Here is a 141,933-nt window from a genome sequence, read left to right as displayed (position 1 = left end):
GGAGTAATTTGGAGCTGAAAGGAGGTTGGTTGCTGGCAAGCCGAGGCTGCACGGCACAGTTAGCTGTATTTCATTCTCCCTGTTCGTTCTTTAATGTGAAATGCTGTTTGAATTTCCAAGATAGAAACTTATTGCTGCCCTAGCTCTGTCGTGCCGGTTCCGACTCCATTGTGACTGATCACGCAAATAGCTATTTTTTTCTATTTCATGTTTCTGGAAAATGCATTAAGTTGCCTTAATTTATTCAGAGTGAATAAACTCGTGAAACGGAGAAGTATTGTCATGTAATCCATTGATTTTAACAATGTAACTGTATTCTAAATACCAACTATTTAAATTGTAACTGTAACGGAATACAGTTACTCATAATTTGTATTCTGAATACGTAACGCCGTTACATGTATTCCGTTACTCCCCAACACTGGGTGTGGTGATGGCAGCACTTTGACTCATTCATAAGCGCAACCTCAGACTTGGCTCTCACCCCCGCACACACGCACAGATACACTCTAAATGATCACTCTCCATTTCTCTCTGTAAGACTTACAGTAGTATCTCTGTTTGCCACTGACCGCAACACTGATAAACTGCAGCACTTCCTCCTCCCATCGTGTTTATAATATAATCACCAGTGTGTCTTCTTTCCCTCTCCTCTCTCCGGTCCCTCCTCATCCTCCTCACCTGAAGTTTAAGAGGTTCCACAGGGAGATAATATCTGAGCTGGAGAAAAAGAATGAAATGGATGTAAAATACATGACAGTAAGTTTTGTGTCTGTCTGTCTGTGTGTCTGTGTTTTTGTGTCTGTGGCAGCACTCCATCCACCTTCCTCAAGAGAACACTGCCAAGTATGTTTTGTTATGTTTTTGTTGCTGGTACATTTTGGGAAGCACACATGAACATGTCTGTAAGTTAAAGGCCTTAGTGTAAAACAATTGATTAATGATAATTGTGACAGGATGAGCAGGTAGATGAGTGGAAAACTCAAGGTTGGTTGGATGGATGGATGGATGGATGGATAGATAGATAGATAGATAGATAGATAGATAGATATTGTCCCATGAGGGAGATTTGTTTTCATAGTCTGACATGCACATGGCAATATACACAGACTAATACATCAACCTAAATCCAGGTATATAGACCCATAGAAACAGCCACATTTACAACATAACACCGGATCTATTTACACTCATCTGATCCTTTGCAGCCATTCAGTGCTATAATTTTCTGTCATTATGACTGCAGTCATGTCAATGAAGTTATGCCCTAATGGGTTACTGCTGCACCACACAGAAGAAAAACAAGGTCCTATTTTCCACCAGCAACACAAAGTCAAAGTGGTGCACCAACCGTGTTGTTGTTTTTGGTTTTCTTTTTTTCAAATTGGAATCGGTGATGGTTAATGCTCTGACTTTGGTCTGCAGTGCGTTACAGATGCTGTCTGCACGACTGCACAAAGGTAGCTGGAAATATGTATAATTTTACGCAGACTTTATTTTATTCATTATCTTCGTCGAATGGCAGACGGAACCAACTTCACACTAAGAGAAATAACGTGTTTCAGAAGTGGTTTATTGTATAAAACCAGTTAGCCGGTTATTCTACATGCCTTCACGTGGATCTTTCCTCCTCTCCAGGCCACGTTTAAAAGGTACCAGATGGAGCACAAGATGAAGCAGGACTCTCTGGAGAAGTCCCAGGCAGATCTGAAGAAGCTGAGGAGAAAGAGCCAAGGCAAGAACGCCAACAAGTACGAGAACAAGGAGAGTGAGGTGAGATGGATGTAGACAGACTGACACGTGACACATCATACATGGATGCTCTTTCTTTGACACACACACACACACACACACACACACACACACACACACACACACACACACACACACACACACACACACACACTCATTGAGACGCACCATGTCAAAGAGAGTGTAACTGTAGTTGGGGACAATGTGCAAAGTGTCTGTTAGTGCAGTCGTGCAGGAGAAGATCTTTTTTGTTGTTGACTTCTTTTGTCCACTCCATGAATACACCTGCATGCAATCCTCTTTTGCACCACCTTGCTCCACCTGCTCACAGATAAAAGTAAACCCACACATGCACAAACAAGCAACTACACAAGGGAGGAAATTTGACCAGTGTTGCTGGATTTAAACTTACTGCACAATTTGAACTATTCTCTGTATAGACTTAGATGCAAGTGCTGCACACTCTCCACACTTAATGGCTGCCAGCCTTCAGGTCATAAACAGAGACCTGGACACCATGGAAATAAATGTGGATGTTGCCATTCATAGCAACACTGCTTCCATGTCCAACACAGAAGAGGAAGTATTTATCCATGTGGACTAACTGAGACATGTTTGTTTAATGCAGAATTAGCAGAAGGATAGACCGAAGCAAAAGGATAGATTCAGTTGAATCCCCAGTTAAGTGTGTTCAGGTCTCTTAGCAAAGTACTACATTGTCTCACTATTTTCTTGTCCCCCTCTCTATATTAAAATTTTAAAAGGCACTGATAGACTAAAAAGAAGAAACCCTCAGTATGTTTTGTCTTTTATCCCAAATCTGTTTACGTATCATTCAAAAAAAGATTTTTTTTTACCATTACCACCTGAGACAATGAATCACTGAGGAATGTTAAGTCATTACAGCCAGTTAAAGTTGTTATTACATGTTGCCACCACACCCTGTGACAGTGACTCTGTAGAATGAAAATTGCAGAAGAGTTTAGTCTCAAATCGGTGATCCTGAGAGCACAGCAGGATGTGTGTGTGTGTGTGTGTGTGTGTGTGTGTGTGTGTGTGTGTGTGTGTGTGTGTGTGTGTGTGTGTGTGTGTGTGTGTGTGTGTGTGTGTGTGTGTGTGTGTGTGTGTGTGTGTGTGTGTGTGTGTGTGGTTTTAAAGGTTTGTGTATTCTGTCAACACTGTCTAACCTACACCTAGCCTGGCAGAGTTAAAGTGAGAGAGGTCGACAGAGACAAGGAATTACACAAGGAATTATGTCGCGAATATGGTTTTATTGCAGCTTTAGCCTTCTACACAGACTTTGAATTATCATTACCCCAAATAAATACCTTGATAGGCTAAATAAATTCCCTTTCTCCAGTTATATAAACTTGAATTGCAGAGCTGTCACTTTCAGTGTAAGCATATATGAATTAGAGCTGAAGTGATCAGTTGATTAATCAATTATTTGATGTGATGATCAGCAACTATTCAGCATCATTTTCTCAAGCATTAATGTTCTTTAGTTTCAGCTTCTCAAATGTGAGCATGTGCTGCTTTTCTTTGCCAGATCAGTACACTAAATAACTTTTGTTTTTTTTTTGGCTTTTGGTCAAACAAAACAAGACATTTGAATGCCACCTTGGGCTCTGTGATGTTTTGCTGGGCAACTTTTCACAGTTGTTTAATATTTTATTGGCTGAACAAGATCTAGGAGATTATTCTAAAATCAAACTGAAAGGATCTAATAAATTAAAGTATATTTTACAAGCAAACTACTGTATGAACTTGATAATGAAAATATGATGAACTCTTTCCCTGTGGCGTCTTAGAAATTACGGCCGTCCTCCCTCCCCTCTCCTATATTCTTCTCTCGCCTTTCATTCTTTTGTTTTCTCATTCCTCCACACTCTTTTCCTGCTATATCTATATCCTCTTTCACCTTCTTTGTTTCCTCTTTCCTTCTCACCTCTCTTCTCTACCCCACCGTCACCGAGTGTTCACTCACTGCTGAGTTCATTTTTCTGATTTAAGGCCAGGTGTTAGGACACCGATGGGTCAGGCAGACGAATAGACAGGGTGTCAAGGTTTTAGAGACAGGAGCAGCTAACCGATACCAAAGACACTTCAAAGCCAAGAAACTGAAGGTCTATAAGCAGAGATGGAAAATAATTAAAAAAAAAAGAGTGCTGTCACAACTGTCAAACAATTGATTAAAGGACTCTTCAAAACAAAGTGAGCGCAAGTTTTACCCTCTGTACATAAGATAAATTAAATAAATAAAGTGTGATTCATTTTTTGAAGAAGTTTGTAGTATGTTTTTCTCTTTGTCTCATCTCTCTGTTGCCACCCCTCGCTCTTTCTTACCAATAGTAAGACATACTGTAGGTTTTCCATAGCAACAAGCTCGTGTGTGTGTGTGTGTGTGTGTGTGTGTGTGTGTGTGTGTGTGTGTGTGTGTGTGTGTGTGTGTGTGTGTGTGTGTGTGTGTGTGTGTGTGTGTGTGTGTGTGTGTGTGTGTGTGTGTGTGTGTGTGTGTGTGTGTGTGTGTGTGTGTGTGTGTGTGTGTGTGTGTGTGTGTGTGTGTGTGTCTCATTTCAAACTCCCCCTTTTGTTTCCTCAATCCACTTGTTGGTAGAAATTATGCCGCCCACTTCCACAGTTCTGAAAGGTCTCTCTTTCTGTCGATCCCTCAATTCTGTTCCATTCAAATGATCTTTATTGGCATGAAATGCAACAGTATTTGTTGCCCAAACAAAACACAAGAATAGATAAAAAGTAACTTTAAATGCATGTGACACATTCGGGAGATAATTTAGAGGGCAGTAATGAAATTATAATTACCCCCATAGAACATCTCGATTAGCTAAATGAATGCATATAATTAATACATATTTCATCAGTTGGTCTGTTGGAAACACAGTGTCACATATTAAGCGCCTAGTGTGGCACACACCTATCCTCTCAAAGGGAAAGAATTTGGTTTTTTTACGTGTTCAAGGACATTTATGATAACATCTTATCTAAAAGCTGTATAGAAGGAACTCCTAGTTTATTCCTTCACCTAGATGATGAAGAATGTGGGTCTGAAAACCAAACTCTTCACAGACTCCACGTCCACGCAGTCGGTCAGTTTTTATCACACATACCAATTATACAACCGAGTCAAATACTTCCTGGATGTCAACAAAGCAAGACTATGCTTTGAATTAGTTTTGAACAACATTAAAAGGTCAGCTAAAGTTTCAGTATGTGTCTTTGCTCTTACACATCCTATTCTATAAAGATACTTTGTAATTGTGAGTGGATTATGTTGCAGTAAAGCTTGCCGTTACAGCAGCAGGGTGAGATTATAGGATGTCCGTGCGGTCAGTGGGAAAAAAACAAAGGCAGCTAAAGAGACTGGGTAGTGACGGGAATAAGAGTGCTATTCTATTGGTGTGTGTGTTTGTTTGCTTTAGAAATTTGCTTCTGCTTTTTTGTTTACATGCAGCCACAATGATACGCCTGTTATCAAAATGTTGGGTATTGGACAAGAGATTAACAACATATTAACGAGATAGTAACAGGAATTTCCCCAGTGTGGGATTAATAAAATCTATTTTATCTTATTTTATCTTAACAACTCTAAATTGACGGGTTCATGTTAGGACTTCCTGGCAATAGAGAGATGGATTCGCATTCGGTCAGGCAGACAGACAACACTGTTTTGACAAGGATGATATCACCTCTGCTGAGAGTTACTTAGCATTGAATGTACACACAACGGTGTGTAGGTCATGTTTTGTTTTTATTATACCGTCTCTGACTGTTTTTTATGAAAATAATAGTTTTTTGTATGAGTTTTTAGGGCATGTTTACACCCAGAGGAACAGTTATACAAAGATTTTGGTTAAGTAAATTAATGGAAATCAAGTATTGTAATTGTCTTCCTTATTTTTGCACTCCATATTAATTTGGTTGAACATTCTCAATCAAATTAACTAACACAATTCCATGTGCAATATGTTTCTGGGCGTAGATGAGAATTTTAAAATGCACTTATTAACCCACCACAGCTTCCCTCAGCGATTTAAGGCTTTATCAGAAGAGGGCGGTTGTAGGAGCTCAATAGAGAAGGTGTGTGTACCATTGTACAACTGTTAAATTGCGTGCCTATTTCAGGCACTTGGATGAGGATGACTATCTGGATCTCACTTTTAGCTTTGATAAGGAATCCACTTACTCTGTTTTTTGTAGGGCGTTCTGACCGTGTTGTGTATTACTCTTTTATAAAGTAGAGATTATATGCGTTATGTGAACAATTGGTAAGAAATCATACAAATGTATTGCATGAGCCAAAATGTAAATCCTGTAAATAATGATATACTGGTAACATTAGCAAATACTCAAACCAGGGCCCTGTTAATAATCCTACATTAATAATACATTACAATACATATTGATTGCTGCTTTTTTTCTTCACTCATATCCACATGTACTACAGTATTGTCTTTATTCTTGTTCATAAAAATATGTATTTATATATAAATAAACCAAGATATTAAAGATGATTTTCTTTTTTCTTCTTTTTTTTGAACATTAAGTGATTTAGGAAAGACATTTTCATATACATGGGTTAGGGTTAGGGGACACACACTAGCCTGCAGCTCCTTTTTAAAGGTGCTCTAAGTGATGTGATGCATTTTTTAGGCTACAACATATTTCGTCACATGCAGCAAACATCTCCTCACTATCCGCTAGCTGCCTGTCCCCTGAACACACTGTAAAAAAAATGCGGTCTCTGAAGACAGCTCAGTCTCCACAAACGGCAACAAAAACAAACTGCGCCTACCAAAAAAATGTAGTAGCCTAAAAATTGCGTCCCATCACTTAGAGCACCTTTAAGTAGCCTTCAGACCTTTCAATAATCTCAGGGTGGCAGTGTAGATAGGACATCCGCTCCCTACAACTGCCCTGTCTCCTTTTCCTCCTGTTGCTCCTACCTTTTACTTAACACTAAATGCAACCTCATCTGTCAATACAGTAAACACTTGTCTAATAACATCTTTCCCCCTGCAAGAGGGAGATTAGGATATTCAGAAAGGACCCCTGCTCCTTTCAGATAATTTGCCCTTGTTGGGTTTGTGTATAGATCGCCAGTGAAAGGGACTAGGTGGCTGCAAACCGTGTGGTCTGGAAGATAAGACCTGATGATCTATTTGAGATGGTAGTTTGTAAGACAGTGGATGACAAGACAAACCAATTGATTTCAATCCATTTAAATTGGCTTGTTATATTATCATTATAATATGGTATAATATGTGTGTTTGTTATCAGTGCCTGGAAACGTTGACAAGCCGTCAGATGGACATGCAGTTGTTCATCGCAGACGGCTGTAAGGAGGCTCTGCTGGAGGAGAAGAGACGCTTCTGTTTCCTGGTGGACAAGCACTGCATGTTCTCCTACCAGTTTGCTTCCTTCCATGAGAAGGTACAAGTCACTCCTGCCTCCTCATTATCTTAGAATCTAGCTTTTCTTTGACTAAACACTTGGCTAAGCACTATCTTTATGTTAGACTAAATGTGGGGTTGAAATGACAGAGAAATCCAAATGGGTCACCAAGATTTTTAACTTTTAAGTACGGCAGATTATACCTCCCAGAGAAAACCATCAACAAATTAAAAAAAAATTAAAAAAAACAACAACATCAGAACATTTGATTCCTAAACTCACAATCTCAGGACTCTCTATGCATTGTGTTACCATAGTGATGGAAATCTGTTTCTACTGATTACTCATGTTTTCTTTTAATATTTCTTCTTATGTCCTTCCCTGCTGAACAGGCCAGAGACATGCTGACGGCAAAGCTGAGCAGCTGGCAGGACCAGTGCAACGACGCCTCCGAAATGCCCGACAGCATAATGTCGATGATTGAGGGGCTGCGCACACCCATCTCCATCACACCTCTGCCCTCTCCCTCCCCGTCACGGCACAGCATGGTATGACGGGAGGGAGAAAGGGACAAATCAAGACGTGATCTCGTGCTACATGTAGTACTTTATCTCTTTTATGTGGTAGAGCACAATCTCAAAATAGATTATTGATAGATTATATGATTTCAGAGCACTTTGCTGGATAGATTTGCAGATTAATGAAGAGAGAAAGTGTTCTTTAAGATGTGGAGTTGAGATAAATGCCTCATGTTATGTAAAGACAAGTATGCTGAAATATATTTTATTTTTATTTTCAAATTTTGATCAAGATTAACTGCATTTATTAAGCATAATGCAGCTTCACATGAATGTATCCCTTATGTTTACAATAATAAGTTCAAATGCCTCTTGTCTGGACTTTTACTAGATTGTAAACTCAATGCATCTTGCTAAAGAAGCTTTATAGGCTTTATAGGTTCATGTTTAGCTTTTGATGAGGCCACTACTGCTAACATTAAACGGTCAAATATAAATAACAGTACTGATGTCGCACAAACCTCGCCAAGAAATAGGAAGTGAACCATAAAATTGCAGCATCTTTGCATAATTTTGTCATAAAATCTGGTCTGGTATTCTTCAAAGTCCCAATAATGGACAAGCTGCATCTGCCTGAAATAGTAACATAAAAAGTAACTAGTTAAATTGTATTTTACAGCAGTGACCTCAACCAAATTGTCTGCATGTGTGGATCACTGGTTGGGGGATGTCCTCTGATTTGGCATATGACAATGTCCACAGTGAAACAACACGATGGAAGATGATGTGTTCGAATTGAAAATTGAGAAGAATTCATTTATATTCAGGCATCTTGCTGCCAGTGCCTTCGTTTTTTCACTAGAAATGAGTGCGTTCTATAGCTCTCTCTCTCTCTCACACACACACTCTGTCTTTTTCTCTCGGGTGTGTGATGTCCAGAGGCAATATGCATAACAATTATCCAAACTGATAATTTTGAGAAAAAAGTGACCGTGTGTCCACCTCCAGTTGCTTTCGCAAAATCAATAAATTTCACAGAATCTCAATTGATTTGAGGCAGAAAACACTCATTTGTGTTATTAGTTTACATAGAGTATATTTGTCTATTAAAGTGACTTTGATGAAGGTCAGACCACATTTTATGGATGAATAATGCATACATTTAGGTAATTCCAAAGTTCACTTTCTTTTTCTCTGCACTGTATACACATGCTAACATTATCATTAATGTTCTTGTGGCAGAACATGTCCGCTCCCCCGGCCCCATCTCTGCAGGCTCAGACCAGTCCTCTGGCTAACATGTTCAACCAGGAGAACAACACTACCAGTGTAACCAGCACTACCAACAACAGCATAGGTATTATGGCATGGAATATGGCATTGTTTTTCATTTGGCACCTCGTTCTGTGCCACTGTGGCTTTGAGCTTTTGCTTTTCAAGTGTAGACTGCAAGAACAGTCTGTTCTTTCCTGAAATGTGAATGGCCTTTGTCTTGCCTAGATCAATAGCATCTGCTCCACTTGGGTTGAGTACTTTTGTCTTTGCAGTTTTGCTGCCCTTTCATCGCTACAAAAATCTATTCCAGGATGAAATGGTTCAAATAAATGTTTATTATGCATTATTTTTGGTTTATGCTCTAGAGTTAGCGATGTAGGTCTGTCTGCCGGTTGGTCCACCTCTTTAGTCCGTATTGAAATATCTAAACATCCATTGAATAGGTTGTCATGAAATCCATGAGGTTGATTGTCGTGTAAATTGGTACAGACATTCACAGTCCCCAGAGGATGAATTGTAATCACTTTTGTCCGCTGACGTTTCAGCGTGCGCCATCATCAGGTCAACTTTTACGTTTGTCCAGTACTTTGGTTTATGACCAAATACCTGCAAAACTAATGACATTCCCATCAGCCTCTGCTGTTCTTTGTGTTAATTGCTAATTAGCAAAATGTTGCATTGGCTCATAACTTTGCGAGCATGTTAGGATGTTGATGGGACTAAGCTGTGGTCTTTTATTGCATTCTCAACTGTTAGTCTTCATCCTCACCTTTCTTCCTCCCTCCCTTCCAGACCACGGGAACAGCGAGGAGAACAATCTTGCCAGGTCTGCGTCTGTCGCCACTGGCCTCAACAATATAGTGAAGAGGCCGCGAATGCGCACCATCTTCCCCCACACCACCGGCAACAACAGCACACTGCTCAGCTTTGACGAGGGAGATATCATCGCCCTGCTCATCCCTGACGAGAGAGATGGGTGGATGTACGGCGAGCTGGAGAAAAACTCAAAGTGAGTTGAATCACACGTGTTCTATATGTTACCAAAGAGTATGATTACACAACTAATGAAAGGCATGTGCACATGTTGTTCTGTACATAAGGACACGATTACACGTGTTGCACACATTCACAACCAATAAATATGTCAGCTACCTTATATTTTAGGGAATCTTAACAAGACATTCCTTTTTTTGTGTACATTTACTATAATCACCTACACCTCATCATGGCCTTTATTATCGATTGTTTAAAACATGCTTGTCATGTTTTTCCGTCCTCCTACCAGTCAGGTAATTGACACACGTTGGACTGCCCTGTCCGAACTGGCCAGATGGTCCCTCGCCTGATTGTTATGCTGAACAAGTACACATAGGGGGCTCCTAATCTGGAACACTCACCGATAAGGAAATCAAAGTAAAGTATGGCCGGTGGCTTGGATGTACGATAGCGGATTGGAGTGAGGCAGAGAGAGAAGTTCAGAGTATCATCTGCTCTCCCTCATAGACAGGCATCAACCAAGCCCACTCTACCCAGGTCTTTGATGTCTGACTTTTGATTTGATCTGCAGCCCTTGGAAGTGTGTTTGAATTTAATCATTCATCCGGTTTGATCTTTACCACTATCAATGGAAATTACCTTGCAAGTGTGTATATAACTGATCAAGGGCAGAAAAGGAATCATTTCAGAGTTGCTTTCAAAAGTGAGGCTGCAGCAAAGTTAAACATTGGTCTCGCCGCCTCACCGCTGCAAGCGGGGCGAGCTGGAGTGCCTAAAGGCTTAAAAAGTGTACATGACCATGTTTATAAGATCACAGCATCTGACGAGATGTCCTGCAGGAGGTTTGGCTTTGATGCATTTGGGTCTCTCGCTGGGTTTTTCCTTTTGTCTTCTACCAGCCTTGATGGTGTAGCCCAGCAACTCGCCTGGCAACACCTAGACTGATTCAGATACCCACACACTATTGATGTACTGTGGGATGTATGTCAGCAAGACAGTAAGCGTTAAATTGCACTAGTAATAAATAATACACCACAGCAACATTAGTGACCATGTGTATTATTATTATCATGGTCACTTTCCCTACATACATTTGATCCCACTATCTTATCATCCAAACAGGCTTGTTAGAGTTTTGCTTTCCCGTCCAGAAAGAACCCGTAGGGGAAAGTGAACGTCTCTGGCTACGAGTACTAGTGAGTTGTCCTTGTGCAAGATGTTTTTTAACACCAAGTTGTTTCAGTAAACCTGTTCAGTGGCCAGCATGTGTTCTCAGTAGAAAACCCTTCACTAAATAAATAAGTTGTTCTTAATATGTGTAAGATTGAGTGAGGTGTATTTTCCAGTAGGGGTCTTTTTTTAATCACAAGTACACGAACGAAACGTTCATTCTCTAGATCAGATGTGCAAATATTAACATTAATCCACACAGAGGGCGAGGCTGGCTGGCTACTTACTGATTACGAACAATCTTGGACAATAACAGCACAATGACACACAGTCCTTGGTCTGAACTTGTGATAGAAACAAGCTGTGACTTGTTTTTCTTAAAACACATCTTCGTTCTTTTAAATGGGTTTTCAAGCTGAAATAAAACTTCTTTTTTTAAATCAGATCAAGGTGAGACATTGTTGGAGCACCTTCATTTAATGACATCATTTCAGACTAACTTCATCACGTTCTCAATATGGTTTTCACCTCCATCATGAAGTTATTTTGGTGTGTGTGGGCACGAACAAATGGCTGCTTGACTCTCACGGAGGCCACCAGGAACCTCATAGGTCTCTGAAGTCTGACTGAGACACTGACTCATGTATTAAACCATCGCAAACATTCATTCACGCTCCAAACAAACAAGCTCCAAATCGAGATAAGACTTTGACGACAAGACCTTGATTCATTCAAGTCATTGATTTCCTTTGCTTCTTATAAAAGATGGAATATAATCAGTCCCCAACCAACAGGTTTGAGAGCAGCAGGGAGTGTTAACATCAACCTGTTCAGCCAGGCTTTTGATTAAGAATGGTTTACACATATTATTTACATGATTTTATACAAAATGTAATTTTGTTTATTTTGTTATTTTGTTTTTATTATATATTTTTTCTCTCATTGGTTTTTAATTTTGTATTTTTAATATATTTAATCTAGTGAAAGTCTAGCTTGTGTGTATCTATTTTAAATGTATTATTTATTAAAGCTTTTAAATCCATGTTACTGTGTTTTATTATCATCTTTTTATTATAGTTATGTCTTTGCAATCTATTTTTACTAGTTCTTGTATCTAGTTTTACTATTACTGTTATTACAGCTTTTACATCTAGGTTGTTACATTTTCATAATTGTTATTGTCTCGCGTGTGTTTGTCTCAACCATCATCTGGGAAGCACTTTGAACTGCACTCAACTCAAAATAATCAATAGTGCATTTAAAAAGGTTCCCTTTGATGATCTCAGTTTACAAATCAGAGGCATCCATTTATTAGGATGTATTTTCTGTGATGAATTCTAGCTTTTTGCTACCATAGTTCCATAGCCATACCTGTCTGTCTTTCTCGGTCTCTTTAGGTCAAGAGATGGAGGAAGTCATTGAGTTGGGGGCAGAGTTCTTTACTACTCATTTAAAGAGGTTTTCAAATTTGCTGTGCAGTGAGAACTGAAAGGTCGGCTGGCAGCAGGATAGACCGAGATGTAATCATCCCTAACTTGGCTTCTATCTCTTTGTCTGTGTCTTGCAGGAGGGGCTGGTTCCCTTCATCTTACTGTCGTGTACTCTCCGAGCCTCTCGTGAATAACAACAGGTAAGGAGACTCCACGTACACACACACACACACACACACACACACACACACACACACACCAGCAGGTTTCATGTGGCAGCCAACTGTATTGTTGGCAGTGTTTCCTCTAGTTACTCCTGTTCAAGTCTAATCCTATGGGGGACTCTCCCATTCCCCTTTGATTCCTGTTGGGCTTAAGTTAAGTAGGGCTCAATCATTTAGCCAATCATCGGCACCAATTTAAACAACAACTTAAAACACATCTGTTTATCTTAGCATACCCAATATAGCTTTCACCTTTATTATTATTTCTGTTTAAAATGTTTACAACACTGTGTGTTGTGTTACATGACGTAACGCAACATGAGGGAGGAAACATTAATAGAAACCAGAGATTCATAGTATATTTTGCTCATATATAGAGAGAGAGAGAGAGAGAGAGAGAGAGAGAGAGAGAGAGAGAGAGAGAGAGAGAGAGAGAGAGAGAGAGAGAGAGAGAGAGAGAGAGAGAGAGAGAGAGAGACTCTGTCGGTTTAATTTATTAGATCTTAATGTGCTGCACCTCCTACAGAGAGACTGGCAGCCAACTGCTACAGGAAGTTGAAACTATAACAAGCGCTGGGGGACACAACAACACACAGATTCCTCCTTTCTTTTGTCCTTGAGGAGTTTTCCCCAATAACCTTAATTTTTTACATCATGCCTGTAAATCTAACATCAACTTTAGGATTAACCATTCTATTAGTAACCCTAAACTAAAAGATACCGCACTCAAAGATAGAAATACAGGAGCACACACACATGCCAGGAGACTTATTCAAATAAGTTTAATTAAGTGGCTTTATTCTTCCCCTCTTCTACGGTCTTCTTCACTCCTCTCCTACCACTCTGTCGTTCATCCTTTGTGCTCTACTTTTGCCTTTTGTTTCTACCCTGTCCCATCACCTCTCACCCCACCCCTCCTCTTCCTCCTGCTCCTCTGCAGTGTGTCCAATGCCCCGTACCGCAGTAAAAGCGTGGTCGACCTCCACCATCAGGACACGGAGACAGACGATGCGACCGTGGTGCTCCCCCCAGCGGACTACTGTGACGTCCCGCAGCGCAACGCCGTCAAGAACAACACCAGCATCGTCCCCACAAACAACCACCACAACCACCATAACCACTCCCCCACGCCCTCTGCAGTCTCCTCCTCCTCCTCGTCTGATCACACGGTCAGTCCATGGGCTTGGGTTACGTGCATTTATCGCACATCTCTCCAGTTTTAGCAAAAGTTAAATCCATGTGTAAAATGTTCCATTAAGCTTAGTGCGGTAAAGCCCTGCCTTTTAAAAAAATTATTGTTCTAAGAAAAGTAATCAGCCCAGAACACTTTGACCTACTGTCGTCTGCCAGACCTCTCTGCCGTGCTGGTACGGCCCACCCGTAGTGTGATAGAACTGGCTATGTGTGGCTATATCTCACCTGATACCTACTGTATCCTCAGCTATGCAGCCTTATCTTGGCTGCTGATGACTGTGTGTGTGTGTGTGTGTGTGTGTGTGTGTGTGTGTGTGTGTGTGTGTGTGTGTGTGTGTGTGTGTGTGTGTGTGTGTGTGTGTGTGTGTGTGTGTGTGTGTGTGTGTGTGTGTGTGTGTGTGTGTGTGTGTGTGTGTGTGTGTGTGTGTGTGTGTGTGTGTGTGTCAGATGAGCTTTTTATGTCTGCCTTGGAAACGTGACCGCACTTTGATACACTCTGTGTCAGCTGTACACATTGAGACTTTAATACTGAGTTTGCTGTAGGTAAAACTTCTGTGGCGTGGATATCTCATGAACAAATGCATGTGAGCACATATTGACAAGTTATTCTAGGTATTTTTGTTTTCTGCTTGCACAAACAATACTGATTTAAGCCTTTTTTTTCCCAATAAGAAATCTAAATACTAAATGTCAATGTATCAAAGAAATATCAAATGTCAAAGAAGCATACAAAATCAGGGATTTTCCTGGCTCAATATGAGGCAAACGTGGTACATAATGTTGGAGACTGGCACATTTATTGTATATAAAGACCGAAAAGGTGTTGTTTACCTTTTTATTATATGTGCACCAACTGCAAAAGGCGCCTTTACTAAGCAGCTTACTTGTATTACAACCTTCAATCAGGTGGATTGGAAACTTTAAATTGCCCATAGGTGTTAATGCGTGTAGAAACATGTTTGTCTGTGTGTGTTGGCCCAGTGATGGCAACCTACTCGCCCAGAGCATTTTGGGTCCTTTCCAGCCCACCGTGACCCTAAACGGAACATTTAGTAACAGAAACTAGAATGATGGACTTTTAACTTTACACAGACTTTCCACTTTTTAGCGGTGCGGGGGAGGTGGGGTGAGAGAGAGGAATGTTTTAGAAAGGCTACTGCCAGATTGACTCCAGGAAACCTGTGTTGTTTTCCAAAATTGCAGTCCTTTTGCTGGACTCGGTTCATCCTCACATGGCAGTAGGGGATGAAGACAGAGGCTGATTAGGACACAGCTGTAAAGAAGATTGCCTTTTGTTTTAATAATGCCCGGTGTGCTGATAATGAGTCTCCTGGAGTTTCTTTTCCAGTAAGCGGCAGTGACATTAGGATAGAGACGAGAACAGAGAACAGAATGATGAAGTTTTCTAAATCTCAGCAGTAGATGTTTTTGAATATGTCCGTTCTCACAAATGGTAACATGGAATTAGTCTTATTATATTATTATTATTATTATTATTATTATTATTATTATTATTATTATTATTTCAGCCACCTCCCCTACCAACTTGGCTACAGTCATTACCTTACGGATGTTCTCCCGTTTGCATAGCATGCAAAGCGTCAACCAAGTTGCGGTTTTTCTCTATGAAAGCTTTTGTAGTTTGCCTGTTTTGGAAATATGTAAATGTGTTGTGGCTCTTCAGGGTCACATACGGCACGATCAAATACTGTACACACACTCTGCACTACATTACATAACATTGCTTTTTTAGTTACCTCTAGACTTCTGATCAGGTAAATATAGTACACTTTATAAAATGTGTTTATTATTGCACCTTTCCAACATTAGTATACACATGGAGGGCCTAGACAGACACTGACAACAGAATATATATATATATATATATATATATATATATATATATATATATATATATATATATATATATATATATATATGGTAGAGGTTCAATTGGGCAAGCGGTGATACTTTTCTGTTTCTTGCCTCGACAGTATTCATTATTAACCGTTCATTTGGTCCACAGCCAATTTATGTTCAGCACTTACGCTGACAAACATTAAACAAAACATTGGCTGTGTCTGAAATCACTCCCTAATGTACTCATTTACAACCTATAAAATAGACTCTTTATTATAATATATATTAATTGAGATTTCTGACATTTATGATTCAATGCCATTTTGTAGCAACGTTCACGTATATTTTCCAACCTCCTAGTGCACAGAGTATAAAATAGGGAGGACTGTAGGACACAGCCTGCGTTTACATTTCTGATGTGTTTACAGGAAAATGTATAACTGCAACAGAAAAGGTGTGTGTGTGTGTGTGTGTGTGTGTGTGTGTGTGTGTGTGTGTGTGTGTGTGTGTGTGTGTGTGTGTGTGTGTGTGTGTGTGTGTGTGTGTGTGTGTGTGTGTGTGTGTGTGTGTGTGTGTGTGTGTGTGTGTGTGTACTGTGCAGGAATTCCACTCTGGGTGAACCTGATATCCAGCTCTGTCTTCATTCCTTCACTTTCTCAAGTAATTTGTCTGTTTATCTCTCCATCTTCAACGCATGCCTCTCCATTCCTCTATTTCCAGGGAAAATACTGTAAGGGTCAATTCCATTGAAGTGTATCCTCCATTCATCGTTAGTGACTCAGAAAACCCTGCTTTCAAAACCGAGATCTCATAATAGACTTGGGTGTTGGGAACAGTTTTCTACTGCCACAGTTGGTGTAATACATGTAATCTGATTTATGTTCAGCTCAGTGTATGAGTGGGTGGCTGGGGCTGTGTGTTGGTGTGTGCACATGTTTGTGCATGCGCTCTTGGGTTAGTTAGGGACTGCAACATTCACGAACATTATTGTCAGTATGATGAGCGTGCTTCTCAGGTGATAAACTGAATTGATTTGGCCAATTGGTAAAGCGTGTGTTTCCTCTGGAGAGAAACCCAGACATAGAGATTGACGTGAGAGATTGAGATCTACAGTTAAGATCTACAGATCTAAAGTTAAAGATGGGTTTGACCTTCAAGCTGAGTATCCATGAAAAGCAAAGTAAAAATGTTGTTGATACTCAAAGTTTAACCGAGCAGAACAGACAGTTATGAAGACATTCTTGGTTCCCTGGCTGAGCTGTGAATTAGCATGTTCACCCTACAAGTGTATTTTAACCCTTGTTTTGTCCTTGGGTCAAATTTGACCCTTTTCCAAAGTTTTTTATATCAGAAATATGGGTTTCTTTCAACCACATTGCCCAAAAATAACACGGATGCATCGATGTATGTCGCAGGTAAAGTTAATGATTACTTTCACTGCATTTTGGGTGTTTTATTCAATTTTGTAGCACTTGAAAAAAACATTTTTAAATGGTTTCAAAACAGTGTCCTGGCTAAACTTTGACAGATACCCTTCTGTGATCCACTCATCGTCCTCTGTTCTTAACTTTTAGTCAAAATAATTCATAATTTCTGGTATAATGTTATATAAATTAGGTGTTTTGACCATGAATGGGAAAAAAGCGTTGAAGAAATCGATTACAGAAACCACCAAAAGCGTGGACAAAATGCGACTAAAAAAGTTCATTTTCAATTTTGACCCGGAAGGACAACTTTATGGTCAACTGGAAGACAACGCAAGGGTTAAACTGCAGTCATTATTCGACGAAAGTAGAGAGACACACTTTGAATTTTATTTGGAGATTAGAGTAGTTGACATGAATAAAGAAGCATGTCCTTTACCAGCCACCATTGTTGCTACGTGATTTGTAATCCAAACATCTGTAAGAGGGGGACAGATGTGAAACGTCATGTGGGGAATAAGTGGTCACAGTGAGAGGGACAGTGCCAAGTCTGAAACACTGGCCAGAGACAACAGTCACTCCAGCGCTGTAAATTATATATAAAGGGTGCTAGGTCACTCTATCCACTTCTGACCTCTTGTGGAATATCTGCAGTACTGCAGGTTGATAACTGGAAGACAGGGCCAGCTGTCAGAAAGATCAACAATTTATCGTCAGCACTTACGCTGACAAACAAGGAGAAAACAAGGGGAATCCAAGGCACTCTTCTTCAAAATTATTTAAAAAGCCTTTATTTTACTGGCTATTTCATAATAGAAAATGTAAAAGACATAGGGAGAAGCAAAGAGCACCTTCAAACATCTGACCGAACTTCCTGAGCACCCTGGACTTTTTTGTCTTTCAAAACATTGTCTGTATCCGAAATCACTCCCTAATAAAATCAACTCTATATTATACTCTATATTGGAGTAAATTGAGATTTCTGACAATTATGATTCATTGCCATTTTGTAGCAGCATTCACATTATGTTTGACACTAAGTAGTAAATAGAGAGGGATGTAGGACACAGCCTTACATTTCTGATGTGTTTACAGAAAAATATATTCTAACTGCAACAGAAAAGAAGAAACTATGTACTGTAGCGTTAAATAATGGCTAGCGTCTTGAACAAAATCCTAATCTTGGATGTTGAACCCCGCCCTACACCTTGTGTCTGTGTTCAGCTTCAGTGGAACTGACTTTGGCCTGTCATAAGGAAACTTTATGCAGATGATTATGAAACAGACTTGAATTTCCAGAAGGTCCAGATTCTACACAGATTCCTTTCCCACGCTTTTGCTCACCCATCTATTTATCCAGTGTGTCCTATTCAACTTCAGTCACACTAATGTGTGTGTGTGTGTGTGTGTGTGTGTGTGTGTGTGTGTGTGTGTGTGTGTGTGTGTGTGTGTGTGTGTGTGTGTGTGTGTGTGTGTGTGTGTGTGTGTGTGTGTGTGTGTGTGTGTGTGTGTACGTACGTACGTACGTACGTACGTACGCGTGCGTGCGTGTTTGATGTATACTGTACATCAAACACAGCAGAAACATATATGATTGAGGTATTCATATTGCAAATGTGTCCTGTTTATTTTTTTATTTTTTACTGTGTTACAATGAGTGTTGGCTGTGTGACTCAGATAATGGTGAATCTGTGTTTTCTCCACAGACAGTGCAGCCTAATGGCACCGCACGACCTACGCCAGCTTACCTCGCGTAAGTCACATAAGAACACGAATGAGATGATCTACCTTTCTGTCAGACATGCACTCATCACTTATTTCTGCTGCGTTTTTTACAGAGGAGGAAACCCATTCGCCACGGTCAGGCTACGTCCAACCGTCACCAACGACCGCTCCGCACCGGCCGTCTGATCAGTCCACATTTCCACACGCCCTCCACTCCCACGTCTTGTCAACATTTCTGTCACCTACCCTGTGCGTGTAGCTCTGCCCTACCTTTACTGTCCAGCAGCTTTTCCTCGTCTGGATGGAACCAGACAGAACTTGGCCATCACTGAGAAGAAAAATAAATGCCATTTGAATCTGGGATCCCCTTACTGCTGCAAACTCTCACCTGGAAGTATTTTGGGACCATTTTATTTTACAGAACAGATGCTCATATATTTAAGATATACATATTTTCTATGTCTATTTTCGTCCCTCTGTGGTGGTGATGTTTAAAGGACCCCATTCTTACCTGCACTTGAGAAATGGATGACTAAAAATTGTCAAGAAAATACTGCAATGTATGTATGCTGTTGATGTTGCTTGTTCATCGTCAAAATGACTGTTGCCATAGGACAGTAGAAGAATGTACTTAGGAGGACCTCTGCATTTCACCTTTGGGTCCTAATAAAAATGTTGCCTCTCAGTGTCTACTAAAATGATGTTGACTATTCTAAGGAGAGAAACATTCAAACACTTAAAGACATGCATCCAAAAAGAGCACACAAGTGATCTTCAAGTCTCTCTTGTATATACATTTGTACAACAGATGCTATAAATATTGTCCTTTGCCATCTAACTAAACTTTTTGTAGAGCGAGACTATCATGCAGACAGGACCTTTGCCTTAATGACACATGCAACTACTGTAAAAAATATTTAACTGTTGTAATCTTTACATTGTGGACAGTTGCCTCATCTTCACATTGACAGTGCAGTAATTTCCGCTTTAATCATTACACATGGCATTTTAAGACTACAGTGTGTGTACACTTGTTTTTGGCCCACATTACATTACTAGAATTTGCTGTATGAAAAATAAAGATTTATTTCTTCCGTTTGCTGTTTAGTTTATCTTGCTCAAGTAATGGACACAAGGTGTCTTGAGTGTTCTTATTATATATTCCTTTGTTTAAATGTATTTAATGTTCATCTGTTTATAAAAGAAAAATCAAATCAAGTAGTCAAAACCATAAGTAGCATTCATTTTTAATTACAGTAACTCATATATAAAAAGTAAGAACCTCAATCATAAGAGCGTGCGTAGTGTGTTTTCAAAAGCAAGAAGATATATATCTATTTTTTAATTACTCCCACCCAGTTCTATCTCTTTTTCTTCTGCCATGGACAGTTATACAACAGCTTGCTGCGATGGAAGACGTAGACACAAAGATACTGCAGACGCAGGGACGTAGACATTCTCGGTTGATTGTCTGGTTTGGGAGGAATGGGGCAGGGTGACTTGTCACAGAGTACTAAGATAAAAAATCCAGAGATTATGCACAACATTGAAAGATTTCTTCAGCTTTTACTCAACATGCTTCCCCAAAGTGAAACTCCGCACATTAAGGAGTCTGCGCTTTGACATAAAAGTCCTCTTGAAGTAGAAGATGTCCGAACAGTGATTGAGGTTATAAAGTCAAGGGCGTTTTCAGATTGTATGTACCTGAGGTCTGCATTGGCCCTGGAAAAGCACAACCCAGCAGAATAATCATCAAACAAACTGTCAGTGCAAATATGGCCCCAAGAAATAATATCAACAAAAACAGACAAAATGGTGCAGGCTTTCTGCCTGAGACAAGTCCATTATTTCAGCCGACAGTTCACATCCAAGGATCTTTACACGTCTTTTTCTTTGTTAAAAGATGTTTCCGTTATTCCCTGTGACACACTGAGCCAAAAACAAAACATTTCAAATAAAAAGTTTACATTTCTGGAAAAGGCTATTACGTCAGTGATCTACATGGATGCTGTGTAGAGTACAATATTAATAAGCACAAAAATATGTATGCAGTGTGCCAGCAAAGACAAAAAGAAAGAAAAACCCGAGCATCTGTCTTAATTCTGGCTTGAAAAAACATAAAGGAATCTGCTCAGATCATTAGACAACTGAGCTAAATCTACAGGAGAAATCATGACTGATGGAATCTCTGATGATCACTCAGCATGTAGTGAAGGCACTGACGACAGCTGGACACTTGCGTATGCTAGAATATATCCTCAACTAGCAGACGCAAACAGACTCCTACACGTGCCTCTAATAAAACATCATAAATTGTGGTAATATCATCTTGATCATTTGTTGTATATAACATAATGGCAACAGCAATGTGCAATATTAAGAAAAGACAACAAAATAAAAGACAAAAATGCTGGCTTGTGTGTGTGTGTGTGTGTGTGTGTGTGTGTGTGTGTGTGTGTGTGTGTTTGTGGCGCAAGGGAGCATGAGCAGGTGCATGAGCTGTGGTTTGGTCCCTCTAGCCAAAAGTGGCGCCACAGTTGGGACACCTTCTCTGACGTAGTGCGAAGCAGAAGAGGAGACCCAGGGGGAAGAAGAAGATGGCACACATGATCCCCAGGCAAGTGAAGTCATCCTCCAGGACACCAACTCTGCAACAGACACACACACACACACACACACACACACACACACACACACACACACACACACACACACACACACACACACACACACACACACACACACACACACACACACACACACACACACACACACACACACACACACACAGCATTAGTAAGGAACACTATGAAGAAATACTAATGCAGGATTTTAATCACACATAAACCTGTTCTCTGAATGGATAACTGAACAGGCCTACTGGGTACAGGCTCAGGGCCCCTGGATCCCAACTTATGTATGAAGTTACTGTTGTAGTTTCTTGTTGAAAAAGCTAATACAACCACAAAGAGATGCAAAATACCACAAAAAGACACAAAACAACCACAGAGACCCCAAAAAACAAACAAAAAAGATACAAATTAATGCAAAACAAGACAAATAGACACAAAACAACCAGAGAAACAAAACTAACACAAGGAGGGAAAGAGATAAAAAAAACAACAACAAAGAGACAAAACAACAACATAGAGATGCAACTGCCGCAGACACATTGTTTGTAGTCGTTCTCAGTTTATAAATGTATTCTTATTAGGTCATGTCTGCTCAAAGGATCTTGAAAAGAGAACGAGATCCATTATCACTAGATAACATTTTTACGTGATTACATTTTCCTATCAACAGTTTACTGAATGCTTATCTGCAGTCTCTTTATTTTCTGAACCATTTCCGGACATTTCACTGTAAACAACCATCAAGAAGAAACTGCTTTGTAAGAGTCGGACTTAAGAGAACTGAAACATGAATATGCTAATTCTTGACTTATCTTGTTTTAAATAAGCTGAGGCTGAAGTGTGCAAAAATGTGCTTTTTACCATTTTCTTCTTCCCCCCATAAAGCTGTATCAGACGTAAAGGTTGCTAAGCATTTGTCTTACGGTACGTCTTGCACAAAAGTTCAAATATCTTTAGAAAAAGGAAAGTAGTTTTTGCCTCGTGTGACACGAAAAACAACAATAACAAATGATCATCAGAATATCAAGCAACTTGTTTTGAAAGGGAAGTCGTAAAGGCCTTAGAGCAGCTTTAATCCAGAGTCACGATGAACAAAGTGCTAACCACAGTCTCATGACTGCACCACGCCAACCAAAGCGCCTAGTAAATCTGCTGGAGGCCCCGAGAAGGAATTAACACATGCAATGTATCAAACTAGGCCCTAAACTCATGGGAAATAAAAAGCTGCTTTTGGAAAGCGCTTACTGTTAATGCTGTGAAAGAGTGTCAGATATGGGTTTTTGACTTTTGGGCTGTAGATTAAATAGAAATAATCTTGATAAATAGGCCTTAATTACACTGATAATATTAGATTCTGCTGCAGTGATGACCTGGGTTCAACCTAATTGAAATTATTATAGCTCCTAAAACAAGGCATGCTTACATAAGCTGCCAGTGTTTGGTCTACCATGACACCACACCACACTATGTGCTGCTGTGCCATGTCGTAAGTATTTGCACGACGTATTTGTACACTGGTGCCAGGTACTGTGGCTTTCACTGACCGAGGAAACACGATGAGGAGGCCATGATGCAAATGCCGACTAAAACTATACTAGCCACACTTGTGAATGTTTTACATACTGCGGACACACTAGGGCTGGGTATCGGTACTCCATACCTTTAAGGTATTGACCAAAACAACACATTATTAAGTAGTATGAAAACTTCTCCAGTCAAACGATACCTGCATTTGATCCATTTTGTACCCAGATCTAGAAAAACCCTATTTGTATGGTTTTGCTAACAGCCAATCACCACAAACGTTCTTCAACTTAATGTGACGTGTGATTGGTCCACTACCACAGCAGCTGGAACCCATAGAGTCTTTGGGGTGGTGAAGTTGAGCGCAGTGTATTTGACAGAGTTGTATAGTTTTTTTATGATTATTTTGATAATTTGAACAATTTTAAAAATGTTATAAAAATTATTTTGGATGGGGAGGAGTGGTGGTGGCATTTAACGCAACTGAATGCTTCCATTCACATGACTATCGATTAGAATAGAAAACAAAAAGGTATCAAATGAAGTACTGGTATTGGTAAGTACTGGTATTGGTATCGGTATCACTTTAAGGGTACTGGTATTGGTACTGGTATTGTCATTTTTTTAAACGATACCAGTTCAAGTAAAACTGAACAGAAGTGCACTTGCAGGCTATTCATTAGCGTGACAATAAGCAATCCTGCTATGAAATAAAAAGCTACACAACCAGCTTCCTTACGTCCTTGTTTTATTCAAACGCAACCAGTGGATGTGAGGACATCTGATTTCCATTTACTGTTCTTGTAAACTGTGTTCTATAGCCACTTTGACCTGGGCCTAATCCCAGTCACTTGTTTGAAGCTGAAATCACATGACTGACAGGATGTTGACTCAGGCACAGTGAAACCAATGTAAAAACATCTTTCAGAACTGAAAGTTACATCCGTTTGACACTACTGTCTATGGTTTGACAACGGTTGCAGTGCTGCCTGGAAGAAGACGTTGGGGGCTTAAAACACCATTGAGCGTACATTATGTACCTTAATATACAATCTAATATATATATATATATATATATATATATATATATATATATATATATATATATGTGTGTGTGTGTGTGTGTGTGTGTGTGTGTGTGTGTATTCTCACCTGCAGGCAGGGCAGCCTCCCACCACCACTACAGACGGTTGTATGATGGTGTAAGTCCCGGTGTAGGGCTGCTGGGCTATGGCAGGGCCCATTTGGGCTGATGGGTATCCTATGGTTGACAGAAGGAAACGACATACATGTTATTGTGGACATTCATTGTAAATAACCCCATTTTTTAAATAATTAAACAAATGACCATATAATGTAATTATATAATTATATAATAATGTTTTGATTTGTGTGACTGTGTTGTGAGTGCGTTTGTAGGAGAGTTGGGGATTCAGGGCTTTATTTCACTGACACTCTCAGGCCATACTGAATTTATTTTTTTTTTTTACCACCTGTGTTCACAGGCAGTGATATTTGTGTGACACAGTAAACTTTGATACCATAACCATGCTTGTTTACAACACATTCCGTCTGATAAGGGACAACTCTCTGGGAGAGAGATTACAACTCTAACAGAACACAGTACGGCTGTACATATACTGTACCTACACGGTTTCATAATAACAATCGTCCCTTTCAGATGCAGCAACAGGCTACTTTAATCTACCCACAAGACCAAGAACATGGGGTTAAGCAAACAGGAAATGACAACAACTACATGAAATGAGACTTAATTTTAGGACTTCCTTGTCATTGCAGCTCAACCAGTCAGGTGATGACTGGCTCCTTTACATAAAGCAGATATAGTACTGTGGTCTGGGACTACAGTAGCACAACCTGTGTGCTCCCTGCACTGTGCCAAAACGTCATCAACACATTTCATATTCTGTTGCTTCCTATAAAACACTGACTAAGATTATGTGTTAACGCTGTAAGCCATCCGACTATAAAGTGTAGTGGTTATTTATCGTTTATTGAGCACTCGTAGCACACTCCCTTTAAAAAGGCGCATAGTTTCTAATGTATGGTCAGTATAAACACCTTGACATACTGCGCAAGCGCAACATTGGAGCGGAAACTTATTAGGCCTACTCTTTCACGGCATTTGTAACTTAAAGTGACAGACTCGGTGGTTCGACATGATGTACCCCCCACCTTGAGACAAAAAGACGCTCCCAGACTCCGAGCCACAACAAAGCCACTTTCCTTTAAACGAAGACGGAAGTGGGCAGCAGTGAGACCTCGCCGTGCTTGACTTTGTTGGCAAATGTGGACCATGTACGTGTGCAACGTCAACGGGGCTATACTTGCCTTGGCCATCGGGGTACTGGTAGGGCGGCGGGGCCGGCGGGGGGATGGCCCCATAGCCCTGCTGCTGCTGCTGCGGGCCGTACTCATAAGCCCCTGGGACAGCGTTGTAGGCGGGAGGTCTGTCCTGAAGAAGAGGTTTGTTGTCCACCATCTCACCCGACTCGATGCGTCCTCAAGTTGTCTCGTTCTCCGCTCTTAACTTAAATCTTCAGCAACAAAAAAGGGTCAAAACTGTACTCCGGTTATTTGGCTTCTTTTGTCCGAAAATCTGTCCGACGTTGGTTGACACGCAGTGGCGAGAAAAACAAAGAAAAGACGCTGCGCAAAAAATGAAACTTCGTCCCTCTCCATGCGCCAACTTTGTACCTGGTGGCGCAACAACCCCAAATATTTACCAAATATCCACTTAAAAGACAGGAATGGTCTGAGTCGGTCTGGTAATGGTTAACTTAACTCCATGTCGCTCCTTGCAGTTGGTCCTTTGGCACCAATACATCAGTAATCTGTCATCCCAGCGCCTTGTAACTCAGTTGAACTCAGTAATGCTTTTCCTTTCAGTCTGGATTGTCACAAGAGAAGAATCATGTGATGGGCTGCTGTAGCGCCTCTGCGCACTGAAAGGCTTCTTAAAGCGACAGTTCATGAAAATAAAAGGCTCAGTGCGGCATGCAGTGGACTGCAGAGCCAGCACACCATTACCTCCCAGTGCCCACTGGTTTTAATCATAGGCCTACACATAGTGCAGCCAGCGGAATGCCATACAATGTATTCGGTTAGATGTTAAGGAGACATTGTGTGCCATGTGTGGAGGGGATCGATTGTTGACGCTGTGACTTACATAAATGTCCTCATTATGAGTGGGCTACCCTTAATGTTGCATAATATTCACATCCTCATATTTGGTCCGAGGATCACGTTGTTGGTTTGGAGAGGATACGAGCGAGTTAAATATATATATCATATTGATATGATACTATTTTCTCTGTTTTATTCGGGGGGCCTTCATCAACAGTTTGTGGAGTCCTGTAGATCACAACACAAGACTATGGTGAACTGAAAACGTAACTGATATAAAATATGTTAAGCTTTGCTAAAGCTTGAAGACTCCCAAAGAAACTGGTATTGGAACATTTTGAGCTACTTGTACAAATTTCTGTTTTATATACAATGGAAAGGGAAATATTATAGTAATATTATACTTTACTACTCTATTTGTTTTTACAGATATAGTTATATTTTAGATTAATACTTTACATAAATGAACTAATGACACACTTGTACAATGCATTGTTATATTTTAAACCAGCAGTGATCTCTTGCACATGCAGCACTGTGGGGTTGGGGCCTCTTGTCATATTTTAGATGTCTATGACATGTCTATATGTTAGCAGTTAAACCAAAGAGACACAATGCCCTCTAAACTCATCAGTCATCATCATGATATCACATGCTGAGGTAAGGTGATGGCTGCCGACTGTTGCCCCTGTCCAAGGTGCTGAACCTGGGACCCCCCCTTAGCCCAAAAATTTGAACATTGACAACTTCTCAGTCCCTCCTCAGTCCCTCCCCCCTTTCGGCTAAAGTCCAGAACAGTCTCCTAAGCCCCTCCCCCCACAAGGGACACCCCCCCCTGGCCCTGATTGGTGCATCTGAACAGGGAGCGCTGGATTTGTTTTTTAATTACCTGCTTCATGTAGTTCTACTGGAACATAGGGTTAGTTTCAGCAAATATGACAGAAAGTTAGTTTTATAAGTCTTACCTACTGCATCTTTAATGTAACATGCTGTTATATACAGTCTGTGGTAACAGGTGGTTTTATATGGTAGTAGTTGGATTTGGCAGCATATACAGTGAATATTCATATTGACAATGATGATATTTACATGTTAAATGCAATTTATTAAAAGTAAAAGTACTCATTCTGCATTAAATGTTCCCTGTCAGTGTTTTACTTTTATATGATGTTTAGGGTTATTGTTATTAATGTGTATGTTGCATTTTACTGCTGCTGATGTTTAAGGTTGTGCTAATTTTAACTCATGTATATAGGCCTACTGTTTGGTAGTTTAAATTACAGCAATGCATTATATTCTACAACTCGTCATATGTTTGTCCTTTGAGAACTACCTATCTCTAAAAAGTCACTTTTTCATGAACTCAGAAAAAACGCTGTTTTCAGCTTTGTGATGATGCATTTTCATGATCCAAGATCCAAGTGCTCATATTATGCTCATTTTCAGGTTCATAATTTTATTTAGTATTCAGAGGTTGTACCAGAATAGGTTTATGTGGTTTAATTTTCAGAAAACACCATATATTTGTTGTACTGCACATTGCTGCAGCTCCTCTTTTCACCCTGTGTGTTGAGCTCTCTGTTTTAGCTACCGAGTCACACATGTGCAGTAAGTACTGCTAGCTAGTCAGTTGCAGAGTATGAGGGCGTGCTGCTAGCAGCTAGGCGAGCATTATAACGTGTGTTACAAAGTGACGCACGTTCGTCACGGAAGTAAAGGCTGGACAAAATAGAGCTGTTGTTTATTGTTTTTTGGAGCAGTTTGTGAACAGTGTTTTCTCTGGAAGATGGTAAGTCCCTTTGGGGTGGACTTTGGGCTTTTTCACTTTGTAAACTTATAACGTGCAGAAAAAGATACATAACACAATAAAGGAAAGGAGAAAAGCCAAAAAGCACAATATGAGCACTTTGAATAGTTTATTTAACTTAAGAAGTAGACGATTTTTCCCCCAAACTTCATTCTTCAGTTTATTAGAACAATTCAAAATCACCAAATTTGGTGATTTATGGTTTTCACTGGACAGGAAGGGGACAAAAAAAATGTGATCTGAAAAGTAAAGCTGACAGGTAAATGTGGAGAATAGTAGAAGTATAAACTTGTGTAGAATAGAAATACTCAAGAAAAGTAAAGTACCTGTAATTTGTAACTAGGTCTACAGTACTTTAGTAAATGTATTTAATTGCAGTCCACAACTACCAAACATTAGTGTTATTTAGGAAAGTTGGCAAGTTCCTGAGCACGGCATTTTCCATTCATGTTGTGATAAAATATTCCAAACTGTAGCCAAACATGTAAAACCAACCTTGGCTTCAATAATTAATTCGGCGCTGAATCAATTATTGAAATATGCGCGTCAATCAGCAGCCGTCGGAGAAAAAAAATAAATAAAAAATAAATAACAGGAGCTCCTCGTGTTCCACCAATAGGAGCAAGGGATACCACGCTCCATGAAGAGTTTCAACCAATCAGAGCAACACTACCTCCATTTCCTGTTGTGGGCTCGGGAGTTGGACGGAGCGTTCCTCTGGTCCAGAATGGGAATTAAATACCACAGCCGGTATGTGCATGAATGACTTTACTTTTCTTCTCCAAAGGTGTTGCTCATGACAGAGCCCCATGTGTAAGTAATAGATGTGTTTGAAAGTCTCGAAATTGAGGAAATAAGGAGGGTATAGCTGACTGCTCCCTGCTCCCTGATGTAAACAGCTTATAGCCGACTTTGCGGCACAAGAGTCCATATCAGTTATCCGTGTTGTTACGCTGCATTGCATGCTCAAACTCCATGTGTTGTTATTCAACATGTATTCCTGTGTCTGTCCTAGCATGGGCCTCGGAGATGGCAGGTATCGGCTGTTGCACCTGATGTCATGTGGCGTGTGTTGATTCTCCCTTGACAACCGCGGATCAGATACCAACATTCAGGTAACGTTAGCCTGCTGTTTGAGCCCACGGTGTTTGTGTGCGTTTACGCGTGTGCGTAAAGCTCCACTGCATGCTATAATGTACATTAAGTTTATTCCAGGAGATTTCTGATTGATTGTATAGTGGTAGTCGAGACTGTAGCGGATTAGTGTCAGTCGATAAAGATAGTGTCATGTTGGGAAGCCAGAATAAGCACAAGACTTCCGGTCAGACATTACAAATTAAAAGCCCTGTGCCACGTTTTATGGTCACTAAAAAATAAAAATAAAGTTGAAGAATTCCAACAATACAAAGCTTTGGGAACATTTTAAAATAAGTAAGTAAAAATAATGATTTCTGTGGCTGTCTATTTATCCAGTGTGTCCTATTCAACTTCAATCAAACTAAAGTGTGTGTGTGTGTGTGTGTGTGTGTGTGTGTGTGTGTTTTTGATGTATACTGTACATCAAACAGCAGAAACGTATATGATTGAGGTATTCATATTTCATATTTTTACTCTGTTACAATGAGTGTTGGCTGTGTGTGAAAATTGTAAAGTGTTTGGGATATAAGCACTATATATATGCAGACTATTTACCTATTCTGAAAATAACTATGGAATTCTGGTGCTATGACACATCACTCATCACATATGTGTTCTAGGGGTGGGGGAAACATAGTATCGCAATATTTTCCGTGGCAATACTGTATCAATACACAGATGCCAAGTATCCATTTTTTATTATATACATTGCACAAAGAGAATTTAACTTTTTGGTACTAGAATAATAAAATCAATTGCTTTTCTAGTCACTAGATAGACTCATTGAAGTGAGATGAACAAACCGAGAAATGTTTCTTTTGCATTGAAAACTTTATAGATAAAACAGATGTTGACAAAGTTTTCCTTTGGGGACATAATCTGATGTTTGAAAAAAGGTAATAAATTGTAATATATGGCAGAATACCGCAATATGTTAAAAATTGCAATCATATGTTGTGATAATATTGTATCGTGGGGTCTCTGGTGATTCCAACCCCTGACGTATTTCCTCTTACTGCTCTAATCTTCTTTCTTATTATGGTGATGCAGACTACCAGAGTAAAGAAAATAACTCAGTAATAAATAGTCACTATTCAAGAATGAATGTTGCCTTTGCTTACGGTCGAATGTCTTCAGGATATCAATAATAATAATAATAATGAAAGTGCACACTCATAAAATAAATACCAGGCAGGTTGGAAAGATGAGTGCTCTCTTGCTGTCTCTGTTCAGCGGCCATCATGCCCATCACGCTGCTGTGGGCCGTGGATGTGTATGGCAGGGTGTATGGCCTTTCCACAGCTGGCCAGCGCTGGGAGCGTGCAGACGACATGCTGCTAGAGCTGAAGCGTGTCACTGCGGGGAAGGATCGCTGCTGGGGCATCGGCTGCGACCACCATGTCTACCTCAACATGATGCCCAGTGAGACCCCCATCCGCTACCGGGAGGAGACCTACGAAAACCAGGTTGGCCCAAGCTGTATGTTGATAGACTTACAATGTAGACGCAGCGTGTCGTAAAGTAAAGTAAAGTAAAGTGCTGTTGTGTGTGTGTGTGTGTGTGTGTGTGTGTTTGTGTGTGTTTTCAGAGGTGGAACCCAGTGGACAGCTTCACCGACACGCTGCTGCCCACCGACCGCTGGCCATGGAGCGACGTGACCGGGATGAATCCTCAACCGCTCCACAGCTTTGAGCTGCCCTCCCGCAGCTGGGATTGGGAAGGAGACTGGTATGTGGATCAGAACTGTGGAGGAGAACCCAGCCAGACTGGGGTAAGAAATAACCCATGAACACTCTCATAACTACTCACACATACACACACAAAAGTCCTGATCTCATTTTATCTATATTCTTGTAATTTTATTTTATGCCTTTTGTTGTTTATGTAGCCAACCCAATGCTTGTTTTTATAAATTCAGTGCTTACTTGTGTTCAATTTGTTGTTTGTTTAGGACTGTTGTAACTGTAATCGATCATTATATATATTTTTATACTTTTCTTCCTTAAGTGAGATTCCTTCTACAAGCCCCTAGGGGTTTTCTTAATCTCACTTGCACAATCTTTATTTTATATTATTGTGTTACTGTTGTCTTGATTTTATTGTGCCAAATAATCAAATTTAAACACACACAGTCCTTTTTAATGTATTTCTATGCTTCTTTCTTGCCCGCTGTCTTTCTAATTTTGTGAAATTGAAACATTAAATGTCTTATCATACTCTGTCTACACTAGTGAGGCTCTGTTTGTGTCTGTCTTCAGGGCTGGGAGTATGCAGTCGATTTCCCGGCCAACTTCTCCCCGGACAAGAAGTGGAACTCTTGTGTTCGTCGCAGGCGGTGGATCCGCTACAGGAGATACACCGCACAAGGCACCTGGGCAAAGGTTTGGACGCTCTGTGGTTATACTATATATCTGTAGAAAGGTTGAGTACAGCTCCGACTGAAGATTTGAGCAAAGCCACTGTCTTTCTGCAGATCCCTCTGGACAATCCCAGGAAGCCCCCACTGCCGCTCTGTGACATAAGCTGTGGTGGTTGGGAGATGAGTGACCAGTCTGGGAGGTATCCATACCTCTGGGGCGTGTCCCAACAAGGAGAGGTCAGTCCACTGGACCAACTGTCTTCTTAGCGAAGCATTCCATGCTCCACCCACTGTGGTTTTGAGAATTTGCAAAGATGGGGTTTATTAAACAAGTAATGATCATCAAAGTTCCTGTTGATACAGCACTGAAAATGCCCCGGTGTTGATTTGTTTTTATCTACCACAAGAGGGCAGCATGACTTCATATAATTTACATTGCCATACTTAAAGGTCTCCTTATTCAATTACATTTTGTGTACAAATAAAATTATAAATTATATAATATAGTTTGATGCTCTGTTAATGATCTATAAAATGTACTGTGCTGGCACTGGTATTTATCTTATGTATACATAATATCTTGTATTGTGGTTATATCATTTTAAGCCAAGCAGCATGCTATACAATATCCCACCCAATCCAATTTTATGACTTTATCTTTACTATGACTTTATCTCTGCAGGTGTGGTTCAGGGAGGGCATCCACCCTCGTGTCCCAGAGGGCTCCCGCTGGGAAGAAGTAGAAGTGCCCAAGGAGGTGGCTCAGTTATCGGCAGGCCCCGGAGACCTGCTGTGGGCTTTACTTTGGGATGGGAACCTGCTGGTCCGTACCGGCCTCACCCTGGACAGCCCGACTGGTCAGCGTTCACTGTAGTTCACATTGACATGTACCCACCACAATCATTTTCCATTATTTTTTACCCTTTTTCTTTTTTTCAACAATACTTCTTGTGTAATCATTATATCTTATCTGTATCCCTTCTTCTGAATTGTTTGCGATTTTTGTGATCGTAACATAAAATTGATCTGGATAAGACCAAGATCAGTTTTATTTGTTAAAGCATCATTGTACCTATTTAATATATATTGTACCAAAAAAAAAAAGGATCTCTCAGCTTTTAAGAAAAGGTGAGAATTTACTGTAATCTAGGTGCAAGTCTCACAAGATAGACCACCAGTAGTATTGTCATGATGCGAGGACCAAAGAAAATAAGCCAGACCTATACTGCCTTACGAAGATTATCTGCAGCAAAATTTTTTTTCAAAAGTCAAATATGATGGTTTAAGTTTAATGTCATTTGAACAAAAGGTGTAATTTAAACTAGCTTTGTAGGGGAGAATATTTTACAAAACATAACATAAACTTCCACAATAATGGTGACCGCTTGCTAAGATAAGGGCTTGCCTTCGTGCTGTTTTGGTAAACGTGCAGCATTTTCTTCTATCAGGCACATTGTGGGTCGAGGTGGAATCACCAGGAAAGGAGATTGAAGCGCTTCATGTGGCTGTTGGAGTTAGCGTGGTCTGGGTGGTCACTAAAGACTATAAGGTGAATCATTACTCCTTGCATGCGTTAAACTGGCTGAATTCATTGTGATTGTAACATATCTGTGTGTTAATGCGCATGCGTTTTCAAGGTGTGGTTCAGGCGTGGCGTGAACTCCCACAACCCCTGTGGCTCCGGCTGGATCAGCATCGGAGGGGAGATGATGGTGGTGGATGTAGGACTCAATGACCAGGTTAAAAAGATTTCTGTTGATAATTTAATCATCACACCTTTTTGATGAGAGCCTAGGCCTGATTTCCCCTTAAAGGTATACAGTAATACAGAAGACAATAGCAAAGTCATCTGCATAATGTAAATGTGTTTATATAACAACATTTATAGGTTCAACAATGTAGAAGGGTATTTTAAGAAAAAACAATGTATGACCCCGTAACATTTAAATGTATTAAACACCAAAAACAACATACTAGATTTTTTTCAGTTACACTTAATTATTATTAACAATATAGTTTCGCTTTCCAGCCTTTTTGTTTCCTTTTAAACCCTACTGTAGCGCGTTTCTACTGAACTCTAGCTGCTTTCCCTCTGAGCGATTCACTTTATCCTCAACATTGGATCTGGTTTCAGGACAAGCCAGATCAGGGCCAGGGTCAGGACAGAAAGGCTTTCGCTCTTTATCTCACTGCTGAGGACTTTGCTAGCACTGCAAACCCACATATCACACCTCCTCCCCTTCTGTCTCTCACCTCTGTTCCCCCTCCCCAGCCCTTCTACCTCTGGCCTCCAGTCCTGCTCTGCAGTTGCCCTGTAACACGAGTACAGCCAGCCGTTCCAGCCAATGTCCCAGCAGTAGCACCTCAGGCCCAGCCTTATATATCCCCAGACTGTATTCCTACTGGGTTTATCGGTGTTTTAAGCCCCAACGTCTCCTTCCAGGCAGCGCTGTCTGGAAGGCACTAGTATTAGGTTTAGGGTTAGGGTTAGGGTTAGGGTTAGGTGCCTTGAAGTCAACGGTCGCAGCGCTGCCCAGAAGAAGACGTTGGGGGCTTAAAACACCATCGAGCTCCTACTGGCCTGACATGTGGGAAACTCCCTAATTAGAAACTGGCGAAGCTGTCATCATCATATCCCATATTTCATATTTCAGGGCTGCAATTACGAATAAGGCTTGTGTGAGGCGACAGGTGCCAGTGTTACAGTATATGACCTTATAAAGTATCAATTGCCTGTGTTCTACTAGTGCCACTGATACACCTTTTTAAAGAGTGAATAAACGGTTTATTATATTTTATTTGACAGGATTCTGTCATGTTTATCCCATTAGTTTTCATGTAGTTACTGAATTTCCTTTCTTGTGATTACGGAGTTCACCTTTGTTGTTCTACATAGTTTTCTTCTCTCTCCTTCTGTCAGGTGTGGGCGGTAGGTGAGGACCGCGGCCTGTATTTCAGAATGGGTGTGACGCTGTCTGAACCAAGTGGGAATGGCTGGATTCCTGTTTCAGCCCAATGGGGCAATAGTAAAGAGGTTATCCCACCCAGGTCTGTATAAATAGTCGAGTTGGATCCTGTAATGAAACCAACCTGATTATATCCCTTATTTTGTCCCTGCTCTCTCCATATGTGTTGCTTAATAGGAAGAAGTGTGAGTTTGGTGGCCAGCTGACTGAGGCCTCACAAGGCTCGGTTCTGAGCTGCACGGACTCTGACTCAGAGTTAGGTCCTACTGACCCACAAGACGGCACTAAAGACAGCCCAGTCGTGGAGGCAGCAGCACCCTCTGTAGTCCCATTAGGAGAAGCAGAATCGCCCACACCTCCCCTGAAAACAGAGGACACTCCCTCAGCCTCCCAACAGGACGCCCCCAAACCATTCATCCCTGCAAGTGACAGCTTCATTAACAGCCTGGTGTCAGACCGGGACAAAACGTCCACTCCCCAACCGTCCATCGCAGAGGTACAGCAGGAAGAAGTCGAGGAGCCGTCCCCAGCCCCGATACTCCCGACCCCTGAGACCGCAGGACACGACGTCCCCTGGATGAACGTGGATCTGGAGGGAGCAGAAGCAGCACGATGTGCACAGGCGGCGGGGCCTTTGTTGGGCGATGGCAGTGCTGCTGCCACCTATGCCCTGGGGACACTAGAGACCTCTCACGGTGTTGGAGAAGAGGACGGGCCGGTGTGGACCTGGATCTCTGGTGGAGGCTGCGATGTGGATGCGAGCTCACAGATCAGCTGGCTTAGTCCCACAGGTATATGGACAGCCGCTATGCAGTGATTTTAAGATTGATGTATTTACTAAATGAACAATTAAATTACCAACCTTCCAAAAAACATACCCTTAAATAAATGGAAAAAAAAAGCTAGCAAAATTTGCAGGTGAGATGACGGCTTATGAACATTGCATGTAGTGACAGTACACAAAATAATGTAAACGCGCCATGGCAACTTCAACTTAATCACAAACGATGTATATTATATCTGTTATATATCTTTGTTTGAATGTTGCACACTGTTACTTTTACTTACTTTTACATGTATAGAGATATACTGTACGTGTCATCTCTATGGTTGTCTGTGTGTCTGTCTAAACGTCTGACTTGTATGTCTTTCTGTCAGGTCCTCTCACCAGCTCCCTGTCACTGACTCCAGTCCAGTCTGTAGCCTGGAGCGAGCAGCAGCAGCAGCAGGAACACAGAGAGGAGATCAGCAAGAAACCGCTCGAGAGAAGCAACGTAAGACCTCCGTTCTGCCTCGGATTGACCATATCGCCTCTCTTGTCACATTTCTTTCTGTCTGTATGTGGTCACATCCTCCCGTTTCCCTTGCCAGTCGGTGTGGGTGCGTAAAGGTGCGTTGCGCTGGTGGAGAGACTGGAAGCCTCAGCGCTGGGTGGATGTGGCTGTTGCCCTCGAGCAGTCCACCAAGTCTGACGGCAGGAAGGACAGCATATTCTTTGTCTACTACACACAGTATGATGAGAAAAAGGTTGGTTTTGCTATGGTCGGTTAAATTCTCAACTGTCTACTGACAGCTGTCCATACTCATTTTCTTGTCTCTTTGTCACAGTACCTTCATGTGCTTATAAATGAAGTGACGGCGCTGGTTCCGGTGCTCAGGGACTGCCACTATGCTTTTGCTGTGTACACCGCCCAAAGGACCAAACAGAGGTGGCCTCTGGTACTGGCAGCTCAAACTGAAAAGGACATGAATGACTGGGTAACAGTTCCACGGAAAATACATACTTTTTTTTAAGCCCACTGAGCATGCACAAAACACTAAAGTGAAAATGTAGATTAAAACGTTGCATGTTAGGTAGAATTTTAAATTTTTGTTTTTACTTTACTAGTATTTACATTTACTAGAAAAAAGCTCATTGCTGATCACATTCCCTGTTGTTTCTGCGTCTGCGTTTAGTTGTGCCTGTTGTCTGACTGTTGCTGTAAGTGTCGAGGGCTCACAGGTCCCCCGTCCAGACAGGCCCTGTGGTCCACAACCTCAAAGGGAGACATCATGGTCCATGAGCCGTCCTTCTCCCTGGAGGCCCCCGCAAACACACTGGCCTGTGACCTCATGTGAGACTGATACCAAATAGTAGTCTCTGTCTGCCTGCTTCTTTTGTTTTCATCCTGTCTTTCTGGTAGACCTGGTTTCCCTTCAGCTTCGTTGGGCCTACATTGTTTTAATTCTGCTACATGTCAGTTAACGTGCCACTAACCTACTGCTCTGCATGGTGAGAGTGGGTGTTATACGTGCTGCTAATGTGCCAAATCTCTTTCATACTGTGTGTGGCAGCACTTTGTCTCTGTGTGCTAACAATAGTGTGGCTAACGCTGGGTGCTTCCGCTGTATGGTGCTGCAGGTTCTGGCGGCAGGTCCCGGGTCACCTGCGCTGTGTAGAGTCTAACAGTCTGGGGCTGGTGTGGGGCGTCGGGTGGGACGGCACCGCCTGGGTCTACAGTGGGCGCTATGAGCAACAGCCCACCCCGGGTAAACTTGCCCATATATTTCCCACAAATTGAAATCTACACCACGAGGCTCGACTCCTTGATATTCATATGTTCAAACTATTGATGGGTCCGACTCCTTTTTAAATTCTCAGTTTTGTCATGTATTTATTCCTACTGTTGCAATTGTTCAGTTGTCAATTAGTCGATCAACATGATGATTTTAATCATTGCTTAGTTATTCATCAAGTTAACATGGAAAATATAATTGGTACAATAATCTCTCATGAAAATAATCATTAGCTCCAGAGCTGTTTACTTCTAATGTTAAATTTATGTCAGATTTATAATTAATTATTGACATAACACATAAGAGACACTCAATCTTCTTGCTAACAGCTTGTAGTTTTGTGTGCAATTGCTTTAGCATCTGTTGCAGATGTAGAGACATGTATGCACATACACACCCGTGTAGCTATTTACTTGCTAGCAATGCATTTTAGTCCATGTTTGTGTTTACTGCAGGAGATGCAGTTCAGATGCACCAGCAGACTGATGTCAGGAGTGTTCATGTATATGAGAATCAAAGATGGAACCCTATGACAGGATATACAGACAAGTAGGAACATTTCATTGGTTTACATTATTCAATAAAGTCTTTGCGCTTTATCTTGATCATTAAAAGGCTTTTGATAGGACTGTCTTTGACTACTCCTAAAAGCATAAACTTTTTGTATATTTTTTTTTTTGGCTCCAGAGGACTTCCTACAGACCGTCCGATGTGGAGCGATGAGAGCGGACTAAAGGAGTGCACCAAAGGAAACACACACCCGCCCTCCCCTGAGTGGTCCTGGGTAGGTGGGATCCAAAATCCCTCCTGCAAACACATTTCATTTCTTGTTTCGTCACCAGCTAATTCTCCACCAACAAACTGTGTTTCAGGTGTCCGAGTGGGCCGTGGACTACAATGTTCCTGGCGGGACAGACAAAGAAGGCTGGCAGTACGCGGCAGACTTCCCTGTGTATGTTAATATAATTTTTTTTAGAATGATCAAAAGGAAAATCAACATTGTAAGGAAAGAGAGGTGTGCCATTTGTCTGACTGATCTCTCTCCTACAGGACGTTTCACGGCCACAAAACCATGAAAGACTTTGTTAGGCGCCGAAGATGGACTCGGTAATCAAACACACGCTCGCTCACATTTCTGTGGTTTGTAACTCCGTTTCTTTAGCATTAAAATAATCCTATATTCTACTTGGCAGGAAGTGTAAGGTCACATTGAGAGGTCCTTGGCAGCAGGTCCCACCCATCCGCCTGAGTGACATCTCTCTGATGCCCTGCCTGGCCCAGAGCAGCATGGAGCAGGTCCCCGTCTGGGCCCTCAGTGACAAGGGAGATGTCCTGTGTCGTCTGGGGGTCAGCCCCAAAACCCCTGCGGTGCGAAACGTGCTAGGAAAACTAATTCTGAAATTAAACATTTACAGTTACTTTTATATCTTTACCAAGTGAGATGTACAGTAAGTGCAGCAGGAACGATTCCTATATGTTAGTTTCTTACGTCATGGTAACAACAATTCCATTGCGATTCCTTCAAAGCGCCAGTTTGCGTTCATCTTTTCTCTGCCGACGTTGCTGTAAACAACACTTCCCTCTAACGCCAGTGTGTTTTGATCTCACAGGGCAGCTCCTGGCTACACGTGGGCACAGACCAGCCCTTTAAGTCAATCTCAATCGGCGGAGCCAACCAGGTGTGGGCCATCGCCAAGGATGGAGCTGTGTTCTACAGGGGGTCTGTTTCCCCACTAAACCCTGCAGGTCAGTTGAAGATGTGAAACTCCGATTATCACGTATCACATCTGCAAGACAAAAATCCTAAACGCTTCAATGGAAATCTGGATTGCATCAACACACCAGTCCTATCCTGTATGCAGCATTAAAAGCCCATGAAGGTTTTTATTGTTTGGGTACATGCACCAGGCAGTAAACTTTCGGCGCTCTCGTCCCTCTACAGGAGAATGCTGGTACCACATCCCGTCTCCCCCCAGGCAGACTCTCAGACAGCTGTCTGTTGGGAGGACCTCTGTCTTTTCTGTGGATGAAAACAGTGAGTAGCTGTAAACACCACATTTTTTTACTTTTATTAGAACCAGACTCTTAAAATCCAGTAAACCCTTTTTTTTTATTTTTTTTTTTTTTTATTCTTCATATAGGTAACTTGTGGTACAGACAGGGCCTCACCCCCAGCTACCCTCAGGGCTCTGCCTGGGAGCTCATCTCTAACAACGTCACCAAGGTTTCTGTGGGACCGCTGGACCAGGTCAGTATGACATCAGAAGGCGTCAGGACAGTGATGATGGGGACATTTGATTTTCCCACCATTGCTAGCATGTGGCAGGAATTCTAGTGGGATCCGACTGTAAACTACATCTGATAATAAACCACAAATGGCCAGTGTTTGGCTCAGTGCTGTCGCTGTGCTCTCCAGGTGTGGACCATAGCAGATGGAGTTCCAGGCTTCCCTGCTGAGATTTCTGGAGCTGTCTGCCACAGGCTGGGGGTGGGACCCATGCAGCCCAAGGGCCAGTCCTGGGACTATGGTGTAGGGGTGAGTCCATGATCATATCTCAATAATAAAAGGGAAGGAAAATGAAAAGAAACATACTTTACATAACATACAGTACAGGCCAAAAGTTTGGACACACCTTCTCATTCAAATGCGTTTCCTTTTTATTGTCATGACTATTTACATTGTAGATTCTCACTGAAGGCATCAAAACTATGAATGAACACATATGGAATTATGTACTAAACAAAACAGTGTGAAAAAACTCAAAAGATGTCTATTTTAGATTCTTCAAAATAGCCACCCTTTGCTTTTTTATTAATAAGGGAAAAACATCCTCTAATTAACCCAGACAAGGCACACCTGTGAAGTGAAAACCATTTCAGGTGACTAGCTCATGAAGCTCATTGAGAGAACACCAAGGGTTTGCAGAGTTATCAAAAAAAGCAAAGGGTGGCTACTTTGAAGAATCTAAAATATAAGACATGTTTTCAGTTATTTCACACTTTTGTTAAGTACATAATTCCATATGTGTTCATTCATAGTTTTGATACCTTCAGTGAGAATCTACAATGTAAATAGTCATGAAAATAAAGAAACACATTGAATGAGAAGGTGTGTCCAAACTTTTGGCCTGTACTGTACATTTGACCTTAATATTTTTTGCTTTAATGTTAGCACCCACTGAATTGAAATAAAGCTTAAAAGATATAGTTTTCTTATTATCAACAACAATCAAAACCAAAAATGTCTGTCTCCTAATACTTTCTGACATCCCTATTATGTATGTGGTAGCCTATTTGTTCCTACTGAAGTTCTTTTTTTTTTTTATTAAAGCTCTGTAACTTCCTAAAACAGCTGGACACTGTAGTTTTTATCATACGTTTCTCAAACAGGAGTAAATAGTGCATTTGTTTGAGACTATTTCAGCGGTGGACTAATACACACTTGGTGCAGATATGAAATGGTGCAAATAAAATGATTCTGACTAACTCACAGAGTAGCTAGCTCCAATATTACAGCTACACATTGTACTGTATTTATTTGTGTTCCTTTTGTATCTGAGAAACAATTATGAGCAAGACAGAATTTCTGGTTAACATTAATTGTGCCAGCATCGACAACAACCAAACAGCAGTAATCACGCAGCAGGTTATTTCATTTTTTCCTTATTTTCTTTAATTTATTAGAATTTATTGAACAGGGTTTAAAACATGTTTCCAGAATATTGTGGCCTTGTTGGTGCCCTCTAGTGCACAAGTTAGGTAACGTACAAGTCTTAGTTTTTTTTTTCTTCTTCTTCTTCTTCTTCTTCTTCTTCTTCTTCTTCTTCTTCTTCTTCTTCTTCCATTTATGTGTATTTGACTTCCAGGGAGGATGGGAGCACATCAGTGTGAGGGGAAACTCAGTAGAGGCTCCTCGCGCCCCCCATCCTGCTCCCGTCGGACCCCCACGCAGCCCGCTCCCCCCGCGGCCGCAAGTGAACGGGAACGCTGTGGGTGTGTAGCACCATCCCACCTTCTCCTCCTCCTCCTCTCTGTTTGTGCCTGGATCCTCATTTGTCTCCTCTGACCATTCCCACAGGCCCTTACCCCTTCATGTAAAGGGAATGCACAATCATACCACTGAGTTTTAAAGGTACATGTTGGTTGGATTTGACATCTGATCGATGGATGGATGTTACTCCCTGGCTTGTTTCACCAGGCAGAAATCATGGCAGTATGCAGCGACGACAAAACAGAAAAGGGAGCACAAGAGCATTTTAATGGATCTTGACGTCTTGTGCGATAAAATATATTTAAAAGTGAGTGCATGTGTTGGCTCTTACTAGGCTTTGGCTATTGGGTGTTTTGGGATCTAGCAATAGCTTTAATTCTTACATACAATATTCTGTGAAAACCTAGAAGGGTGGGACTTTGATAAAGGGCTAAGGCTTAGGTACTAAACTAACTTGTCTTCAAACACACAATCCCACTGTAGCCTAAATTGGTTTGGTTTCTAGAATCTTTTGTTTTTGCCTGTCATACATTTGCATGTGATTTCAATTATTTATTTACATAGCGGTATTATGCATTTGTTGAATTTTGTTTCTCCATATGTTTTGGTCTGTTATGTTTGCAATGGAGTGTTTTTTCGCCCATATTGCTCCTACAAGCCTTCCTAATATTGAATGCTTTTTCAAAAGAAATTTGAGATCTTCATACTTCAGGGAAATATAATGCCCTTTAATTACAAGCGACTGCAGAGAAAGATATTGAAAATTCAGTCTGCATTACCAGACCTCTCTATCCTCCTGCAACAAGGAAAGTTCTTCCTGTCAGCGTTACATCGATCCACATAACTGCTATGACCATGACATGACCGTGACTGTTGAAATGCCACAGTAGGTCTGGATGTCACCAAGACTCATCATTAATCTTACAAGGGCATTGAAATGTGAAATAAAAGTATAAAACATTGCTTTATGTTCTAGCATCATTTCAGTCGCTCTGGAAAACAAGTTGATTGCAGTTTGTGAGCTAGAAGCACAGTAATTCCCCTGAATTGAAGTTTTTATTTTGATAAATGGACTCCAAGGTTGAAAGTTTTAGGAAGGAAAAACAGAGGTAAGAGCATGCAACAGAGGTCTCCTGCCAGAATCAAACCAGGGACGGTTCAGCTACTAAACGCCATAAGAAAGACCTATCCCTCACCTTTGGGACACATATTATTAAAATATACAACCATTTGTTACACCTGAGCACTGGAAAGCTAAGAGCCAAGTAAATTGCATTTTGACACTACTTAACACAACAGTTCCATGTTTGAAGACATATACACATACTGGCCCTCATTTATCAACCTAACGTAGAAACCAGCGCAGATATGAGCGCAGAAATCATCTTACGACAGGCTTCACGTGGGATTCATGAAAAGTTCGTATCACACCAATCCGAGCGTAAGAATGGTCGTACATTGATAAATGCGGTGGCTGGAAACGATCGTCATTTAAATATCACGCCCCAATATATTCTGGGTTTTGAGGCCTCGCCCCTACAATTTACGACATGGCGAGACATAATCCGGCTGAGAAGCGGAACTTTTCAGAGGTGGAGATTGAAACCCTGATATCTCAGGTTCATTTGCACTAACGTGTGTACTATTTGGCAGCCTGAAAACTGGTATTAAAGGCTGTAGAAAGAAAGCGGGATGAAAAGAGATCACTGATGCGGTCAACAGTGTTGCCGTAGTAAATCGGACTCCAGCTGAAGTTTAGCCTATTTAATTTATACATCCTTGACACATTTTCTATAGTCTTAATAGTAATATACAGGCTTCGACTGCAATCTATTAGGCCTACATGTAGGTGTACCTATATTTAAATAAACACACGGTAGCGGAGTTTATGCAGTGTCTTTTATTTTACTCGTGTTTGTCGTAACGAGGCAACAGCTGAGGGAGAGCGCGTGTCCTCCGACCCCCCGTGCTGGACCCTGTCTCCTGACAGCAGAGGGGCTGGAAAAACAAGCCAAAATAACTTGGTCAATGGCAGAAATAAATCATTCACTTGAAAGAGAAACAAAAACCTGAAGAATAAATAAAAATGTTGTGCATCGTCATGTTTCCTGTATTGAATAGCATTGCCAAACATAACACTATAGGCTACCTTTTAAAAGTGAGGAATAATATCCTGTCTCCTTCATATAGCCCTCAGTTGGTGGCTGTTCTGGACACTGCTCTCTGGGCATCGGGTCATCTGGCTCCATCGCTACATTTATGGCACCGTGTCTTCCTGTGTGATGTTGTGCAGAACCCCACAGGCTAAAACAATGTTGCAGACCGGCGCATAGAGGTCTTCTAAAAGAGCCAGATCTGCCATTGCTGATACGTGATCAACTGATGACTTCTCCTTCTCCTGTTAAACTGATTATATGCTGCACCGCAAGTCCACACCGACTCGAAAACTTGCGTACACGAGTTCAGACCAGACGTGAGATTTGATCGCAGCCTACGCTCACGTCCAAATTGATAAATGCCGAGCTTTGCGTAGGAATCGGCGTACGCCCGTCGTACGCCTGTTTTAGGTCGTACGCACGTTTCATAAATGAGGGCCACTGTACCTATGGACCTTTTTCACAGCAGACATTTTGACTTGTCATAGTAGGAAACGCACAGCTGAAAATGATAACGATGGCTCAATTCCATCAAGTGTCCCAGTAAAATATTTCAGTGAGTCAGCATGCACAATACCAGGGCCTCTCCTAAGTGGAATGCAGCCATCATTACAGTTTTATTTTGCTAAACGACAGTGGGCACAACTGGAGACGTGCAAAACTCAAACTACAGTCTGCGCAGCAGCAGTTCACGTGGACCAAACTAGTTCGTTTTTCATTGCTTGAACACAGTTTTCAAGACTTTAACCACAACCTGCACAACACTGTGGATTTACAGCACTTTGTTCAAATGCTAACACACTGCTGTCAAAACTGTTAACCACACATCCAAAACAATAGATTTCAGTCTGGTGCCTATCAAACACTGCTGATTGCAATTTTAGCTGAAAGCCTAAGCACGTGTCTTGTTTTAGACTAGTTAGTGAACATATACAGTATTTATATAGAGAAAGTCTTTTTGTATACAAACACCAAATAAGAAGGAAACAATTATACACTGTACTGTTTGAGTAAAACAGGTAAAAGAGCAAAGATACCAATATGTCCAGGTAAGATGTCTGAGGTTATGTACACAGCTATAAAAAATACTATATCTTTACAATATTAAAACTGTGTTCTTACTGTTTTTCAGAAAGAAATGGAGGTGAAAGAAATGGAAACACCACATTCTTTTGTATTTAGAGATGATTCAGACGTCCAATGTGATTAAGAAAACTTGCCACATGATGCTGGAGAAAGGCAGGATTAGTCACACTGTTCTTTGTTACTGTTATGTACCTTTAGTTTTTTTTCTCCAGTAATTCCATAAATTACTAGAGACAAAATACTATATTGAAGCAAACTGCTGCTTTTCATTTCTTCTTGTTTACCTTACGTAAAATTGGTATATTGTAAAATCTATATATTTTCTTTAAAGAAACTATTAAGTAGTGTGAACTAAAACTGTTCAAACTGTAATGAGGGGTTTGTAATTTCTGTATTAGCGTTTGACGCTAGAGTTTTTACTAGGGCTGCTCCCTCTTAGTCGACTAATTGGTCATTTTGGTCTTAGTCAACTTAGATTTCTTTAGTCGATTAGTCATGTCTGTCATAGTCTGAATGACTTATTTCCAAGAAACGTACAAGCACATCTCTGGTAAACACAAGAATTAAAGTGGTGCTTTTGCATGACTCTTTGTGGAGAAACTCAGATTTACAGATCTGTCGATTAAATCAACTAATCGATTAGTCGACACAATTGAATGAGTGTTAGTCGACTAAGAGCACAGCCCTACTTTTTACTCTGTGTGATCTGAGTGACAGTGTGTGTTATCTCAGTGAGGTTTGTGCATAGTGTCTGGCTGCACGGAGCCTGTTTTGATACGTGTGTTAAGAGTTGTGTTGCTTGGAATGAGTTTTGCAGGTGATGTGAACGGTGTAGCTCAGGTGAATCGAAAAAAAAAAAACTAATGGTTTTGAATACACCTGTGCTTTTCCCACTATGACATGTCAACCGTGAAAAAGGTCTAGTAAACAGCTGATTGTGATAATGACGACTATGTGCTTAGTCATGGTTTGTGCCAGTGCAAATCAAACATCTTTAATGTTATGACCTGGCGCTGTGTGTCTGTGCATGAAACAAGACTTTGTACTCACTGTATTAACTGGGATATTCTTTTTCTGTTGTGAATTTTACTATTCTGAAGATTTTGTTTTTGCTGCCAACTCTGATTTATTGTATTCTATCCATCCTGGCCCCCCCCACCCAGAGTGATTACCTTCCAGCAACCACACAGAAAAATGTGACATAATATAAATAGATACAAACCCTAATTAGAAGTTCATTTGCATTTATTTTCATATTAAACAGTGTAATTATAAACATTTCATTCAATTACACTAAGCATGATAAATACGAAGTAAAAATATTTTTTTAAAATCTACAAGTTTAAAGGACAGAATGAATTCACATCTGCCTTTGTCTTAATTTAACTGTTTAGCCAATAACTGTGATATGTTCCTCTGATCAACTCCGCTTTAAGTTAGAAAATGAAACCTTATACCTATAACTCTGTTACATCATTTCCCATTTACAGAAAAAAAAAAAAGAAAATGTACATTTACATACATCAGTACAGATCAACATTAAGTTACATTTCTCAAATGTGCAAGATTAGGCAAATGTATACTGTAGTCAAATAAAATAAGATTTCCTTAAATAAATGTTCAAGTTTAACTGAAGCACGGGCTGCTGGTTTTTAACAGAGGTTAACATTATCTAAGATACAGTGCCTTCTGTAAGGGGCCGGGGGACATCTACTACAGGTGAAGAACAGCTGTTCATCAGGTCATTTGTGAAAAAAAAAATCTTAAAAAAAAATAGTGTTTAAAGAACCATACAGTAACAGTACAACCTACAGTTTCAAAGAACTGCATTTTTTATATCTGTACATGAAATCCTTGGAGGAAAAGTATATCTTGATGCTTAACAGTTTGCATTATGCCTCTATACAGTAACTGATCATGTTACGCACACATCCCCAGCCAACCCTGTACAGCCACTACAGAGACGATGTATGGCCACCAAATGATAAGGGGCCATGATGAAATGCTCAGAGATGCATGATGAGGGGTACTGAGGAAAATGACATCTGAACTGGTTAATTAAGTTTGACACGTTTCTTTTTTTTTTTTTTAAAAAGGTAGACAACTCTGTTGATGACGCTGATAAAAAGCAGCAGTGTTTTTTTTTTTTTTTTTTTTGTTCTAGTAGTGAGTTGTTGTGAAGCTTTAAGTCCCTGCGCATTGCTGAAGAAACACGGCCGCGTTCGCCGGGTCGTCCTATGAACTCAAATTTCAACTAATTAATGAAATTCATTGCACATTTGTTTACAAACAGCTCATTAACATGTATTCATTCTGACATTTAAAAATAAAATTTCCAACTTTTTACACAATCTCACTAAACGTGCGATTTAAAACTTTGTAGTGATAGAAAACGGGAGTGCAGCTGTCTTAACAGCATCACAGGCACTGCGACAAGACCCCGTGACATGTAGTCAAAACCATCCGAGCAACTTTTCAGATCATAAAATGAAGCATTGCAAAATGAATAACTTGTCTTTAAGTGTTTCCTCACAACTGGATCACCTCTGTAAGGATCAATATGACACTCCTTGTCTAATACCACCAACCTTTCCTACTGAGATGTCTCAAAAATATGAAACTACTTACTGTAAATGTTCCTCTGAAACTTAAAGGAACACAGTGTTTCACCTCTGTAGATGAGGGATTTAAGTTAAAGTTCAACCCTTCTTATTGAAATGCTGCTACAGAAGGATACCACACAGTTTTTCTCCAATTAGGAGATTGTGACTAACACCCAACGAGAGGTTACGAAAAAACAAATCATTCTTCCAAACAGAGGCAACCACTGAAAGCATCGCACAACATGAAGGAGCAAAATTAACAAAGTTAGAGAAAAAGCTTGGATCTTCAATCTGCTGAAATATAAGAGCTTATACTTATTTGGCTGTAGTGATATGTTTGCCAGCCCAGTGTGTTGAATTCAGAGCATAAAAGTCTGAATTATTTATTCGTTTATTTTTTTTGGTGATGCAAAAGTCCTGGAAAATGAGTGCACTTTGACACACAAGAAAAAGAAGCAGCCAAACACCTGGAATACGCTTGAGGAGTCTTTAAAGCAAACATTTAGAAACTTGAAAGTGGAATTGCACTGAACTGAAACCACACACACGGATGTAGCTGGAGAGGTGATATGGCTCAGACTGGAGCTGGGCCTCGTCTGTCTGATTTGCTGAAAGTGGTTGTTTTTCACGGCCATATCCATGTAGGTAAAGAGCAGTTCTGCCTGAGAGAAGCATCCACGGTTTGCCCCACAAACCGCGTCATTTGTCCTTATTCAGCCGTTCTCCATTCCCAAAAAGTGCGAGTATAGGTTCATTTTTCAATAGTGTGATGATAATATATAACACTAGTCCTTTTCTCCATCTTCGCTGCTTCCTGGGGTGAACAAAAGAGGAAGTTTAAACATGTGTTCAACTAGTCGCTGAATTTTACCCAAACATAACCATTTATTATAAGGCCCAATGAGTCAGTAAAGATATTAACTAGTATAGTGACAATGTCATGTACATTTCTATAAATTAATTAAATACTACCTTAATACATTTGCACCATGTATTAAGACTGCAATAAATGATTTTATAAAGGAATAGTTTGACATTTCGGGAAATAAGCTTATTTGCTTTCTTGCTGAGAGAAAAGATCAATACCACTCGTGTGTGTGTGTACGGTAATTATGCAGCTACAGCCAGCAGCCGGTTAGCTTAGCTTAGGGGAAGAAGCGTAAAACATGTTGTGATTTTACAAGGGGTTGTTGGTCGAACTATTTCTTTACCAGGTGCAGTAACATCCTGGAGCGTTGTCTGAGACTTCAGCTTATGCTAAGATAACCTTCTGCTGGCCATAGCTTCATATTAACTTAATCTTCTCATCTAACCACTGGCAAGAAAGCAAATAAGCCCACAATTTGCCTGTGTTAAAAAAACAAACAAACTAAAAAGACATGTAGGTTTGGTGTGACTGCATGCTCAACTTGCCTCCTTGTTCGATGTCAGAGTCGGTTAGATGTGTAAGGGAAAAGGTAGCGATGCTGGCCGGTGAAATGGAGAAACGGGAGTAGTTTGAGGAGCTGGTCCAGCTGGGCTCCAGCACGCGCCCTGCTGCAGGGGGCGGAGAGGAAAAGCGAGATGCTGCAGATGAGGACATGGTCTTTGATACAGGGTCTTTATCCATCTTGGGCAGGAAGGCAGGTGCGGGGGAGAAGTCATCATCCCACTCAAAACCCCCACCTGCAGGGATTTAATACATGAGTGAGGGCATGTAATGGCATAGACCATTTTCAGCAGCTGCATACATTTCGAGAGTTTTGGCATTACCTTCTTCGTCGGTGGAGCTTTCAGAGTTTGTGAACCGGTTCAGGTAGCTTGCAGTGGGCACTGGGCTACCGAACTCTGGTGCCTGGTTGTGTGAGCCTGAGGAGTGGTCACCCAGTTCCTTGGTGGGGGTCTCCTACATCAGAATGAGTTGGATTTTAATTTCAATGGCCACACAAAAAGAGTCTTACTAGTTACACCTATACAGACTCTGGCAATGAACAACACAATAGGCCATACTTTACCTGGTCAAACAGGTAGACCGTGACATCATCGAAAAAAGACACAGCTCTTCTGGAGTTATCTGCGTTGCACCTCGCGGGAAACGGGGAAGACGACGCCTGGAGGTTCAGCGTGGTGGGTTTCAACAGGCTCTTCAGGTTCTTTGCACTACTGTCATCTGAGACAACAAGTGGCACCGTATGCACAGCATCGTCCTCGCTTTCTGAACTGGAGCTGTTTAGCTGATACCCACGGATGTCGTCATCAGAGTCCTCGCTGGTCTCGTCCTCCTCGTCCTCATCTGCGCCGTCCTCCTGTCCATCTAAACCCGAGCCATCCCGTCTCCCCAGGTAACGCCCCTCCATGTCCGCCTCTCTCATTTTATGACCATCACTCGCGTAGGTCCTGGTGAGTTTAGCATGACCTGAGCTCTCTGGCACTGGCTTTGATTGGGCAACAGAAGGAAGTGGAGTTGAGGTTTCTAGATCTTTTGATGGGTCTGGTTGGCCAGGAGATTTTAAGTCCTTGAACAACTCTGGTTTGTTTCCATCTTCTTTATGACTGCTGCTAGACTCGGTCACCTCATTCTCACATTTCTCTGTGAAATCTGAATATGCCTCCTGTAATGTGCCCCCAACATGAGAAGCAGAGGTTTCTCCATCTGCCTGTGCTTGTACAGCTATAGAAGATTCTTGCTGAGAAATTAAGGAATCTACATCGCTCTCTACGTTGAGCTCCAGTGCTGGGCCTCTAGCAGCCACGCTGACCACCTCCGTAGAGTTCCTCAGCCACGTGACTTCACCAGAAACTCCCGGAACCGTTTCTTCAGACTTCTTCTCAGGTTCGGATTCATTGTCTGAGAAGTAGGCAGAGTCTCTGTAATTACTGCCCATGAGTGGCTCCTCAGCAGGAGCTACATGATCTGGCTGCTGGCACTCACTGGGATCCTCACTGGGAGCATCCAGCACACCCTCTACTTCGGAGATGATGATTTCTGGTGGAACCAGATTTGTCGCAGCTGTGAGCTCCTCCGTCTCCTCCTCTTCTTTGGCAACACTCGTGCCATTTTTTACAGGGGAATGGTCTTTAACATTAGGCTGGGAGTTCCACTCAGGAGACTCCAGGTTCTCCGTCTCATACCCACTGTCTGATATTTTGTATGGAGGCTGGAGTTTGTGTTGGGCTATTTGAGCACTCAGCTCTTCTCCTTGTTCACCGAGTCTGTGGATGTCAAGAGAGTCTAAAGAGTCTGGTGTCTCGGCTGGATTATCTACAGTTGGTAGAGTGGTGGACATACTGTCTTCCAGTAAACTGTCCTGGCTGATCTGGTCCAAAGATGGCCCAGAGATCAACAGAGAAGATCTGACAATAGGGAGTCCATTAGCATCCATAAAGGATTCTTCATGGTCAGACAGAGTGGTTTCCAGTTCTATATCTGCATCCTCAATTAGTTCACTCAACAGATCATTACTTGTGAGGTCTTCACTGTGTCCGTTGTCTGAGGACAATGTTTGGACTTGCAGGTTTTCAGGCATTTCACTTCCTATGGGCTGAACATTATCCTTAGAGGTTCCATGGTCATCTTCAAGGCTGGGAATTTTGGCATCTGTGCACAATGAGTCTGTAGTGGCACTTTCAGAGAATGCAGGGGTGGGGCCATCAGTTTGACTGATGATAAACTCAAACCTCTCTGAGGTAGAATCAAAACCAGAGTCTATACCTCTGTCTGAGGATTGCTGCAGACCAAGGTCTTTGGTGGAAGAACTATTTCCAACTGGCAGCTGGTTGCTTGTGTTATCTTCTGTGTCCACCGTAATGAAAGGCACCAGTGTTTCGTTTTCTACCAGAGACGGGCATAACTCCCCCAAGCTGGAACTTGGAGAGTCTAAAAGTTCCTGTCTTGAGGATGTGCTACTTGCTGCAGGTTTTAAATAAGTGTCTGCTGCGTTTAAGCTGCCTAAATTCTCGAGGTTGTCCCAAGAACTCATTTTGAATCTTTCTTCTGGTTCGTGAGCTCGGCCAGGTAGAAGAAAATTCTCCTGTGGACTTGAGCAATGTGATCTGTCTTTCATCAGGCTGTGGTCTTTGAGAAACATAAAGTTGTCAGCTAGTATTTCAGTGTTCAGAAGCCTCTTCGCATCTGTGTTCTCCCTCTCCACGTCTACCGAATCTTCCAGGTAAGGGGCTTCTGAACAATCCCCTAAAAAAGAATCCCCATAGCTTTTATCTGTATCCACCTCCTGGACTTCTAAAGGAGCACTTCCATGGAAAGGGTTGCCATAGCGCTCTGGAAGCTCCATAAAACTCCGTCTCCAGGAAGGAGAGTCCTCTTGCTGCTTTGACCCCCCGTCAGTGAAAATGTTGGTGTGGTATGGACTGTCATTTTCAAGAGACGACCAGATGTGGCTGTCTGGTAAATAAGAATCCTTGGAGTCAATACTTTGGTGGAAAAAATCAGCATCAGTACTAGACTCATCCAGACGGACGTCTTGGAGAACAACAAAGTCTTGCTGGCCTGTACTGAAGTCCAAGTCTTGCCCTTGATTCCCATTTTCCGCAACAGTACTCTCCCCTTGTTCTTCTAGTTGTATGTAATATTCATTACCATTAGATGGCTTTTGTGCATCAAACACTGGTACAATCCCAGGAATTCCTGAAGGAGTGTTACACCTTTCTGTGCCCGCGGCTCTGGCTGCAGGATCAGGGAAATGGGCCTGGATGTCTTCACTGGAAGCAGGAAAGAACATGCTGTGATAGTTCAATGTTGTGTCCAGGCCTGAACGCCCATAGTTGCCATCATAGTGGTCCTGTTTGGCTGCCTCCCAAACATACTCAAAGCTGAGACCTTTGCTTGTTTCAGTGACCGTAAGAACTTCGTCAATCTCTTGTCGCAGGGCATCATCAGCAAACTGTTCCAAGATTGGAAAAGAGGAGTGGCTAACAGTGGTCTGCCGAGTGGAAGGGTTAGGCTTAAGAGCATCCCAGCGTTGCGCAAAGTCTTCTTCTATGTCCTTCTGGCCTTGCATGCGCAGGTAGATAAGCAAACGGTGCACTTCCTCTGCTGTGGCTCGCTTGTCTGGAGACAGCCAGCAGAACTGCAGGACCTCGTGCCTGCAGTTACAGGGAAAACAGTCACTTCTTTTTCAGATACATTTGAATGGCCATAATAAATAACTTTAATGATTTAAACCCTGATTTAAGCAGTACTACAAACTGTTTTTATTTTACAATAATATTTGTATGTAATTTGTTCTAATAGACATGTTCCAAAAACTCACCATCTGTCAGAATAAGGAAGCTCCAGCTGTGGCTTAAAGAGTTTGACTTGTTGCTCCTTGATTACATGATTGAGAACCTCCCGGTCAGACAGATGGGGGTACGGTTGAGCAGCATTCTCAAAGAGCTCCCACAATGTGACCCCCAAGGCCCTATGGACAATAGAGGACAAAATAGCGGTTGGAATTTACTGAAGGACCAAAGTTATCTTGTGCACTTCAAATTCAGCAAAAGACCTCGACCCAAAAACCATTAAACTTCATGAGGTGAGCTGTTGTGAGTACCGTTACCAACAAAAACTGTACTGTAAATATAAATAAATTACATGATTCATGAAGCAGCTATGATAGCAAGAGACAAATTTAAAACACAAGCCATTTGGGGATCATTTTAAATCCCTACATATATTTTTATTCAAGGGGAAATCGATCTCTTCTGATTAAAACTACCTTACGTAACTCTGCAATTTATGACCGAAATGCATTTGGGCAATGAGTCGTAAAGGGACTGTATAGTGTGGAGAGATGCTTAGTTGGTGCAGTGTCAGTGTCTTTTCCCCCCTCTTTTGGAAATTGTCCAGATTGTGTGGGATTTACAAACTCTTGTATTTGCAGAAAGGGCTTGATTTCTCAGCAATGAGCCAGATGTGTACTGCTGAGCAATTTATTGTCTTTGTCTTATTCCAAATATTCTTCACGTGTCTTGTAAACCTAACAATAGGCAATAAGGCGGTACAAATCTTGATTGATTTTAAAACTTAAAATAGGGTTAAAATATTGTCTCTCAGGAGAGAAGGAAATACTTATTTAAAAGATTCAGGTTCTCCCCCACAGTCACTATGAGTTATAGGTTTTTAAAAACACCCGCTAGTGTCAGTAAAGAACTGCAGTCTGGTACCTACCACACATTGCTGGGCTTGGTCTGCTCCATAGTAATCACACCCCCATGGCGCTCGCCCACCAGCTCAGGAGCCAACCAGCGAAGGGGTGCAAACACATCATCCTCTGTGATGATGTAATCTTCCTATAGTAACATGAAAAAAAAACAGTCACACACTGTATTACTACTTTTACAAACCATAACTTTTGATGAAACACTGCAAATAATTGTGCAACACCAAAAAGTGTTTATTAGCTCTCATTGAGGCTGTGCACATTTGCTTTGCATCTCCCTTTATTTACAGAAATAGATTCACTGGGTGACCTTATCCGATGGGTATATATATGTCAGCAATATTTAAGGGATGCAGCAGACCGAACTGCCTTGGGACATATGCAGTGTGTCCAGTTTCATGAGAAGACAATATCCTTCAGTGAAACATGCAATTGATCAAAGGCAAACATCTGCACAGCCTAAAATGAAAGATTTATTTTCTGTCATCTGGAGCTGCCAGATAGCCAGACTTCAGTCAGGCAAGTTAAGTTTAGCAGTTGCACAGTGGAGTAGTTCTTATCCATCGTAAAAAGGAATATGTGGTTGAATTTGGTAAATTATAGACAAAACATGGCTTCAAACTACTAAACTCTTCACATGTGCCTTGTGAAAGAACAGAACAGTTAAAATGACACTAAAAACGGGCCAAATTTTCTGATGGGTTTGACAATGGCAGAAAAAACTATATAATGCGAGGTTATTGCAGTCTCTTTATTTTTTTCCAGCTCCTATGACACATCTCTGTGTAACGTAGAGTCCTGCCTGCCTCTATGACGTGTAACGTTAGACAGCCAATTTACCAGCATTATTAGATCTTGGTAGAAACATGTTGCATGCTAATTGGCTCACTAATGCTGATGAGATTTACTCCATAGGTATTTAAATTGGGTATTAAAGGACAAGGCATTTTTTGATTCTAGATACTTGAGGCATTTCGGTCGTTGCTTAAAAAGTATTGAATTCGGTGCCCAGCCCTAGCTGCTGGTGCCTTGCGGTGGGCACTGTGGGACTGTGTTAACATGCTAAATTTGGGATGCACTACATACATCATAATTTCTTCACGTGTCAGAGTTTATAATGCCCACAATGTGTGCAAACGTTTCTGAAATCAGATTATGAGCAGCTACTTAATACTAGGGCTGGGCGATATATCGATATAAAAAATATATCGATATATTTTTAAATGAGATATGGAATTAGACCATATCGCATATATCGATATAGTTCAAATTTGATCCTTGCTCCAAGCAAGCAAGCAAGCTGCTGATCCTTTTGGATTGTCCTCTTTTATTTTATAGGCTTTTTATTTAAGATATTTTTTTATTTAAATGTGCACCATATGGAGCTTTGATTTCAATAAAGGTACTCCTGTTGTTATACAGTATTTATATGTTATACAGTTTACATTTTATTGTTATTTGAACAGCTGAGCATTTAACCATGAACCAGGTGAAGAAACCTGTTCATTATTTATTCATTATTTTTTGTAACTGTTCACTGAAATAGCTGGTTGCTATGAAACTACTTGTGACATGTCATATTTGGCTTTGACTTTGACTGAACATTTGCTCTCACTTTGCGGAAACAATATCGGGATATATATCGTATATCGATATTCAGCCAAAATATATTGGGATATGACTTTTGGTCCATATCGCCCAGCCCTACTTAATACACATGCTTTCACTCTGTTTTAGTGACTACATAAAAAAACACAGGCAAAGTATGAGTCACATGATTACCACTGATAATCTGTATCAGATCAGCAATTTCAAATAATATCACATTTATCAATATCAGCCCTAAGAAGTTTTATTGGATTATATCTATTGAGGAATAAAACTACGACTGGTTTTAGTCAAACCAGTGCAATGTACAGTATCTTGTTAAACCAGTAACTGGTGTTGACAAGGCTATGCAGTTCCATACATTAACTAATAAAATCTCAATGTGGAAAAAATATCTAAAATGTAGGTTTCTGCTTACTTTGTATCTGTAGGGTCCAATTCCATAGTCTCCCACTTTGACTGTAAGATCTACAGTCAGGTAGCAGTTCCTCAGAGCCAAATCACTGAGAGAGCATAAAGAATAACATCAGCATGACACATCTGGATGGATTAGATAATTTAGAAATTCACAGTTAGAAAAGCATTCACTGATTATGAAGCTTGCAGGCCAGTTTGTGACCATCGCTTGAATGAAAATATTTAGCTGATGCTTGTTCTTGCCAGTTAGTCAACTTTGTTTAGCCAGTGCATTGTTATTTGTGTTTATAAAGCAAAGTTAAAGCAATGTGAATAAATTCAAAATCAAATCGAGATCAACAAGGAATACACCATCCCCTTTTGACCTTAAATGGGGCATATCATGAAAAACTCACTTTTTCAGTGCTTGTGCACATACATGTGGGTATCTGGAGGGACTACCAATCCACAAACTGTGAAGTAAGACCACCCAGTAGGGCTGCTCGATTATAGAAAAAAAATATAGTCACGATTATTTTGGTCAATATTGAAATCACGATAATTTAACACGATTACTCGTTGACTTCTGGCAAGATGTTGCAATTATTGAACTTAAAAAAACAGTGGAAAAAGTTAACTAAATCAACAGTAAAAAAACAACACATAACGCCATAATTTGCCTAAATACTTTTCCTATTAAAACTCTTTTTTCATTCAGAACACAAGAAAAAATAAGCGTTTACTTGCAAAACGTAATGAGCTAAACTGTTTTTCTCGATTATTCTGTTTTTGTGATCATTGGGAGCCAAAATCATAATCACGATTACATTTCGTTTAATTGCACAGCCCTACCACCCAGTTACGTTTTTTTGTGGGCTGCCTAGATCAGAAAACATGGGATTCAACAAGCCGTTCAGATTCGGCTCCCCTTCCTATGTCACGTCACATACAGGCTCATTAGAACATAACACCCCGCATCAGAGTATCTACACCCATAGCTTGAGAACTTCCATTGCAAAGGTGCACCATATTTTCTCACAAGCCAATCAGAGCAGACTGTGTTTTTAGGGAGGGGGACTTAAAGAGACAGGTGCTAAAATGGAGCGTCTCAGACAGAGGTGTACAGGTATATTTAAGACAGCCAGTATGAGAAAAGAATGTGTTTTTTTAACATTAAAGCATGTAAACATGTTTTAGTAAAAACCTAAGTGTGAATTAGCATATTTCTCCTTTAAAGGCTAAGATTACCTCACAAGAATCAAAGGCAAAGGACTCTGGCAAGGATCCCAAATGACTTTGGCAACTATCGAAAATTCTGTCATCTGCCTCAGCTCTTCACCTTACAACAAGACTCATACGGGGGCTATTCCTGACTCGTGCATACAGCAGCAGGATATAGTTTCAAGAGGGAAACACAAACGTTTTGTGAGGCTGCCAGGAGAGGGCGTGAGAAGCTCTGAGGCTCCCTCTGCACATTAAGCAGACATATGGTAGTTAATTCACAGTGAAAGAAGAGGCAGACTTTGCTTTCCCTTCAGCCCTGTGGCATTTCCTGTGCACAAGTTCCAAGTCCCATTTACCTGCCTAACGACAAACACTGCTGACACCAGCGTTCTTGCGTGCACATAGCCCAGCGACTGTCAGACCTACTGAAACCTCTGTAAGATAAATGGAGATTTATTTTAAACTCTCCATACCCCTGTCCCCTGCTGTTGGCTGAGAGCCCAGAATACAGTAAAGAAATGGGTCCAACATCTTAGCCCCTACAAGGCTAATACGTGGAATGACAGTGATCAGTCCTATACCATCAGACACAAGTGCAGTTTGGTGTCATTTTTGCAAGAAGTTTTGTTGTTGATATTTTTTAAATACAGTGAGTTATCGAAGCATTGAATATTTAGGCTTTAAAAAATAGGAATTTACATATGTCTGAATATCTTCTCCCATAATTTGGTAGGACTTTTGCATCCTGTAATTATGCATATAAGAGTTTTACAACCCAGTGAATACTTATATCTAAATAATAGATATATTCCTATAATAGAAATAATAGATATATGAATATCTACACTCGAACAGAGCAAACATGGCAGAAATTGTACAGACATTTGACTGAAAATGTACGTAGAGCAATCACTGAACCATGCCTTAAAAGAAACCTCCTTCAATTTTCTAAATGAAAATATATTCAGATGTATTGCTCTTTGCAGCACCTTTCTCACCCTTGCATCGCACAGCTGAAGTTTCAGCTTTGGATATCAGCCCACACAGCACTAGTCTTGCCCCGAGGGTTTTGTGTCTGTGGCGCTGCACCCTCAAACACCTCTCAGTCAATTGTGCCAGCATGTAGCTGCACTGATCATTCCTGTTCATTTGTGTAACCTCTTTTTTGTGGCCTTTAAACAAAAGTGCCACAGAAATATTTTTATGATCGCAAATGAAATGTTTACACTTGGAAGGGAAGCTTGTAAAACTCCCTTTGAGTTGTAACAAGGATTAAAACACAAGGCCCCATATGAGGCTATCCTTTTACATGCAAAGAGCAGAATCATCATATTCCTCTGGCAGAGGACAGCTGACACTGTGGCAATGCATGGGAGCTGTGTAACTGGAACCCTCTAAGCTTATTCTGAGCATGAAAAATAGAGCTGATGAGCTGAGCATCGTATGTTACCCCCAAGCCACACATTCCCAACACCCTCTGTACCCTGCTGGCTGCGAGTAGCCAGAAATTCAGTACTCGCTGAGGTAAAAATGAAATGCAGCCTTTCGGCTGTACACACCTTTTTTGGAGAACACTGGTACTCCTGAGACTGGTTGGACACTAAAATAAAACTAACAGTTGACTTAAGTCTTTACAAGCATATGAGGTTTGTGTCAAGTGACATTAAATACCTGGTAAAATGACTATACTAATATTTAGGATAGCGATATTCATGTGTTTTACTTTTATGTGTTGACAAGATGCAATATTAATGAACGTTACATTCAAGCCATTGCCAAATGAGTTGATACAAAGCTAAATAAGCCTATCAGCTCCACACAACTCTCTCTGTATTTCTCAGTATGGCCATGTTTACAAAATGGTGTAGTCCGGCGACTTTCGCGAGCAGAAGCTCGAGTGATGCGTTTTACTTCACCGCTGAGAAAGAACAATAGCAACGGTCAGCTATGGAGACAAAGAGGACATACAAACTACAAGTTAATTACATCTTCTGCAGAGTCCATCTTGTTTTTTAATCCACCGTTTCCTCCTTGAGCTACTAGCAACTGGTGGAGGAGGGGTGGGGGTGGTGCACAACCACCGAAGGCTTGACTCATGTGGACAGCGTTGTCATTACTTAGAATTTCTCATGGGGGGGGTGACAGAAACTACGCACTACAGCTTTAAATATATGGATTATGGTCTGGCTACACCGCTTGTCTATTCTGGGATAGGGGAAAAAAAACAACTTCTTGCTTGTTTGTATTTCTTTGAACCAATCAAAACCGTCTTGGATAGCGGAGATAGCGAAAGGCGAGGTAAATTATGTGCCGGATGTCATTCTTTATCCCAGCACTGTACATCCTGTAAACCAGATTATAGTCCAGCAAACAAAAGAAATCCAAATGAATGAGAAAAAGAAAATTAACATTATCACCTATCCTTACTGCATAAAAAATAAATACAACTAAGAGTGTAAAAAGAACTACATATTAATGAATGGGTCATACCCATTTAATTAAGATAACTACTAATCTAATAAATTACACTGGGGAAGAAAAACTAAAATGTTGGCTTAGCGAAAAATGTAATAGAATATGTAATTGCAATGTTTCTGTCATCAAGACAGAAGTCATCAAGAGAGTGAGCATACCATAAACAGCAGCTGTATTCTTTGGCAGGCAAACAGAAACACAATGCTTAGCTTAGTAGGTCTAAAACCTGTGAGCTTGCTTAAGTGTTGCAATTCTGAAGTGCTACCTGTGCAGGAAGTTGTGTTTGTGAAGGTGAGTGACACCAGCAGCGATTTCACAGGCCATCCTCTGCAGCTGCAGCAACTCAGCATTTCTGAACATCCAATCCTGCTGAGACAGATAGCCCCGCAAATCCCCCTGCAAACACACACACAGACAAACACACAGCTGTATTAGCTCACCAAAATCAGACAAACATTCAATAAATCAAGAAGAACCTTATTTGTGTCATAGCAATAGGAGTGGCACTAGTTAAATGCATTGTGCAGAGACCACCACACAGGGGCAGTAGACTCTCCTGTTCCTGTCTCCTCAGCACTTCTCTTAATGTGGTTGTGTGAGAGGACCAACTAGGGTAACACTGTTTAATAGACCTCTATGCTGTGTCACAGAGTCTAGCTCATGTCAGTGAAATCAACTGTGGTTGTGTATGGTTGGGAGAGGTGAACAAGGTGTCCCGTGAGGGTAGCAGGACAAGGCACTTTTGAGTTAATTATTCACACAGTCACCAGTGTGACCGAATATAAGAAAGTTAATCTGGAACAAGTTTACAGACTCCTGTAACAGACTGTAATGGTTGATAAACTGTCAATACAGGGTATCGTACTCTACTACAATGTGTGGAAACAAAGACAAAGGGCAGTCTGAATATACTTTGTTACAACTTAAGATAGTGGACATTTTCGACATCAGTATATTTAACTCTAACTTCCTACAAGTGAAGGCATGAGGGCCAAGTTATGTGTGCTTTTTATATCATGTTCACCACAGAGTTGGAGCAAAGGGGACTCCCGATTAGCTAGCAGAACGAAGCTCCCCTGAGGAATGAGCTACTAAGAACATACTGTACACACACCAGATTCACAACATACAGTATACGAGGTGCTTTTGTTAAATATTGTAAATCATGTGCAGTTACTGATGGTTTGTGTGAAGAAGAATAAAGGGAGTGTGTGTAGGGCTGGGCGATATATCGATATTATATCGATATCGTGATATGAGACTAGATATCGTCTTAGATTTTGGATATCGTAATATCGTGATATGACCATAAATGTCTTTTCTTGGTTTTAAAGGCTGCATTACAGTAAAATGATGTCATTTTCTGAACTTATCAGACTGTTGTAACTGTTCTATTATTTACCCACTTAGTCATTATATCCAAATTACTGAGGATTATTTATCAAAAATCTAAGTGTGAAGATATTTTGTATAGATATATATAATCTGTTTATTATTTATTCATTTGATTTTGCAACTGTTAACTGAAATAGCCGGTTTCTATGAAACTACTTGTGACATGTCATATTTGGCTTTGACTTTGACTGAACTGCTCTCACTTTGGGAAAAAAAATATCGGGATATATATCGTATATCGATATTCAGCCAAAATATATCGGGATATGACTTTTGGTCCATATCGCCCAGCCCTAAGTGTGTGAGTGTTTACTTTTCCCTGAGCTATCTCACTACAAGCAGCCTAGATCAGTTATCTTACATAAACAAAATGGTTTTGCTTTGACCACATTACCCCTGCACACACGCACACACAGGCACGCACACATGCAGCTCCGAGAAGCAGTCTTCACAGAAGAGCTATATTGAATGTATGGTAAGTGTTACGCTCTGCCTGTCTTTATTTGTGAAGGCTCTGCAGCAGGTGATTAGGTCTGAGTTTCAGAGGAAGGATCCAGTACTGTTAATGAAACAACATTAAAGGCAAAAACAATTAGGTCTTGTGTCTGGCCTGTGAATAAACAAGAATGTACTAAGTTCCCAATCCACAAATTCATGTCTGGCTGAGCCATCACATGATAAAGTAATGTAAAAAAAAAATCCAAGCTATTTATGTCCATGTTGCTAGTGGATAGTAGATGCAGTCTATATTCTGACTACTGTTAGAATGTTTACTTGTAAGCTAAACAGAGCATGTGGGCCATTGGAAGTCATGTGAAATCCAGGGTAAAGCACTTAAAAACGTGTATTGTTTACTCACATGGTTTTTCATAGCCACCAAGGCAAAGAGTGTGACCAACAGTCTTTGTTAATTAAACTAATTTAAAGAATTAGTTACCATCAAAAGAGCACAATAGCCATCAGAAGTCAAAAGGACACCAACCACAAAGGGCAACTTTACCCACAAGGTGAATTATAATGCTCAGTATACCTGTAGGCAGAGCATGGTCAGTAATGTTTAACTTAACAAACGCAATGACAACAACATAAAGAGCACTACCATAACACTGCCAGGATTGTTGCTTTAACGCCTGTAATATATGACAGAGATCATCAACTTTCGAAAGCCAGGAGTCAGCTGGCTCATGCCCGAGACCCTGAACCAGAGAAGGGTCTGACTAACATCCTGGCCAGGCACCAGGCAGGAAATCCATGCATTACAAGCTGTCACTCACACTATAGTACGTGACATTCTGTGGCCCCTGCTCTAGCTGCTTGATGTATTTTGATGTGTAAAATACTTTGAGTCAGGGTTACCCGGCACAGGTGATATTGGACAGAAAAACCACCATCAATCACCGGGCTGTCAGAGGGAACGTCACAGTATATAGGCTTTTTGGGATTCATCTAGTCCACTGCGCAGCTGCAGTGCTACATTTCATGTTGGGACATCTAGAGGATGATTGATGCCGCCTGAAGTAGTAATAGAGGCCACAGACATGTTGTCTTTTACTTTAAATTTAACATGAAAGCAGGGTCAATGCTGGATGAAGTCCTCAAAACTCTTTATATAGCAAGGGATAACAAGGCCAGACATCACTCAGTTGTGCTACCCTCACAAATTATCACCTTCAACAAACAGGACCTGGACTTCAAACGCTATCTGCCCTAATGACTCGCACACACTTGTGATAAGTCATTCACCTTAACTCATTTCTATCTGCTGTCAGGGGTGTTACTAGAGCTGGCTGGGAAAGAACACAATGCCAGGACACAGGCCAGCCCTGGGCAACTGACAATATCCCCGGCCCAACAACGTTATGCAATGTCTGGCAAGATGAACCGAACCGGACCCTGCTGGACATGTTACCAGGTTGGAAAAACAGGAAAGCAAATGGGAGCTGCAGTATTTGCTTCACTTACAGGAAACAGTGTGGCGGTAGCTCTGTCCGTTTTTTTTGTTTTTTTGAAATTCTGAATTTTATATTTTAGAAAACAGAATAGGGGCAATAGTCTGGAAAAACAATTTTCTACACTCTTTCATAATTATCCAAATACTAAAATCAAATTTTATACTTTTCTATACTGCATAGAAACCCCGCCATAATAGCCATTTCAATTTAATAAGTCCATTATCTGAAACTTGTGTCACTGATAATCACAGCCTCATGAAACACTGCAACCACACACTAGAGAACTAGGGCATTCAGACAATGCATGGCTTTCATAGGTATATTGACAATAAAGAGGTTTCTCAGCAGTTTCCACAACTGAAGTGCTCCCCAAACAATCGGCGAAAAAATACTTGCAGAAATCTTCAAATGTTCCTATACAGTTGGAAGAACTGAGATTAGCTACTAAAGCAATGAACAGAGGCAAGTCTCCAGGCCTAGATGGAATTCCACCAGAACTGTTTGAGGCCTATTGGTCCCAGCTTGGTCCTCTACTGGTGAATATGCTAAATTTTTCTATCAATAGAGGCTCCTTCTCTGCCAGTTCAAGTATTGCAATAATTTCATTATTACTTAAGAAGGACAAGCCATCTGACGACTGTTCTTCCTACAGGCCTTTAAGTCTTCTGAATTGTGAAATCAAGCTTTATGCTAAGGTCTTAGCTACACGTTTAGAGCGCTATATGCCCCATTTAGTACATCATGATCAAACTGGGTTCATTAAATCTAGACTAGCATCGGATAATGTCCGTTGCTTGCTTCATATTATAGATTTTGCCTCTGTTTCAGAAGATCAAAATGCCATTCTTTCATTAGATGCCGAGATGGCTTTTGATCGACTGGAATGGTGTTACTTGTGGTCTGTTCTCCAATTTATGGGTTTTAGTGATAGCCTTATCTCTATGATAAAGTTATTGTATACTAATCCCTCTGCAGTTGTTATAACGGGCAATAACTGTTCGGCTAGGTTCCCTGTAACAAGATTGTCCTGTCAGGGTTACCCTTTATCTCCACTTCTATTCTCTTTATCTTTGGAACCTGTGGCCCAGGCAATACGGCAGTCAGAGGCCTTAGAACCAATCATTATTCAAGATACACTGCATTGTAGAGGTCGACCGATTAATCGGTCGGCCGATTAATCGGCTGTGTGTGTGTGTGTGTTTCTTTTTTTTTTTTTAACTGCTCAATACCTTGAGCGAATCTTGTTGGGGGTGGGGTGGGGTTTGGAGGGGGATAAGATTTATTACAGGTTGGAGTGCATCAAAATGCATTACAATGTGCAATGTTTTCTGTGAGTCCAAAAGCTACTGTACTTGTCATAAAGGGTTGTCCTGTAATAGATAATTCAAACATACATATACTAAGTATATTTTAGGTAACTTTTTGGCTTATTGCATTTGTCACTGGGCAACCCACAGGTTTCTTTAGAAACAGCTTAGTTTACTTTAGACTGAACTCAACAGTTTCCAACATGCACAAGGTGCTACCCATAAAATGCACAAACACAGCAACTGGTGGAGCCGACACCAGAGTAGCGTAAATGAAGACTGTTGCTTAACTGGGTGAAGTGGGAAAGTGAGAAGTCTCAGGCTTAGACTAGTTATGCGATCTCTGCAAAAGGAGGGCAGCAGAAGAGGAGGGAGGAGAGGAATCTCCCAGCAGCCCGGGCTCGGCCCACCCAGAATAAGTAAAGACAAACAGTGAATAAATCAGATGCCATGATGGAGTCTGAGTCACTTCAATATGAAAAGAAGAACAGGGGGGCTAATTTGGGATCGAAACAGTAGGCTTTCAGCCAGATGGTCAATAGGGCAGGTCAGCTATAGATGCTTGCTGGACAGTATTTAAAAGGGGTCTTGCCCTATGAATTTGTGAGTTTAACAGGCTTAATAATTCTCAGATTTCTCAATGAAACGGATACTTTACTGATTTTCAACCAGCTTTGTAATATAACAATGGGGTAGTATATGTAAATGAACTACGGTAAACGCCCTTCGATCTTCCCAGCGCCTAGATCTCCGTGATCATACCAAAGCAAAGCATTTCGCTTGCTCGAGGGCTGTTGTTCGAACTACAGATTGTACTTTCTCATACAGACACAAAGAATATAGCAACATAGAGAGACAGAGCTGCCCCTCTCTCTTTCTCTCTCAAACTCAGATTATACTGTAAAACTAAGCAGTGCTGATCAAATCTAAACAAAGATTCTGTTATTGTATTGCTTACTTCTCGCCTATAAAGTTTTCAGACACACATTCATTTAAGTGCACTGTTTGGCAAGAATACAAGGGTTTACGGACAGAACCTGGGCACAATACTGTTTCCTGTACCACAAAAAGTAGTCTGAAAAAAGAGCGACTGTTTTCTCTGCCCTTTTGCACCAATTTAAAAAAAAAAATCTTGCCATTCTGCATAGACAGCCCAGTTTTATGTTTTATTCCAACAGTAAAATATGTATGCATGTAATGAAGCCTTCTACGTAAGTGGAGATTTAGCAAGCAGTAAATAAACCATCTCTTAATTCCTCGACACGAACCATTTAGCAGAGCATGTGGTCACTCACCATTTCACAGTACTCAAAGACAAGCAAGAAGGGAATGGCCTCAACACACTGTCCCATGCATTGAAGGATGTTTGGGTGCTGCAGGACTCTGTATAGACAAAATAACACAAAGCCTGTTGATAAGGACTGCAATAAGCTTTGAAGTAATACTTTAAAATAATATCCGTAAGATTTGAGAGGAGATGAAGTCTGATGCAGTGTGTAAGAGGATGAGGAGACGGTGCTACTAACATTACAGTGATGTCACATAGCTGCCCTACACAGATACTTTTAAAAATGTAATTAAAGTAAATATTAATAATAAATCAAATATGTTAATTATAAATTACCTGATTAAAAATAATTGAAAAAAAGAATAGTCTTCAGTCAAAAATCCAAATCGGTTTACCTGTACGGATCCCCCTGCTGCAAGAAATCATTCTGCTCCTTGGCACTTGCATTAGCTTTTAACTCTTTCACCACCACTCGTGATCCACCTGGATCTGTGTAGATTTCACTCAGAAGGACCTGTGAATACAAAACACCACTTTAGGCTTAACAAGATACATGATGTTTTTACCACGCCTGCTGTCGTAAAGATCTTTTCTGGCACGTGCCGGCTTGTGCCGGAGTTACTCAGAGGGCCAGATGTACGTACATTTGCGAATGTAGCGTTATCAGCGCCATGGCCAACCCGCAGAAAGCGCACGCTGCGATACTTACAGCTTACGTCCTATTTACCAAACCTGCAGTTCATCGGGTAATCATCGCCTTTCTCCGCCCACTATACCGTAAATTGCGCTGTAGCAAAGCGTTAAGTACTGGTGCTATGATACGGCTGAGTGCAGACTGCGATATTCCCACTGCTGATGCTATGACTGCTTGAAATGATCCTGATGCCAATATTTGTAACGTAGCGAGGAGTTTAACAACTGCTGGAATGTGAACGCTGAGTCGGAGATTCAATGTCATCTTTGATTTCTTCCAGTAACTGTAATATTGCATGGCTGCTTAATCTGTAACGCTTAATGATTTTGTGTTCACTCAACTGAAAAAGTGTGATCCTTGTGGCAAATATCCTTTCCGCTCGTCTCCTTGGCCTATGTCGTCGTCTTGCTCGGATTACTGCTGCCATTTCACCAGGAGGCATATGCGAGGAAACCCGCTTGCGGCTGGTTCCCTCCCATGAATGCATATGCATGACACGGAAAAGCGCGATTTGCCATTTTCAGTTCCCGCGACGGGCAATCTGGGCTTTTACCGCAGTGTGGCCTATTTGTACATACCTCGCCATGCTTTTACGCGCACGTTGCAAAACAAATACACCTGAAGTGGGCGCAAAAGCGTTAGTACATCTGGCCCTGAGAGTTCTCCTAGCCACCTTCTGCACGATTTCGGAAACCCAGTATGCCTCTGGAGACCCTGAGCGGACAAAGTTGGAAGGTCTGACCGTAACGCAACTCGATCTCCTCGTTCAATTTCCTTTTTCTGTGATGACCCCTGCCTCAGCCATAACTACAACAGATAACTTTTAAAATTAAATGTAAATGTAATTAGGCTTATATAAAGAAATCTGTGACTGTAGAGCCGGTCAACCTGCCGCAAAAAGCTTTGCGGGAAGAATCGGATCCGGGAAAAGGCATTAACAAAATCTATATAAAAATAGCGTTCTTTCCACGGTTAGTCTCGTTTGTTGTTACAGGACATTTATGATCATCAGATGGAACATTAAAGTTTCAGAAACATTTAAAAGCTACTTTAAAAAGAGGCAAACAATGTCAGACAAAAACATCGGACAAGGCAGCAGATTTGAAAAATGGGTGAAGAATGCAAATTCCACTGAACAGGTTAATGTTAATGATTATAAAAAAGAAGTAAAAACAGGGGCAGAGAATATGTGCATAAACCTCCAGTTATAAGAGATTTAGAGAATATACCGAGCCTGTGGCACAGATGACAGTCAGCTACCTTCAGATCTCTCTAGTATAAAACAAACATGACCCTAACTTAACATTATCTATTTGTATTTTTTATTGTTTGGGACAATACAAAAGTTGAACATTAAAGAAAACCAGGTTACCTGGCCAAACCAGCCACTGCCAATCTCTTGAATGTAACTCAGACTGTGACGTGCTACCTGGAAGCCTGTGGATCCCTCTGTGAAACAAACCACAAAACAATGTTAATTAAGAATGCACTAATCAACAGGTTTCATACAGAGTTTTGGAAAACTCACATTTCTTGCTTATAAATATGGTGATTTGAAAAAAAGGAAGAAGAAAAAAAAAAAAAAAGGTCCATCAGATTGATTTAATTCACCAAACCGAAAACTGCAGTGCAATTTTGCTGAAAGTGGGTTTTTACAGAGATATGACAAAAACAGACTTGGATGATGGAGGTGTTTTTCTCGTGGAATGACCTAATTACAGTATGTACTATAAAAAGGCATATGACAAGTAGGGGTGGGACAAAATATCGATATATATGGCAATATAATCGGTGTCCTTTGTGCAATACGATAATCAATATGCTGGCACCAGATATCAATATTTTAATTAATAAAATAAGGCGCTCAAAATAGATTGCCCTGCTCAGCATTGCAACTTCATGGCTTCTCGGGGTGGCATTCAACACATGAATGAGGGAAACTTGAACATAAGTTAACTAGCCGAAGAGGAAGAAGTTTTCAACAAGATGGCGGACAGCATCTTGAGAAAAAAAAAATAGACACAAAAAAGACAAAAACAGAAGAAAACTCAGACAACTTTAATCCAGCCATTCAAAAACATTATCATGGGTCATCTGCATGTACAATATGTGCATGTTTGAAGCAATGCATTTTGACACCGTATACATCTTTTGTTTGTCTGCGAGTGTGCATGTGTCTGACCTGTGACGCAGACAGGAGGTTGGAGGTGTGGGGGTCCAGGCAGCGCCACAGGAGACACGGCGAGGGTATACACCTCGGCTGGGGACTGCATAGAAGGCGTGTCCTCTGCTGGTGGAGTGAAGTCAATCTCATCTTCAAAGTGGTCCTCAAACTCCTACATCAAACAAAAATCAAGAGTGGATAAAAAAATAAAAACACTACAACACAACACATGTCATATGAACCATCACAAGTTCAATTCTCGATTTTTACTTTTATTTTTTTTAAAGCACAGGTTACTATGCCATTTTTAGACAAGACTTTTATGCAATATAATATCTGACCTTTGTTCGCAATGTACCACACTACATTGTCAAATTTAAAACATTAACAACATAATGTGACAATAACTTATATCTATAACCTGCCATCTAGTTTCTCTTTTGTAACTGCAGTCTTCTTCACAGAAGATGACATTCAAGTTCACAACAAAACAAACAAAAAATAAAACAGCCATGTCCATAGTCTTCTCTGAACAATTAAGTGTCTTAAACTATTTCCGAACAGTTGAACATATACCAGACAGATTAACTGCCAGGTTAGTCATGCTGCCAGTGGAAGAATATGGTAAACGCGCATAGCAGAGCTTGTAAACTGTCTTTTTTTGTCGACAACGCGAACGTTTTCAACATAACTCACTGGAAATCCAAACTACATCCACATCGGTGACTTTAGTGAAAGAGGAGGGGGTTCAAGTTCTATCAATGGGTCTCCTGCATCTGCAGTTACCATGCTATCTTCTGACTGGCTTTAGCTAAATTAGAGGAGGTTGACTGACTCGCAGCACTTCAACACTAGTGTTGACGAACTGACCGAAGAGCCGGTTAATTAACCCAAGTAGTGTCACTGAATCGGGAAAATTAAGCGACTCACTCCTGTTTTTTTTTTACCTAATTCGTGCCGGCAGCACTTCGCTCAAGCTGAGTGTGATCGCTGTATGCTTTGTTGTGTGTGTGTGTGTGTGTGTGTGTGTGTGTGTGTGTGTGTGTGTGTGTGTGTGTGTGTGTGTGTGTGTGTGTGTGTGAGAGAGAGAGAGAGAGTGTGTGTGTGAGCAAGCTACACGTGTGGTTTTTTTCCGCTTGGCAAGCCGACCGGACGTGACATGGGGGCGTGGCGATTACGATTTAAACTCGAAATCGTGACACCCTTAAACGCGATACTGCGGTGCATATCTTTCACGACAGACGCTAAATTCACAGACACAATCCATTTCTGCTCCATGTATTTATGAGGGAGCAGGTGGAGCTGCGTGTGTCTGGCTACCTGCCCGCCAGGACTCTCACCTTAAAGTTGATCTCCCTTTGCTTGCAGCAGGTCACACAGTTCACTAGCAACACCACCAAGGCCACAAGCGCCGTCAGTGACACTACCAGGGACAGGTAGAGAGACAACGTGTCCCCTGTGCTTCCACCTGAAGTGAGAAAAACAGACAGAAAATATGCTTATTTATTCACATTCATAGCCGTGCTTCAAAATGTATTCAGAAGAGGAAAAAAAAATGTGGCACCTGAAAGCTTTGTTACAAATATAAACATAAGTGAGTTTGACAGCAATACTGCGCTCCAGGGGTGTACTGGCTGTTCTTCTAAATCCAACCACAACAAAAAGGTAGGTACACTGAAGCTTGAAAACAGAAATACACTGCACAGTGCTCTTAAAATGCTACTTCTAGAACTCTCTTTCACTAGCAACTCAATTGCAGTGTAACACTGTGCAAATACAATACTTGTATTTGTATAAAGAGTGCAAACAGTTACTGATTTCTTTTTGAAATTTCTGTAAACATGATGCAACAATTGTGACTCTTAAGACCTGACCACCCATCCTCTACCCCTGGTCAGCCATTCAGAGAGACAGTTGTGGGGGTTTCCACTTGCTGATACGCAGCTGATGGTGCAGCAGTGGTGACAGCAGGTGTTAGGCTGCGCCGTTAAGGATGCTGCTGGCCCAGCAGTTCAAGTGTCAGGGCTGACAGCAGCCTTGCAACCCACCCACTGTGCTGCTCGGCTGCTGCTCTCTAACTACACTGATATGCTGACCAACATTCACACAGCTGAGGCTTTCCATTTGAGTGCAACCGATTTCCAATTTAGTGAAACATCTTTGCTCTGGAGACTGCACTCACACATTAACTATTAGAGGCCTGATTTATTCCAGCCCCTGTACAGTATTCTTGTAATAACCATGGATAATATGCTACTAAAAAGGAAATAGTGAGCTGTAGTAGGCAGTGAAGACATATTTATACCAGATTTGATTTAAATTAAGTCAACGATGTATCAAATAAATATCAGTTATATATTATTTATAACCAAAAGATACTACAAAAGGCACAACGTTAAGTGTTGTCGATAGCCTTTACTAAAAAAAAAAAAAGTTCTCCTTGGATTGGAAGCTCACAAAGCGGTAATCTGTGCCGCCTAAATATTTAAAAGATGTGTATATTGTAATTCTGACAAGAGTTTAACCTTTTTGTGGGGAGTGAGCTTGTCACCATGTTCTTTCACCGCATGCCCACCTTGTCTTCTCACGTACCAAATGTCACTGCTCATTTGTCTGTTGTAGTCACTGCTGTATGTGAGTGAACAGTCAGAAGACGTTCAAGTCAATCCCTTCCACTTTTAACTGTCAGTCAGAAAATGGTGTTGTGGATGTCGTCTGGGAGTCTCTGTGAATGCAAGTGCGCAATTTCTTCTCTTAATTTGTTATTTCACTATGTTGTGTCACATTGCAATTAACGTAAACTCTAATCTCATCTCGGCCCACAACATTATATCTGGCGTGATGTGCGTGAGTCAGTGAGTGTAAGTGTGTACCGAGAGAATAGTAAGAGTGTAACCCCATTCTGCCTCCTGTGTTTATTCTGTCTACCACTGGTTGTAGCTTGTCAGGTACATCCTGTCTGCTAGAGGGAGAATCAACACCTACGGAGTCTCCTTCTGCTGAACTACAAATTCCTGACGGATAAAGCCAGGTGCTGTATCCAAACTACAAACCTTCTTCTAGTTTGTTTTTTCTCATCAGCACATAAAGTAGAAAAACAACAGGCTTGAGTATGACTGCAATACAAAGAGTCGGCCCTTTGGAATAATGAGAAACCAGACTATATAACAATATTTTTCTCTCCATTTTGGCCTTTTTTAATATAAACTGTGCTTTTCAAGATGGGATCAATTTAAAAAGGTTTTCACATTATAGTGTGGATGGTGCTCCTAAAAAAAAAATTTTAAAAAATAAAAAAATAAAAAGTTTTCTTCAGTCTCCAAATCTCTTTGAATAGCTTATCCCACAATACACGAGTCATCATTAATCTGTTTATATTTAGGTTGTTAGAGGATTTCACAAACGTAAAATTGTGGACTGATCAATGTTCTTAGTGCAGCAGCACAAGCATTGGCCAAATGTTCCCCATCAAGCGGTCCTTTTTGATAAATCTATTTTATACGAATGCAGATGACAAAAGACATAAAAAGTCGACGGAATGTCAATGAGAGCGTCTAAACTGTGTGTTCTGCCTTATTGTAAACATAGCGAGTAGGAAGCAAGCAGAGAAATTGGAATGTGCCTGTCACACTCGTTACCAGATGATGGCTGTAATGCATAATGTTGTTTGCCAACAGAAAGAGGTGAAATATGTATATTTTACACATCAGTGTGCACACAGATCTGCAAATGTCGATGCATGTTGTTTTTACATGTACACAATGCTTCTAGATGTATCCACATGGACAATGAACCAATGACAATTGCATTGTTGAGGGGGGGCAGAGTGGTAATTTCAGCCAAACCCCAATCCTAGGTCTTGTGCGGAAGCAAATTACTCAATCTGGCATCAAGCCCCGCCTTCTCCCAATTCATAAATAAAACAATGAACCTGAGGTAAGAACTTGTAGCTGCTGAACGGTAGCCTACCAACAGGCTACGCAGTGATCTTACTACAAATCCAGACAGCACAGCCCATGATATTCAGAGGGCAGATGAGATGAGCAGCAATCACTTCATCTCCCTGTGGGACATTAGATATGACCCAAAATGCCAGCCATGATTGATTGAGATTCATTTAATGTCTACAACAGCACGCCAAGCTATCACAGACAAAAATAGACAGGATTGTTCAATCTCTGGCCTCTTTACTCACGATATTAAGATCACAACTCTATCATGCTCAGTTAAAGACACCACAGGTAACTTGGCCTTTAGGATAAGTGAAAGGAGATGTACTGTAATGCAAACTGGAAATGGTTTAAATACCTGAACCACAAAATAGTTTATTTCTAAAAGATGGAGGTTTCCACAGGATTACTTCACTACACTACTCCTCTATGCTAAAGAAGACAATAGCGAGACAATGTCTGCGGTGAAATATTGATGAGAAAAGGAATTAAAAATGTAAAAGGGTCCATCGTCAGGACACAGGCCTGGTGGATTAATTTAATTTATATACTTTCATTGATCCCCAGTGGGAAAATTACAATTGTTTCACTCTGTGATGTGCTTTACAATAAGGGATAATAGAAATAAAATGAACATCAAATCAGGGATAGAATGCCATAATTAATGTAAGAATAATATAAAATACTAGGGCTACCGAAGGCTATACTCCTTTCCTTTGTGCCACAGTTGTAAGTGAAAGGAACAGGAGGAGAACTCTTGCCAGTATAGAATTTCATAATTCTATACTGGCAAGAACCTCCAACATCATGAAAGAGCGAGCTAATGATAAACCAAAACTTAATAGCCCTGATCCAGACAGATCAAAACTATGTCACGTGCCTGTTTTTTTTACATAACATTTCCTCCATCAACAATTATAGCTTACAAAATGATGTCATTGGCAGGAGCATTTGTTTTGAGAGAATTCCAACTGGCTTTAGCTTAACTTCACAACAATCCTGTGTAAAAAAAAAACAAACATTCAGCTGTAATTGCAGGCAGCTCTTTGATACAAACACCCTCCCGTCTGTTTCAGCAGAGCAACAGGGTTCCAGGCAGTGCAGGACTCCCAGAGAGGCTGCAGCAGCAGTCAGTAGAAAAAGCAGGAGCTAGGTCACGGCAGCTCTACATGGGATCAGTACTTCTCAGTTAGGCCTGATCTGAGTCATGGGTTCATATTATGACTTGGCAGGACCCACCAAATGACTCAACTGGTTTTTGGGACCAATACAGCAGGGAGCTGCCAGATCTTATTTTGGTTCCACTGCATATTTCAGTAGGCATCCACGCAGAGGAGGAGCTGACCCATTTTTGCAGATTTCACCCACCAGTGTGCACCACAGTGGATGTCTGTACTTTCAGTTAGGTACAGGATGAGGGATGGCATTGTCTGGCTGACATGTTTGTGTTCCGCTAAGATTTGTCTGGCTGCTAGGATAGAAGCACTAAGCCTCATCAATTACATGAAGAGCCGATACTAAAGGCTGCCCTTGTAAGGATCCATATTTGCAAGATTGTGTTCTGCCATTTTCAATTATAAATGATCAATATTTACACTGTTAAAACATTTTTTTAAAAACAGCACATTATAGATTGTTAATCTGTGCAAGTGTTGTAAATACAGCATCACTAATCACATAATCACTGAATCACTGAGCAATGTGGTGGAAATTTGAATAACAGACAAGACAGACCACTATCATCTGGCTGTTACTACAGTTAAAACAATGACACTTCCAGTAAAGCTTACCTATCTAGCTAGCTTTACCCATGTCTGATGTGTGTAAACATAGCACGAGTCACTTGAAGACCGGCTTTGCAAGTGACTTTCCAGTCACTGTTCTTATACGTGCTCTCACCCACAATTCATAACCAAACCTTGAAACGATCAAGTATTACTGTACCACATCTGTATACACGGAAAAGGAAGACCAAGTGGGGCAAAGAAGAGGTTGCTATGTAATAAAAGCATAAAAAGCATGCTCATATTGCAACATGACTTTCCAGTATGCTGTAGTAAAATACTGTAAGCAGCAAACACGGTTGCTAATCATTGACTGGTGCTGATACGATTGGAATGTGTTATGTTTACACATAACCAACCCTGAATCCAGCATATTCACGTCTGTATCTTTTCATTTCTCACAAGAAAGCAGGTTGGCGGAGCCTCTTACCCTGATAAGCTGCAAAAAAATGATAACACTGAAACCATTCCCTTGTTATTTAAGCGGATGTAGGACATCCACAACATTAGGGTTGCAAGTGATTATTTCTGTAGTTGATACATCAAGTGATTCTTTCTGTAAATTGAGTCATCTACTTGAATTGGTGTACCATTTCTTGATTAATCAAAATTCTGAACTTTGTCAGGAAAACAGTTAAAATATTTTAAAAGCATTCAATTTACAATGTGGTGAAATGAATGAAACCAAACTAATACTAATCTTTTAGAAGCTGTAACCAAATGTTTGACATTTTGTTATGAATGACTTAAACGACAAACACAATTGTCATTCATTCTGTCACTATCAATTACAAAACAGTAATCTCACATAGTACAGTAACAGCTGAAATTGAATTGTTTTAATACAATCAATGTCCTCCTGGTTCTGTAATTCTGTACTGAACAAGAGTCTCTTAATCAACCTATCAAGTGTTTATTATCACACTGTCATATGACAGTATGCCAAACTGTTTTCTTCCATATACTCTTTGATTCACCCTAAAATAATCAAGTGATCACACCCGTGACACAACTTGTGATGAGTAAACTAGAGTTCACATAAAAAAGGTTATTCAAGGTTTACTTCAAAACCAATGCTGGTAGGCCAACATGCAGTTTATTGACTCACAACTTTAAAATGTAAAATGTAATTGACTGGACCAATCCCACTGCCAGATTAACCTATCTGTACCTGCAGTTATAATAGTCGGTACTATATTAACTCAGACACCACTGCTACCAGGAAGCTCATTCATTTCTGTTAAATATCAATCAGAATGAAACTAGATAAGGTTAATAAGTATTTCTGTGTTCTGGTAGAGGGAAACTGTCGATGGCATCCTGTTACTTTCCATTATAAGCATTAATAAAAGATTCACCAATAACAATGATAGATCACGTTAACTGCGTTATCAAACAAACAATAGTCGGTTAGTACAAGTATCCATACACTGATAACAATCTTCACAGGTTAGCAGGAAATGCAGCCAGGCTGTTGTGTTGTTAGCTTTTAGCTAACAGCTAACGTTCCCCCAGCCAGCAAATATAAGCTAACAGAAACATCTGCTAGCTAAGCAGCTGGATAGACAGGAGTTTTAGTGAGTGAACAAACAATCGCTTAGCTATGTATCAGCTTACAGTCAGCTGTCTCACCTGATTTGTGAGGATACTGAAGAGGGGCACCTTCAGACAGCCAAAATGCCGACAGGAAAAACCCACTGGCCAGCAACAAAACATGTCCATGGAGGCTCTTCATCCTCCTAGCTTAGCTAACAAAATGTTAGCTAACTGGAATCGTCGTCCTAAACAATAAATGCCTGCTTTGATGCTAAATAACGTGTTTTAATCATTGGTATTTAGTTTAACGCCAGTGTAGGCTACACAAACAAGCATATTTTCTGTCCGTTCAACGTTAGCTATTTACTGTTAGCCAGCTCACTAGCTACAGCTAGCTAGCATGTCAATGCTAACAGTTTCAGCTGACGACAGCAAACACCGCTACGAGATTTAGCTAGTGTTCCGTTGTCCATAGAGACAAAAGGAGCGATAACCTTTTACGACCGATCATATTTGGTGAATGTACCTTAATGTTATTTAAATTAACATAGCTAAAGGAAATAAATCAATAGCCCTGACTACCATGAAACATCTCCCCTCTGAAGCGCCATGTTCCTGTACAACGTCACATCACGGAATGAGGCGTAAATCCTCAAATTATTGACAAGTGATCAAGCCAATCACAACAAAGAATAGCTTCGCGTTAAAAACACAGAGCCAATCAGCTTCAACATTTATTATAAGTCACGGGAATCCAGTGCTTTGTATCAAAGATGAAGAAAGCTTTTTACATCAAGTCACTTGCCAACCACGTGAGGCACTGATTCGAAAAGACAACCTGTCTATAATAAATGTTTATTTTTGGATTAACGGCCAGTTATAAACTGCCAAGCAGCATAAAACAGGTGGGCTGATGCTGGCTTTCGATCTATTTCTTGATGGGTTTTTTTTTCATTTTCTTTCTAGTGATTTCATATGGATGTGTGAGATTTAGTGGGAAACATTATTAAATATCTACTCTTCGCAATAATAATAATAATAATGATAATAATAATAATCTAACTCTGTTTTGATCACAATAGCTACAAATATAGGAACTATGCTTTTGAACAGTCTACTTGTTATAGATCCCAGTTAAAAGCAACGAATACCTCTATATACACCTGTAAGTTTGAGTGTAAGTTTCCTCACATAATGTTGTTTTAATGACTTTCAAGCCATATCACATAATGATTGATTTTTTTAGGTGTAATAAAACCTTAATGAAGAATATATAACCAAATGTAATTATTGCAATGCTCTGTGTATGCTTCATAACAAGACAAACCCACATATTTCCCCATTGTTATATATAGATAAGACTTACAATATGACAGTTGCATATTCATGTGTTTATACAGTGTCTTTATTACCTTTTTTATTTACCAGACATAAATAATACTAAAATTAAATACACATTGCAGGTTTTACATTTCCTGAGTACACCTGCTTCTGTATTTTTTTTTATTCCTTATTCATTTTAATATGAACAATAGTAACAGCATTAGTTGTTGTAGCAGTAGCATTAAAAGCAGACTTAGTAAGATAAATATATAAATCCTTATTTTAAGTTGTTTTTTACTGTATTCTTTTCTTATGCCTGCAAGTTTGCATAATATCGTGAATGAGAAAATCATCTGCTCTGATTAACTGATGAAGGAGGAGGCTTTCTGTGGCGTGGGGGAACTCTCCCTGGATTTGAGGACAGATACGTCAGGTTGCCTCTTGCACTCCGGATCACAAAGCTACAAAGAGAGCGTTGGTGGCTTATAAGGACAAAACAGGAGAAGCAGAGATCTGCGCATCATAGGCTCAGAGTGCAAACCTCACCCGAAGCACGGTGAGTACCAAGCTTTTTGCAAATTCACATGCATGGCAATGCTTGTGTGATGATAGTTGGCCGTTCTGTGTGTGTTTGTGCCTTAAAGCATCTCAATTATTTTCTTTTAAAAGAGGGGGGGATAAAGAAAATAGGACGATCAACCCTTTTTTTGTTTGCTCCTTCAAGTTGCAAAAACTTTCTCTCTAATTTTGGATCATCAGGCAATTCTCATATAATAAAATATGTCAGTTTATTTCTCTGAGAAAACAATACTGACTTATATCTTTTGTTAATCTGCTTGTACCTCACTGTCAAAATGGCACAGCCCCACTTATAAAAGGTACAACTTAGCACCTTGTTTTTTTGACAGTGCTCATGTACCTGAAGCCTGAATGATTATTCTAAATCTATCAACAAATTTTATCTGATAGATCCTGTTGTCTGACAGCCGAAAACACCTGCACCGGTTTCATTTACTGTCACTTTGCATTTCCTCCGTGCATGTGTGTTTGCACCCCTCAGGCAGCTACAGAAGACCATGGCATTTGCAGGGATGCTGAGCGCCGAGGACATCCAGGCTGCGGTCCAGGCTTGTCAAGGTGAGTCAGACAACACACGCAGGGAGACACACACTTCACAAACATCATTAACACTAGAACACTTACATTACAGTAGTAGAATATAAACCCACTCACATATTGCAGAGAGAAACAGACAGGCATTGTTAAACCCACTCCCAGTCCCAGTAGGGATACCTGTACAGTATGTGTTGTTCACAGTGGGGACAGGGAACCTGCAGGTAACCAGGCAGCCATGTGGCAGGAGAGCAGTCACCACCCAGATACCAATGTGTTTATGTTGAGCATTCACACAGAATATACCAAATCACACAATACAGCCCTCACATCCCAAAATACTTAATCATTTATCCCTAGCAATTATGTTTGCATGACAAGGCAGACACAGCTCACCCCCTCAGATGAAAAATCAAATGTCAGTGCTTATATGCCCTTTATTTTAGATGTTGCAGGCAAAATAACAATCAAACTTTTTTTTTTTTGCATTCATCAATAAAAGGAGGTAGTATTTCTTTTATTTCTTTTAAAAAGTGATGGGAAACCAAAATGTTCTATCAAAGTGGGGATAGCAGACAAATCACATTAGGGTTATGGATACACCAACACCCCCCTCCTTTATCATATGATTATTTGTTTTTAATTCAATCACTTATCATACTGTGGCTGCAAGTCTGATTCATCAGATCCTTCAACACCTTAACTCTTCCTACAGTAGATCAGAATTTCCACTCTGAACAGCTTGATAAATAAAAGGCTTTTAACATTTAGGTTTGCCTTTGGCCCATGGGCAATATTCAGTGTGCTTTGACTGTTTCAATGGCATGTTGACATACAGTATGCCTAGCCTATAATGGTATAAGACAGTAAAGCGCTACAGGGTATATATTGGTAAATGTCATTGGTTGAAAAATGAAAATCATCTGAGCGAATGCGTAAATGCGACATCTCTATTCAGTCCCTCGCCACTGTTGCTTTCTTGTCATTCTGTGATTGACCTCTCACTCCCACATCTGTCTGTCTCTCTTGTTCTCTTTGTCTTTCATTCTCTCTGCCTATGTAGCTCCAGGCACATTCAACTTCAAGTCGTTCTTTGCACAAGTGGGACTGACTGGCTCATCTGAGGAAGATGGGAAAAAAGTCTTTACAGTCCTGGACCAAGACAGGAGTGGATACATTGAAGAGGAGGAGCTCAAGTAAGGATTGTGTGTGTGGTTTAAGGGCTAGAGCAATGATAGAGATGGGCCTGTGAGTGTGTTTGTGCATGTGTGCTACATCTACATTGAAATTCTGTTGTGATAGCCCACAGGCAGAGGTCACTGTATGAATGGAGCAGCATTCTTGCTGTGAATGAATTCAGAAATACATGTGGGGAAGGGCTGGCGAGTGAGTGATGGGGAGGAGGATTGAATGCTCAGAAAAGCCTAGAGGGGAAAGAAAATGGCATCATAAAAGATACAGTCTATGATGATATAAGTCTGAACTTATCTCTGATATTTTTTGTGCACCCGTCAGACTGTTCCTTCAGAATTTCTCTCAGGGAGCAAGGGAGCTTACTGTAGCTGAGACCAAGACTCTGATGGCTGCAGGCGATAAGGATGGTGATGGCAAGATTGGGATGGAAGGTGGGTGCATGTAAAACATCTGAAAAAGCTGTTGGCAGATGAGAAACAGAGCTGTCTGTGCAGGGGGAGCTGTCCATTACACAGTGCTGAAATTGCAGTCCATAAAAAGCACATTCAAAAACACTGTAGTAAAAAATAATTTGCTGTTTGTTTAGTCATTCTTGCTTGACCATAATGTTGTATGACTCTGACTTCTTGCTTCTTGCACTGACAGTTGAATCTCTGTCTGAATTTCTTTTTCTCCCCCACAGAGTTCTGTGATATCCTGAAATAAAGAGAATAAACATCTTTGACCATGGCTCACTTTCCCTTTTATAAGATAAAAGGGTTTTTCCAGATTGTTTGATGCAAAGACAAAAACCTCAGATATTCTCCTGCCTGCTGCTCTCCCTGTTGATGTGATACAATAATGCATAAATCTGAATATTAGTTGCATGTGTTTAATCAATTAACTACCTGGAATGGGCTAATAAATATATTTAAGATGTGATATCACTGTGTGCTGCTTATTTTTTCCCTATCTATCTGCCTAAAGTGTTAGTAATGGACAATGCATTAAGTGTCTCATATAGGCCTCAACATTTCATTAACCCATAAACTACTGTAGTGGCATCTTCAGGGGTTAAAATGTGTTGAACTTATTCCTGGGTATAAGGTCCCTGCAACACTTAAGCTGACTACATTTATAGGAAAAGTTAGAGATGACTGACAAGATAAGCATACGATTAACCACCAGAGACTTTTCACCAAATAATCTTGCACAAATAGAGGCAGCATGAAATTACGATTACCAGTCTCCAGTTCATGAATTAAAACTGAGTATGAATCAGGAAATATCCAGGATAAAGTATGGTAAGTGCCTATTGATACACTATCTCATCCCGCTGACTCTGGTTTTGTGAAGGATGTCACTGGCATAATTGTAATGGTAGGGAAACCCTCATAGGCCTTTTCCACAGAAGACATTTTGACTTAGCACTGTAGGAAAAGCACGGGTGTAAATAAAGTAACAGATGATGGCTGAATTCTGTTAAGCTGCTTTGGTTTTATAGGGTCTTGGTAGCCTATTGTGGATGCTGGCTCACTGCCACTCTCACTGGAACACTTGAATAGAATGGAAAATTAGTCAAAATGTCTGCTGTGAAAAATGCCTATTATAATTCACTACTGCAGAGTAGAATATATCCTGTGACTATGGGGAAATTGAGAAGTCAATGATTCCAATTTCTTTTTTGCATTTTAAATTGATGGGACCACTTTTCATTTCTTCCTAAAAATTCCCCACATTTTCCTCATAAGGATCATTACTGCCTTCTGCTGGATGGATTTTGAATTCCTGCAGGTAGAAATATTTACCATAATTATTGGAAAAATACTTTATTTTATTTCTAGATTATGAATCGTCCACATACTTTATTTACATAAAGAGTGTGACGTGTGACAAAAACAAGACCAAAATGGGTGTTTATATTTGCATTATAAAGTTATTAATATGTGGGGTAAATGAGCTGTGTTTTGTGCCATGGCAGCACGTCAAGTGAAATGAGTTATCAACATATTGCTAAGTTGTTCACGTGTTTTTACGCACGCAATTGCACAGTACACAAAATATAGTCTGAATGATTGGCCCAGAAGGCTTGTCCCTGTTTGGCCACTGGGCTCGCTTGAAACTCGACTCAGATGAACCATATGGAAATACGGTAGTGCATTCTATACTTTATAGCCAGGTCATGTCACAGGACAGATACATATCTATAATCTCAGGGGGGTGTTGCAACTCCAACCCTTTAGATGCAAGAATCAAAAGCCTGACTCCAAAATGTATAATTAAGTCATAATAAAACTGAGAAGAATACAAACTATAAGGGAAATAACCAGACAATTAAGTAAATTCATGAATGGGCAGAATTAACAGACACAATATATATAGTCTAACAAGCAGTAGGGAGACATCTCAATAATCATAGGAGATAAAAAGCAATTGTGCCTTTGAGGGCAGTAGGCTGTATCTAATCTACACGTAGCCTATATTTACAACCTTTGAGGGGCCTAATACGTTTCAGAGTGCTGTATGACGTTTAAGGCCGTGAATTGAATTTCCTCTGCTCATTAAATAACCAGTAGGCTAGTTAAAATTGGCAGTGAGCCCTTGGCTCCAAGTTTTTCTCACAAACCAAATTAGGGGATATGACCCATGGCCTAGTAGGCCTATATTCACTCTCGCTTATTCAGTACATTAATATTCTCAGATAAAAATTACAACATCAGAATCAGCGTCTTGAATGTTGGCTATAAATCACACGAGTGAAACATGTCCCACGAAGTCAGTGAGCAGCGGGCCTGCTCATGTTTCCACACGTCTAGCTATAGGCCTCAGCACACATGGTAGCATCCTCATTTGTTCACCTAAAAATAGATCAAGACTACTGGACACATTTTTTCGAAACCCATGCATCTTGGTAGGCAACCTGATACAGAGACTCAAATCTCTGTAAATGGTGTTGCTCAAGGATATATAAGAGAGAGGGAAAGTTGCTAGTGGCATTCACCCTCGTCCGCCTTGGTTTTCACTCTCCTCAACGCAACTCAAAGGTGAGTGGGAAGTGCGCCCCGCAAAGGCCACACTGACAGCAGTTTACACTGGGAGGAAAGGCACTGAGATGAGGAGATCCTCTTGGACTATACTATACTAGAAATGGATCAACATAGAGAAACTACACGGACCACAGGATGACCCAATCAGTGCGAAAAGGAGACCCAATGTGCTCATTTGATTTCCAAGGATAAACCCCTGTGGATGATAATTTTACTTTGTCTCTTTTAACCGGATGAGAGAAAAAGAAATCAATGCGTTTGAAGCTGCGTTTACCTAGCTGCATTGTGTAGCCTATATGTGGCAGTGATTCATATTGCCGTGATTTGGCCTCTCAGTGGGAGCATCATCTATTTAGTGCCAAAGCAGCGCTGGGGGTCAGGCCTGACATCCAGAGGCAAAGCGTAGCTCTTTATCCCACTAAAACAAACAGGGGCGGTGATGCTGCGTAGCAGCCTTTGCAAAACTAAAGCAATTCATTAGTTTCACCGTGACAATGGCTGTAAACTTTTGTATGTTTCTGGTTCGTTCCAACACAGTGAACTTTCCTTCTCTTGTCAAGCTAGATAATGAATAGCCTTGTTTAATACTTTAAAGTGAATATCTGGCCACTGATGTATGGTTTTAGGCTCAACTTGTTAAGGCCTCATACTGAGATTATTATAGATATGAGGATTTCAAAAACAGGAAAACACTAGTTCATCATCAAACCCCCTAAATACCTCTCTAAAGTCACTGTATCTTAGGCCCTCAGAGTATAGAATCTCCCAGATACAAATATCAGTAATTATTGTTTTAAAGGATATTTGCAATGCAATTGTATGATTACTGTATGGGATTTGTGATGCTTATACTAACCATGAGCCTCGCCTATTTTTCTCCCTCAGACTAAAACATGGCCTGTGCTGGTGTTGTTGATGCTGCTGCACTCAAAGCAGCTCTGGACGGCTGCGCAGGTGAGATTTATTATCTTTAATAAGTAAATTATACAGTAAACACAAACTTCATCCTCATTTTTATTATTTACATATAATGAATTATCACTGTCAATGCAAATTTGATTTCTTTTTTTTTTTAAAGCAAAGAACTCGGCTTACAATGTACTGAACTCTGTCATGTAAACTGTCAACCACAGTTATCATATTAAATCAACACTGAAGTCCTGTGTGCCTCTGTAATGCAGCCTGTCAGGGTGCTAATGGTTTTACAACATGTGTTCCAGCTGCTGACTCTTTCAACCACAAGACGTTCTTCAAGGCATGCGGCATGTCCAGCAAGTCCGCCGAAGAGGTAAAGAAGGCCTTCCTAATCATTGACCAAGACAACAGCGGCTTCATTGAGGAGGAGGAGCTGAAGTAAGACACTCAAGCAATGCACACTTTTAAGCTTGTTGGTACATTTTGCCTTAACATTTCAAACATGAATATGCTTTAAATGATACTCATTCTGCACAGTGATTTACAGTCAAACAATCTATGTAGTCTGAGATGTTCACAGTTTTAACTTTGCCGTTTTGTCCACCTGTCAGACTGTTCCTGCAGAACTTCTCTGCTAGTGCCAGAGCACTCACTGACAAGGAGACCCAGGCTTTCCTCGCCGCTGGTGACAGTGATGGTGATGGCAAGATCGGCATTGAAGGTATGAGTTCTTTAGCTCGTCTACACATTTTTGAATCTAGCAGAACCCAACAGAGACGTACAAGATTGATTCTGATGCTTATTGGCGATGGACTCCGAATGAATCTGCATTCCAATGTAATATTTAACAGACATTAACATACTTCAAATATCTGCACAGACTCAAAGTCATGGTCAGAGATTGGGTCCAGTTAGTCTAGATCAGTGGTTCCCAACCGTTTTGGTGCGAGGTACAGCATGCCAGATTAACTCACGTACAACTTTATCAATTCCCAATTTTTGTCTCAAATAATATATTATTATATATTATTAAAAACTTACTTTGTCAACAAACTCCTTTATAATATATATAAAAGTGGTAAAAAGTATTTTTTTCATACAATTGAGTTTTCAATCATGTTGGTTGGTTTGGTCAGCAATCATACTACTATTAGCAAACCCCATATGCATATATTCGCATATATCTAATTTCTATTTATTTTTTTCAAATGAATTGATCTACTTCGTAATCTTTTCATGTACCCCCTGGCAACTGTAAAAGTACCCCCTGGGGTACACGGACCCCTGGTTGGGAATCACTGGTCTAGATCATACCACCATGATGACATAAGAATCTGAATGCATTTTGTTCACTACTAATGGCAGTTTCATTCTACTTTCACAGAGTTTGCCATGCTTGTAAAAGGATAAATATCCGTTGACCAAGATCCAATTCTTTTCATGGAACAGCAAACGCCTTGCAAGATTCAGTGATCATCAGCCGAAAGAATATTTTTTTATACCTTATGTACATGGAACACATATTTTACTGTGAATGTTACTCAGATGTGCCAAATGTTCTGAAGCATGACTTGGGCAAACTGTACAACACCATCTGCACTTATGAGGAAGAGTGAAAAACTAGGAATAAATACACTTTTGGTGTAAAATCATCTCCTTCAGGTCTTTGTACTTGTCAACTGTGGTATATTCTCTAGCTGCGGTTATGTCAACACAATGGGTTGAGGAAGAAATGAGTTTCCACCTGCCAGAGATTTTGAATGCTCTAAAGGTGCAGTTGAACTGACCTACACTTGTTTTGATAAATGGTAAATGAGAAGGGAAGTATAGCTGAACTCAGGGCACAAGCACAAGCCCTGGGGCTTTGCTCAGATACTTCCTGCCTCCAGGGAGGTTTGCAATGGATAGCTGTCCCACATACTGTAATTAGGTGGTCTGTTCCAAGGTCTTTTTCTCCACCAACTGCTGAGTAGTCAGTTAGATGATGTGCTGTGGCAACAAGAGGGCTATTGGCAGCCACTGTTGCATCAGCAGAACCTTTGAAGCTGGTGCTTGGATGCAAATCTTTAGTGATCTGAGGGGGTCGTAAAATTATTCAATTCATTCAGTTTTACTGTAGTGTTTAGATATGCTACATTTGGAAAATATTCCAAACATGTATTAGCAAAGAAATACATTTAAAAAGGGAATCATATCATGTTTAAGTTACATTGAAATTCAAGGGGAAGCTATGAATGCTCAGGGAACTGCAAGTCAGCAATATGTAAACCCTCAACCCTATCAGATGACACCCTGAGCTCGTTACCATCAACCAGTAGTCAAAACAGAGAGAGGCATAGTGACAGCAGTCTGCTGTCTCCTCACCCTTAACCCGCAGGGCAGTGCTGCCACCTACAGGTCAAAGCTATTCTCAGCCTGACAGTGGAGACGCATAATATTGAAATGTCAAGATGAATCTCTCTCTTTGTTGCTCTGTTTGGAGGTTGCAAAAAAAAAAGAAAATCATCTGCATGAGCATTCCCTTCTGCTTTTAAACACCCTAAGCTCTTAGAACAACAGGAATGGTACCTGTACCTGAAAAGGGGTTGTGTGCGATAAGCAATCGAAGAGAAACATTCCTCAGTCCACTTTCTGACTAATTTGAACAATGCATTTTTGACTTACCAGTAAAAATGGGACTGATTGACATTTGGAATTGACACTGTTTCTATACGTACCATAACTATGACTGCTTTACACTTGATTTGATTGTAAGTAGACCATTAGAAACCTGATTAAAATATTCTCCCAGATACAGGCTAAATCTGACAAAACACAAATGACTGGGAGGTATAGGGGCAGACAATATCACTGTTAAACATAAAGAAAACAGAATGTATAGCCTACTTTATCAAGACATGCATTTAAGTGTGAAAGAAATAGCCTACTTTTCCCATTGAAATTCATGAATACAATAGTCCATGCCTTCCAAATCAAAAATGTTAAATGAAAAGAGGGGAAAACAACCATTTAGTGCCAGTTACGCCAGCCCTAATGCTTGCATGCTCAGTATTACCCTTTTGAATAATGTGTGTTGCCAGCAGCACTTTCAATTCGTTCTCCTCAGCAGTACACAGGCCTATTCTTAGCATAGGGGTGCGGGGTGGTGGACATTAAAGACTTCTTCAAACGCACCTTTTAAGCGTCTTCATTTGTGAAACTTAAAATAGACCGCTCTCTGGCTGCAGGACGCATTTTCGCCACCCCCTTCTCGTCGGCGGTGTCAGTTATCTTATGCTTCAGATTTCGATGGCGTGAAACTATAAAAAGGTCACCGGGAACACCGGGAAGATCACTGCAGTCGACTCGAGTCTTGGCCGTATCATCTGTACCCTACACAGCAAAGAAACCAGAGAGGTAAGAACGGAGAAACAAAAAACCCGGGATCCACGCAGACAAAAGCCGCAGCATCACGCTTGGCATCTTTCAGAAAACATTTTTTATTTTTATTTTTTACTTTTATTGTGGACTTCGCACTGCAATGCCGCATCAAAAGAAAGAGTTTCTCTGTTTTTTTTGTTTAGCGGCATAAAGACATGGATTACTGGTCAGACCTCCGAGCATCTATAGAGTTGCACCTGTAAATCTCAGCCTTTCGAACGGGATTTGGACATGCACCATCAATCATGCCACTCAAAAAGAAGTGGATTGAATAACTTGCTCTTGGAAATCTGAAATGTTTCTATTCTCATCTATTTCTATTCTTTTTTTTTTTATAACTACATGCAAATTACACAGTGGTGCTCTGCTGTTTTAATGAAAAAATTATCGGTGTCTATTTGATATGATTCATCTAAAATATAAAAGACATATAGGCCTAGGGTAGCTATCTTTAACCATAATCCATACAGTCAACAATATGATACTAGAAGGTTCTCGGATGGCCTAGTATTAGTAGGTTATTTATAATTATCGCTTGTATTTGATTCCTGCAGATCGAAATGGCCGTCGCAGGTGTACTGAAAGATGCTGAAGTCGCTGCAGCCCTGGACGGGTGCAAAGGTTGACTCTCCAAGCTACACTTACAAAAATCACAGTCACAGCCCTCCCCTGTCTGACTTTGTGTTTGGAGCATCAATGCGCTTTTTGTCCAGCTACTACAGTTTAATAACAAGTTAACCCTGCATTCTTTTCAGAGCCTGGCACATTCGACCACAAGAAATTCCTCAAGGCATGCGGTATGTCCGGCCAGTCCGCCGAAGAGATCAAGAAGGCCTTCAAAATCATTGACCAGGACAACAGTGGATTCATTGAGGAGGAGGAGCTGAAGTAAGAGACACACCAGGGGACCTCCCCACTTCCTCTGTCCTAAACACATATCCACACATCAGACAAGTTTTAGACATTCTTGCATATTCTGTTCTAATATCAGCTGTAAAACAATAATGAATTGCTATGTCTATAATGTAGCCTAAATAACAGAAGGTCTAGCTATCGTTCTTCGGGCTATGGGGACTGAAGGAGCCCATGCAGGGTCAAACTATCTTCAGCCACCTTGCTTTGCATAAACTTTCTATTTTTCAGTTTTATATCTAATGTTAAGTGTGTGTCTGTGAACAAACCACCGATTGTGTCCGTCCGCAGGCTGTTCCTGCAGAACTTCAAGGCAGGTGCACGCGCACTGACCGACAATGAGACCAAGACTTTCCTTAAGGCCGTTGACTCCGACGGTGACGGCAAGATTGGCGCTGATGGTAACTCTCATTAACTCATGCAGAATGGTTACATCATTCTTTGGATGCTTTTCGTAGACGCTAACTGAGTATTTTATTGTCTCTTGCAGAGTTTGCTGCCATGGTTAAGGCATAAAGTGGCAACTGACCAACAACACCTGCTCTGATGGAACAACAAAGCCCTTGTCGACCTCCCCCTCACGTTTTCATCTAAATATAAATAATTTTTATACATTTGTTTAAGAGACGTTTCCTCCTATGCAACACACTGTCCAAAAATGATGATTGTGAATGTCGCTCGGTTGTGTTAATGTCTTAAATATGAATTTTGCTTACTGTAAAATCTATGATGCACTTTCCAGGTAAAAACGGTTAAAAAAAAAGAAAGAATAAATATTATTTTACTGCGGTATTGGGCTTTTATTATTAATGTGTGATTTTCAATTCATTAACATCTTACAAACTTAAAAAAATCGATCTGTTTATATATCTATCTATCTAGCTATCTATCTATCTTTTCAAATAGCTTTTGTGGCCTGACATGAATGCATATGATTAAAGAAAAAAAAGAAATGGTTATTATAACCACACAAACACTATGGGTACACATATATGCCTATAATGCGCACATACACAACACAAAGCAGCGTGTTTGTGTACAGTCCTGCAGCTCCACTCTGCAGACACTAGATGGAGATACGTCCATTACTATCATAGACTGTAAATATATGATTACTACACAGTAGGAGTTGGGACAGACGCACCAGATAAAGATAAGACACGCGTTCACAGCTAATTATATGGCAATATGAAAACTGTTTGGACGAGCCCCCCTTTCAGTTATGGGGCCCTTGAGAAACTCATAATACATGCAGGACGAAATAATCCAGTTTTTTTAGTCGCTATTGTTAAGAAATGTCTAAATGATGTGGTCGTTCTGATTTCTGGAGGAAGGAGGAGAGGCTGGGGTCGAATTGAAAGTTAAGCAAAAGGTTTAATGAAACTACATGAAAACGACAGTCAAAACACAATCAAACATAAAACATAAAACACTGCCAGCAGCAGACTGCAAAACATGCTTCCCCTGTCGGGTCACAGCTTGCAGCCATGAGATATGACAAAACAATACGCTGTAAACAGCGGACTCCAACTGCTTCCCTTGCGGGGTCACAGATTGAAGTCCCGAATCTTTCTCCTGCTCCCACATTTATTCCTGTCTCTCAGGATAAGGACACACCTCTGAATTTCAGGTCTACTCCAGGTCACAGACTAAGGTTGATTATCATTTAGTGCTGATTATATTCAAGTTTACAGAGTTTGCATTTCCTTTGTTCTAACCCAGACTTGGCACCAGGAGGTTGGAGACTCAAAGAGACGTTTCTCTTCATATGTTAATAGTTGGTTTTAACCTAATCAATTTAACCAAATACAGGAAGAGAGGGGGAGAGAAAGGGTCTGTCTTTACCTATTGTTTACAGAGACAAAAGGTGGTGATTGTGATAACCAGATCAGTCTGGACCTATTCTTTACATTCATATAGCCTACATTCATTCCTATTTTCATAACCCGGTTACAGCATACAATTTATTACTTAAAACATACATAGTTGTTAAAATCAACATTGTTACAACTTTATTTAACTCAACACTATGGTACTATTATCAATTGCATGGTGCAGTGCACAAAAAATTATGTTTTGTTCTACCATGCAGCCTGGTATGGTAACCTGACAGTACAGTCCAAATCACAGATCACCCGTCAGGACAGATATGAAGATTATGGGGGTCAAAAACCATCTGTCCCCCCAGATAATTTATGAGCAGTCAATTATCAGACAGGCACAAAAAATAGTTTCCTATCCGACCCACATACTTCACCCGGGATGTCAGCTTTTACCCTTTGGTAGAAGATTCAGGGTTCCTAAATGCAGGCTAAACGATATAAACACTCATTTGTGCCTATGTCCAACAACCATCAACACCAACATGTAGGCTGACTGAGTTGTGCACTGTCATCGTGCAATAAGTAGGTTATTGGGGTTATGCTATATGTTAGTGGTGCAATTCATGGGCTGTTGGATTGTTCAATATGTCATTATGTACTGCATAGGTTATGTGGAAGTGTGTCATTTGTACAATACTAGGCTATTTGGGTTGTGCATTATGTCAGTCATTTTGTGCAATGCGTATGGAGTTGCTCAATTAGAAACTGCCAATGAAAAGAGGAGTTAATGTGCCTACTATATAAGTACCTGTCTAATATACTGTATATGAAAGCATGTTTTGTGTTGTATGAGAGTGTGTGTTGAGAGATTATTTTCTGTATTTTGTGTTGTCCTTGTAAAGCTGCGGAAAGGACAAAAAATAAAAAAAAATAATAATAATAAATAATAAGACAATAAATAGATTTTACAAAAAATGCACTGAAAATTTGTTAAATAGTAATCTAATTGTATATGTGAGTCCATCTTATTTTAATTAAGAAAAACATAATTTAAACATTGATTTTGAGACTGACGTGATTGACATGTTGAAGTGTTGCCACGTGGGCCTAATGGAGGGACGGTCTGACAGTTATTTCCGAAAAACAAACCATCCGAACGAGGCTAGACAGAATGAAGATGAAGAAGATGAAGATGATCGTCCTCTCGGCAAATCTATGGGAGGAGTGAAGCTCGTAAAGAACATTAGCAAATCTAGTCCCTAAATAAATAAATGTTCGCCCAGTAACAGTAGCCTATAGTCTGTAAGGTAGGCTATCAATATGGCGCATGACATCATGCACTGGGTTTAGGTAAAGTCGCAGCAATGCTTTTGATCCGGTGTCCTGAGTCTCTTTTTCACACGTCTGGGATGATTGAGTTTCAAAGACGTCCAGCTTTAGTACAACCTCCCTATCAGACATCACTTGTTGAGGGGCCCCAAATTGGCACCGGGATTAGGTTTAGGAAGGGATGACAATGACGAAATGCCGGAGATAAAAGCTTTTATTAATGAAAGACATCAAGATGCTGCCGATGAATTAAACAAAAAGCTGCAGACTGTGCGTAAAGTTCATGCTCGAAATACGTGTTCTTAGAATGAATGTGTCCCCTATCAATACAATGAAATAAAATATATTTCGGCTGATTTCTAATTAATTTCGTTTTCAGTCTTCAGGCCTAGATAATGTTTAACTACCATCCGCACCTGCAGGCCAACATTACCTGCAGTTCACGGTCGCCAGCTGACGCGTGTGAGAGAGCAGCGCTGCCAACAGTCGTCCGTGCCCCACGCATTCAAGCACGCACATATAGTGGTTGACTTCTAATTTAAAAAAGCTGACCGGGGGCTGCTGTTGCCAGATCTTTTGTTGTTGTTGTTGTATACACTTGGTGAGTTTAACTTGCCAGTATCGGTTCCATGGTGTAATGGTTAGCACTCTGGACTCTGAATCCAGCGATCCGAGTTCAAATCTCGGTGGGACCTGTCTATCTATTGACTATTACTGTACTGATCAGTATTTACATAAAGAAATGTTCACACAAACTCTTTCTAGAACGTGTCTGTTTGTCGCTCGCTTCCCCCACACACTGCTGCAAATGCACACCTTCAACTAGCCTTACATCATGGGGAGGAATAACCTCTTTTTCGGCGTGCTGCAGTGAACACTCTCCCAGGAATGTGCTTAATGACCCCTGCATTTGCTTGTGTGTCAGACCTGCTGGAGGCCACAAATGCCCTCGGAAAAGAGAACCTGAATTGGTCCTTTTGCAACTGGACAAATAGGACAGACAAATGTGTACTGCGCTGGAAGAAACAAAGTGACCAAATGGGAGAAATGATCAGTAGAAATGAAGCCAGTGCTCAGCCCTAAGTGACCTCTGACTGCTATACCTCTCTTTGAATGGTGCATGTGAATATGTGGGACATTATGCATCATCATCACCATCATGGCAGGATGGGACACTGACAGCAGAGGGTGACCTCTGGTCCCTTAATCAGCACAGTTGACAAAGCAATATAGCAACACTGACCCCCTGTCAATATGAGAAGGTTATAAAGCACCGGAGTCCCTGACATTCAATGATGAACAGTTATGCCTGTTTGGGGTTATATTAGATTTGATTGGAAATAATCTGATACCCATCTGTTGTATATCTGCATCTAAGCAAACAGGGCAGATAGATGTTTCATGTCCAAGGCAGATCAGGTGAAGCACCACAGCATGCCAGGGCACCAGACACAAGAGGTTGTGTATGGGTTAACCTCTTAGGTGACTCAATAATCTCACAATAATGCTACTGTCTTGCAGGAGACACATGTTCCTTCCGCAAACAAATATTACATGAAGGGTTCAATGTCAGCTGACAATTTTTATTTCCCATAACTTACCTCAAATGTAATGAAAAGGGCATATTTGCAGGGGATGTGGCTCAGATGGTTCGTTTTGGGACTGGTGCCTGTAAAAGGATATCTGTCTAAAAGGGTAAGGGTGGGGGTAGGGGGGCAGAAACAGCAAGAGAGGGAGAAAATGAGAGAGAGAGATTGCTGTTACATTACAGCCTCCCTGCATTTACAGTACTGTATAATTCTAGAGGTGAGAGGAGGAGGGGCACAGTGATGAAAGGAGGGAGTGGTGGATTCAGAGAAGAACGCGCTTTTTAACTTAATTTGCTATTTACAAGGGCGTTACAAATGTCCACGGTCTGCTTTCTCAGCCCCTGGGCGTTATAAATAGTAAAGGTTAATTAGTTAGCTGAGAAATTGGATCAGGGGCGGGCAGTTAGAATTTGATCCATAGACAGGTAACTCAAGCGATCCCTTTTGTCACTGCAATCAGACCTATATAAATCCACCTGGACGGACAGTAGTCACCACATAGCCTTACCTCTCTGCTGGATCACCGACCAGGCGAGAACCTCCTAAACACGGTAAGTTGCTTTGTAGATTCAGAAAGGTGGCTTTTGATGGGAAGCGGCCAATATATTTAATTCTAAAACTATTTTGTAGACAAATGTTCCGGCTCTTGTGTATTTAAGGCCCTTCAGAGGCTGCTTAGTTAGATGATAGGGGAAATAATTGGGTGTGTAAAAGGGGAGACTTTCTATCATGTTTTTAATCTGTTGGATGAGAGTATTTGAAAAAACAGATTCTTTTATATTATGCCATTCATTAGAACTTTTTGAGATTCATTGCCAGTTTACTGCACTGACTTCTTAGTGTCAGTATAGTCACCTGGACACATTTTGCTCTCCCTCAGTGTCATGTTAAATGGTTTGCTACTGTACCTGGCTAAATGTGTTAATAATTTACCATGTTTGTTCCTCCTACAGGAATAAAATGTCTCTCTCATCTATCCTTTCCGCTGATGCCATTGACAGTGCTCTCAAGGACTGCCAAGGTATCGTCTTCCACCAATAACATTATTGCTCTCTTCCTTAGATCTTTTTCTTTTATATTCTATACAGTCTTTGTGCTGGAGCCTGCAGTCGCCAGACAATAGGGTTGTCTCTGTAAATGAGAGCAGTGGTGGAAGAAGTATTCAGATCTTTTACTTAAGTAAAAGTACTAATACCACACTGAATGCAAGTAACGTAAAATGTACATAAAGTATTAAAAGTACTCAATGCAGAAAAATCCTCACATTTTAGGAACTGGAAATGATCAAAGCAGTTCTGTCAATCAATTAAGTGATTAATCGGCTAATCATTTCAGCTGGACTTGTAGGCCTGTATATTGTTGGGCAGTTTAATTTATAACAAAACATTGTGCAAAAATCTTAATTTATAAAGTAGTTAATAACTAAAGCTCTCAGATTAATGTAGTGGAGTACAATATTTCTCTCTGAAATGTAGTGGAGTAGAAGTAGAAAGTAGCATGAAAAGAAAAGACTCAAGTAAAGTACCTCAAATTTGTACTTAAGTACAGTACTTGAGTAAATAAACTTAGTTACATTCCACCACTGTATGAGAGCCTACTGAAAGACTATTGTTGACATATAAAATATACAGGGCCAAGTTAAGAATTATTCTTAAAATTAAATTAAAATGTAAAAGAAAATCCACAGAGAACATTCAAGACCAATATTTTCTTCATACTATGTGGAGGTTAGGTCACTTACATTACACTTATTATGTCATCTTCTCTCCACAATTTAAACTGACATAAATTGTTTGAAGATTTGCTGATATTGCTTATAGTTCCTTGTGTTGTTTCTGACTCTGCTCTCTATATTCTCCTCCAGCACCAGACTCCTTCTGCCCCAAGAAGTTTTTCCAGTTGTGTGGCCTCAACAAGAAGAGCCCGCAGGATGTGAAGAAGGTTTTCGGGATCCTGGACAATGATGCCAGTGGTTTTGTGGAGGAGGAAGAGCTCAAGTGAGTGAGCAGCCAGTTTACTAACTACAGCCTTTGTTTTTGTGTGCCCATGATTTAATGGACCCTCAATCGGGAGGAGAGAATAGACGGAAAACAGTCACCTTTCCATTCCATCCTCTTTTTTTATGATTGTTGTACGAAAGGGAATGTAGTAAAGAGGAGGCCAGTCTATCATTAGTTTATTCATTTATCTATTAGGATTTCAGGGCTGACATGGAACTGGGACCATTGGCGATTTTAGACCCTTTTTAGGGGGGCTCAAGCCTAAATTTCCTAAATTCCATCTCAGCCGCCCTATAAAGTATGATAATTATTAAAAAAAAAATGCATCTGTAACCCAGTCAAGGAAAGGGTTAACAGAAAGGTAGTTTGGGCCATTCTGAGGTTATGGTGCCAAACTCCCGCCTTTGGCTGAGTCTCTATCTAATCTGTCAGGGGAAGAGCAGGAGCGCTCCTTTTGCAAGGCACTGTATCCGCGTTACATTCTTATTAGGGGCTGAGCCCCCCTAAAGGTCTGATCCTAGAATCGCCCCTGACTGGGACGGTTAACGCGGGCCATTGTAACCATCGTAAGAGACTGTCTACTAACTGCAAAATCTCTGTGCAGCAATTCACATCACGTGACAGATTGGATCAGTGTTAGTTTGTGATTTCTGCCTCGTGGCTATTGCTTTTCATCTAGTTGTTACCTCTAACTTGAAGTTTGCTCTGTGTATGCCAGGTTTTTCCTCCAGAGGTTTTCCCCTGGAGCTCGCGTTCTGACAGACAAGGAGACCAAGGGCTTCATGTGTGCTTGTGATGACGACAGTGACGGCAAGATTGGAGCAGATGGTGAGCGAATCCACACCTATTTGATATACCCATTGTGCAAGACATGCATGTGTGTATGTGTGACTAGAACACCCCAATACTTAGGAAACACTTCTCCATCATTTTTACATTTTCAATAACAATGCAGATTGACTAAATCCGCTGTATTCCTACAGTAGTCCGCTTGTCCGGGGTGCCTGAAAGAGAGACAGTTATATATACCAGTCTAAAGACAAGCAGCAATAATAGTTACCTCCCCCAAGTCCCTATACACCTTTTCTGTCTTACAGGTACTCAAAACTGACACCTGCACAATGCTTCTATCGTCCATTTGTGACATTAGATTTATGAATTTGTTTAATCGATGAGACAAATCGTGTCAATGAAATGCTAACTTGAGAGCACAGAACCCTAACCACCATGTTAGCTCTCTTACTCTAATAGTTTTGAATCTTTCTTTTTACTAAATATACCTAAATAGCCATATTTTAGAGACACATGCGGTCAATCATCATCTTACTAATGCTGTTTATTTTCTCCACAGAGTTCCAGGCCATGGTCTTGTCCTAAACAACTGGACTTCATCTCTAACTTGATCTGACCCCACCAACCCGCTCCTACTCCACTGCTTCACGGGCTCTCTTGGTTTTAGTCTATCATTTTCCATCTGTTAGATTAAACCTTTTGATTCTTTTTATTTATTTTTATTGCAAGACTTGTTCTGGTTCACAGACATTCACATAATGATTTTAGTTTTTTTTCTTTCTTTTCACAAGTTTTTAGACAGATCATAAGTCCGTATTTCCCAAATAAATGTAAGATTTACCAATTTACAGAGAAAATAAAAGAATAAAATCCCAATCCTCTGGCTATGTTTTGTGATTTCTATTCAAGTGTACATCTCTGTTGGTGTCTGTATGTATTCTGGTCAGATGTGGTCTGAGATAAAACAGGGTGGCATGGCCGAAACATATACTGTATTATATGGCATGTTGAAATGTTTCACATGAAAATGCAGTCTAATTAACCCTTAGGGAAATGGATATCCACATATGTACATACAGATGTGCCAATTCACAAAACAAACACACAAGCAAACACACAGCCACACCACTGTTTTCACAGTTCTGTGTAGTCCTTGAATCTTCACTTACCCATATCGAACACAGCGGTAAATGAGAATGTCAGACAGTGTCAGGTATATGAGAATGAGTGGGACATGTCCTAAAAACACAGGGTTTCTGATTGAGGTGTATTTACAGTGCATGTTTGTCTGTGTGTGTGTGTGTGAGAGAGAGAGAGAGAGAGAGAGAGAGAGAGAGAGAGAGAGAGAGAGAGAGAGAGAGTTAGATTGAAAAACAGAGGCGGTGACCTTGATGACCACCTGAGTGTCACCGCGGCTGGATCAAGTGACACCTGACCTCAGCTTTGTAAATAAACCCATTTGAACTTTGGTGCGGCTCAGGCTAGATCAACAAAACACATGCACACACACACACACAAAACCCAATGCTTTTGCAAAAATCGAATATGAGATCAGACACAGACGACCATCCATGTGTGGTGTGGTGTGTGTTTGTGTATGTGTGCGATGCGCAGAAGAAGATGCAAACTCTGCAGAACGCTATAGCTGAGGATGCTAGCCTTAAATGTACTCTTTTGCCAGGTCTCCTTGATACCTAACCCTAACTCTCCTCCAAGAGACTTGAAATAAGCGCACAGCTTTTTAATGCTCTGCATTTACAGGATTCATGGGATTAAAATTAAAAACTACTTCACTATTTACCCACCCACTAGAGGCGCCAAAGTACAGTACCACACGTTCTTCCAGGGGTTACACCTAAGTGTCATTTTAATTACCTGTATATTACAGGGAGAACCTGACTATTACAGCAGACACCTGCTACTCAGAACTATAGGGCATACTCTGCTATTAGCATGAGGTGGTGGTCACAAGTGTAGGATGTGAAGTCAAAAAACTGCTGCTTGGTTTTAGATGATGTAATGATGTGCTGTAATAATGATAGAGGTTTTCAGAGTTTTCCTTCTTCGGCCAGGTGCATACTGCCTGTGTGTGTCTTGTCATATTATACATTTTACTGTCACTATGAAGTGATTGACCGATTAATTAGCAATTTAAAATGTTTCAGGCAATATCAGTAATTTCTATATCTCAATATAAGAAAAATCCATAAATCCTTAACTGAAAATTATTGAGTATTTTGCAGTCAAAGTGCAGCAATGTGACTAAAGACAAAAACTTAACATTCACTGTAAAATACCTAACATAGAGTGAAACAAGCTTTTGAGATCCTGCAGGTCACAATTATGGACATGACTATAAGCAAAGACAAAGTTAGAGAGACCCTGCAAGAGATTGCAAAGTTAAGTTTCGTAATCCTCATTATGTAAGAAGTCATGAACTAAACCAACTGCATTTTATTAAAACCCCAAGATTCCTCTTGCCTGAAGTTTGCTTTAAATTGTATATGCATCTTAGAGAATGTTGATTAAACACATTTATAGAAAAAATGTTGTCTATCAGGACCCAAGTAGATACGCAGTGGACACGTAGAGAGACACCGCGCTAATTAGATCACCACGCATTCATATATGTTGTTGTCTGTTTCTGATTTGCATCTCTGCAGACATGGAGTGGAGGAGTGAGAATGGGAGTGGGGGGTACATGGTTGAAAGCGGGACAAGGTTGGGGAAGCCAATGGGTAACACAGGCCAGGGGACACACAATAAGGCATGACCCCTGCAGGTCAGTAGAAGCCAGTGGTAAACAGGAAGGTAATGTGAGCCAACAGGTTGATGCTGACTGCTGGATGTGCAGCCGTAGGACAGCAGTACAAGATAATGTGACAAGCAGATTACCTGAAGGGTGGAGCGAGAGAGAGAGAGAGAGAGAGAGAGAGAGAGAGAGAGAGAGAGAGAGAGAGAGAGAGAGACAGTCACTGTAGCTCTGTTTTTCTCTAGGACGGTGCTGCTCTGACAGGCCAATAATGTCCAACAGTCCTTGTGGGCAATGTGGACAATGTGAAGAAAATTAAAAACAACAGCAGTTGCAGGTGAATATGGAGGAGGTCCTGATAGTATTTTACAGTATTGTTATTAAAAGATAGTTCTATCATCTGCCAAGAGCTAAAACAGAAATTTAGATGTAACATACTAGTTTAAAGCTTCTTTGTACTTCTGTTGATGGAAACAATGAGTTAACAAGCTATTATTTTGTTAAGTTTAATTTCAAGCACTAGGGTAAATCTAAGTAATATGATAAATCATGTACCTGTTAATGTACATATACACTGTTATCCCGAATTAGTTGACTGTACTAGAAATTTGAGTGGAAACCCGTTTGCCTTAAACCGTTTAAGTTTTTAGACAAGGTGAAACTTAACAGGTTAAGTTGTATTAGCACAGACTGGTAGTTTGATGCAGTAGACAAATCAAGTTCATATAAGTAGTCATTACTAAAAATCAGTAGTAAACATATGTTACATGAAATTTAATAAATAAGAAACATTAGGCTCTACTTATCAAACACTTATAAATATGTTTTTTTCTATTCAACAGTATAGTGTTAAGAAGAATGTATTCAATACATTAATTTCAGTAAAACAGACAGCATGACAATGCATAGATTATAATTTCCAACGTGCTCTGCTGTTTGACCATACACTTCCTCACTGCCCAGACCCCATCAATCCACCCCCCCAAACTATCAAACAAACTAACTAATGTGATTTAGTAAAGCCTATGGTTTTTAACAAAACATGAAAGAACAAGTAGTGACCACTAAAAAGTTTAATTACAACTAAATCTGAATTTACAGTGTAGGTACGGTGTTGTATTGTAAGAATAAAGGAAATTAAGGTTACAAAATAACACAATAAAAATGTCAACAGGGCTGAATTCAGTGGTATAGGTCATAGTAGCAGTGGTATTAGTAATAGTAGTAGCAGCAGTAGGAGTGCCCTTCAAAAATGAGGATGCAGCATTAGGTAACAAACAAAGGATTAACTATTAGAAGAAATAAAGTAAGCCAGTAAACCTTTTTAATTGCAATAGTATTATGGTACATTTTGTGCGATTGCTAATACTGTACCATGCAATCCGTCTGCATTTTTAGGATGGACACATGGACTATAGCCCGCTTGTCTGCTTGGCACTTCAATAATTGATGCCCTCGCTTCATTGTCACCAAAAACTCATATCAAGAAAGGAGCGTCAGGCTCACCTTACTGATTAAGTCTGTGTGAAACTTTAATGTGCATCCCATCTTCAATTGAAACCAAACTGAAGTTCTCAAGCAGACGAGGTAATGGGAAGTTGAACCATTTGGACTTCCGCTGCGCATCCTGCATCTGCTATGACAAACCCTGATCATATTTGGACTTATTCCCAGTCTTTTGGAACCTGGGGGTATCAGACTATATTGCTACCTGATAGTCTGAACAGGGAGGAACATCGTAAAAGATTTAACTGCCGTGTTAGAATGACTGAATGGGCTTTGTGAGCTCTGCGCAGGAACTTTATCCATAATGCAGGGGATGACAGCACTGCCTCTGTTCCCCTACAAGCATTAGTCCTGAGCCACTACGTATGATGTCTGCATGCAGCTACCCTTCATTAATGAATGATAGGCCATGCACATATCAATGGCCACTCCTGACACACACGGTATCTGTGCAAGGCAATTTCTAGGAATCTATTTCCACCCTGCCTTGAGCCTATTGTTTACATATCCGCTAATTGAGGTTTTATTTATAGGCTATACATCGAGCTGTGTCTATTCACTAGACTAATAGAAATTTGAAACTAAAAGCCACACCCTGCTTAAACCCCTGAACAGCTGTTACATAGTATGCTGACTCACCCTCAGACTGAGTAATGGCTGTCATGGAGAGGTAGACAGGTACTTTGCAGACTTTTGAAATGAGAAGGCACAATTAGATAAGATGGCGGGAGTCATCCTCGACAAACTTACTTTGACTATAATGGAGGCAAATTATCTGGTTGGACAGGACAACGAAAGAATGTTTGTGTCCAGGTGGAGTTGGTCAGTAAACACCTTACAGAATCCATAAATGCCACAAATGCACATACATACAGAGAGTTAACTAAAAAGAACCTTCATAAACTTGGATTACACATATGGTACATTCATAAACTCAGACAACATGACTTGTCTGCGTCTAAAAATGTATAGTAATCATCAAACATTACTACTGCTGTTAATGTCATGTTTTTCTTTTGCACTTCATGTTTTAATAGTTTACATTACAGGTTACATGATACATAAGTATATACCTTTAATCTCCTTAAAGCTGTGCAAATAAATGTTAAAACCAAAAAGCATTGAGTTCCATCATCATCCTATCCCAGCACACCCATAGACTACATGTACATGATGAATTTCTTCCTGTCAAACTCCTTCTATGACCTTCATGCACTTTAAGGATGCAATTTAACTGTGATATTCATCTTTACACTTAGTGAGATTCAATAACTACACTGAACCTGTGTATCACACACAATAACAAGCTGCGTTTAAAGCAAAAGTTTGACCTGTTGGGAGTTTCTTGGCTTTAAGCTGATGCCAGGCAACCAGTCGAGACTCCAGGAATAACAACTCCCAGCCAAGACATTTTCCAACATAACCCCCTGTAAAACTACAAATTGATGCTTTTACACTACAGTTTGCGGAGCTGGTATAGGCTGTTTTTTGTTTTTTTTACTTTTGGACAGAGCCAGGCTAGCTGTGTTCTCCTGTTTCCAGTATTTGTGCTAAACTACGCTAATTAACTTCTGGCTGTAGCTTCATATTTAATGGACAAATGAGAGTGGAATCACTGTTCTCATTTAACTCCCTGCCAGAGAGTGAAAAATGTCCGACTATTCCTTTAAGGCAACTCTAATCAGAGTATTTGTTGCATCAGTTAACACACTGTTACAGTAATCTATGTCAGCACCTACAAGGCCTATGTCACTCCCCATGCTACCTACAGCCTGACAGACTCCCTTGTTCCTACATGATTTAAAGAACTACTGTGAACTGTCAGGTTTCAGCTCCCTCCGTAGTCTCAGTTTCTATCTCAGGTCTTACTCTGGCCATCAGATCTGACTATTACCTCAGCAGAGCTGCCAGGTTGAGTCAAAGATCACTGGTGATTGAATAACAGGCTAGACTGAGCTAATCAATTTTGATCGGTGAAACAGGTTGACTTCGGTAGGACTGAAGCAGTCAGATCTGATCTTATCTTATCTTATTATATACATCATGTATATATAGGCTATACATACATATACTGTTTACATAATTGACAATTTTACTACATAGGCTACTTATTGATTATATAATTATTTATGGAATAATTGAAAAAAGCCAACCTTGTATTTTTTTATAGTCGTAAAAATGTATTTACTTAAGGTTTTGAACTGAACCATGTGTAGTGTAGATATGAAATGACATCATCGGCATGGACGACAACAAGACGGTAATTTTCATTGTCATGTCTTTGTTAACTGTCAAAGAAAGTTAAGTGTGTAAGTCAAGTTCATGCCAGTAGTATGACCAGCTCCTTTGTTGACAGCTGACCTCCTGCAACCAACCTCTTTGCTGCAACTCAATTTCCAAAGACAGGATGTGAGAAATGATACTCTGGCGCCCTCTAGTGCACGTGGAATGATACATGCAGAGAGAAATGTGGCGCGTGGTGTATCTCTGAATCTGGATTATTTCAGCACCATTCTGTGAATATAAAAATAACGACACCAAATGAACAGCTCCTCTACTATTTAATCCCATTAACATATATATAAATCTAATCCCCAACGAATTAATTAAATGAAAACTATTTACCACCACCTTTTACTTTCCCGGATGTGACGTCACTTTCGGCCTCTTTCCTGCGTAACCGCGAGCGTCGGTAGCCGCTGCTGCTGCATGTCAACGTCACACAGCCCCAAAAGACATCTGTGTCCGGGATTTTTGTTTTTAACTGTTTGTCTTTGACAGAGCACTAAAGGTCCTTCACCATGCCCATGTACCAGGTAAAGCCCATCTCTGGAAGTCACATAAAGACTGATTTACCAACCTGCATGTACAAGTTACCAAATATCCACGCGCCGCAGGGGAACAGCTACACCTCTGAACACGCGATTCAGGTAACTGTTAACTCATTTCATTTTGACAAGCTTCGTTTTTTTCCTACTGGTTAGCTTGTATTTTGCCCTCCCGCAGTTCGCTTGTATTTTTATTTCCCGCAGTTCGTTTTGTTTCTCACGAATTGATACATGCGCATCTCACGCTGTGTATTAGCATTAGCAATCTTTAGCCAAGTTGGCTAGCTAGCGAAGTTAGCTTGCCAGGAAAATGAACAATCTTCTGGCTGATGCAACAATTACTACACGCCTCCACCATCAACGTTTAAAGATTATAAAGCGGCGTATTAGAGTAGCTTGTCTCCACTCTTTGTTGTATTTGCTGACACTGTCGATATTAATACGCATCAAAGTGCACATGATGAAGTCTGGGAGACCCTTGTTTCAGCGGAGTAGTGGTGGAATGTAGCTAAGTACTGTAACGTTACTACAGTTTTAAAGGTGCTTATAGATTATTTGAGTATTTCCATTTTAATGCCACTTTATACTCCTGTTCCATTTTATTTCAGAAGTATATGTTGTATTTGTTACTTAAGTATCTGGGTACTTTTTTCAAAGCTGCAGTGTAGAGTGTTGACTCATCTGAGGTAGACATTGTGGCAAATATTACCAGTATATGACCTACTCTGATGGTACAAGATTGAAACTGTATCTACCTGAGGTCTAGTCTTAAAAGTCTCTTCATGAGATATCTTTCTTTGATTCCTCTATGTGTGATTGTTTAGCTTGACTGGGGATATGTTTAATATGTTTTCAATCTTGCCTCTTGTTATCTGTGCAAGGACAATTAAATGTAGGGACACTAGCTTACACCCAGGTTGTAAAACTGCTGCAGGATTGTTCTCAGATTGTTAAAAATGTGAATGCTCACACCGTCAAATTCCCATTTGTGGTTTCAACCAAACTGAGCGATTCTTTCTGTCTCCCCAGAATGGCGAGGTGGACCCAGCAGTCAAAGCTCTGGAGGCCCGGCAGGAAGAGATCATGAAAAAACTGTACGACCTGAAAGCAGCTGTGGAGGGCCTGGCCAAGACGGTGACCACCCCAGATGCCGATCTGGACCTGACAGTCAGCAGCAGCCTCTCCTCCCAAAGCCCCAGCTCCACAACCTTTAATGGCATCTCAGACCTGGACACACTACTGGGCAAGGTGAGAAAACTGGGATTAATACTAGTGAGCTCTGCATCCAGGTATTAGCATAACTGGACACAGTGTTTATTAGTGATGCCAGAATTCATCCTAGATGAACCATGCAGTGACAGTATGCCTCTGTTTCTTGCAACTGACATACTTTGGCTGCATTTTCTGTGACCGTAGTCTGTAGATGTTTTCCTGATCACACCCATAATCATTTCATTTTTGATGCTGCAACCTGTTTACCTTCATTGTCTTGTTCATGTCACAAGGACCTCGGTGCTCTCCGTGACATCGTCATAAACGCTAACCCGGCACAGCCACCCCTGACCCTGCTGGTGCTCCACAGCGTGCTGTGCCAGCGCTATCGGGTGCTCTCCACCGTCCATGTCCACTCCTCCGTTACCAGTGTGCCGCCACAGCTCTTGTCCTGCCTTGGCCCACGCCATGCAGACAGTTATGCCCGACAGATGTTCCAGCTGGGCTTCACCCTCATATGGAAAGATGGTACGGATGACCAATTAATTATAGGGATGCACCGATACCGATGCAGTATCGAGTATCGGTCTGATGCCGTGCGCATTTACTCATACTTTTTATTTATTTATTTATATATGTATATTATATTTATATTTAATGTAATCTGATAACTTCTGCCCTGATTTAAAAAAAAAAACAATGCAACTTATCTCAGCTGGTATTCTGTCTGTAATGGAGTGGAATGGAAATTTCTAAGTGACCCCAAACTTTTGACCAGTAGTGTATATTATTTAGTTATTATTTAGTATTATATAGTGTACACTAGCTCAGGGAAATAAAAAAGTGGTATCGGTGCATCCCTAATTAATTACCAATATTGTTAGCTTTTAATATCACATAAAATCGCATACAAATGTGAAAGTGTCCTTGTGTCTATAGAATGCTATTTCTAACCATTGCAAGCTTTGCATTCATGTTATCAATTATTGGCATATGTGGTAAATGCTCGTGCCCTTGTTTACCATTAAACATGTTTATGCTTTGTCCAATTCACAGTCCCCAAACTGCAGATGAAGTTCAGTGTCCAGAACATGTGTCCCATCGAGGGTGAGGCCAACGTGGCGCGCTTCCTCTTTAAGCTGCTGTCTCCCTACCCCAGCGACCCTGCTCTCGCCACACTGGTGGACAGCTGGGTGGACACAGCTTTCTTCCAGCTGGCAGAGGGCAGTGCCAAGGAGCGGGCTACTGTCCTACGGGCCCTTAACTCCGCTCTGGGCAGCAACCCTTGGCTGGCCGGGCCGGAGTTCTCCCTGGCCGACATTGCCTGCTATTGCTGCGTGCTGCAAAGTGGCTCTGCCTCCTCTACTCCCACTAATGTCCAGCGCTGGATCAAGTCCTGTGAGAACCTGGGCCACTTCAGCCCTGCCAAGCTATTTCTGCAGTGACTGGGGCTGTCCCGGGCAAAGTGAGAGAAGGGCATTAGAATATTAAAATATCCCAGCCATGTCTGGAACACCCTCTAATGCTTTCCTCCCCAATATAATATATCACTGAACTGACAAAGACTCAGTAGAAGCAATATGGTTGACCGCGGTTAAAGTAACTTAAGAGTATTTGTCTCTGCCATGCTGCTTTTGTATAACAAAGATATTCTAAGGCTATCTTTGCCAGGGAGGAAGCATAAGAGGACTGTAAAGACAAGGGCTTGGTGATGGATTCAATCAAAGGTACTGACAGAAGTAACACGCACTGTGTACACCTTCCACCCACTTTGTGCCTAACATGATCCTGTTCTTAATGTGTGTGGTAATGTTTGGTGACAGGTATTACTAGGGGTTTTTGAAAGTAATACTTGGCACCATTTGTTTTTCTGAAACCATTAAAACTTCCACTTTGGATCAAACTTTGAACTGGGGCCTGGGGTTTGTTTTGTTCGACTGTTTAAATTTTAAACTTTTGAATTTTATTTTATTCTCGCAGGTTTCTCTATAGAGCTCCCCCTACAGCTTTGGAATAGATATTTGGCAGCTCCTATGTTTACTTGTGTCTGACTCCTCGCTCGGTCAGTCTGCCTTTTCCTCTTTCTCTGTTCCTCCGACAATGCTTTCCTAGCTTTCTGCTTCTTTTTGCAGAAAGTTGCAAGGGTGGTTTTTCCGCTCACAGGCACTAGGGGGGAGCGAGACAACTACCATTCATCTTGAAAAAAGTCATATGACCATTCCAATGTTCACTCTGAATCTGTTCAGTTAAGGTAAATTAAGCTAAAAAAAAAAAACTGCATAGTTCCCCTTTTAAATATTCTCAAGTCAGTGAATAAGTGGCATTTACTGTAGGGTACCTCTTTGTCCAACAGGTGGCAGGATTCTTAATCCGTAAATTTAAAGATAATATTTATATTAATCATTCTTCATTTGCCTGCTGATCCTATCTAGAGACACAGAGCTGCACCTCATCCCATGATACAAGAAGTGGAAGGTAGGGAAACACTTGAAATGTGGTTCTTCCATGACAAACAAAATAAATCCTATCTTAGGAAGATCTCTACTCTTCGTGGCTCCCATGTCCCTGGAGTTTTGGATGACTGCAGCCAACCAGAACATTAACACAGTAAAGGACGTAAGTGCAATATGGTTTGGAAATTATTATGGGCCAATCACTAAATCTTCAAATTTAAGTTTTTTTTATTGATAATGACATTAAGCTTGCCGTTTTAAACCAAACTTTCATATTGGATAAAGCAGCCAGCGGCTAATAACAGCTCAGTGCAGAGATAACGGTATCGGCATACATCTCGGCCAATGAATGACAAGAAATATTTTGAGACGATTTCATCACCACTGTAGTTTCTCAACCAGAAAGTAGTGACAAATTTATTTTTCAACAGTAAAATGTTCTGCGCTGTACATTTAAGATAGGGGGACCATATCATGAAAAGAAAATCAAAGAATCCACCACATTGTCCGTCACTCACGTTTTGGCCCTTCATCAGACAAAATTCATACAAACGGCACCATGCAAATCGCACCATGTATATAAAGGCTTGGTGGAAAAAAACACCAATCGGGATGCCAAAAACACCTAGTATGGATACACGTTAAAGCTTTAGTGCATAACTTTTTGATATTAATGAATGTCCGTTACATTCAAGCCATTGCCAAATGAGTTGATACAAAGCTAATTAAGACTATCCGCTCCACACAACGCTCTGTATTTCTCAGTATGGCTATGTTCAGAAGATTATGTCTGGTGACTATCACGTGCAAAAACTCAAGTGAAGATAATTACCTCTTCTGAAGAGTCCATGTTTTTTTTTTTTAATCCTCTGTGTCCTCCTTGGCTACTAGCAACTGCGTGGAGGAGGGATGGGGGCTGTGCTCGATCACAGAAGGCTTGTATGATGTGGACTCGCCGACAGTGTTGTTGTCATTACTTAGAATTCCTCATGGGGGTGACAAACTACGCATTATAGATTTAAAGTGCTCATATTATGCTCATTTTCAGGTTCATAATGAAGATTCTGTGGTTTTGGTGCTGGTTCGGGCCTGGCCCCAGTAGACCGGGTCGATTTAGGATCAATTCAAGTTGTCTCGGACTGCACCTTTAACCTTTCGTGTTCGTTTAATGGTAGGCCAGAAATAACTTACAGGAGTCCTCTAGTTGAAGTCAATCATCTTAAGTGACAATATTGCAAGTAGTTACAGCTTATGCATAAGGAATCAGACTTCCTTCAAGACAATCCTCTCTCGCCCCAACGCCAACAGTCTTTCCGGGAGTCGGAATGCCCGACCTAACATTACCCTCTCTCTTTATCCTTCTTCAGATTCCTCCTTCTGCAACGATGTACGTGCCATTATCAGTGCACCTGGTCCAGGCCTCCGATTCCAACCGCAGTTCGCACAGATTCATCACTAGACCATTGTTCTCTCTGCGTATCTGGCCAGTTAATTTTGATACTGTGTTAATGAATTTACCGGCCGCTTCTCCAATCCAGCTGCACCCCCCCACAAGTCTTATCACTATCACTCCCAGGCCTTTAGACACAGAGAAAGCAAGGTCAAGGTGGCTTGAGACTCTCTTACTAATTTCCTACCAAATATATTCTTCAATAATTGTATTTAGAGGTTATATCAGAATAGGTTTACATGGTTTAATTTTCAAAAAACACTTTGTTGTACTGCACATTGCTGCAGCTCCTCTTTTCACCCTGTGTGTGGAGCTCTCTGTTTTAGCTACAAAGTGAAGCATCACACTTCTATTCCATCATTGTTGGGAGTCGCACATGCTACTACTGGACAGGACTACTAGCCAGGACAACAATATCACCTCTCCAATTTGTCCATTGTTTATTTCTAAAGAAACACAAATAATGTATAAAAGGCTCCATTACCTTGTACCTCACGTTATGGCTCCGTAGCAGACATTTTTGTAAAAATAGGTTAACGATTGTGTCACATAGTAGAGGAATTACTGTATAGTACAGGAGAAGATCGCAGGCAGTTTCGACTTACATGAGCTGTTTAGGTTTAATTACTAATGTTAACTAGCATTTTAGTTAGCAATAATTAGCCTGTGCCCATGTTATCTCCTTACATATACCTACGCTCTCCGTCTCTGCAAGATTGGGAATGATTGAGATTTCTCTTGTCACAGCTACCAGAAGACTTACAACTTTCAGACACGTTGCTCACGTCACATCTACGTTGTCTGTGTCAGTTTGAGGCTGCGCAGTAACGCTCCGCGCTCACCGGAAAAGTGCTTCTAATATCCTTCACTGGTCTCTGTCCAGAGCAACGGGATCTGTTGGTCCAGTTTATATACTGTCTATGGTCAGAAGCAGAGTATGAGGGCATGCCACACTAGCAGCTAGGCGAGCATTATAACGTGTTACAAAGTGACGCGCGTTAGGGTTATAACACAAAAGAAAGGGGAAAAAGCATAATATGAGCACTTTTAAGATCAAGGATTTCCTCCAATAAAAAAAACAAAGACCATGCTAATCTTGCCAATATAAAAAATCTGTTCACATTTCCTTTAGTCTCATATTTCACGATGTAGCCTATAGTCAATAAAAGGTAGAAAAATGCAAACTAAATACGGGTTTGTAAACACATTCTCATTAAATGTCCCTATTGTGTAATGTTAACCGATTTTCTATAATACTGCGAAAAAAAACCTTTAACAAACATTATGAATAACAATAGTAAGAGCTGAGCATTGTATTTGCGTTGCTCATTGACCATACATTTTTTGTGCATACCCGGTGATGTTTCCGGTGTCCTCTGATTGCCGTTTTATTCCTGGTTAAAAGCCTATGGCCCTTATGGTGCAGTTTGCATGTAAATGTTTGTCTGTATACATTTTGCCTGATGAAGGTCTGAGGACCGCAACGTCTTGTTAAAAAAGTGAGTTCAAGGGATGGACAGGGTGCAGGATTCTTTGGTTTTCTTTTCAAGTCAGGAGTTTTTGATCCAACGCACCTCTCTCTAAGACTTGACGGTTGTGTAAGAATTTTCTTTTGACATTACAATCTGAAGGATTATCGAAAATGTTTGTAATGGGTTGTATAAAGAAAATGAATATTACTATTGTGCAATTTTCATTTAAAATCACAACTCTGACCTGGTTGCATGCCCTCTAACGTATTGTATTTCTGCAGCAGTCCTTTAGCTACACATGTTTACCTTGTCCTTTCTCTGCAAATAGTTGTTCAAGCTGCTTTTCCCCTTATCAGCTGATGAGTCGAATAGAACCCAAATACCCTGTCTCTCAAGCAGAATAGACTTTGGAGCAGTGAGGGCAGTTTCAGAGCAGTTCACTGCTGGGAGGTTTTATATCTCTTCCTAAAAAATGAATTAGAAGAAAGATAACTGGAATATATACATTTAGATTCATACATGCAATGATGTTGAAAAGAAGAAAAATCAAATCCCAGGGCGTTTGATACTCTCTCGGGATTGGCATCTTCAGAAGTGCCATGTTTTTGACCGCTCGGGTCCACACAGAGCCTGTGTTTGCATGCTCTGACAGCTTCCTGTTGGTCCCCAGACAGCTGTCTGACAAGACGGAAGCGCTTAACTGACATCTGGGCATGTTTGGCAAGGAATACACTTGGGACTCGGCCCTGGAACTGCTGGCGTTTGTGTGATCTGTGTCTTCCTCACTCACAAACGAGGGCTTCTTTGAAACAGTAATCATATCTGTTGATGCACTTAGGGCTGCGTGCAAATAAGGCAGCCGATCCCAACTGGTCACTAATCCAATTTCTTTTGTTTTCCACCTGGTTTTGGTGGAAAAAAAGGCAAGACACAAAAGGCTCTTTCCTTGTCTCTTTATATGTGATATAAAACATACAGACAGGAGATGCATTCTCATTGAGCACCTGTAGAAAAAACAAACTAGCTTAACTGAAAGACAAAATCAGTTCAATTTACTCTGTGGCAACTGCAAATCACAACATTAGCACAGATGGGAAGATACTTTTGTCAGTATATTCAGTCCTTGAATGTCATTGTCAATGATTGTCAATTAGATATTTCCATTAGGCCATTTAGGAACGGAGATATAGGCTATGCCTATTAAAACATAAGGGAGGAAGATTAGAAAACAGCTGGGCTAAATTGTCTGAAATTAGATATTACTCTAAGTTTTTCTGTAATGATTTTAGCACAATATGGTTTGATTCTGCATCTACTGAAAGGCTGAGAGAGAGTCGCCGGCAATGTATTCACTGGGTGACCAAAGTACACACGTTAATGTTGTATCTCAAAAGCTGAAGGCGTTCAAAGTAGTCATCAGTCAGAAGGTTTCTCTGTGAGGTGACCAGGTTGCCTTTCTGACTGAAGAGACGCTGGACAGGGGCCGTGGATGGCAGGGTGGTGTTGTATTTTAGGAAAAGCTGCTTCATTCTGGGGAAGTCCTGAAGGCAATCTAGGCTCTTCCCCGTTCCTTCGACGTACTTGCGGATCTCGTCCATCACTCCCCGTTGCTGGATCTGAACGGTGGGCTTCACAGACCCGTAGCTGAAGAAGTCATCTTCAGATTCAATGGTCGACATATTCCGGCTGGGGTTTGCCTCGGTTAGGTTACAGGGATCAATCTGGGACGCCTCCGTAGCCAGCAGGGAGCACATCTCCTCTCTGTCGGAGGCAGCCATCCACCACAAACGGAACTGAGGAGTTGTCGCTGTTGCGATCTTCGCTTCGGTGCTGGAAAACAGCTCCTGGAACCGCACGTCAATAGCCACTACAATGGCGTTGATGACATCGCCGAAGTAATTGGCCGAGTCTTTCTGCTCATTTAACTTGTTCTTCAGACTGAGAACGGTCGGGATGACCAGACCCAGGTAACATTTCTGCTCCGCTTGGAAAAGTTCGAGTGCAAAAGCGAGCGGGTGGAACACGGTCACGTATTCCTTCAGGAAGGCCATCTCCTCTTGCTGCATGCGCGGGACCTCAAGGCGGGCGCACAGCTCCGTCAGCTCCCGCTCAGTGAGAGAGACGATCTTCTGCACAGCACAGTATTCCACATTCCAGCGTATGACAGCAGGCACAACGAGGGCCATCTTTCCTATCTCCTCTGCTGCATCCATACCGACCTGGAGATGGTGGCATTTGCTCCATATGGCGAACACCTTGGCCATTGTACTGTAATGTAACTGGCACATGGGCCCCTGTGACACAGCCTGCCAAAAGTCCTCAGTGACAATCAGCTCCAGGGTGTGTGATGCACAGCGCTGCACAGTGGGCAGAAACAGGAGCATGTCCTGCTCTGGCTCCCCCTCGAGGACGGTGCTCACGTTCTCGTAGAACCCAATGTCGTCGTCACTTTCCTGGCTGTCCACCGCAAACTCTTTGAACACGCTGATGAAGGGGCTTCCGTTATCGGTGACTGTGGTCTGAACTTTACTTTCAATATTGTATGCCACGTGGATGTCATGTATCCGTCCAGCGATGGTGTCATGCGTGATTCTGCCCTGCAGCCGTGTGAACCCCAGCGCAGCAGATTTCCTCTCCAAAGAATGTCTATCAATCCAGTGGCAGGTCATCCCGAAGAAGCTTCTGTTGTAGGCTGTCCAGATGTCAGCCGTGGTGCACACGTACTGGATGCTGCCGAGTTTCGCCATCAGCTCTTCTCGCATCCTGGAGAAACCCTGGTCCACCTTTGTAAACAAGGTCACCCTGTCCATGGACTTTAGCCCTTCAGTTAAGCCTGAAATCAGTTTTCTGAAGCCAGGTTGCTCTAGCACATAAAATGACTGGCAATCTTCCACAATGAAGTTGAAAATCAGCTCATCGATCTTGGCTTGGGTCATGCATTTGGAGATGATTTCCGCTTTAAGTTTTTTGAGTTGGCAGTGCCTACTCTCCTCACCATTGTGCTCTTCTTTCTTCCTCCCCCTCTTGACATCAGGCCTGGCTTCACAACCCAGGTGTGTTCTCTGCAAGACAAAACGCCAGTAAGGGCTCATGTTAGTGGTTGGAGGTGTGCCATTTGTATGCTCTGAGTTTCCATTAGTTTATAAACTTCGTATGCAATGAAAATACCACTTGTAAAATGATTGCTTTTTTAGCGAAGTTGAACATAAAGAGCCTCCAGCGCCAAGAGTTGGTAATCAACATGCAGCTAGAATGTAACGTTATTTATCACGAGAGGAGCTATTCATTCATTGACTATTTAAAACATGAACAGGACGGCTACAGGAGGTCATTACAGGGAATTTACTTTGTGTGACTTACGTCTAAATGCTTCTTTAGGTTTGATGTTGAGGTTTTCGACGTGGAAAGCAGATTTACCCTCGGCAGACATAGATTACACTGGACGATGATATTTTTTCCTTGATCTGCCTTGTACGTGAAATGGTGGCGATAACGCCAAGTATGCATGGCCGATTTGGTCTCGCCGCTGCTTTCATTGTGATCAACATCAATTTCGGACATTATCTATGCTGTTATCGACGTCTTGAAATATAATAAAAGTATCGTAATCCGATTTAGTAATCGTGATTACACGTAAAGTAACGATGGCGGTAGAGAAATCCTCATGAAAAGGGGCAGGCCTTTGTTCAGATGTTGCTCTGAAAACGAAGAAGGAGAGGACAGTGTCGTAACTGTTTACTTTAGCACATGCGCATTGAGAGTCTGCAAAATCCATTGGGAGGATAGGCATGGTGGAGTATTGCGCATGCGTCGTACAGACACGTGCGCCCATACCGTGACGTCAGGGTCCTCTCCTTGTGATTTTTACTCACATTAATGGTAGTACTTTTCCCTTTTTGGGTCCTGCTGCTGCGAATTGGCGCCACCATCAGGGCCGCGGAAGTAAAAATGTTAAAACAATAGAGAAAACATCAAATGAACATAAAATAGCCATACAAGGAATATATAATAAGACAAAAAAAAAGAAATACGACAATACAAGATAAAATAACATAATACACCAAACTAAATTCGGTTATTTCAGCAGTAGGCCTACAACAGAAAGAAAACTGAAATAAATATGATATAGCCTAAGTATAGAAAGTAACAGAAATAATAAAAAGAGGTATATAAACTGAAATAGAATAAAATTATAGAAACTATACAGAGTATTTGGAGACAAAAAAATATGTTAAAGTGAGTGGTGCTGATAAAGTGACAGTGGTGTGATTAATAGCAGCATAGTCAACAGGTCTAAGTAAACAGCATCAGCAGATTAATACATGATATGGTTAAGTAATGGTACTCAGCGTTTTTCTCTATTAATATAATACAATATAGTGCAAAAGTCAATGTTACATACATAATATAGTATAATATAAAATCGTATGTGATGATATAGTTGGGGAAAGGACAGTAGTGTAGTAATATAGTATACAATAACATAATATAGGCCTATATAGTACGACAATAAAACATATGGTAGAAGTATAGTATGCAGCAATATAACAGAATAACTTATTAAAGGTTTATGTTGTATATAACAATAACATAGAATAACAATGCAACATGGTATATGGTATAGTAACCTATATAACAATAATCAATAAGGCGTGGTATATAATAATCGGTCCAGCAGACAGACAATAGAGAGGGAATGGTGATTGTTTCAAGTGGACCAGACACTGGAGAAATGGCTGTGTCTTGTGGTTTACGCTGTTTCAAATACATTTCATAATCTACAATAGAGATATATTTCATATACATAAAAAGGCTAAAATTGGTTGGGTTATTGGCTGGTTTTATAGGCTTATGCTTTCACCAAATAAAAACATAGCTGACAGTGCACCTTCTCAAACTGTTCAAATATTTTTGATAGCATTTAATGTTCCCCTCCACTCAAAACTGTTCCTCTGATTGCTACTTCACTTGGATGCTTGATATTCCCTGTGCAGAATGATATAAGTGCAGAGATGTACACTATAAAAATATTTTCACATTCATCTGCTGAAGGAGGAACGTTTCTCTGTAATCTTGAGTTTACAATGTGAAAATATGAGCATGATTTAGTGACATCACAACTAATTTGGGAGCCAAACGTGGTCCACTATGTAACTCGCACAAGCGTGATGTGGAAACTTGAAGCCTGCAGTGCAAACACACTGAGAACGGACTTTACAGTAAAGTAGCGGATTATATATTTTCAATCGGGGAGAAGGAGTAGATGTAATTTTAAGAATTGAATTGAACTTTGTTGTAAAAAAAAAAACAACATATCAGACACAAACTATTAGGCTATTCAAAGTATTTTTTTTATATGTTTTTAAAATATGTCTGGAGAAGAACTTTAACATCTTTGTGTTAAAGTGTCTTGAAGTAGAAACCGCTCTACGCACAACCAGACATTGTCCTAACTTCATACATCGTTTTATTCCTGCTCAGGCTACTTTGCCATGTTTTGTTATGCTAGTCGTTGTATTTTTGTATTAGTATGGCATTAGTGCATATCAGGTGGTTTGGTTCCTTGAAAGCTGTTCTTTCTATAAATGTGGCACGTTCACAATAATTTCACAGACAAAAACATAGCCAATTGTTATTCTAAAATGAGCAACAGGGTGAAGTTGCCCAATCTCAAGGCCAGATTTCTACAGAAACCAGTGGCAGTACCATCAAGAGATGTGCTGTGCCGGTCGAAGCCATCCATTAAAGTGTTTCCCCGCTAGTTTGAAAACCTTCTTTCTGGCTCAGAGATGCATTATCTTTAATCTGGTGTTCACATGGGCATGAATGGCATTTTCTTTGCATGTTTAATAAACAGATTTTGTCAGCTGCATGATCAAAATCGTAAGCAGAGGAGGGAAGAGTTTGTGCAAGTGTGTATGAGAGATTGAGATTCTGCAAGTTATTCACATGTTTAATGTATTCCTCTCTTAATTTTCATTTATTTATTTATTTATTTGATAGGGACAATGCTCATTGATCAACAGACAAATTACTTGCTGTAAACAAGCCAGAGTTAGCTACAAGTGCTAGTTTCCATCTGTTGTCCCTAGCCAGGTCTTACCATTCACACCTTATTTGGCACTGATGAGTCTATCTATCTATCTATCTATCTATCTATCTATCTATCTATCTATCTATCTATCTATCTATCTATCTATCTATCTATCTATCTATCTATCTATCTATCTATCTATCTATCTATCTATCTATCTATCTATCTAATCTTGGGAAATCCTTTGAACCTGAGTGATTTACAGTGTGCTTGGTGAGAACATGCACTCACCAAGCATCTAATTGCTTTTTTAATGGTCTGTTCCACATGGGTTTGGATGTTTGGCGTTAGTGCACCAAAGAGAAGGACCTTTGTGTCAAAACCTCTCATTATTTCACTCCCCCTTCCTCATTGTTGTGACAGCTGACTGTGTGTTTGGTAATATTCATAGCTTCTGTATTCAGTGAAGAGTGTCCAAATGCCTCAGCTGAGAGACCAATTGTTTTGCTAATTAATATTTCCCCAAAGATTCCACATCTTTTAAATGCATTAGTGATCCAATTGTAATGCTAAGAGTTTTTGTCCCTTCCTTTATTCAACAGCACCTCCATTGGTTAGATTTGGTGAGGGTGGGGTCTCACGTTAGAGCCATTGACGTAGCAATGGGTTTTAACCGAGGCGCAGTTTGTGTAGGAACAGACAAAAGTGTTTTGAGGCAAAGATAAAGGGGGGGAAAAAAACAGAAGACTGAAGTGGTTAGGAGGTTTGAAGTGTTCTGAATTGGTTTGTTGCGGTCGTGCTGAACCTGCGCGCTTCCAACCTGTGTGGAGCCTCTGGAGTGGACACAACTGGTGTCCTCTCATATTCACAGCTGCATCCAGTTGGTGTTGAGCATCAGGTGAGCGTTTCAGACAATATTCCAGCTTCTTCTTTCACTTTTTTTGGGCTTGACTTTTTTTAGCCGAGGAGCAGAGAGAGTGCACACACATAAACATATGACCAGGATCCGCGACCTGACGCGCTCCGTTGAGCGCATGTTGGACCGGTGAGAGTGTGGAATAGTATGAAGCGCCATGGCTTGGTGTGACCGCAGGGTTCAAACGCTGCTGGCCACTTTGGGGGCTTTTGCTGCCTTTAGCCTGATGACCATCGCCATCGGCACGGACTACTGGCTCTATTCACGGGCGTACATCTGCAACTCCACCAATGCCACCACAGACGAGACCCAGTCACAGCCCAAAACCAAGAGAGGCGATCTCACCCACTCCGGGCTGTGGAGAATCTGTTGTATTGAAGGTAAGCCTGTTCCAATAGTCTCACTTTGTGTCCCTGGACACAGGTAACATATGGAGGGCTCTGCATGGTAATTTAACATAGATGCAGGATTTCCTTTTCTTTGCGTAAAACAAAAAGTTAGAATGTTGTCTTTTTTCCGAGTAGTCTTTTGTTTCTCAGCGGCGCACAAAAGGACGCACTCTTTTTACGCACGCCAAATCTTTTAATCGGGAGATGAGGAAACAACAAGAAAATGGCCATAAAGTTGGAACAACTTTTAGAGGTTATAGGTCAGATGGAGAAAGCCTCGATACGCACACATACGGATTTTAAAACCGCTGAAGTAGGCTAGCAGATAAACGAGAAACAAGCGGCCGGTGTCCCGCTAATTGCGCTCAACACAAGCTGTGTGCCAACATCGCATTGTTAAAGCATAGACCTACACAATAAATACGACTGTGTTATAGTCTGTAACAGACTGCGATGCCAAACCGGCGCGTCTGAGCCCATTCACTTTTAAGCCGGTCGCTGCCAGGCAATGTGCGCACTGTTTGTCTACTTTCATTCATGTCTTAATTGTATCGATGCTGTTGCTTGGCAACATCCCTGAAATTGCTATGGAAACATGCCCGGTGATTTAAAAATAGATGACTCTGAGTTCGCGTCATGTCCAAGCAAAATAGAAGGAAAAAAAAATCGTTCTGTTTTAGAACCTTTGGTAAACATCCCCTCTTCCATCCTTTTGGAGAGTGTTTTTTAATTATTTTACAGTGACGTCTTACTTTTAGAGGCAGACACTTGCCCGATCGTCCTTCCGGCCACCCCTTGATTTATCGCCTCAGCGATCAATGAGTGAGTCGATGTGACCGGATGGATTTCTTCATGCCATGACCATGACGCAGAGATTGATAGACACAGATTTAACAAATAAATGAAAGAAAAGACATGAAACTCGCATATCTTCAGAATTTGTTCAGAAAGCCTACGTTTTGAAATGTAGGGATACCAAAACTGACTAAACGTATCTTCAAATGCACTGCTGGAATAATGTTTATACAAAACAGTCCCACCACACATATTTAGCTTTGTGTGTGCATGCCAACAGGGCCTATTAAACTCTATCTAAACTATAGAATTAAGAAGGACTTTGGCCATAGGCTTCATGTAGGCCTATACAGGAAGGCATTTTAGAGATACAAAGAGATGTATGAGGTGTCCACACTAAACAACACATTGTGCTCTAGCAGCAGGGTGACTCACAAACAGACTAACTTCTGGAGCATTATTGCAGTAACAACACCTTCAGTAACCAACAGTAACTTCTTTCTTTTATGCATTTTCTTATAACAGCATGATTTTTGGTGTGGATACAATTAGGGTTTTAATTAATGCCAATGCATTTTAAAAGCTATATAAACCTGTTTTGTTTTGTCTTGTTTTGTCAGCTGAATATTTAAAGTGCTCATATTAAAGTGCTCATATTATGCTTTTTGGCTTTTCCCATTCCTTTATTGTGTTATATATCTTTTTGTGCATGTTATAGGTTTACAAAGTGAAAAAGCCCAATGTCCACCCCAAAGGGATTTACCATCTCCAACAGAAAACACTGTTCACAAACCAGTCCAGCCTTTACTTCCGTGACAAACGTGCGTCACTTTGTAACACACGTTATAATGCTCGCCTAGCTGCTAGCGTGGCACGCCCTCATACTCTGCAACTGACTAGCTAGCAGTGCTTACTGCATATGTGCGACTCCCAACGAAGACGGTATAGAAGTGTGATGCCTCGGTAGCTAAAACAGAGAGCTCAACACACAGGGTGAAAAGAGGAGCTGCAGCAATGTGCAGTACAACAAAAATATGGTGTTTTTTGAAAATTAAACCACATAAACTTATTCTGGTACAACCTCTAAATACAATTATGAACCTGAAAACGAGCATAATATGAGCACTTTAACACTTTGTTTGACTACTTAAAGAAAAAAATATATATATATTTGCAGTTTATTCTGTGGATTGGCTTCATTCCCATTTTCAAGACTTAATGTCATCAGAGCCCACATATAGGGAGCTGTCATCAATGATTAAACTGTTTCTGGAAGATGGACACTTTTAGACACATGTGAAGCACACTGGTGTGTTATGACACTTGCAATTTACTGAGAGTCCTGCTTAGCTGGGAACCTGTCTGTGATGTGGAGAGATTCACAGTGTGCAATATCCTCTGAGACCCCAAGAAATGAAAATAAATGTCAAATGCCAGCCGACGATTATGTCAAGCATCAATTTCCCATCAGTGTTTTGAAGTAAATAATGAACGTGGAATAATGACAGCAGAGACTCAATGGATGCTGATGAGGTTGGAACTGTGCAATGAGACTTCTTTTTGAATGCATCATTTGCACAAACAAAGGCCAGCCTATCATATCATTCTCTCCAGTGCTAATAGTTTCACCTCTGTGCCTCTGCTTAAAACTACAAGAAGCTGCTGGACAATCTGTTGTCATGGAGACTCATAATAAGTATAGGTGAGAAAGGGAGAAGACAAGAAAGGAAGACACACACACCCCTCCGGTCATAATGACAAGCACACCGGGTTATTGATGGGGACAACTCTGTGTGTATCACAGCTACAGGGGAAAACATCCCCGCGTTGAGCTGAACAGATCAGCGACAACATGTCTTTCTCTCAGTGGCAACACGTTGCTGTAACACACTATTGTTTTCTTAGAACCCTTTTAATGAATGTTCTCCAGCAGGCCTGCATTACATTTAAAGGAGCAGGCAGGAATATATATTGCATGAGGGCTACTTTAAAGTGAGGTCAGCACTACCCTCATTTGTGCATTTCTCAACAGCTGTTTTGCTTTTTTCTGCTGTGTTTGTTTTCCCACATGAATGTTGTGAGGCCAGGGTAGCACTGAGTGCGCCTAATTTGCATCAGAATCGGCAATGCATCAGAGGCTGTTGCTCATGTGTGACTCGATTACATAAAACCAACTCTGAGAATGAGAAATAATCTAATTAGCAGGTACATATTTACAGTAAACACCCCAGCTCGCGGTGAGTTAGCGTGAGTGGCGAGGCATGGAACAGTTGGGTTTTGGGGGGTGGGTGGGGGGGGGGTGTCACTTTGCCATTCCCACCATGCTCCACAAGTCTGTAATTAAAGCGCAACAACTGAGAAGCCATGCGGGGGCACTTATTAGCCAGCAGGCCCCAACTTCCACCTCGACACTCCATCCCCCTCTCCTCCCCTTGATGTGCTCTCTGTCTCCTTGTCTCTTAATAGGTTGAACTCTTTTTTTTTTTTTTTTCTGCTTCATTTTTTAATGAACCTCTGTCACCTCATTCAAACCCACAACCCCCGCCCTTTTTATTTTGGGTACATTCCATTTCTCTTCTCCTTTTGAATAAAATTAATTTGTGTTATGTGCAAATCAGCTATGTTGATAGATATTTGCAAATAGGTAACCTTACAGGAAAAGTTGACACTTTGGGAAATATGCTTATTGACTTTCGTGCTGAAAGTTACATGAGAAGAAGATCAATGCCACTCTCTCATGGCTGTTTGGTAAATATGAAGTTATCACCAGCAGTCAATTAGCTTAGCTTAGCATTAAGATTGGACATGGAGGGAAACAGCTATCCTCCTTCTGCCCAATGGTAACAAAAATTCCATCTTTCAGTACATAACCCCATTTTTTATGCTTTCGTAGTGAGTTTTAGAGGTGCTGGTAGATAGATTTTGTTTAGTTTGGACAGAGCCAGGCCAGCTGTCTGCCACTAGTTCCTATCTTTGTGCTAAGCTAAGCTAACTGACTGCTAAACTAACAGTATCTTCATATTCACCGTACAGACATGAGAGTATTGAGCTTCTTATCTGACTCTCATCAAGAAAGCGAAAAGGTGTTTCCCAAAATGTTGTTTCAATACTAACACTGTACATTCCTCATAGCTTTGAGTTGTTTCATCCCTTTACCATCCATCTACCTCTGAGGCCATTTACTGTAAACCTGCAGTAACATAAAGATTAATTTAATATCTTGGGATTGTAATGGTAAAAATTTTTTTTTAAAAGGTAGTTTTTTTTAGGATGAACACCGGGATTACAATTACAATTTGATACATTGGAAAAGGACAAGGATAAAGGAAAGTATAGCAATCTGAATCCCCTTTTTTAAACATGTATTACATTTATATGGGACAGGGTTTTTGTCCTGACAATTTTATAATACTAAAATGACACTGGAAATAAGCACCTACAATAATTTATTTTAACACTCATATAGGCTACTGTTTTCTAAAGTGACACTGTTCTCATTGTTCTGACAGAATATTAGGTTTCAATCACTTGGGAAATATACAGTACAATATGTAAGAGAGAACCGAGGGCTGCAGTGCAATAGATCATATAATAATATCTTTAACATCATGTTGAAAAGCCATTAAACATTACATTTTTATAAGTAAGTGACGAAGCATAACAGCTTTCACAACAGACTAAATGGTTAGGTTGGTGTTGATAGATCTTCGTGGGTACACATGCACAGTCAACCCCAAGCAGAGCTGTGTTTGAAGAAATTGCTGCCTGTTGACAATTTAATTAACCAACTGTCAGTCATATCAACACTGAATCTCTGATGTCTTCTCCAAAAATGGTTTTCTTTCATCCTCTCTTGGGCTGAAAGAAAAATAAAATTGGAGGGGTTTATTTGATTATACAGTTGCTTTTATACTTTGTCCTGGCATTCCCGGCTTCCAAAGTAATTGCATGTGAAGTCTGTGAGTTGTGCGTGCATGTCTGCATTTGATATCAAGGCCCAGTAACGGTGTACAGCTTCCTAAAACCTAACCATCCCACCTGCTGTAAACCTCAGAGCGCTGTTCCTCATCAGTGTCGGAGATCTAAAAAGCATCAAGGATAACAACAAAGCAGAACATGTTGCTGCTACTCCTTTTTCCTTGTAGATCTGTTATGTGTATAACTGAAAGTGCATCACCCCACTGTAGGCTACTTGTGAAATGCAATATTAAAGTCTCTTCTGATTGGTTTATTCATCAATCTATTTGCAGAGCAATTGAAGTGTGTGGAAGTAGGGGCATGTGTCTCATAGAGCTCGTGGTCATGATATACTGCACTCCTGGAGACACCAGCTCCCTTATTGGCTGAGCAGTGTTAATTCAAAATAATGATGATGTGCATCATCCTGTTGCCAGTGGCACCACAGCTGCTCCCAATGCATGTACACATGTCTGTGTGCCATCTCTTATGTGGTGAGTATCAAAATACAATGAAAACGTCAAAAGCATCCTTGGAGATTGTTTATGTAAATGAGCTTATTAAGGGCTAACGGGTTGCCATGGAGAAGAGGAGGAAAGGCTCAGCATGGGGCTTTGCAACTCAGGTCCAGGGAACATATTATTTCCCATGTAATGTGTTTACTGTGCGAGATTCTCAATTTGTCACAACATAATCACTTTATAATATCCCCCAAATTTGTGGATAAGCACTTTTTGTATAACTCAGGTGACCAGCTATATGTCTGTCTGGCAAACCTTTGTTTCTACTTGTCCACTCAGTTTCACAGCTTTTACATTGCACAACTCTCCATTTGTAGCACAAAAAAAACACATTTTCCCCATTATCGCCGTCTCTACCTTCCTGATTTCTCTCTCATTGATTCCTTGCTCTCCTCCTCTGACAGAGTCTCTCTTTATGTGGCCTCTTATCTATTTTTTTATCTCCATAATTCCTCTGCTCCCTGTGCTTTTGTTGTTTCATTTCCTTGTACCTTCTTCCGTCATCTTCGCTCCCTCCCTCCTCCTTCTCTCCCAGCTATATAGTCAGCATTCTGCCTTTTTTTCATTTCACAAATAATCCAGCTGACAGCCTACACACACACACACACACACACACACACACACACACACACACACACACACACACACACACACACACACACACACACACACACACACACACAGGAGACAAGACAGGACAGGCGTCAGGCTGGCTAGAGTAGCTGGGGTCTAGACTGGAGCAGAGCATGGAGAATATTGTGTCAAAATTAATAGTAGGGTTCTGGATTCACAAAGGTGAATTTTGTTAATGTTTTAAAGCAGTGTGACACAGTTTAGTAAAGGTGTCTGTATTTTCATGGTTCTTGATCTAACCACAAGAGCCAGATGTGTTTTTGCACAAGGCACAAAGTCTCACATCACTGCTTAAAATAGTCCACAGCCTTTTTTTCCATCAGTGACTAGACACAGAAACTTGTGCTCCATTTCCACTGACTGATTTGACGCTAATTAATTTGATGTCCCTTATTAAGTAGCAGACCTAGTTAATGGAAGGAGGCATGCCCTTAAAAGCTGTGGCATAGACGTTGATGGCTGTTGACCCTTTGGCACCTGGGAAATGGAGTTGACAGGTGTCTGTCTGTCACACACACACACACACACACACACACACACACACACACACACACACACACACACACACAGTCAGTCAATGGAAAGGTTGACATTTATCCTGTGGTAGGTCAGCTCGAATCATCTGTGCCTGAGCCTGTTGGGCCATTAGAGATGAAAAGTCTTTAATGCTTACACAGAAAGGCAAAGCTAAAGGGTTTGGAGGGTGGTGTCCTTTTTTTAATCCCTCCTAAAACCAAAAACACAAGAGCAAAAGTGTACGAAATTGATTAAAAGTGTGTTTATTTTCTCTAACGTAAGCTACACTTTTATTTCCAGCTGACTAGCTCATTAACAAAAAATGGCCCGTTTACAACTAGCACATCCACTTTGAAAATATGAACAAGTAAGCTATGCAGGTAAACAGGGTTATGTAAGAATGAAAAAGTAATTTTGCCTATAATAGGCTATATAATAGTGTTACACTGCAATACAAGAGCAATGGTTTCTTTATTTAAATGCCTGGCATATGCAGCTTTAACCTCAGTCTTTCAGCACAATGTCATATATGTAACCGTCAAGTGCATATTGTAACAGAGTTCTTATATATACGTATATATATATATATATATATATATATATATATATATATATATATATATATATATATATATATATATATATATATATATATATATATATATATATATATATATATATATATATATATATATATATATATATATATATATATATATATATATATATATATATATATATATATATATATATATATATATGTATATATGTATATATATATGTATATATATATATGACGCTGAAATCAAAGTCTCATTGCTTCAAAAAAGACTAAGATTTCAGGTGGTGAATGTGCCATTGTTATCATAAACTGCATTACGTGCTGTGTGAGAACTGAATGCTTGACAGGTGTAGCAACGGTAACTAAGGCTGGTGGGGGCTTAGTGAATGCTCACTTGCTTTCCTGGGATGCAGAGAAATGTAACGATACGCACATGAACACATAATGCATGGGTAAAAAAAGATGCAAATTAGGCCACAGCCCAGCCCACATTTGATTCTGTAGGTGTAGTTTGCAGAATAACTGAAGTGTGAAGGGTTTTCACAGCTCAAAAAGTGAGAGCCAAAAGGCTCCCAGCATTACCACCATTGCACTGAGCGCATCCATTAACCCCAACCCCCTTCTCTCTAGACAAGGTGTTGTTTATTATCCTTCACAATTACAGCTACAGGCTTCTCTCTCTCTCTCTCTCTCTACTTCTACTCCATTCTCCGGTTACAACTCACAATGGCATTACAGTAAATGCTTCCAGCACATATTTTTGTTGTTGTTTAAATAGGCCTCTTGTTCCTCCCGGCACTCAACGATTAACCTGAGCTGGATTTGGACACAAGACATCAAATCCCTCTGGGTAACGCAATCTTAAATCCCCCCCGCCGCCAAGCGTATGCACTGATCCCCAAAACACACAAACACATACCCCTCGCCACGTAGACTTTCATCCCCCAATATGTGTGCATTGAGCTGTCATCTTTAGTTCTGTGTGGTTTGCGGTGGACCCAGAGAGATATGAACAAGAACAATCCTTGTCTGACCCTCAGCATACTTTTATACAGTTTAGGTCAAAGTCTCATTTATGGTTGGAGGTAAAAACGAGGCAGAGGATAAAGGTAATCCTTTAGTGTACTATATGTATGGATCCAGTTTATTCCATCCAACAAAAGCTATACACTGAAAGAAAAACAATGGTTTTAGAATAAAGTGCTTAATAAAAACAAAAAGCTTAAACAATGTATTTTCTTAGTGTTAAATTTCTCATATTAAACTAATAAACTAATTAAATAACACTTTCCTGACTGTGGTATTTATTGCTTTTTTGTGATCAAATGTTTTTATTCGGTATTTATTGCTAACAGTTGCCACAAAAAAAGTTAAAGTAAGAGTTAAAGGCCGTGTTTCCCTTTTCATGTCCCTCTGCTCTCTGTCTCTTCTTTCTCTAGAAGTTGCACTGTTGATAAAAATAACCAACGGTCATCCGAGAAGTGACTTCCCACTTCTTTCTCTGTTATCAGAGACAAGAGCACAGGAGTGTCTTACTTCAGTGGACACAGTTTAACAAAAAACAGGTCACTGGGCTGAGAGCAACTGTGGCTCTGACTCGAGCAGCCCCACATCCTTTACTGTAATAACCAACCGAAACCAACTAGAGATTGATGGATACACAACAAAAGTCTAAAATCCGGTCTAACTTCAGTTTGCCTCAAAAGGAGATTTATGCATGTGTTCTTTATCCTATTATTTTATGGTTAAACAGTCCTCTTAACCATCGCATCCTGTTTAATAGCATCTTGTGTACCATAAGTCATTATTTTGGAGACTCTTTCTCTTTGTCCTGCAGGAATCAATCAAGGCAGCTGTTACAGAATCAACCATTTCCCCGACGATAATGACTACGACACAGACAGCTCTGAATACCTGCTTCGTAAGTGCTCGTCCTCTTTGTCTTGCCTTTATCATTCCTTTACTCGTCAGGGCAGACAGGAAATCCACTAACCTTCAGCGTGTTATTGTTTGATTCTGAGAGCAGTCTCCAAACAGGCAACACTCTTTTACATATAGAGACTGATAAAATGCAGAACAAAGGTGGAGAAAGGGAGCAGAGTAATTCTGACAGCTTTCAGTAAGACAGGTTTCAAATGTGTTCAGGACTCAATTACAATCATTGCTCTCAGACTGTGACCACTACCAATGGTATTTATTTTTTTATATTTGTCTGTTTGGATGTCTGACTGTTCTTGTGAATGATTTTAAAGCAATATAACAAACACTGCAGTGTATACTTTAAGGCACAGCCAATTGAGTATCTGCACAATATGTAGAGAGGAACAAAGATGACTTATAAGACTTTGGACAAAGTCTAAACTCAATCTATTAGTCAGACCAAAGAAAAAAAGGGCTTAATAAAAGACAGTTGAATAAGCTCATCCATCCTTGGAAACTTGTAAAATGGCACAGTGATTAATTTCTGGGGAGGTGATAGTGAGTGAGAGATCCGTTACATCCTGCAGCTGATTAGCAACGTTTTGTCACAACAAGGCCACCAAAAGTGGATGGGAGAAGAGCGGGGACTGGGTAAATGAGGCCTCTACAAAATGAAAATCTAAATTATTTAAAAGACATTTTACTTTACTGTTATTAATGTATTTATTGTTTTATCTATAAATTGCTTTATAATTTGACTTGGGTGATGTTCTATGGATTGATTGATGATTTGATTCATTTGTATTCATCTTTTACTAAACGGTACCTCTTTATTGTCCAATCAGATATTGGTTAATGAACTGTGTTAAAACCATTTACAGTGACTTACCCAATTATACATTCATCATGTCATGTGCTTCCTCCTCCATCTCTGCAGGTATAGTCCGTGCCTCCAGTGTGTTCCCCATCCTCAGCACCATCCTGTTGATGCTCGGCGGGCTGTGTGTCGGGGTGGGCCGAGTCTACAACAAGACCAGCAACGTCCTCCTCAGCGCAGGCATTCTCTTTGTAGCTGCAGGTGAGCTGGAGGATTACACTTGTCAATCATGCTCCCAGCGATCAGTAATCATGTAAGGGCTGGGGCTTTATAATAAAGAAAAGCTGCTTGATGTAGCACCTGTGTGTATCACATATTGCTCATCATCAAAGGTGCAATCACACAGATGAACTCCATTCCTCACTGAAGGTCAGGATGTCCATTTACCATACACCTCACATACAAGTGATGGGGACACGTGTTATTAATGATCTCGGTAGTGATGAGAGTCCTGTAACCACTGACTGATTAACAGCTTTACACAGTGGGAGTTTGTGGGCTCCATCATTGTTACTGGTAAAGTCATGTGTAATTGATCTCCCCATATTCACTTTTCCTCTCTACTTGTTTGTCTACACTATTTCATCCACTAGGCTGCGTCACATGCCACCATGCCTTTTTCCTGTTCTTGTTTCTGTTTCTTGTTCATCAGGTCTGAGCAACATAATTGGCATCATCGTCTACATCTCCAGCAATGCAGGAGACCCCAGTGATAAACGGGACGATGACAAGAAGTACACTTACTCTTACGGTTGGTCGTTCTACTTTGGCGCCCTCTCCTTCATAGTTGCGGAAACTGTGGCTGTCCTCGCCATCAACATCTACATTGAGAGAAACAAGGAAGTTCGTTGGAAGGCGCGACGCGAGTTCATCCGTTCGCTCTCTTCCTCTTCCCCGTACTCGAGGATACCAAGCTTCCGCTACCGCCGGCGGACATCACGCGCCAGCTCTCATTCAACAGAGGCATCGCGAGAGAACTCGCCTGTGGTCGGTCTGAAGGGGAGGCCATCTTCCAGTGGGGCCCTGGACGAGCTGTCTATGTACGCCCTGGCAAGGGACAGTGTGACGGAGAACACGTACAGCCCCGAACATGAGGCGTCTGCTGAGTTCCTCCAGGTCCATAACTGTTTCCCCAATGATATAAAGGACGGGGTGAATCGCAGGACCACACCGGTGTGATGGGCATGTTACTGGGCTGGAGGTTCACCTCGAAGTGGAGGAATAGTAAATGATGAAAAATTTGTTGGCTAATCTGTTGGAGCCGGAGTGCTTTTGATAGCCTGCCACCAGACGCACAGTATTCGGAGAGGCTGTCCTTTTTGAAAGGACCTGAGGAGAAAAGAGGACAGTCAGCTGGACGGAAGATGAGCCAATTAACCAAACCTTCATTTATCTGCCTGTAAAGATCATCAAAGCAAAATAAATGTACATAATCTGTGCTGTAGCTGATTCAAAATTGGCGTTATCTTTCAACTGTCGAAATGCTTCATTGAGCAGTGTGTGGATCTCAAACCTTTGTCTTTGTAATGGTCACTAAACATTGTGGGTGTGAGATGTGCCAATCAGCAGTATTCTACCTGTAAATTATTCAACAAGGTGCTAAATGAAATATACTCTTCAACTTGAAAGTGTTCCTTTTGTGTGTGCAGTTTCTATAAAGTGTCGACCCTTCTCCAAAGTTTGTATCGTGTCCTCATAACCAGTTTGGTCTTGCCTTATGCTCTAATCATATGTTTGATAGAGACAACAGCACAGTCCTTTAGAATAAGGCATGGCCTTTTAAACAAACAAACTAATATTTTTACGGTAGTATGGTTTGGGAGTCAGTGTCTTCACAAATGATTGACTTGCTGAGTTGTAATGTATTGAATGTCAAGTGTTTTAGCTGATTGTACAAGTCAACCATCCAATCCTCTAAAAAAAGTATGAAATATAAAAGGTTTTGTCTCCCTCGCTGTCTCGTCCTTAATCTTATTCTTCTCTGACATTTGTTATGTTGTTATGTCCACGTTGTCAGTAGAGCACCTATGTTCAATGGCCCCTTTTCATTCACTTCCATATCAGTCCAGGCCATCCATCCATCAACACCTCCCGATGGATGTGACATTGTGTATGTGCCTGTCACAAGAGAAGAGCAGCAGAATAAAAGACGGGCCCTAGAACTGTGAAAACGGCACAGGTCAGGACTTCCCTTTGCTCTGAATGAAAACAGAGAGTTTAATGGATAAGGATCAGAGCCAGGCGGAGAATGCTTGTCTGTCTGTCACATCACCTGTGAGTCCATCTGGCTGCCTTTTCTCCCCTCTCATGTCGAACACAGGACCAAGAAAGAGGCAAAGGGAGCTGTCTGCTCTGCGTCTCTGAAGGCTTCAATAACCAGACGTGTGTGTGTGTGTGTGTGTGTGTGTGTGTGTGTGTGTGTGTGTGTCTGTGTGTCTGTGTGTGTGTGTGTCTGTGTGTGTGTACTGTGGTCCTGCACGTCCATGATTCATTTAGTTCTCTCAGGAAATACTGTGTTGTTGTGGCAGGTTAAACACTTTTGAGGTCCTCTCCCTACTTTGTGGCAGTGCTGGGGAATGGACCAGGGATAAAGATAAACCTGGTAAAAATGATTTGAGGGGAAAAAAAACGCCATACTGTATTTATTAAGTGCTGTGACTGTGCTGTGAGCTTGAGCTTTCTCCAAGAACCAGCTGGTGTTTGTTTTTTTATTTTAGTCTTAGGGCTATTCAGTTGGATCTGGCTTGGCAAGTGAGCTCACCCAACCACAGAGTCGTATTTGATTGTATTTTGGGTGTTTGATATACCGTTAGAGATAACACTTCATATACCAGGCTTAGCTCATAGAATAAAAGAAAGCCATCAGTATGATCTATTCTGAGTGTACACTTTTATATTACGGTTTTGGGGGTGAAATCCAAATGTATTTGTTTGTAATGTAAAGCTGTATATAAAAGTACAATAAAAAAAAGCATTGAATGTTCGACAGAGGATTCAAAGCGTTATTTGTTATTATATGTCTCAATAATAATGCCTTGATGCAATCTGGCATAGGTCATACAATTTAATTTACCATTTCATATTCAGGCAATCACACACTGGTTTTGCTTTTATCGGTCAAAAGGGTCAATCTATTAAATATCCTTTTGTGTAAGGTAAAGTACAGTACATGGAGGCTATATTTTTTATTCATGTGTATGCAGCAGCTGTACTTCACTGTATGTGCTTATATTGATTCATGGCTTACTATTATTGTGAAATAAGCACTTTCAAACTCAATTATTTTTTAAATAAATCAACAATTAACATTTGCTAATTGGACGAGTTGTATAGGAGTTGAAATGTAGGCACCTACTGTATTTTTTTTATATTTCAACCTCTGGGGACCATGAATGTCTGTAGAAAATTTTATTTGAATCCTTCCAATAGTTGTTGAGATGTTTCAGTCTGGAAGCGGTGGATCGACCGACCAACAGACTGACACTGCCATCCCTAGAGGCATGCTGCTAACATGGTTAAAAATCCACAAGGTTATTAAATTGATGCAAAAGAACAAACCTCCAACTATGTATAACAGGATACAGAGACAGATGTATGGGATGTATGCAAAAAGAATTACGTCATAAGCATTCACCTCAGTGTAGCTTGATTTCCATTGAAGACCTTTGATTGCTGTGTTTCATTCAGATGTCTGTGGCTGACCTTCTCTGAGTCCTGAATGACTCTTCAGTTCGGCTGTATACGACTGAATCAGTAGGCTATTACAGCCTCAGAGTCTCTACATTGTTTGGCAAAGAAATAAATCATTCAGCATCGTGCTGATGGCAGCGCTCTTAGATCAAAATGTTAAAAAGCCATCAGAGAGATACACCTGACCAAATGAGGCTTTTTTGCAATCTCTAAACACATTTACCGAGCTGATTTATTCAGTGAGCAGACTGAATCTTTCTTTTCTCAATGCGTGTGAATTTCAATTTACCGATTGAAGAAAAGAGTGTGGGCAGAGAAATAGACTATTGAGATGAGGTTACATTTCTTAAATTTCTTTTTGCTTGGTCAAATTTTTTTTTCAAGTGTTTTTGTTTTCTTAACAATAATGTCTTCACAGATCTCTTTATTTGGCCAAACGCAGCAGCTATGAACATGCAAGGAAAAGCCATATATCACCTATATTGCAATATAAGCACTGTGTCATATACTTGGAGCACTCTCTATTTTAATAACCATGGTATGGTGTGCCTCATATTATTGTAAAAACAAAATGAAAACTACATTACCCTGATGTGCAATTATGCTGGTGAGAGGAGCTGTTGATCTAGCTGGGGAAATTATCTTTTGATAGTGATATCTGATGTACAACGGTTACATCGGCTCCTTGTAATTTCCACCTAATTTCATTTTTCTTCAATATGTGCTCATTAACTCACAATTCACTGTCCCACATCATCTAATCTTCATGTTGATCGATGGCCCCAGCTTTTGCTGGACAGGTCAAATGAGTGACGTTGGCGTCAGCGTGTATGGTAACTGATCCCGTTGTTTTAGAGAGGAATATTAACATGACCCTCATAGAAATGGCCTCGGGGCATGGGTAATCTAATTTAGCTTGAGTAATGTTGCCTGTCATTAGCAGATGAATACAGTCGGGTCCCTCTGAAGGCTGTGCAATCTATTCTGTTATGGGTAAAATTAGCCACCAGTTAAGGCGGTTTTTCATCCTGGAATAAAAATTCTGACAGGGAAGCTGGCAGCTGTAATTGAAGTTAATCACTGCTGAGTTTAGATGTGTCAATCCTGATTTCAGCAGAAGTGATTTTGTATGTTTCTGACATTGCTCTAACTGTTCAGGTACTGAAAAGCTTGCCGGTGATGTTTTTCTGGTAATGTAGTCAGAGACTCTTGCCAGATGCTGTCATCTGTTTCAGTATTTCTCATCCCTGCTCGCTTGATAGGAGGTGATCCCTCCAGTAGGAGTCACTTGTATCGTTGATGAGGTGTCACTGCAGCACACTGCTGGCTGTTGCTTGGAGACCCTGCAGCTGTGAGGTGTTTGGTTTCTCCATTGTCACCAGGGGAGTGTGAGCATATGAAGCAGGTCAGAGGGTCACCCAGAAAGACAGGCTGCGCCGAAAGACACTATCATTACACACTTAGAAAAGCGGTTGCTCTCACAGCCTTCTCCTCTGGGACAAATAAAGGCAGGTTTGCCACAAATGCTTCCAGGTGGAACGTGATAATGAACACAACTGTCTCTCATCTCCTCTCTTTTTAAGCTAGCGAGTGAGATGATTTATCTTTGATAATCATTTTCCGGGTTCAGTTAGGTACCAATGGTGTTTACAGAAAGCACTTTGGCTCTCTCAGTCATTTTCTAAAAAGTGTGCAACATCAGATTTGCTGTGGTGTTTCTGTCCAGCTCTCTTTTTTATACACACAGACATGAACACATATTTAATATAATTGGGGTATGCAATATACAAACAAACAGACTTTCTCTGTCTCTGTTTTACGCTCTTACACAAACACACACACACACACACACACAAACAATTCTCTGGAAACACTTTCCCTTTACCTCTTGCCCTTTCAACATTTTGCCATATGGCGTTTTTCCATACTGCTCGCCTCAACTTTACTCGCCTTTTTTGTTTTTTCATTACGAAAAAAAGTCCCTGGTACCTGCCAACAGGTACTTTTTTTAGCATCACCTCCGTCCAGGTTCCAAGCGAGCTGAGCCGATACCAAAAGGTGACGTGAAAACCTGCAGACTACTGATTGGTCAGAGAGAATCGTCACTAATCACTGCGTCATTGCTAGCGACAGACGGGGGTGTCCTGAACAAAACCGCCATTTTTAAATAATTAAGCCAGCGGTGTGTTTTTTTGCTGCCTCCAGCTTCTTTTGAAAAAAAAATTTGCCTTCTGGCTGTGGCAACAGCTGCATGGCGAGAGTCAAAAACAACACACCTTTGACTTTCTGTGTGTTTGTGTTGCGTTAGGTCACGGCAGTTTCCTGCGGCGTCGCTATGACGACCAGCCACGCTCGCCTCACGCATGAGGGGGTACTAAATCTGCAATGGAAAATGGAGGACGGGGCGCTGCGAACAAGTCGAGTCGAGTAGAGTCGAGCAGGTAGCATGTAATGGAAAAACGCCATTAGTGTGTTAAAAACCTAGAACTGTGTGAGAGTTGTCAGGGCTGAAAATGGGCCAGAGTCCTGTCTAAAGTGGGGCACAGCAGTTTTTAAAAAGTATGCCCATTACCCAAGTATTTCATAGGGAAAAGGGTTGATTGTGCCTTTAAGATGTATCAGTTTTTTTTCCATCCTCAATATGTAAGCCTCCAAAAGCATTTGTGTGCCAAATCCAATTATTATCTCAACACATCGTCAAACATAAAAATGAAAATCTTTGAAGATTTGCTTTACAAAAAGGAGACATACAGCAGCATGTCACAGTCACTTTTAGGATTTTCCAATTCATTAAATAAGAATATATAAAGTATAAATTGAGAACTCACTCTATTTTGACTTTATAAACTGAACTTCAAATATAAGCGATCCTATGCCAAAGCTCTTTTTTCTGTCTTTCTGATTCTGGATCAGCTGCTAGCTACAGGTGGGACCCTTGTCTCAAGCCTTAACTGCTGATTGGCTGGTTAAGTAGATCAGCTCCTTTAGATGACAACTAATAAATGAAATCTCTCCCCCAGGAGTCCCCTGGCACACAGCGCCTGAGACAATTGAGCCGGATTGGACTGAATAAGAATATGAAAGACAGAGAATGGTTCAGATAAATGGTAGATTGATAACATCAGTATTTGGCATTGTGATTAAATATTGAATAGCACTGTCAACACAAGTTTTCATTAGATGTTGTAGTTAGAAGTGCACAACTAGAACGGTAACAATCAATAGACTGTGCCTAAACTTTAAATGAAAGTGTCTAATCCTGACCTGGACTCTTGTCAACACCAGAATGGTCGAGCGATGGGTGTTAGCAGTACCTCTTCATCTCGTTGCTGAATGGCCTTAGCTCACCAAAGGCAACTTGGGAGGGAGAGGAAGCGAGGAGAGAGGTAGAAACTAGGGCACTGCTATCTGGCCCCCTTTCATTAACCACCAGGCACAAGGCAGAGAAAGAGAAAGAAAGAGCTGTGGACAGGAGGGTTGAAGCTGTAGACAAGACGGTGGAACATCTGGAGTCAACACCGGACGTCAAGCAACCGAAGACAATCAGGACAACCTTGTCTGTCCTAGGCAGTCTTTACGATCACACACACACACACACTCACATATACACACACACATACACGCTAGCATTTTACTTCATCGTGTCAAACACGCGTGCAAACACGGGCACGTGCACACACACACAACTTTGCACACACATCGAGCAGCAACATGTTTGAGGAGCAGGCGACTAAGGTCAAGATCACGTCCGTGGTGATTGTGGTGGGCATGTCGTCGATGCTGGCGGCGGTGGTGACTGACCACTGGGCCGTGCTCAGCCCCCGGGTAGAGAAGCTCAACGCTACCTGCGAGGCGGCCCACTTTGGCCTCTGGAGGCTCTGCAAGAAAAGTATCTTCATTGTGGAGGAGGACCCTCAGGGCAAAGGCTGCGGCCCCATCAGCTTACCTGGAGGTACGGAGTATTTTGTTCTTACTGTTGGTAAATGAAAACCTGCTGTTTGATGACTTTTTTGTTGTTGTGCTAAGTGTTGAGGTTAACATTTTACAATATATTCTGACTTAGCGGTAAAATGAGATTTATATTTGTTATCAAAGTGAATTTGTTGAGTTGGTGCTGACTATCAGCTCACCTGGCTTGAAATAATCCTGGATATATTGTCAGGGTTAGGAGTTTTTATTTTGCTAGATTTAGAAACCCAGAGAAAGAAAAAGCTGGATGATAAATATTTATACTGCAGTTTTGCTTTATGTATCTGTGTAAGCATACAAGTCAAAGAAAAGATTGACTTAACAGCTCTGCTTGCTTTCATATACTCACTTGTATCACAGTTAGAATTAAGCCTTGACTTTGACATATGTGGATTTCAGCTATGCAGTACTGGTGTTTTGCCATCACTTCACAATTTTCAACAGTCCCTGTACATGTATATCCAGGATCAGACAATGCAAACAGTATTCACCCCTACAAAATATATTTTGAGGAAAATATTTTCCCTCTTGACTTCTCAGTGGAAGTCAAGAGGGAACAGAGAGGGTTGCAGTCTGAGGTTGAAGTGTCTGTACATAAGAGCAATTGTGCTCAGCCTTTTCTACCACCCTGTTTCAGTCCAAACACGTGTTCATGTGAGTAACAGTTCTATAGCCAGCTTCTCACTGAAGCCATCATTGTCTTCCACAAAGGATGTCTCTGAACAGACTGCCAATTCAGCACAGTCGAACAGCTGAAGTCAAGTGTGTGATGGAAGAGCATCGCTGTTGTACTTCACAGTTAACATGACAAAAACATGAATCTGTTCTGTCTGGGCTGACAGACTCTCCATGGGAGAGATGAGAAATGAAATCCACGTTACCTCACAGGAAGTGTTACAGCATACTTTCCGACTCAATATAGATGCTATTTAACTTCAACATCTCTTGTCTGGCTCCCAGTGTCACAGCAGGTCTGAGATTGGCTTTGATCAAACCAGATGCAAGATTGTCTAGAGAGCAGTTTTAGGGAATGCACCTAATTCAAGCAGTATTTTCTGATACCACTGATAAACCTTGGTTTGATCAATGTTTAAATGTACCCATTGGCAAACTCTTACCTAATGGAAGTGAACATTACAGTAAAAAAAACAAAAAATAAGCATTCTTTCTGGTATTCAAAGATATGCTTCACCAAAATAGCCTTGTAGCTTTAATTATAAGCCCTGTTCGAACAGAGCCAGCGCTGGAATAAAGAGCGTCTAGCTGGCCTACGGCTGTGTGCGCGTGCCTTGAAGCCTAACAGAGAAATTTCACTCTGACTCTATCATTGACTTAGCCTCCGACTCCAGCACCTCAGGATCAGTACAGGCCTTAATGAAGTGTGGCTTTCACTCCAGCTCACGAGTTAGAGTACACCTGGGAGACTCGGGAGGGAGGAAGGGGATTGGGAAAGAAAACACAAGTCTCCGTGGGCGGTTGGAGGCAGGGATGCCTCTGTTGACGGGGAAAGGGGGATCAATTTTATTTTTTACTTTTATAGTATGCATTGAGAGTGGGGGGCTTTCAAGTGAGGGCAGGTAAACAGAGTATGTGACAGACAAGAAATGTGACACACTGAGGGCCTCCAGAACACCTTCTTGGTGTAAAATATCTCTAAAGAGCTGTAGTTGGAGATTTTACCCCATGGACCTGTGAAATGTGTGATATGTACTTAAATATGATGAACGATCCAGTTATACCGGTAACCCCCACAACCTGACAGCAGCATTTAAACAGTGTCAAAATATCTGTGTGCAGAATCCCAACTGCTTCTGCGATACTCAACACAATCTGGAATGGATAGGAATCACAAGAGAGAAGCCATCTGACAGACTAGACTTGTCGGCGACTCACCTGTCTTGCTTCCAGCAGCGAAGGGAGTTCAGCCTTCAGTTGGCTGCCACCTGCCAGAGTGTGCGGCAACATGATATCAGCAGCTTTAATGGTTTTAGTGGTTACATTCCCACAACCACAGAGGTGTTTCTAAACTATGCTTATGAGGGAAAATGAGTCATTCTCTCATATTACCTGAAAAAGGTCTAGGGATTTGGTGCGTGGCTCCACAGCTCTGCCATTTGCTCCCACGTCAGGCTCAAGAGTTTGTGTTATACAAGCCCCTCTGTCCCCATTTGTGGCCCAGGTGCTGTAAGAAATGGATCTGCGAGTGTGGTGGTGTGTCACTAATCCTAGTCCTCTGCGTCTTTGTATGTAGCATGTGGATGACTTTGGGTGAGATGCTGATTGGCCAGTTACCACCTTCAGAAAGTGAGTTTCAATGACCATCTGATTGTCCTTCACCAGTGGCCAAGAGAAGGCATCTACAGGTTCTTTTTCTATCCACCACCCAGTTCAATCTGGTTGATGTAGTTTGACAGCAGAGAGGACCACAGAGAAAAACTGAAGGCCTGGCTGGATTCACATTTTGAGTGCAATTTCACATGTACAATAGTGTTTCACATGTGATAAATTCACAGGTGTTTTTAAGGGAGTCAGTGTTTGCACTTAACAAGCCAGCCAACCTGTGGCAACACCGTTACATTTACACACCTCATAACGAGGTCTGCAACACGGAGTAGTATTGACTGTTTCCATTGATTTTATAATGCAGTATTAAACTTAAAATACCATTGGGTACTTATGAACAAATATTACAATAATTTTGTCTCAACATTTTGTGCAAAATACACTCAACAATTGCATAACCGGCCATTGAGTTTTGAGCCTAATGGAGTAGCTAACAACACAACTACAGCAGTGTTGGGCAAGTTACTTCCAAAATGTAACACATTATAGATTACTAGTTACTGTCATTTGAGAGTAATTAGTTATATTACAATATTACTGTCTCTGAATTGTAATGCGTTACACTACTTTTGCATTACTTTTGAGTTACTTTCACCAAAATAACAGCGGAAGTTTGATTTGGCAGCTAGCTTGTGAATTTCACCACCGGATCAATAAAGTCTCCTCTTTATCCACTTTAATACATCATAGATTATTCATAATATTTTGTATAATTAATATGAATAGGCAAAGTAACTAAAGCTATAAAAAGTGTGTGTCGTAGTGTTTAGCACATAAGCACAATGATGTAAAAAAAAAAAAATACCTGAGTAGTTTGTGAGTGCACCATAACAGATTACATCCGTGATGAACAGTATATACAAGCAGGCGGTGATTGGACCTAATAACACACATTTGCATTTTCCCAAACGGGGGGGGGGGTGGGGAGTTAGTCGTCACGAGGCACGTACACAAACACCTTTTCATGTAGGCACAATTACACTGCTTTTGTGAAAGGGTCGCATAACAACGCCAGCGAAGCGTTGAACCAAAATGACTTTTGAAATGAGCTTCCCACAAATGACGCATAACAGCTTGAGTGCTGTAAAAATCAAACCCTTTGTGGATCGCATCATGCTGCTCGGATTGGAAATAAAGAGCGTAAAAGATGCTTTTGTGCGCAAACGTGTGTTCCTACACATATGGGCGCAAAGAAGAAGGAGAGGAGATTATCATCAGATATGTCTTAAAGCTTCCAAGAGGTCAACTTTTCTAGTCCTAGGGAAAGAGATTGCCACCCGTGCACTTACACCTTCAAATAAAACATCCTTCTCCTCTGCTTCTGTCAGAGACACAATGCTGGTGCCCCCAATTCATACCCTCAAAAGCATTCTTGTCACCTTGAGCCACCATTTTCACTTTCTAGACGCCCAATAATTTTCCTGTCTAGTCTGCCAGCTTTGGGTGCAGAGCCAAAACTGCGGAGGTGTGGCAACAAGTTTCAGGTTTAAAATTTCTATCACTCCCATTTCAGATATATAAAAGGAAAACATATTAGACATTCCATCACTAACCGAATGAGATGTCGTTTGTGTTGACTACGAGGATGACATACAAACTTTAATGTTTTGAATTTCACAATAAAGGTCAGGCACACACACACACACACACACACACACACTCATACATGCATATACTTACAAGGGCCGTGAGGACTCTTCTGTGCTGCTGTGTCCCAGTTATCAGACCTCCTAGTGGAATAGCCATTCAAACCACCACCACCCATCCTTTTCACATTGACCCAGAATTAGTCCGTCATTCAGCGTGGCTATAAAAGGACAGCCCCCCTATCCACCCATCTCCTAAAATAACATTTTCTGTAACACTCCTGCAAAAGATATAGAAGCTATTTTCAAGACCAAATGTGAATTGTCATAGTTAAAAACATGGAAATGCCATCCTAGAAACCAACAGTAAAACGAAAAGGAAAACCACATCAATACTAAACTTAAAGAGGAATGAAAGACAGAGTTGAGGTGAAAAATAGAGACAGGTTTACTGTAATAACAGAGGAAAGGAAGGTAAGGGTAAAAGAGAAGCTGCATGTCAAAGAGAGGAAGGTGGTAGCAGAGTTTAGTGGAACGAGGCGAAACTAAAATGACAAGCGATGCCTCGCTCTAATCACTCTCACCCACTGGAACTAAATCTCCCCATTAGCATGACTGCAAGGTCAATGATACGCATCCAGATGTTCTCCCCCTCAGTAAATGTTCACCATCTAAATATGTTGGCAGTGTGTTTTACTTTCATTACAAAATGTGGGTAGTTGCACTTGTTTGTTTTTTAGCAAACAGTAACAGTAAAGTCAACCAGTATGATGTGTCATAGTTATGGAAACTGGCAACAAAAGTTAAAGTTTTCCAACTTTTTGGCCTAGCATACTGAGGCTGCCAGTGACAAGAAAGTAGCAAAGTGGTTAAATCATTTGGATGAATCACACCTGAGAAACTGCTCTTCCTTTCTTATATCTGTTTTAGCACCAAGATAAAGTACTGAAGTAAGAACCGCCCATTTTGAAGAAGTTTTAAGCTTTTCCTGTCATTGTGTTGATTTTTAGTTTATGAGTTTAGAACCATATTTGCTGTCCGTGTTATAAAAGCTATTTGTTATTATGGAATGACTCAAAATGGCAAAATCACAGAAACACAAATCACATATTGTAATACTAGAACAGTCTTGCCAATGTAGCTGATGACATGGTTGGATAACATTTAGCAAAATCACCATCACAACACATTTAGCCCATATCATAGCAACCGTAACTAGGAATTGCAGCTCTGTCGAGCTTTGGATTTCTCGATTATTACTCAGAAAACTGCATAAGTGCCATGCTAGAATGAAAAGCTTGACAGGCGTAGCGACAGTAATTAAGTGGGAGGTGGGGCTTAACAAGAGTTAATTACTCAACTTAAAAAAATCTGTCACTATCCTAACTTTAATTTTCTTTCCTATCCTTCTTAATTCACCGGGATCACGCAGAAAACAAGAGGCTCAGGCTTTTGAAGCTTCCTTTGTATAAACCAAAGGTCTTTTTCTGTTGTATTTATGTAGTGAAGAGATAATCTTATATCTACGCCCAAACACATATTAGCTTACATTAGTTTAGCCTCAGAGGTAAAGACAGCGAATGAGAGAAGACTAATTCCAATAATATATTTGCAGATCCACGCTGCTCCGATTCTCCCCAGCTTGTCCATCCCCTCACACACACACACACACACACACACACACACACACACACACACACACGCACATGCCACATGCACACACTCCTCTTGATATGCCTTTACATTGGTAAATAGATAGGACTAGCCAAGACCAGCAGCAGCCTGTTGCTAGGTTACGTCTTTAATGATTTTTTTTTTCATCCTGGGTAAAATTCTGGGTAACAGTGCCTCGGTTGCCTTGTACACACACACACACACACACACACACACAGAGACACAGACACAGACACACACACACATACATACACACAAATTGTCCATCTCTGTGTAGACAGAGAGAGCACCTGTCTGCTTTATGGGTTTAATCTCAGCAAGAAAGGATGGTGAGTGGAGGAAATAGGGAACACTGACTTGGCCTTTACGTCCACTCCACCCGTTCCTCTCACAGCCCAGCTGCCCTTAGATAGAGCCAATAGATAGATGGATGTATGGGCAATGACTGCACCCAGGAATCGTTTTCCTATATGTTGAAGATTGTGAGTTTGGGCAACCAAAGTGCAGAAATGTGTCATTCCTGTGTACACTGCATACACAGCCAACATGGTGAACAGTGAAGGATTTGAGTGTATGACTTTTTATTTTAGGATAACAGTGGAACGTGCATCAGATGAAACAGCCAAAGAGGAATGTGCTGCAACAGTTGTGCATGTTGATTCTTTACTGATCTAAAAAAATTTACAATGGCAAGCACAACCTTGTGTTTCCTTAATGTGTTTTGTTTGTGTGTGTGTGTGTGTGTGTGTGTTTGTGTTAGCTTTTTTAATGGGATCCATTGAGAGATTTCCCGTTTACGTTGATTGATATTGCAGACACACAGCTACATACAACCTGAGCCACATGCTCTCTTCCCCTTTTGTTTCATCTCTCTCTCTCTCTCTCTCTTTCACACCACGTTCCTTCTTTTCCTGTCTACTCTGCAGCACAAAACTGTTCCTACTTCAAACACTTCACCTCGGGGGAAGAAGCTGAAGTTTTTGAAGTGAAGACCCAGAAAGGTGGGTGCCTCCTCACTGCCTCTCAGAATACATGTTACAACAGATCTGTTTTTTTCCAGTCCCAACTTTCTGTGTAAATAAATGTGTACAGTGAATCAGGGAACCCAGCATTTTCTATGTGGATATATGCTCAGATATCAAATGTGTCACATACAGTATAAGACCCCTAATATACACATATATTACAACTCGGTCTCCTACACATTCCTTTAATGTGCAATAGCATTTCTGTTTTGTAGGAAATGTTGATGCAGCCTGGTTTTTTTTTTTTCAATATAATGAGGAAACGTTTGAACCCAAACTCATTAAATGCACACCATCCTTTATATAAGGTTTTTTTTTAAATCTGTTCCAATATCCTCAGATTTTCATCTTCTTATCCTCCCGGCTTTGGTAAGATTGTTATTTTTTTAAAGAAAACATATTTTTAGGGAAACAGCTCCTCTACTTCCTTATGTTTGCTAGCCGACCCTTTCAGCTTTTGACTATAGACGAACACAGGGAAGCGTGTCTTGGGGAACACAGCTAGTTACTCATAACGGCAGGCAATTACAGAGTTCTTATATGGTCTATTATTATGGAAACGTATTCCTTTACATTAATTTAATAGTCACTTTTTAAAACTGTAACTACATATATAAACACAACATGGTGTGAATATATAAGAAGAGCATTGGTTGAGTGCATTTTAAACAGGTATAAAAAAGTATTTTCAAAAGCAGGTGCAAAACATTATGTAAAAGATGAAAAAATAAAATGAACAGTGTCAAAGGGGTATAGAGCTTTATTGTACAAGCAGAGAGTATTACATATAATAAAATACAAGAAATAAACGATTAAATTTGGGCAGCCTGAAAATCTGATGGACGTGACACAAAAAAATTGGCCAGAAACATGCACATGTGAAATGCATAAAGCGACTCACGTGTGTACTCATACAGACCGACAGTCCTCAAACAGACAGCTGACCTTCACTGGAGAGATTAAGTGTAAGGTTATTTTACACTCAGTGTTACTCCACAGTGCTCCAAGGATCATTTCTATCACAGTTGGAGTGTTATACAGAATGAAAGACTAGATTATCTTCATTTGAAAGCAGAGAGAGAGAGAGAGAGAGAGAGAGAGAGAGATATGCTCTAATCATCTTGTTATAAGCCTGCAGCATCTTATCTGACATTATTGCCAGTTTGAATAGATAACTGTTGTTTTTAAAGTGAGGCAAATTTAAAGGCTAATTGTCTGTGTCATAACTCGCCTGAGTGTAATATTGAAACAATTATTATGTAAACGAGACTGCAACCTCACCTTCTGCTCCCATACCACTCTCTCAATATGTTATTGCTGCCACTTTGCTGTCTCTCTTTCCTCCATCTCTTACTCACTCTTGCCGCCTCACTGTTTTACTTTGTGTCATATCTCTCCCTTTTTGTTTCCTTTTACTGTCTCAGAGTACAATATTTCAGCAGCAGCCATCACCATCTTCAGTCTGTTCCTCTTGATCCTGGGCACCCTCTGTGTCATATTCTCTTTCGGGAAGGGACGCGACTACCTGCTTCGGCCTGCTGGGATGTTCTTCGGCTTTGCAGGTCAGACGTGGCAAATAATGTGAATCACAAAACAGGCTCTGTCTGCTACAGTTGTCTCTTGTGTTAAAGCTGAAGTGAGGTGTGTCAGTGTCATCGTTGTGCACACCTTTTCTTTTGGCGATGGATATTATTTAGGCTGCTAATTAAAACGAGTTGACACAGATTTTCTAAATCATTTGGAGGTGGCAATAAGGGCTGAGAGTTGATGTAGCTTTTATAACAGCATTTGATTAAACAGTAATGACAACAAAATGACCATGAATGCGAGTGAAGCATCTGCTTTTACAATCATAGCAACCAATTCTTTCTATTTTGGCATGCAGGCCTTTGCATCGTCATTTCTGTCGAGGTAATGCGCCAGTCTGTCAAGCGCATGATCGCCAGTGATGAGACCATCTGGATTGAATACTACTACTCCTGGTCCTTTACCTGCGCCTGTGCCGCCTTCACCCTGCTCATCCTCAGTGGAGTGGCCCTGCTCCTCATCTCCATGCCCCGCATGCCACGTAACCCCTGGGAGACCTGCATGGACGCTGAGCCTGACACCTTAGATTAGCCACAGGTGATGCAATGTCTGAAAGCCTGGTTAAAATGACAAACAATACAAGTGGTTTTGCAACATTTGCCCTTTAAATACATATCCCATCCCACATAAACTAACATTATCTGTTTGTTTTTTTACAAGGCCCATGTTGTGACAACATACCTCATAAATGCAGATGTTGGAGCTTTCCACAAGCACCTGAAGTGGGCCCTGCTTGTAACTGCATTGCCATGTGACAAAGAAGTACCATTAATGATAAACAAAACAACTAAATGTGCATCATAGAATGCCTGTTTGAAGCAAGGTATTTTATTTTTTATTTTTTGCTAATTGATTTTCCTTCACACTGCACTAAAATTAACTGCAACCAGTGGATGACTGGATGTCAAGAAAGGATCAATCTAGAGATGTATTGTGTACTTTGGAAACAATTTGTAGTAAAAGATGCAAACA

At 40.7% G+C, this 141,933-nt stretch overlaps 12 protein-coding genes and 1 non-coding gene across 19 annotated transcripts in view; 10 read left to right on the top strand and 3 right to left on the bottom strand.

Moving 5' to 3' along the window:
* The window catches only part of baiap2l1b (BAR/IMD domain containing adaptor protein 2 like 1b), a 30,906-nt gene extending 10,832 nt beyond the window's left edge, over positions 1-20,074 (top strand). For all 3 annotated transcript variants that reach the window (XM_028599523.1, XM_028599525.1, XM_028599524.1), the window contains exons 5-14: positions 688-759; positions 1,639-1,773; positions 7,051-7,203; positions 7,557-7,712; positions 8,925-9,039; positions 9,750-9,966; positions 12,691-12,753; positions 13,718-13,946; positions 18,962-19,008; positions 19,094-20,074. In XM_028599523.1, the coding sequence (XP_028455324.1) occupies positions 688-759; positions 1,639-1,773; positions 7,051-7,203; positions 7,557-7,712; positions 8,925-9,039; positions 9,750-9,966; positions 12,691-12,753; positions 13,718-13,946; positions 18,962-19,008; positions 19,094-19,166 (1,260 nt within the window). In that variant the 3' untranslated portion in view covers positions 19,167-20,074. The remainder of the gene's footprint in view (positions 1-687; positions 760-1,638; positions 1,774-7,050; positions 7,204-7,556; positions 7,713-8,924; positions 9,040-9,749; positions 9,967-12,690; positions 12,754-13,717; positions 13,947-18,961; positions 19,009-19,093) is intronic.
* Positions 20,075-20,208: 134 nt separating this feature from the next.
* bri3 (brain protein I3) lies at positions 20,209-26,105 on the bottom strand. Its single transcript, XM_028599526.1, has 3 exons — positions 25,490-26,105; positions 24,290-24,398; positions 20,209-21,628 (listed from the first exon to the last, which is right to left on the bottom strand). The coding sequence occupies exons 1-3, from the start codon at positions 25,638-25,640 to the stop codon at positions 21,496-21,498; spliced, it is 393 nt and encodes a 130-aa protein (XP_028455327.1). The 5' UTR covers positions 25,641-26,105; the 3' UTR covers positions 20,209-21,495.
* Positions 26,106-28,718: 2,613 nt separating this feature from the next.
* Positions 28,719-42,068, top strand: tecpr1b (tectonin beta-propeller repeat containing 1b). 3 transcript variants are annotated; one of them, XM_028600099.1, is made up of 26 exons: positions 28,719-28,841; positions 29,107-29,206; positions 30,462-30,694; positions 30,817-30,999; positions 31,487-31,609; positions 31,702-31,824; positions 32,270-32,444; positions 33,036-33,136; positions 33,225-33,326; positions 34,508-34,635; positions 34,731-35,344; positions 35,712-35,827; positions 35,925-36,080; positions 36,162-36,311; positions 36,510-36,667; positions 36,955-37,082; positions 37,565-37,658; positions 37,797-37,893; positions 37,982-38,061; positions 38,160-38,216; positions 38,303-38,477; positions 38,720-38,855; positions 39,052-39,144; positions 39,251-39,357; positions 39,526-39,645; positions 40,976-42,068. In XM_028600099.1, the coding sequence occupies exons 3-26, from the start codon at positions 30,470-30,472 to the stop codon at positions 41,108-41,110; spliced, it is 3,576 nt and encodes a 1,191-aa protein (XP_028455900.1). In that variant the 5' UTR covers positions 28,719-28,841; positions 29,107-29,206; positions 30,462-30,469; the 3' UTR covers positions 41,111-42,068. The 3 variants fall into 3 exon arrangements, with proteins under 3 accessions (XP_028455900.1, XP_028455901.1, XP_028455902.1); XM_028600100.1 differs by having other exon boundaries at positions 28,719-28,904; XM_028600101.1 differs by lacking the exons at positions 36,955-37,082; positions 37,565-37,658.
* A 4,155-nt stretch (positions 42,069-46,223) lies between these two features.
* On the bottom strand, positions 46,224-75,499 carry lmtk2 (lemur tyrosine kinase 2). The gene is made up of 14 exons (XM_028599295.1): positions 74,955-75,499; positions 68,929-69,056; positions 67,607-67,760; positions 66,797-66,873; positions 65,126-65,244; positions 64,738-64,825; positions 59,054-59,184; positions 55,112-55,196; positions 53,094-53,215; positions 52,195-52,344; positions 48,940-52,027; positions 48,698-48,830; positions 48,359-48,610; positions 46,224-47,759 (listed from the first exon to the last, which is right to left on the bottom strand). Exons 1-14 carry the CDS (start codon positions 75,055-75,057, stop codon positions 47,731-47,733), a joined length of 4,659 nt encoding a protein of 1,552 aa, XP_028455096.1. The 5' UTR covers positions 75,058-75,499; the 3' UTR covers positions 46,224-47,730.
* A 1,213-nt stretch (positions 75,500-76,712) lies between these two features.
* pvalb5 (parvalbumin 5) lies at positions 76,713-79,217 on the top strand. The gene is made up of 5 exons (XM_028599673.1): positions 76,713-76,737; positions 77,242-77,318; positions 78,358-78,490; positions 78,810-78,919; positions 79,171-79,217. The coding sequence occupies exons 2-5, from the start codon at positions 77,258-77,260 to the stop codon at positions 79,191-79,193; spliced, it is 327 nt and encodes a 108-aa protein (XP_028455474.1). The 5' UTR covers positions 76,713-76,737; positions 77,242-77,257; the 3' UTR covers positions 79,194-79,217.
* A 2,208-nt stretch (positions 79,218-81,425) lies between these two features.
* Positions 81,426-84,090, top strand: LOC114569668 (parvalbumin beta-like). Its single transcript, XM_028599672.1, has 5 exons — positions 81,426-81,511; positions 82,400-82,468; positions 82,735-82,867; positions 83,041-83,150; positions 83,814-84,090. Exons 2-5 carry the CDS (start codon positions 82,408-82,410, stop codon positions 83,837-83,839), a joined length of 330 nt encoding a protein of 109 aa, XP_028455473.1. The 5' UTR covers positions 81,426-81,511; positions 82,400-82,407; the 3' UTR covers positions 83,840-84,090.
* Positions 84,091-85,717: 1,627 nt separating this feature from the next.
* On the top strand, positions 85,718-87,553 carry LOC114569667 (parvalbumin beta-like). Its single transcript, XM_028599671.1, has 5 exons — positions 85,718-85,825; positions 86,404-86,470; positions 86,605-86,737; positions 87,053-87,162; positions 87,252-87,553. Exons 2-5 carry the CDS (start codon positions 86,410-86,412, stop codon positions 87,275-87,277), a joined length of 330 nt encoding a protein of 109 aa, XP_028455472.1. The 5' UTR covers positions 85,718-85,825; positions 86,404-86,409; the 3' UTR covers positions 87,278-87,553.
* A 2,983-nt stretch (positions 87,554-90,536) lies between these two features.
* On the top strand, positions 90,537-90,608 carry trnaq-cug (transfer RNA glutamine (anticodon CUG)). Its single transcript has one exon. It is a non-coding gene; the product is annotated as a tRNA-Gln (tRNA).
* A 1,423-nt stretch (positions 90,609-92,031) lies between these two features.
* On the top strand, positions 92,032-94,879 carry pvalb8 (parvalbumin 8). Its single transcript, XM_028599688.1, has 5 exons — positions 92,032-92,053; positions 92,456-92,523; positions 93,367-93,499; positions 94,221-94,330; positions 94,854-94,879. Exons 2-5 carry the CDS (start codon positions 92,463-92,465, stop codon positions 94,877-94,879), a joined length of 330 nt encoding a protein of 109 aa, XP_028455489.1. The 5' UTR covers positions 92,032-92,053; positions 92,456-92,462.
* A 6,332-nt stretch (positions 94,880-101,211) lies between these two features.
* Positions 101,212-104,502, top strand: aimp2 (aminoacyl tRNA synthetase complex interacting multifunctional protein 2). 2 transcript variants are annotated; one of them, XM_028599774.1, is made up of 4 exons: positions 101,212-101,368; positions 102,410-102,628; positions 102,886-103,120; positions 103,649-104,502. In XM_028599774.1, exons 1-4 carry the CDS (start codon positions 101,354-101,356, stop codon positions 104,035-104,037), a joined length of 858 nt encoding a protein of 285 aa, XP_028455575.1. In that variant the 5' UTR covers positions 101,212-101,353; the 3' UTR covers positions 104,038-104,502. The 2 variants fall into 2 exon arrangements, with proteins under 2 accessions (XP_028455575.1, XP_028455574.1); XM_028599773.1 differs by having other exon boundaries at positions 101,212-101,482.
* A 4,403-nt stretch (positions 104,503-108,905) lies between these two features.
* On the bottom strand, positions 108,906-111,671 carry zbedx (zinc finger BED-type containing X). The gene is made up of 2 exons (XM_028599944.1): positions 111,328-111,671; positions 108,906-111,029 (listed from the first exon to the last, which is right to left on the bottom strand). The coding sequence occupies exons 1-2, from the start codon at positions 111,526-111,528 to the stop codon at positions 109,317-109,319; spliced, it is 1,914 nt and encodes a 637-aa protein (XP_028455745.1). The 5' UTR covers positions 111,529-111,671; the 3' UTR covers positions 108,906-109,316.
* Positions 111,672-114,650: 2,979 nt separating this feature from the next.
* LOC114569718 (voltage-dependent calcium channel gamma-4 subunit) lies at positions 114,651-128,071 on the top strand. 2 transcript variants are annotated; one of them, XM_028599755.1, is made up of 4 exons: positions 114,651-115,297; positions 124,128-124,211; positions 125,148-125,288; positions 125,740-128,071. In XM_028599755.1, the coding sequence occupies exons 1-4, from the start codon at positions 115,075-115,077 to the stop codon at positions 126,264-126,266; spliced, it is 975 nt and encodes a 324-aa protein (XP_028455556.1). In that variant the 5' UTR covers positions 114,651-115,074; the 3' UTR covers positions 126,267-128,071. The 2 variants fall into 2 exon arrangements, with proteins under 2 accessions (XP_028455556.1, XP_028455557.1); XM_028599756.1 differs by lacking the exon at positions 114,651-115,297 and adding an exon at positions 118,662-120,552.
* A 4,417-nt stretch (positions 128,072-132,488) lies between these two features.
* On the top strand, positions 132,489-141,492 carry cacng1b (calcium channel, voltage-dependent, gamma subunit 1b). Its single transcript, XM_028599210.1, has 4 exons — positions 132,489-132,729; positions 139,276-139,350; positions 140,799-140,936; positions 141,260-141,492. The coding sequence occupies exons 1-4, from the start codon at positions 132,489-132,491 to the stop codon at positions 141,490-141,492; spliced, it is 687 nt and encodes a 228-aa protein (XP_028455011.1).
* Positions 141,493-141,933: the final 441 nt, after the last annotated feature.

This window comes from Perca flavescens, chromosome 15, assembly GCF_004354835.1.
Source record: "Perca flavescens isolate YP-PL-M2 chromosome 15, PFLA_1.0, whole genome shotgun sequence".
NCBI classification, from domain to species: domain Eukaryota; kingdom Metazoa; phylum Chordata; class Actinopteri; order Perciformes; family Percidae; genus Perca; species Perca flavescens.
The sequence above is the reverse complement of the archived record's forward strand: the minus strand, read 5'-3'. Positions and strand labels throughout refer to the sequence as shown.

Coding starts and splice junctions, on each gene's coding strand:
- bri3 (XM_028599526.1), bottom strand. CDS start 25,640: ATGGTGGACAACAAACCTCTTCTTCAGGACAGACCTCCCGCCTACAAC. Junction 24,399..25,489: donor CCAGTACCCCGATGGCCAAG/GCAAGTATAGCC, acceptor TGTCAACCATAG/GATACCCATCAGCCCAAATG. Junction 21,629..24,289: donor GGAGGCTGCCCTGCCTGCAG/GTGAGAATACAC, acceptor TGTCTGTTGCAG/AGTTGGTGTCCTGGAGGATG.
- tecpr1b (XM_028600099.1), top strand. CDS start 30,470: ATGCCCATCACGCTGCTGTGGGCCGTGGATGTGTATGGCAGGGTGTAT. Junction 31,000..31,486: donor GAGAACCCAGCCAGACTGGG/GTAAGAAATAAC, acceptor GTCTGTCTTCAG/GGCTGGGAGTATGCAGTCGA. Junction 36,081..36,161: donor CACAGTATGATGAGAAAAAG/GTTGGTTTTGCT, acceptor TCTTTGTCACAG/TACCTTCATGTGCTTATAAA.
- lmtk2 (XM_028599295.1), bottom strand. CDS start 75,057: ATGAAGAGCCTCCATGGACATGTTTTGTTGCTGGCCAGTGGGTTTTTC. Junction 66,874..67,606: donor ACCTCCTGTCTGCGTCACAG/GTCAGACACATG, acceptor TTTGTTTCACAG/AGGGATCCACAGGCTTCCAG. Junction 48,831..48,939: donor CGGTCTACCTGTTTGACCAG/GTAAAGTATGGC, acceptor ATTCTGATGTAG/GAGACCCCCACCAAGGAACT.
- pvalb5 (XM_028599673.1), top strand. CDS start 77,258: ATGGCATTTGCAGGGATGCTGAGCGCCGAGGACATCCAGGCTGCGGTC. Junction 78,491..78,809: donor ATTGAAGAGGAGGAGCTCAA/GTAAGGATTGTG, acceptor TGCACCCGTCAG/ACTGTTCCTTCAGAATTTCT. Junction 78,920..79,170: donor TGGCAAGATTGGGATGGAAG/GTGGGTGCATGT, acceptor TCTCCCCCACAG/AGTTCTGTGATATCCTGAAA.
- LOC114569668 (XM_028599672.1), top strand. CDS start 82,408: ATGGCCTGTGCTGGTGTTGTTGATGCTGCTGCACTCAAAGCAGCTCTG. Junction 82,868..83,040: donor ATTGAGGAGGAGGAGCTGAA/GTAAGACACTCA, acceptor TCCACCTGTCAG/ACTGTTCCTGCAGAACTTCT. Junction 83,151..83,813: donor TGGCAAGATCGGCATTGAAG/GTATGAGTTCTT, acceptor CTACTTTCACAG/AGTTTGCCATGCTTGTAAAA.
- LOC114569667 (XM_028599671.1), top strand. CDS start 86,410: ATGGCCGTCGCAGGTGTACTGAAAGATGCTGAAGTCGCTGCAGCCCTG. Junction 86,738..87,052: donor ATTGAGGAGGAGGAGCTGAA/GTAAGAGACACA, acceptor GTCCGTCCGCAG/GCTGTTCCTGCAGAACTTCA. Junction 87,163..87,251: donor CGGCAAGATTGGCGCTGATG/GTAACTCTCATT, acceptor TGTCTCTTGCAG/AGTTTGCTGCCATGGTTAAG.
- pvalb8 (XM_028599688.1), top strand. CDS start 92,463: ATGTCTCTCTCATCTATCCTTTCCGCTGATGCCATTGACAGTGCTCTC. Junction 92,524..93,366: donor TGCTCTCAAGGACTGCCAAG/GTATCGTCTTCC, acceptor ATTCTCCTCCAG/CACCAGACTCCTTCTGCCCC. Junction 93,500..94,220: donor GTGGAGGAGGAAGAGCTCAA/GTGAGTGAGCAG, acceptor TGTGTATGCCAG/GTTTTTCCTCCAGAGGTTTT.
- aimp2 (XM_028599773.1), top strand. CDS start 101,354: ATGCCCATGTACCAGGTAAAGCCCATCTCTGGAAGTCACATAAAGACT. Junction 102,629..102,885: donor TGGACACACTACTGGGCAAG/GTGAGAAAACTG, acceptor TCATGTCACAAG/GACCTCGGTGCTCTCCGTGA. Junction 103,121..103,648: donor CACCCTCATATGGAAAGATG/GTACGGATGACC, acceptor TCCAATTCACAG/TCCCCAAACTGCAGATGAAG.
- zbedx (XM_028599944.1), bottom strand. CDS start 111,528: ATGTCCGAAATTGATGTTGATCACAATGAAAGCAGCGGCGAGACCAAA. Junction 111,030..111,327: donor ACCTAAAGAAGCATTTAGAC/GTAAGTCACACA, acceptor TTTGTCTTGCAG/AGAACACACCTGGGTTGTGA.
- LOC114569718 (XM_028599755.1), top strand. CDS start 115,075: ATGGCTTGGTGTGACCGCAGGGTTCAAACGCTGCTGGCCACTTTGGGG. Junction 115,298..124,127: donor GAGAATCTGTTGTATTGAAG/GTAAGCCTGTTC, acceptor TTTGTCCTGCAG/GAATCAATCAAGGCAGCTGT. Junction 124,212..125,147: donor CAGCTCTGAATACCTGCTTC/GTAAGTGCTCGT, acceptor CCATCTCTGCAG/GTATAGTCCGTGCCTCCAGT.
- cacng1b (XM_028599210.1), top strand. CDS start 132,489: ATGTTTGAGGAGCAGGCGACTAAGGTCAAGATCACGTCCGTGGTGATT. Junction 132,730..139,275: donor CCCCATCAGCTTACCTGGAG/GTACGGAGTATT, acceptor TCTACTCTGCAG/CACAAAACTGTTCCTACTTC. Junction 140,937..141,259: donor GATGTTCTTCGGCTTTGCAG/GTCAGACGTGGC, acceptor TTTGGCATGCAG/GCCTTTGCATCGTCATTTCT.